This window comes from Oryx dammah, unplaced genomic scaffold (assembly GCF_014754425.2).
Source record: "Oryx dammah isolate SB20612 unplaced genomic scaffold, SCBI_Odam_1.1 HiC_scaffold_5, whole genome shotgun sequence".
NCBI classification, from domain to species: domain Eukaryota; kingdom Metazoa; phylum Chordata; class Mammalia; order Artiodactyla; family Bovidae; genus Oryx; species Oryx dammah.
In genome coordinates, this window is record NW_024070189.1 from 87,556,904 (window position 1) to 87,666,824 (window position 109,921).

At 44.4% G+C, this 109,921-nt stretch overlaps 2 protein-coding genes and 1 long non-coding RNA gene across 4 annotated transcripts; 2 read left to right on the forward strand and 1 right to left on the reverse strand.

Moving 5' to 3' along the window:
- The first annotated feature begins 22,816 nt into the window (after positions 1-22,816).
- Positions 22,817-48,659, forward strand: LOC120864742 (solute carrier family 22 member 5). Its single transcript, XM_040241820.1, has 10 exons — positions 22,817-23,365; positions 29,888-29,991; positions 37,572-37,726; positions 38,881-39,052; positions 39,875-40,001; positions 41,739-41,839; positions 43,707-43,921; positions 45,403-45,585; positions 46,708-46,843; positions 47,214-48,659. The coding sequence occupies exons 1-10, from the start codon at positions 22,973-22,975 to the stop codon at positions 47,299-47,301; spliced, it is 1,674 nt and encodes a 557-aa protein (XP_040097754.1). The 5' UTR covers positions 22,817-22,972; the 3' UTR covers positions 47,302-48,659.
- On the reverse strand, positions 35,202-47,249 carry LOC120864745. The gene is made up of 3 exons (XR_005721227.1): positions 46,971-47,249; positions 39,718-39,830; positions 35,202-35,933 (listed from the first exon to the last, which is right to left on the reverse strand). It is a non-coding gene; the product is annotated as an uncharacterized LOC120864745 (long non-coding RNA).
- A 16,121-nt stretch (positions 48,660-64,780) lies between the features above and the next one.
- Positions 64,781-109,566, forward strand: LOC120864744. Of its 2 annotated transcripts, none has more exons than XM_040241822.1 (3): positions 64,781-70,008; positions 78,242-78,356; positions 108,843-109,566. In XM_040241822.1, exons 1-2 carry the CDS (start codon positions 69,332-69,334, stop codon positions 78,249-78,251), a joined length of 687 nt encoding a protein of 228 aa, XP_040097756.1. In that variant the 5' UTR covers positions 64,781-69,331; the 3' UTR covers positions 78,252-78,356; positions 108,843-109,566. The 2 variants fall into 2 exon arrangements, with proteins under 2 accessions (XP_040097756.1, XP_040097757.1); XM_040241823.1 differs by lacking the exon at positions 108,843-109,566 and adding an exon at positions 99,554-99,981.
- Positions 109,567-109,921: the final 355 nt, after the last annotated feature.

Sequence of the window (109,921 nt, forward strand, 5' to 3'; positions counted from 1 at the left end):
GTCATGCAAAGAGCAGGTCCTGCTGCCTTCCAGGAAATGCTCCTTCAACTTCCTTCCCACCAGCAATGGCTGTTCACTCCTCTGTGCTCTTCTGGTACTTGTTTTTATACCTTGCCTTTGTTGGGTTCTTGTCTAGTTGCCCACACCCTTCCCCTACCCCACATGTCTATAAGCCTCTGGGAGGCCAGGGACCTCACCTTGCTTATCTTTTTATCCTTACTGTAGTGCTTTCTTGCATGTAACAGGCTTTTGATGATACTCCTTTCAATTAAAATACTTTGTAATGCTAGCTTGGTGAAAATGTTGTTTGAAACATAGACATTAAAATTTTTAAATGCTTAAGTATAAAATGCTCTTAAAGCTTTATTTTTTTAAATGTAAAAATGAAGGATATGATCATTGCCTTTTACTGCAATGATTATATGCAGATTATATGGGTGCTTTATAATTATATTTTATAACTGTAAAAACATGACTTTTTAAAATCTATTTATAAAAAAGCAATGAGTACACAAATGCATTATCTCTTTGGTAGTTCAAAGCCCAAATAGATCAATACATGCCAAAATAGATGTATTCCTGATTTTAAAAAACAACTTTTAAAATTAGGCCTACAAGGCAACGACCTGAACTGGCTTAGGAATATCAGTCTCAAACTGACAGCCGGTATTACACTGTATGTTAGAATGAAATATTGGAGGCATCCCATTAACAGTAATGTTATGGATATGTGTTTTAGCACCTTTTCAACATTTTTGGGTTTTAGTAACTACAGTCATAGTATAAAATATAGATAAAAAATAAAACTATTAGAAAATAGGCAAAATTATCAATATTACAAGGATTCTAAAATCATATTCTATTTTATTTTTAAAATCCAAGAGAATTAACTAAAAATTCTAATATTTAGGAGTTTCAGCTTAAGTGGAGGCATATAAGAAGTGTTCCAAAATCAGTAACTGTTTATGTGCTAGAAATAATCAGCTAGAAAATACACTAGAGAAAAACAGATTCCATTCTTAATAGTCATAAAAACAAAATATCTACAAATAATCTCTAAACAAACATGTAAAGTCTAAGCAAAAAAATTATTCCATTTTATTAAGAGTTGAGTAGAGACATGCTGTGTGTAAAATGAATGCTGTGGACCTACCACTCTTACCAAATTAACTCACTAAAATTAATATTTCAGTGACATATTTTAGGAACTCAAAAAATAATTTTCAAGGGCATCTGAAAGAATAATAGGCAAGACTAAGAAATTTTGGGGAAAGAAGAGTTGTAAGGTAAAACATTCTTCAGATTTAAAAACACAAAGGTAAATAGGAAGGCCAGAAACAGACCCAAATGTTTATAAAATTATAACATATGATAAAGTACATTACAAATTATCAAGAAAAAGATAAACTATTCCAAACTAGTTCTGGGACAACAGACAAGCTGGGGAAAAAACAGCATCTTACCATAAAACACATCCCAAATTAATTCTTAATGGATTAAAGATTCAAAGGTAATAAATAAGCTGAAAGAAAATACAGTGATTGTTTAATCTCAGGATGGATAGGGAATTAAAGATAAGGTAAAATAAACAGATTTTGCTATAAACTTTAAAAATTTTCTGTACGCCAAAAATCTTAAAATTAACACAAATTTGAAAAATGTTAACAAAAATATACTGGACAAAGTTAGTTTCCTTTCTGTTTATTCATCAATTAAAAAGTACCAGCTAATATGCCAGTTGAAGCACATAGTAGGAAGGTTAAGTGCATCTTTGGAGACCAGTGTCCTTGGGTCTACTGCAGGGTCTGTCATTTATTGGCTGGGTAGCCTTGAGCAAGTTATACAGGCACACCTCATTTTATTGTACTTTGCTTTATTGTGCTTCACTGATACTGCATTTTTTTTTTACAAAGTTTTGTGCAACCTTACATTTTCAGATGATGGTTAGCATTTTTTAGCAATAAAGTATTTTTAAATTAAGGTTTGAACATTTTTTTTAAGACACCATGCTATTACACACTTAACAGCCTGTGGTGTGGTGTAAACATAATTTTTATGTGCACTGGGAAACCAAAAGATTCTTGTGGCTCACTTTATTGTGATATGATGGTGGTCTGGAACTGGATCCACAGTATCTCTGAGATATGCTTGATATCTCTGATATTCTTAAGTCTTCCTAAATCTCAGCCTCTTCATCTCTGAAGGAGGCCAAGCAGTTCCATGGGGTGACTCTGAGGAGTATATGAGATAATGCATGTATTTAGCCCCCTACCTAGCAGACTTAGATGTTTTCCTCTATCTCACATCTCACTGTACCCAACAGTTAATCATTATAACCAACTTTCCTGCCCCTTTCTTAATCCACCTTACTCTCCTGGGCAAACGGCAATGCTGGTTAAATCCAGCCCCCCTCCTCCTTCCACCAGCACTTGCACAGCTAGACAGCGCTGCGGGAAAAAAATATGCAAACATGCTGACTGGTTTCATTTAAAATTAATCATCAGTCATCAAGAGGAACTTTAATGCTGACTGACAGTCATGCTCCACTGCCCTGGTCATCCTCTATCCTCAATGACCTTTGTCTTCAGAGCTCTAATGTCTCCTCCCCGCTGCTCACCCTCAGCTGTGCCTTTTCTTCCTATTTCACTGAAGTGCTTATCGTCTTAATCTACCAATCTAACTGTATTTATATCCATACACTCTGTCTTTTCTCCTATTATTTGAGATAAATGGTCTCTGCTCCTAGCAGAGAATTCTCTCTCTCTCCCTCTGTATGTGTGTGTTTCTGTACTTGGTGCCCGCATCCCCTCCTTACCTACTCAAGGACATTGCTCCAGCAACTAATTCTCCTGTCTGCTCTATGATTGATCTATCAATCTTTTCTCTCTCTACTGGATCTTTATCATTCAGCATGTAAACATGTTACTTCTACAATACTGAAATAGCTCTCCCTTGACCCCACTTCTGCCTTTAACTACTGCCCCATTTCTCCCTATCCCTTTACAGCATAACTTCTCAATAGATACAGATCGCTCTATATTTGCTATCTCCAGGTTTTTCCTTCCAGTTTTCTCTTGAGCCCATTACAATTAAGTTTTAGCCCCCACTTCTTCACCAGAGCAACCTTCAAGGTCCCCAGTGGCCTATATGTTTCTGAACTGAATGGTCAATTCATAGTCCTCATTTATCACCCCTCTCAAGGGATCAGACAAACTGATTTCTCTTTCCTTGAAATGTTTTCCGGATATCACATTTGCTTGGTTTTCCTCTTGCTTTGTTGACTGTCACTTCACAATCTCCTTCACTGGTCCTTTCTCATCTCCTCTACTGCTAACCATCAGAGTGCCCAGAACTTAGTCTTTGGTCTTCTTCCTTTTCTAAAAAACCAGTCTTACAGTTTTAAATATCACTTCTATATTAACGACCACCAAACACAGAGAGAGCTTAACTTCAGGCTCACACACCAATTCACTGTCCTCACAGACGTCTAATAGGAATCTTACACTTAACACACCCCAGTTTACTTTGTACTCTTACTCTCCCCCACTTCCGTCCCAAATCTGCTTTTCCTATTCTGTTTCATTGGTCTGTATATCTGTCTTTCTGCCAGCACCACAGTGTTTTCATTACTGTAGCTTCATTTTGTTCTTCTCAATTTGGTTACTTTTTATTTCTTCTTCTTGCCTAATTATTATGATGGTCAGAACTCCCTACACAGTTCAGTTCAGTTTAGTTGCTCAGTCATTTCTCTGCAACCCCATGGACTGCAGCATGCCAGACTTCCCTGTCTTTTACCAACTCCCGGAGCTTGCTCAGGAGTCTCATGTCCATCCAGTCAGTGATGCCATCCAAACATGTCATCCTCTGTCGTCCCCTTCTCCTCCTGCCTTCAATCTTTCCCAGCATCAGGGTCCCTTCCAATGAGTCAGTTCTTCGCATCAGATGGCCAAAGTATTGGAGCTTCACCTTCAGCATCAAGTCATTCCAATGAATATTCAGGACTAATTACCTTTAGGATTGATTAGTTTGATCTCCTTGCAGTCCAAGGGACTCTCAGGAGTCTTCTCCAACACCACAGTTCAAAAGCATCGATTCTTCGGCACTCAGCTTTCTTTATGGTCCAGCTCTCACATCCATACATGACCACTGGAAAAACCATAGCTTTAACGATTCAGACCTTTGTTGGCAAAGTAATGTTTCTACTTATTAATATGCTGTCTATGTTTGTCATAGCTTTTCTTCCAAAAAGCAAGCATCTTTTAATTTCATGTCTGCAGTCACCATCTGCCATGATTCTGGAGCCCCAAGAAAATAAACACTCTCACTGTTTTCATTGTTTCCCCATCTATTTGCCATGAAGTGATGGGACTGGATGTGGTGGTCTTAGTTTTTTGAATGCTGAGTTTTAAGACCTAGAATCCAGCTTCTGTTAGCTTCCTAACTGGTTCCCCCTCCTTAATTCTGCTCCTGCTTTCCTTCAGTCTGTTCTTAGCAGGGCAATATGAGTTATCTAAATGAGATCATATCTTATTACTGCTCAAAATCTTTCTGTAGATTTCCATCTCAGTCAGAGTTCTTAAAAGCTAAAGTCTTTACAGTAGTCTATAAGTAGGATGATCTCATGACCCAGTTTTCCTAGGACACTTGCAGCTTCTATCTATAGACCCAGTGTAATACCTATTAATGGATCTCTCTGGTGGCTCAGACAGAAGATCCCCTGGAGAAGGAAATGGCAACCCACTCCAGTATTCTTACCTGGAAGATCCCATGGACAGAGGAGCCTGGTGGGCTACAGTCCATGGGATTGCAAAGAGTCGGACACGACTGAGTGACTAACACTTTCACACACTTCCCGATACCTACTAATACCTCCCACCTTTCACTCTAAAAATGTCCCAGCTTGGATAATACATTGTATATGGTCACCCAAATTTTAGGACCCTTCTCCATGTGTCCCCACCCTTTAGTTCCCTGACTTCGTCTATTACTTTCTGCTTTGCTGTCTTCGTTCAGGTTACTCAGGCCTTGTTCTCCTTTGAACATGCTTCTTCATTTTATTGAAATATAGTTAATTTACAATGTTATGTTTAATTTCTGCTATACAGAAAAGTGACTCAGTTGTGTGTGTATATATATACACACACACTCTTTTTCATGTTCTTTTCCATTATGGTTTATCACAGGATATTGACTATAGTTTCCTGTGCTATACAGTAGGACCTCGTCGTTTATAACATGTGCTTCTGCATGTTCCCTCTTCTTGGGAATGTTCTTCCCGTATCTACGTGGCTGGGTCCCTATTTCCTTCATGTCTTTGCTCAATTGTCACCTGCCTAATCAATCCTTCCTTGAAGACCCTATTTAAAACTGTAGCCTGTTCTCTCTTCAACTAACCTTACCTGTTCCTGCTTCAAGTTTCTCCATATCACTCCCTGACATCCTAGCTATTTACTTCTTCTTCACTTTGCATTCTTCTATTTTCTCATGGAACTTACATCCCATGAGGAATACATTTGTCTCCTCAGCAGTTAAAATAGAGCTTAGCACAAAGTAGTGCTCAATAAATGTTTGCTGAAAAAAATGAATGCATGTGTTATTGTTATTATTATTATAGTTAAATGAGTAAAAGAAATTATTAATTTTCAAAGAAGAAAACATTGGCTGGCCAATAAATATGCCAAAAAAAAAAAAAGTGTTCTTGGGAATTCCCCACTGGTCCAGTGGTCTTGTGGTTAGGACTCTGAGCTTTCACTGCCCAGGGGCCAGGTTCAATCCTTGATTGGGGAACTAAGATTTCATATGCCTTACAAAAAAAAAAAAAGGTGTTCCTGCTTCACAGGTGAAGTGACAAGGTGATTCCATTTTCCATGTAACACTTTAATAAACAATACAAAATGACTGTGTCAATATTGTGGAAGATGAGATACACATTCAAACTCTTCTTGTGGAAATGTAAACTGGTTTATTTTTTCTAGAAAGAAAATGCCAAAGTGTATCAAGAGTCTTAAAATGCCTGTTTTTTTTTTTTAATATAGTAACTCAACAGCTAAGAAATAATCAGAGATACATGAAATATTTATGAACATAGATGTTTATCAAAGCATTATTTGCAATCTTAAAAAATTAAGAATGGCCTAACAAGGGACTTCCCTGATGGCTTAGTGGTAAAGAATCGGCCTGCCAATGTGGGAGATAAAGGTTTAATCCCTGGGTTGGGAAGATCTCCTGAAGAAGGAAATGGCAACTCACGCCAGTATTCTTGCCTGGGAAATCCCATGGATAGAGGAGCCTCGCAGGCTACAGTTCATGGGGTTGCAAAAGTGTCAGACACGATTTAGTGATTAAACAGCAACAACATGGCCTAGCAAAGGAGGTAAAAGGCCTGAAAATATGAAACACTGCTAAAAGAAGTTAGAAACAGATGGAAAGACATGCTGTGCTTATGGATTGGGAGTCTCAGATATCAGTGAAATGTCCCTACTAACCAAACTCATCTACAGAGTCAACGTCATTGTTATCATAACCCCAACGGCATTTTTGCAGAACTAGGAAAAAGAATCATCCTAAAATTCATGTGGAATCTTAAGGAACTCTGAAGAGCCAAAACAATTTTGAAACAGAAGAAAAGAATTGGAGGCCTCTCACTTCCCAGTTTCAAAAGTAATACTAAAGAGCAACTGCAATCAAGATAGTTTGATACTGGCATAAAGCAAGATATATGAACCAATGGAACAGAGTAGAGGTGCCAGAAACAAACTCTTGCACATATAGCCAAACGATGTTCACAAGCATGCCAAGACATCACAATGGTAAAAGGACAATCCCGACAACGTAATTTTTAAAAAACTGTACATTCATGTGCAAAACAATGAAATTGGACCCATATCTTACACCATATATAAAAATAAGCTCAAAACAGACTTAACTGTAAGACCTAAAACTATAAACTCTGAGAAGAAAAGTTTCAGGACTTTGAATTTGGCAATGATTTCTTGGCTATGACATTGAAGCACTGGCAACAAAAGCAAAAACAGACAAATGGGATTGCATCATAATTTAAAACTTCTAAGTGTCAAAGGAAACACCAGAACAAAAAGACAACCAGGAAATGAGGGCAAATATTTGCAAATCATATATCTGCTAAAGGGTTACTACCTAGAATACAAAAGTAACTCATACAACTCAACAACAAAAAAGCAAATAACCTGTTTGAAAATGAGCAAAGGAACTGAACAGACAGTTCCCCAAAGAAGATATGAAAATGGCAGGCGTTTGTAAGAAATGATGCTCAACATCACTCATCATTCAGTTCAGTTCAGTTCAGTTGCTCAGCTGTGTCCGACTCTTTGTGACCCCATGGACAGCAGCACGCCATGCCTCCCTGTCCATCACCAGTTCCTGGAGTTTACTCAAACTCATGTCCATCGAGTTGGTGATGCCATCCAACCATCTCATCCATTGTCATCCCCTTCACCTCTTGCCTTCAATCTTTCCCAGCATCAGGGTCTTTTTAAATGAGTCAGTTCTTCGCATCAGGTGGCCAAAGTATTGGAGTTTCAGCTTCAACATCAGTCCTTCCAATGAATATTTGGGACTGATATACTTTAGGATGGACTGGTTAGATCTCCTTGCAGTCCAAGGGACTCTCAAGAGTCTTCTCCAACATCACAGTTCAAAAGCATCAATTCTTCGGCGCTCAGCTTTCTTTAATAGTCCAACTCTCACATCCATACATGACTACTGGAAAAACCATAGCCTTGACGAGGCGGACCTTTGTTGGCAAAGTAATGTCTCTGCTTTTTAATATGCTGTCTAGGTTGGTCATAACTTTGCTTCCAAGGAGTAAGCATCTTTTAATTTAATGGCTGCAGTCACTGTCTGCAGTGATTTTGGAGCCCAAAAATATAAAGTCTGACACTGCTTCCACTACTTCCCCATCTATTTGCCATGAAGTGATGGGACCGGATGACATGATCTTAGTTTTCTGAATGTTGAGCTTTAAGCCAACTTTTTCACTCTCCTCTTTCACTTTCATCAAGAGGCTTTTTAATTCCTCTTCACTTTCTGCCATAAGAGTGGTGTCATCTGCATATATGAGGTTATTGATATTTCTCCCAGCAATCCTGATTCCAGCTTGTGCTTCTTCCAGCCCAGCGTTGCTCATGATGTACTCTGCATAGCAGGTGACAATATACAGCCTTGACGTACTCCTTTTCCTATTTGGAACCAGTCTGTTGTTCCATGTCCAGTTCTAACTGTTGCTCCCTGACCTGCATACAGATTTCTCAAGAGGCAGGTCAAGTGGTCTGTTATGCCCATCTCTTTCAGAATTTTCCACAGTTTATTGTGATCCACACAGTCAAAGGCTTTGGCATAGTCAATAAAGCAGAAATAGATGTTTTTCTGGAACTCTGTTGCTTTTTCTATGATCTGACAGATGTTGGCAATTTGATCTCTGGTTCCTCTGCCTTTCCTAAAATCAGCTTGAACATCTGAAAGTTCACGGTTCATGTATTGTTGAAGCCTGGCTTGGAGAATTTTGAGCATTACTTTACTAGCGTGTGAGATGAGTGCAATTGTGAGGTAGTTTGAGCATTCTTTGGCATTGCGTTTCTTTGGGATTGGAATGAAAACTGACCTTTTTCAGTCCTGTGGCCACTGATGAGTTTTCCAAATTTGCTGGCTTATTGAGTGTAGCACTTTCACAGCATCATCTTTCAGGATTTGAAATAGCTCCACTGGAATTCCATCACCTCCACTAGCTTTGTTTGTAGTGATGCTTCCTAAGGCCCACTTGACTTCACATTCCAGGATGTCTGGCTCTAGGTGAGTGATCACACCATCATGATCACCTGGGCTGTGAAAATCCCTTTGTATAGTTCCTCTGTATATTCTTGCCATCTCTTCTTAATATCTTCTGCTTCTGTTAGGTCCATACCATTTCTGTCCTTTATTGAGCCCATCTTTGCATGAAATGTTGGTATCTCTAATTTTCTTGAAGAGATCTTTAGTCTTTCCAGCTGTTTTCATCATTAAAGAAATGCAAATGGAAATTGAAACCATAATGAGATACTACCTCATACTCATTAGTATAGCCATTATCAACAGAACAGAAGACACGTATGGGTAAGGGTGTGGAGAAATTGGAATTCTTGTGCACCACTGGTGAGAATGTATGATGGTACAGCCATTATGGAAAACAGAAATTTTCCATAACACACAGATATAGAGTTTCCTCAAAAAATTAAAAATAGAATTATCGTATCATCTATCAATCCCAATTCTGGATATATATCTAAAATGATTCAAAGCAGGATTTCAAAGAGCTGTTTTGCACACGCATGTTCATCACAGCATTATTCACAATAGCAAAGACCTGGAAGCAGCCCAAATGTCCATCTACAAATGAGTGGATAAAGATAATGTGGCTTATACATACAATGGAATGCTATAAAGCCTTAAAAACAGATGAACCTCAAGATACTATGCTAAGTGAAATAAACCAGTCACAAAAGGACAAATTCTGTATGATTCCACTCATAGGAAGTATCTAAAACAGTCAAAATCATAGAAATTAGAAAGACAGTTACCAAGTCAGGGGGAAAGAGAGAAAAAGAGATGAAGAGGAATTAGTTCTTGGTACCCTTTGATTTTGCAAGATGAAAAAGTTCTAGAGATCTGTGCACAACAATGTAAATATATTTAGTACTACAGAGCTGTATTCATAAAAATAGTTAAGATGGTAAATTTAAATTTTTTAATTACAATTTTAAAAACTCAGTATGGAAATAGTTAAATCAATAACAGTGTGTTTTTATGAAAGAACATTATTCAGCCTTCAAAAATATTGCTTAAAAATTATTTTTAATAACATGATACAATACCTGTGATATAGGGCAAGTATTTTTAAATGTATACAGTAGTACTGACCAATTAATGAATTCATGGATGAATAAACTATGTTTAAAAAACATGAAAAAAATAGCCCAAAGGAAATATCTCAAGGTATTAACAGTAGGTATATTTGGATGGGGGATTATAGATGACTTCTATTTTAGTTTCTTTTCTGCAGTCTTTCATACTTTATAATTGTTTACAAATAACATATTTTTATAATCATATAGAAGTTACAAATTACACTTTTTATTTTTTACTTTCATTTTATTAACTTAATAAAAGTTTTTCTTTTTTAATTTCTATATGATTATAAAGTACAAAGTCCTGGGGAGCAAAGATGAAAAACATGAAGAAAATAAAACTGGAGCTCTCCATGGACACAGTCTAGCCAGATCATAAGCTCCTTCCTTTTGGCCTCAGTAACTAGGCCAGTGCCCCAACCTGGACCTGAGCTCTGTGGAGTTGAAACCCAGGTCAAAGTCATTTTCTCCCATCCCAACCTGGCATTTTTATGTCTCCTCTCACTCTGCTTAAGCAGCAGTCACCTCTACCCTGATTTAGATCAAGTCAAACTTGCTCTGCTGAGGTGAATTACCTTATCATGAGGTCATATTTAACAGACTGATGAATGGGCCATAAAAAGTTATGAAGACCTGAACTATCACTCGGTGTCTCTGAGTTAGAACAAAAATGTCTGAAACCTGATTTTTGGAACCTTGGAAGCAGTGCTGCAAATTTAACCCCTTTCGTTGAATACGCTCATTTTGGCTCCCCTCTGGCTGCTTCCTGTCCCACTGTGCCCTTCCCTGCTACTGTGTCCTCTGAAATCCTGCTCCACTGTGGATAGGCAGCTTTCCTCCATCAGGAACATCCCTGGTTGCTCTCTCCACATCCTCGCCTTGACAGAGCTCCAGCCTCCCCTGAGCACTCCACTTCCTCATGCTCCTGTCTTTCAAACGGAGGCTCTTTCTTTACGACCTCCTGTGAACTTCAGAGCCAGGTAAGATCTTAGGACATTCCTTGTTTTCCACCATAACTTCCTCACTTTCACATATATAGAATGTTTCCTTCAAGGTTTATGCTCTGCCCTTCTGTTTCCTGCCACCAACAACGTGCCAGTTGTTTATCCACATTCTGTGAGTTGTCTGGAATCCAACCTGAGGTATTGATGACTTTTGTGCTCAGGTAATGAGTAATCCTACACCACATCCTCATACTAACTTGACCTTTACAGTGCTATAATCCCTCCCTGACAAGGACACACCCTGGGCCCCATCATCAGTCACAACAACTCCACCTCATTCCAGGACCTTTCATTTTCTTCACAACTGTTTAGCTCTGACCTTGACATTCGTTCCTTTCCCTTCCAGTTTATACCTCATGATCCCTTCATTACACTCACACTGCTACCTGAGTCATTCTGTTTACCCAACTTGCAAACTCTAAGCCCAAGATAAATCAAAACCATTTTACTCTTCACTCTCAATCTGCTCCTGAATCAAGACAAAGAAGGGAAGGGGGATCACTGATGGGCTGGAGGAACGTGTGGGTTGGGAGAATAACAAACGGGGCAAAAGTCCACCTGTGATTGAAACGGTAAATTTGTAGAGACACCAGTTCACATAGCTGTGTGATCTCTACTGTCCCAGGGTCAGAAAGAAATGCACAAAGGGCTGGATTGGGGGTTTTGCAGCACAGGAGAGAATGACAAGACAATGAAGGAACTGGGACTGAAGCAAAGTGAGCGAGTGAGAGTGAAAGTCGCTCAGTCGTGTCCGACTCTTTGTGATCCCACAGACTATACAGTCCATGGAAGTCTCTAGGCCAGAATACTGGAGTAGGTAGCCTTTCCCTTCTCCAGGGGATCCTCCCAACCCAGGGATCAAACCCAGGTCTCCCGCATCGCAGGCAGATTCTTTACCAACTGAGCTATCAGGGAAGCACGTTTGAAGCAAAGGACCATAATATCTAGGTAGAAGATGAAAGGGAGTAAAAATGTGACAACTTCTGTTGTTTCTAGGGTGCTGTGTCCATCAGTTTTTTTCTTTTCTTTTTGGTGTATGAGAACCTGGCACAGTTTTAAGATCCAGAGCCTAACTGAGGTGTCAGGATTGGTTCCACCTTTCCTGGACCGTTCACCACCAGCAAAGACGTGACTATGGTGATATGAAACCTAAGGAGACTGAATGCAGTCAGTTAGTAAAGGCTGGGGGATAGATTTCATTTTTCATAATAATGACATTAATAGTGTAGACTTGAGGTAGACCAACCAGAGTTTTAACTTGGCCCTGCCACTTACTAACTATAATAACTAAGTGAATTATTCACTTTGGTTTCTTTACCTGTAACGTGGGGACAATAAGAATATCCTAAGCAGCCACTGTGAGGACTAAATGATGTCTTAGGCTATTGTTAGTATTATTATTGTAATAATACGATAGCAAAGAGGGTTGATACTTTTCCAGGAGTTTCTAATTTCTAACCAGGCATCTAGTTCAGAAGATTAAGATCTTCAATAACTCATATTACTCGAATTTAACTCAGTCAAAACCTTCTGATATTTTCCTATGAAAGCTTACTCCAGTATGACTGTATCCTATTAGGAGACCTATGTGTTCCTATGTATCTTCTCTTTTGGTTGGTCTCATATAGACCCATGGCTATAAATACCATCCATACATTGATAACTCTATATCTCATTCAGACCTCTCCTATGATCTTCAGACTTGTATGTCCAACTATCTCCAAACGTTATATTTAAATATTAGTTTACTTTTATATTTAAAATAAAACTCTTTTGCACAGGCAAGAAAAGAAAATATAGATAAAATTGAACTCCATCAAAACTTAAAACTTCTTAACATAAAGGGGTCTAATCAACAGAGTAAAAAGGCAACCCATGGAATGGGAGAAAATATTTGGGAGCTATACATCTTATAAGTGGTTAATATATAGAACATAAAAAGAACTCCTACATCACAAACAACAACAAAATCACCCAATTAAAACTGGCAGAGAATTTGGATAGACATTTCTTCAAAGAAAACACACAAATGACAAATAAGCATATGAAATGATGCTCAACATTACTAATCATCACAAATCACAATGAGATATCACTTTGTACCTTATTATTAATAGAATAGCTACTATTTTTAGAAAAGGGGAAAGCAACAAGTCAAGGAGGATCTTGTTGCACTGTTGATGGAAATGTAAAATGGTGCACTCCCTATGGAAAACAGTATGGCAGTTCCTCCAAAAATTAAAAATAGAGTTACCATATAATCCAGAAACTCCATTCTGGATATACACTCAAAGAATTGAAAGCATGAACTTGAAGAGATATTTATACACCTATATTCACACTATACACAACAGCCAAAAGATGGAAGCAACCCAAGTGTCCACTGACAGATGAATGGAAAAACAAACTGTAGAATATCATACAAACAATGGAATATTATTCAGTCTTAAAAAGGAAGAAAATTCTGACACATGCTTTAGCACACATGAACCTTGAGGACATTATGCTTACTAAAATGAGCAGTCACAAAGAACAAATACCATACGATTCCACGTAAATGAGGTTCAAAGAATGGTCAAACTCACAAAGACAGAAAGTAGAAAGGTGGTTGCTAGGGGCTGAGGAGGGTGGGGAATGGGCAGTTATTGCTTAATGGACACAGAGTTTCAGTTCTGCAAGATGCAAAGAGTTGGTGATGGTTGTAAAACATCATGAACATACTTAATGCCACTAAACTGTACTCTTAGAGTTACGATGATAAACTTGACGTTATGTGTATTTTATCACAATAAAATTTTTAATTAAAGTAAAATTCTTAATTTCCCAAATCCCCCACCCCACCCAATTTCCTCATTCCAAAAACTGGCACCAGATTACTTAAGCCCCAAACCATGAGTCATTCTTAATTCCTTCTCTCGTGTCCATATGCAATAGTTAGTAAGTCATGTTACCTTTGCTTTCAAATTGTATTCTGAATTCACCCACTTATCTCTTCCACAGATACCACTCCACTTCAGGCCATCCTCCACTCTTGCCTGCGATGCTCCAAAAGTTTCCTAACCAGTCGACCTGTTTTCTTTCTTGTCCTCTACGGTCAGTTCTCCACATAGCAGCCAGAGTGCTCTTTTCAGGATAGAAACCATGCCTTATCCTTTCTCTGCTTAAAAATACTCTGATGGTTTCTCATTGCACCAAGTATAAAATTCAAACTCCTTGACACTGTCTACAAAGCACTAGATGGTCTGGCCTCTTGCCAATGCCTCTGACCTTATGTCCCATCACTACTCACTTTGATCACTATGTTCCAGTAATGCTGACCTTCCCTCTGTTGCTCAAACCCCCTAAGTGCTTGTCCTCACCTCACAGCCTTTGCACTTGTTCCTCTGCTTGGAACACTGTCTCCTGGTTCCTCACATGATAGCCTCCTTCTCATCCCTGTGTCTCAGCTCAGATATCACCTGCTAAGAAAAATATTCACTCACCATTCAGTCTAAAGTAGCCATCCACTGACTGTCACTCTTTACACCCTTATGCTCTTTTATCTCTACTTGGCACTTAACCACTATTTGACATTCATACTTATTTTCATAAGTTTGCAGTTGGTTTCACAATCCTCCAATTATCTCACCATCTGAGCTCCCTGAGAACAGTGTCTTTCTCAATTCCAGAACAAGGTTGGGCATATAACCTAATTTGCTGAATGAATGAAGAAGTAAATAACATTAACAATCCAATTTTCCTTCTATGTCCCAGATGCTCATAAAATCTTTTGGGGTAAATTTGTATTTCTAATATTAGCTGTCACCAAGGTCTCTTCCATCTTTTCTAGAATGTGCTAACCAGCCTTTAAAATGCAAGCAACCTATTTCACATCTCATTCTCTGTAGGTGTACCTGAAGGGAACAAGTTTATATTTCTACCCCCACTTTTGTGGCAGTGAGTATTTATATGAAATTTTTAAACTCTCATGTGTTTCTTGAAGCTAGATTGTGGGGTTTTGTATTAGAAATTACACTCATTCAAAGGAAAAGTCTGGATATCTGGTAAGTCCTTTGAAAACTGTTCAAAGTATTTGGTTATATAATTTTTTAGTCTGCAGAATGTTTCAAGGCCCATTTTCTTCATGATTAGCTACCTATCTGTCCAGGAAAAAATAGCCTAGCACAAATGTGATTTATCTGGCCCTTCTATTTGTGCAACTCCAATATCCACCCACAGTTGGGCTCATGAACATAGACTTCCCTCTCTTTTCTTTTTTTTTCCCTGAGATGTGTCTGTAGTAGACACCTGGATAACAGCACAAAAGTGCTGCATATCCACTGACAACTGAAGTCCTGCCTGCCAAGCTCAGCTGCAGCTGCTCTACTGTGCCCCAAATGCTGATATACGTAGGTGATGACATGCCACTTGGGATGTTGTCTGATGATGTGGATAGAGTCCTGTTCCTTCACTCTTGAGTCATACTCTGGTGTTTTGAGGCCAATGCAAACAATGTCTAACAGAGATCTTGGGCAAAAAATAGCTATTTAAAATTTTACTCATGGTCCCCTTTCTATAAAATCCATAGACAGTCTAGGCGATCACCTGAAGAGGCTAGACAGACCTTCTGCATTCTCCTCTATTCTTATGCAGAAGCTCTAATATTCGTCTAAGCCTGGACCCTCTAGTCTTTTGTTTCTCAAAAGAGTTCTTTAGAGCTTTCCTCTTCCTCAGGCAAGTAAGTACTGACTGCTTCATCCCACACAACCCACAGACACATCCAAAGGTGTTTCTTTAAAGTCAGTAATCAAAATAAAACCATTAGTTGTGGCTAATATTTATTTCACACTTAATGGGTCCTAGGTGCTGAGTTAAGCACTGCCCTGAGTTAAGCACTATCATCTGGGAAATTGAGGCTTGGAAAGCTTTAAAAACCTGCTAAGCTAATATGTGAAAGAGTCAGCAGTTGAATACTGATCTTTATTCAGAGGTTATGCCTTTAACCAATACAGTATGCTATCTCTTATCAGGGAAATAAATTATAAAGCTTATCTGTAAAATTCTATTCTGTTGTTTAGAAGGTAAAACAAATCAAGGAGTTACAGATGTTTATTCTTCTGTATTTTAAGTCAACATATTGTTCAATAATCTATGTATTAGTTATATATTGCTGCATAACAAGTACCTCAAAATTTAGCAGCTTAAGACAATGAACTTTTATCTCTTCAATAGATGAGGCTCAGGAATCTGGGAGCTACCTTAGCTGGGTGGTGCTGGCTCAGTTTCTCATGAGGTTGCAGTCAAGCTATTGGTTAGGGCTGCAGTCATCTAAAGAGTCAACTGATGCTGAAGTTGCCCCTCACAAGCTCACTCATATCAGGTCAGAGTGCCTTGGTCCTTCATTGGCTGTTGGCAGGAGTCTTCATTCTTTGCCATCACTTGGGACAGTCAAAGGGCTGTTTACAACATGGCAGAAAGCTTGCTTCTCCCAAAGAAAAAGACAGAGAAAAGGGTCGGAGGGGTATCTAAGAGGGAGTTCACTTTAAAATGTAATCACTGAAGTGATGAAATATCACATGTGCTATATGCTGTTGGTCACAAAGACCAATCGTGGTACTAAGTGGGAGAAGCCTACACAAGAATATGAATACTGTCAACAACAACAACAACAAAATTACAGGAGGCTGTACATAAGAATATAGTTTACCTGGGTCTTAAGAATTACAATTCAGGAGACACAGATTAGGGTAACCCTGAAGGAGTGTTCCATGGAAGAGAAAGAGCCAGGACTTATAAAGATAAAAAGGCATGGAAGTTGTTAAAAATTGCCTGGCAAGAGGTGTAACTGACTCTGATGCAAGTCAGAAAGCAATTGCCCTTAAGGAGCCATGAGCTGTTTTAGGGTAGGAGTCTGAAAAGTAGATAGACTATTACAAGTTAAATCAGAGTAAGGGTCCCAAACTGATCACATGGACCACAGTTTTGTCTAATTCAATGAAACTATGAGCCATGCCATGTAGGGACACCCAAGATGGACGGGTCACGGTGGAGAGTTCTGACAAAGTGTGGTCCACTGGAGAATGGAATGGCAAACCACTTCAGCATTCTTGCCTTGAGAACCCCATGAACAGTGTGAAAAGGCAAAAAGATATGACACTGAAAGAGGAACTCCCCAGGTCGGTAGGTGCCCAATATGCTACTGGAGAAGAGTGGGGAAATAACTCCAGAAAGAATGAAGAGATGAAGTCAAAGCAAAAACAACACTTAGCTGTGGATGTGTCTGGTGATGGAAGTAAAGTCTGATGCTGTAAAGAACAATATTGCATAGGAACCTGGAGTGTTAGGTAAATTGCATGTATCAAGGTATGTATCCATGAATCAGGCAAATTGCAAGTGGTGAAACAGGAGATGGCAAGAATGAACTTAGACATTTTGGGAATCAACGAACTAAAATGGACTGGAATGGGTGAATTTAACTCAGATGACCATTATATCTACTATTGTGGGCGAGAATCCCTTAGAAGAAATGGAGTAGCCCTCACAGTCAGTAAGAGTCTGAAATGCAGTTCAGTTCAGTTCAGTCGCTCAGTCATGTCCGACTCTTTGCGACCCCATGAATCGCAGCACGCCAGGCCTCCCTGTCCATCACCAACTCCCAGAGTTCACTCAGACTCACATCCATCAAGTCAGTGATGCCATCCAGCCGTCTCATCCTCTGCTGTCCCCTTCTCCTCCTGCCCCCAATCCCTCCCAGCATCAGAGTCTTTTCCAATGCAGTACTTGGGTGCAATCTCAAAAACGACAGAATGATCTCTGTCTGTTTCCAAGGCAAACCATTCAATATCACAGTAATCCAAATCTATGCTCCAACCAGTAATGCTGAAAAAGCTGAGGTTAAATGGTTCTATGACGACCTACAAGACCTTCTAGAACTAACACCCAAAAAAGATATCCTTTTCATTATAGGGGACTGGAATGCAAAAGTAGGAAGCCAAGAGATACCTGGAGTAACTGGCCAATTTGGCCTTGGAGTGCAAGCAGGGCAAAGGCTAAAAGAGTTTTGCCAAGAGCATGCACTGGTCATAGCAAACACCCTCTTCCAACAACACAAGAGAAGACTCTACACATGGACATCACCAGGTGGTCAATACCAAAATCAGATTGAGTATATTCTTTATAGCTGAAGATGGAAAAGCTGTATATAGTCAGCAAAAAAGAGACTGAGAGCTGACTGTGGCTCAGATCATGAATTCCTTATTGCCATTCAGACTTAAATTGAAGAAAGTAGGGAAAACCACTAGACCATTCAGGTATGACCTAAATCAAATCCCTTATGATTATACACTGGAAGTGACAAATAGATTCAAAGGATTAGATCTGATAGACAGAGTGCCTGAAGAACTATGGACAGAGGTTCATGACATTGTACAGGAGGCAGTGATCAAGACCATCCCCAAGAAAAAGAAATGCAAAATAGTAAAATGGTTGTCTGAGGAGGCCTTACAAATTGTTGAGAAAAGAAGAAAAGTTAAAGGCAAAGGAAAAAAGGAAAGATATACCCATTTGAATGCAGAGTTCCAAAGAATAGCACAGAGAGATAAGAAAGCCTTCCTCAGTGATCAATGCAAAGAAATAGAGGGAAACAATAGAATGGGAAAGACTAGAGACCTCTTCAAGATAGTTAGAGATACCAAGGGAACATTTTATGCAAAGATGGGCACAATAAAGGACAGAAATGGTATGGATCTTACAGAAGCAGAAGATATTAAGAGGAGGTGGCAAGAATACACAGAACTATACAAAAAAGATCTTCATGACCCAGATAACCATGATGGTGTGATCACTCACCTAGAGCCAGACATCCTGGAATGCAAAGTCAGGTGGGCCTTAGGAAGCATCACTGCAAACAAAGCTAGTGGAGGTGATGGAATTCCAGTTGAACTATTTCAAATCCTACAAGATGATGCTGTGAAAGTGCTGCACTCAATATGCCTGCAAATTTGGAAAACTCGGCAGTGGTCACAGGACTGGAAAAGGTCTGTTTTCATTTCAATCCCCAAAAAGGCAATACCAAAGAATGTTCAAACTCCTGCACAATTGCACTCATCTCACACACTAGCAAAGTAATGCTCAAAGTCCTCCAAGCCAGGCTTCAACGGTACGTGAATGGTGAACTTCCAGATGTTCAAGCTGGATTTAGAAAAGGCAGAGGAACCAGAGAGCAAATTGCCAACATCCGTTGGATCATCAAAAAAGCAAGAGAATTTCAGAAAAACATCTACTTCTGCTTTATTGATTACACCAAAGCCTTTGACTGTGTGGATCACAACAAACTGTGGAAAATTCTGAAAGAGATGGAAATACCAGACCACCTTACTTGCCTCCTGAGAAATCTGTATGCAGGTTACAAAGCAACAGTTAAAACAGGACATGGAACAACAGATGGGTTCCACATTGGGAAAGGAGTACATCAAGGCTGTATATTGTCACCCTGCTTATTTAACTTATATGCACAGTACATCATGGGAAATGCCAGGCTGGAAGAAGCACAAGCTGGAATCAAGATTGCTGGGAGAAATATCAATAACCTCAGATATGCAGATGATACACCCTTATGGCAGAAACAAAAGGAGAACTACAGAGCCTCTTGATGACAGTGAAACAAGAGAGTGAAAAAGTTGGCTTAAAACTCAACATTCAGAAAACTAAGATCATGGCATCTAGTCTCATCACTTCTTGGCAAATAGATGGGGAAACAATGGAAATAGTGAGAGTCTTTATTTTGGGGGGCTCCAAAATCACTGCAGATGGTGACTGCAGCCGTGAAACTAAAAGACGCTTGCTCCTTGGAAGAAAAGTTATGACCAACCTAGATAGCATATTAAAAAGCAGAGACATTACTTTGCCAACAAAGGTCTGAATAGTCAAAGCTATGTTTTTTCCAGTAGTTACATGTGGATGTGAGAGTTGGACCATAAAGAAAGCTGAGCGCCAAAGAATTTATGCTTTTGAACTGTGGTGTTGGAGAAGACTCTTGAGAGTCCCTTGGACTGCAAGGAGATCCAACCAGTCCATCCTAAAGGAGATCAGTCCTAAATATTCATTAGAAGGACTGATGCTGAAGCTGAAGCTCCAATACTCTGGCCACCTGATGTGAAGAGCTGACTCATTGGAAAGGACCCTGATGCTAGGAAAGATCGAAGGTAGGAGGAGGAAGGGGATGACAGAGGATGAGATGGTTGGAATGGCATCACTGACCCAATGGACATGAGTTTGAGCAAACTGCAGGAGTTGGTGATGGGCAGGGAAGCCTGGCATGCTGCAGTCCATGGGGTCACAAAGAGTCGGACACAACTGGTGACTGAACTGAACGGAGGGGTCCCCCAAATCAGCTTGAGTTTCTGGTAGATGTTTTGGGTGACTTCATCAGGTCAAAAGGTCAGATTCCACTCAGATTAAGACATTCATAAATCAAACTTCTTTAATGGCCTCTGATTTAATTTATAAAGCTCTCTTAGCAATATTGACTCTGTTTTGATCTTTGTTTTGTAATAACACAGGACACAATGATCATTGTGTACTATCCTGGAGACCAACTACCACATCTGCTAACATTTTAATCCATTTAATATAGGGTTCTAATCCTGAATCTGCTATCTACCATAAAAATCAGTTTTATTTTATTTATAAAGTAAGAACATCCTAATTCAGAATCTTGAGGGTTAAAAGGACTCAGGTAACTGATTCAGATTCTGAGTTCAATGTCTTTTGAAAAGATGCAATTCAAATAATAATAACATTCAGAGAGTAATCCCTGCCCCACCAAGAACTGGAAGGACCTGAGTTGCTCTTGGCTTTGTGCATTTGGATAAGCCATACAAGAGAATGGTTTTTCAAGATCTGTAACCTCTTTGGTAGCCTACTGAATTGTTTCTAAACCCTTTCAGGTCTGTTTTCTGATGCCCAACTGATTATTTCTTAAAATAAGACTTTTTCACCTCCTTTGGTCTGGACATAGGTCAGCATTTTTCTCACAGCTTTCATTTATTTTGCAATATTAAAACAATTCTGAAAGTTTATTTTTAAAGTTTATGGAAGCATCGTTTTCCTTTCTGTTAGCTCCAGCAAAGGACTGTTACTTGAGATAAGATGCTAGAAAGGATTAAGTACATTTAATCCTAGCCAGGCATCTTCAGGAGGCAATAACAGTAGTAGGTTACAGTCGGTGTAAACAAGCAAGACCTGTTCAGTAAGACTAAAACCTGTATTAAGAATTTGAGCCTAATTTTTTTTTAAAATCCTTGCCCCATAATAAACATTTTATGGAAATGTTTATTTCTTTGTGTAAAACATCCTGTCAAGGATAGCTTCTCCTCTATTTTTATTTTCAATGTAGAATCCATCACAATTGGTTTAGCCAACAGGTTATATTTTAAAGTGAAAGTTTAGTTCTCCATCACTAAGCCACTATTATTACAAAAAGGAAAATGCCCCAGTGTTAAATTTAACAACCCTAATTCTTAAAGGCCTTAGAACAGCGCTGTCCAATAAAATAGCCCACAAGCTACATGTGGCTACTGAGCTCTTAAAAGTGTGGCTAATCCAAACTGAAATGTGCTATAAAATTACACACTAGATTCTTATGATTTAGTATGAAAATTATAAAAAGATCTTATGTAAAAATGTACACTATTACAATAATTTCTATATTGATTACATTATGAAATATGTTATGGGTATATTGGGTTAAATAAATGTTATTAAAGTTAATTTCACCTGTTTCTTTTGAGTTTATTATATAGGTTTGCTCTACACAATACATTTGACTTTCATATGTCCTTGTGCACATTTTATTAGTATAAAATTATTCATTGTTTGCGAGTTCTCTAGTGGTCCAAAGCTTAGGATTTCCAGCTTTCACTGCCGTAGCCAGAGGTTCATCAGATTCCCTGATCTGGAACTGAGATTCCACAGGCTTCACGGTTTGGTCAAAAAAATTTTCTTGTATATAAGAAATTCAAATTTTAACTGGGTGTCCTACACTTTTACCTGCTAGATCTGGTAACTTAATATGACTACTAGAAAACTTTAAATTACAAATGTAGCTACTTAACCTATCGGACAGTGCAGCTTTAGAATCACGTAGTTGCTTTTTAAAATTACCCTTCAACTCTTAACTCTGTGCAGAAATAACTGATCTGAGGAACATTTAATCCTAGACAGATCGTCAATAACCCTGAAGTTAAAATTTGACATTTGCTTGAACAAGTTAAAGGACAACAAAAAGGGCTTGTTACAGACCACAATGTGAAAAAGGGCCTGCGGATTAGAATTAAGTCGTTGCTCCCAGTCTCTCCATTGGGGTAGTTAACGGTTCCGGTTTCAAAATAATCACGGTCTCTTTTACAAAAATGGGCGGTGTCAAGGGCAGTATACTAACTACGAGACCCTGGGCTGGTCACCTACCCCTTTAGGCCTCTGTAAAGGGCGGGGTCGGGGGAAGGGACGCTGCAGTCTTTTTAATACCTGAGCCTAGCTGCCGGCTCGCCCACTCGGGCGCTCCCCGGGCTCCGCGCCGGGCCAGCGAGCTTGGCCTCAGACGCCGGCGAGGTCACAAGTCTCGCGGCCTTCCTCAGCCCAGCCAGGGCTCCTTCCGCTGTAACCTCAGGGCTTGGCCCAGGGAGGCGAGCGGAGACCGAGAGCGCCCGGGGGCAGCGACCAGCTGGAGCCCCAGGTGCACCGGAGGCCCGAGCCCGCCCACCGCCGTCACGCGCGGTCCAGCTCCACCCCCGTCCACGCCGCACCACCGGCGGGCTGGGCGGGCTTGGCGGCTCAGGCCCAGAGCCCGCCCCGGCCTGGCGCACTATGTAAGGCCAGTGGCTTCGGCCGCGACGGCGGCAGGAGCTTGCGAACCTGTTCAGTCAGCGGCCCAAGCTCCGACCCTTACTCGGTCGCGTTGTGGGGATCCGCCGCGCACGCGCGCAGGCTCGCCACGCTCCGCCCCCGCGCGCCGCCGCGTCCTCCGACCCCCGGCTGCGGGCCGCGCGCCGCGCGCCGGCAGCTGAAAACGGCATGCGGGACTACGACGAAGTGACCGCCTTCCTGGGCGAGTGGGGGCCCTTTCAGCGCCTCATCTTCTTCCTGCTCAGCGCCAGCATCATCCCTAACGGCTTCAATGGCCTGTCGTCCGTGTTCTTTACGGCGACCCCGGAACACCACTGCCGGGTGCCGATCACCGCGAACCTGAGCAGCGCGTGGCGCAACCACAGTATCCCGACGCGGCTGCAGGACGGGCGCGAGGTGCCTCAGAGCTGCCGCCGCTACCGACTCGCTACGATCGTCAACTTCTCGGCGCTCGGGCTGGAGCCGGGGCGCGATGTGGACCTGGAGCAGCTGGAGCAGGAGGGCTGCCTGGATGGCTGGGAGTTCAGCCAGGACATCTACCTGTCCACCATCGTCACCGAGGTGGGTACCAGCTCCGCGCCCAGGGCCTGAGACCTAGACGTAGGCAGGACCTTCAGTGTCTTTAAAGTCGCGCACTCCACCCGCCAAGGTGCGTGCTGGATGCTCTCACTCTCTCTCCGCGGACTCACTACATACCGGTGATGGACATCCTCCAGCCAGGTGGCTCAGGAGCACTTTTCGTGGTGACTTCCAGAGAGATGGTGGTCATCGCAGCACGGTTGTCAGTCTGGCCACGCATCCTTGTTAGCTACCTTGGAGAGGAAGCCAAGAAGGCCCTGGCAATTCCTTGTAAATACTCTAAGATACTGAGTAGTCATTCCCCATAAAAAATTGTTTACTTTTTACTCATGGCCAGTTATCATTAGTCTTTTAGGATTCTGTGCATCTGAAGATCTATTTGGAGTGATTTCTTGACCTGGAATGTTTTAGGGTATTCTAAGGAAATCTCTCTACCCAGATTTAATTAAAGCATACAGCCTTAGTTCATCACAAACAGGGGGAAAACCTTTCTCATTCCCCAGTCCCTTGGATTTTCCTTTTGGGTGTCCTTTTCTATCTCCGGTGACCTTGTAGTCATTAAACCTGGATGTATGATGTGATATTTATGGATGCATGTGGTTCTGCTTTGCATCTTACTCCAGCTCTGGCACTCTGACTCTGTGTAGTCTCAGCAGAACTGAGCAAGCGGGACATTGAAAAGAGCACTTCTTGAAAGACTCTTGGGTGCCCAGGTTCACTGAGTGTCAGGAACAGCGGTTTGCGGAGTAGGGAAGGCTTCTTGGGGAAGGAGGCTTGTCGATGAGTCTGGGGTGTATAGTTCAACAAAGACAAAGTCTGGAACAGCAAGACACAACCTGATATAAGGTCAGGATTCACAGGGAAGAGGCTGAAGGGAATGGTCCATAGTTCCTGGTATGGCATCAAACCCTACTGGAGCCTCAAAGAGGCTTACATGGGTTCTGGAGACTGTGTGTGTATGTTGCTCCTGGGGGTTGTCACCCTTCAAGGTAGTCTGAGTGCTGCCGCAACAAACTTGTGTGTGTGTTGTGTTTTGTATATTTGGACATTTGATGTCCCCAGCATCTGTGCCTCCTTACTCCACATATGTGTAGTAGGAGAAGAGCCCCACTGGGATCTCAGCAAGTGACACCATTCTGGTGTCCTCAGGCACTGCTGCTTGAGAGAAGAGGCACTGGTTGGAGGTAGTTGACTGTGATCTGTGGCCGAAGCATGCACAGAGTATTAAAACTTCCAGTCATCACAAACCCTCGATCCTAGCCTCCCGAGCGAGTCTGGCACCCTCCTGGAAGCCAGTGAGCACTGTGAAAGTAGAGGCTGTCCCTCAGATTGCAGGCAAAGACCATGGAGGGAAAGCCATACTCTTAGCCATACAACTTAGAAGTCCCTGCAAATTCTGCATCAGGCTGCCTGTGGAAGGAGAAGGCAGTGAAGTCAGGAGCAGCTAGTGGCATTTCTTAAGACTTTGCCTAACCCCTAATGTTTCTGACTTACTCTAATCATTTGCTCTTTCTTTGCTGTCCCCACCCTACCTTTGGCTGAGAGCAGTGATGGCATTGATGAGCTCCCAAAGGCAGACTGTTCCAGAAGGGTCCTTGAGCTATGTTGCTACCAATATCAGCCTTTCCTTTTGTGTATTTAGGCTGTTTCTTTAGCTGTCTAAACAGTTTTGTAAGAGCTCTGTGCCCTTTCACCTACTTCCAGGTTGTCAGTCTTTGCAGGGAAGCAAGATTAATACATTACTTAGCTCTTTGTCTGAGGATGCTGGTATGCCAGACTTTTAGGTTCAAGGCTGCTCATTCTCTTCTGGTGAACAGTCACTGTTGGAAGCTGTTACATTAACATTCTGATGGCTCCATTTTTCTAAGGCCCATTTTCCTTCAATCAGACCTGCCCGGCTGACCACTGCAGCTAGTCCTGTGCCTGTTAAATGTCTTCAAGCCTGCCCTCTCCCCCAAATCATGCCTAGAGGTATTTGTAAGTACACTGGTATGGAATTCCTATTCATGTTTTTCAGCAGAAGATGAAAACCCCCGGTTTCCTATTTGATTTTTTTTTTCTTTGTTGCAGTTGAGTGCACACATAGTACTAAACTTTGTGGTGCCCTTATATCTTGCAAGTCCTGACATTGATGCTGGATGCAGATTGAGTACTCAGGAACATTTTTGTTGAATGGATTAATGAATAATTTTGAAATCTTCTCCACCATGGGAGAACTGAAGAAGAAAAGGACAGGTTTAATTCATAGAAGAGAAACTCAGGGATGGTCAAAAAGCATTAAGTGGAATATTTCAAAGTAAATGTAACCCCCCACTCCAGAGACTGGGGCTTGTGCCCATGTGGATCTGCAACAAGGTGTTGGGATTGGCAGAAAGAAGGGGACACTGTTTATAAGGTGAAAGAGGTTGCTCTCCCATGTTTCTGAAATAGGTGGTTCATGAGCTTCTAGGCTGAACTCTTCTGTAGCCCTTCCGTCACCCCAGGGGTGCTGGGGCATCAGCCACTCCACTGTGCGGTGGCGCTCCAATCCCTGAGTGTTCTTGGCCCAGCACTGCCTCCTTCTCTGGGAACATGGGTGATTTTTCAGGCTGCCTGGGTCACCTGCTTTTTGGTGTTGCCATAGCACAGCCTGTGGCTGTAGAGTTTTCCTTTGGAAATGTCTAGCTACCCCGGCACTCATGAGTTAGGGTCTCTTCAGCCAAAAATCCAGCAGTTCTCTGGGTCCCCTTTCCGCTTGCCAGTCTCTGCTTCCCAGAAGCCCCCTGCCCCAGCCCTTGGCAACACTCTTACTCACTCCCTGTTGTCCTGGAAAGCCTCTTTTTCTCGACCAGCTTTTCCATCAGCCTTATCTCATAAGTGCATAGTCTTAGAAAATAGGAGAACACCCACTGTTATCTCCACATCCACCTAAAGAAAAAGCTACATCAACTAGGGAGGCAGGCCCCGGGCTGACTATAGGGTGCAGAGACCAAGGAGACCTGGAGCCAGTGCCTCACTGCTTTGCCTTTCTGACTCCCCTCACTCTAGGGAAGTGCGGGCCCTTTTCCCTGCTCCTGCAGCTCATGGCAAATCCCTGAGGGTCCCTGTGTACATACAGTCACAGCAGACCCATCTGACCGTGAGCAGTCAGATTGAGACTCTAGCTAGCTGAGAACCAACACCCTGGGTCAAAGTTCTGACAGTTGACACAGAGAAGGGATGAGGGAGAAAGGAAAATAATCTGTCCTTGAGAATGAAGTTCAGGGTTCATCTGGGCTTTGGGCAGCCAAGCCCAAGGACGAAACCCAAGGGATAGTATGGTTTGGAAGGTTAACAGTCCTTTATCCATCGAGTCACTCACTCACCTAGGTATCAAACAGGTACTGAGTCTCTCTGCTGCCGGGCTCTGCCAGGCTTTTAGAGGATGTGATCGCAAATTCTTGTCCTTGCCCTGACAGCCTTGGGTCAAGGATTCACCATTAACTGCAACAGGAGGCAGGATGAAATGTGTGTAGGACTGCATGGCCTTCAGTAACAGGTAGTGCTTACCAGTGTGTTTGACCACTGGTGCGGTCAGGCTAGGTACATCTTAGGAAAGAGCTTCTGCCCTGTGGGCACAGGCTCTATCACTTTTTTCTTCCAGTCAATTCACAGGTAAGAACATTTAGTCCCAGGGAACTACATCATCTCTGTACTTCCCATAATTGAGAAGTAATACCAATTACATGCTGCATTCAAGAGACACAGTTCTGTTTCTTTTTAAAAATTTAAACAGCTTTATTGAGGTATAAATTACATAAAACAAACTGTGCCTAACTAAAGTATGTAATTTTAAAAGCTTTATATATATAAGCTATCTCCAAGAAGCCATCACCACTAAAAAGGCACATTTCTAACCAGGAAGGGTAGCAAGCCTAGGCCCCTTGCCAGGGTTACTCTCAGATTTTTTTTTTTTTTTTCTCAGTTTGCTCCTGCTTTAATAGCTCACCCAGCTGAGGGGTAATAATGCTAGGCTCATGACATAAATCTTAAACCACCTACACATTTAGTTCTAAGGTTAATACCTATTATCATCAGCCAATACAGTTCCTCCTTCATACCAGGTGGCGTCTTCAGTGAGCTGATCTGTAGCTGCCTTAGTCATGGCTGCCAAGCCAGGAACTCAGTATAGAAATACTAGATTCTTTTTGCTGTAAAGACAGCAAACCTTGGGTCATAACTTGGACTCTATGGGCTTCTCATCCCACCCCTCCTTAGGGAGGTCAGGCCAAGTCTTAGAGCCTGCTGCAGTCCATCTGGTGGTTGCCAGGTGGGTGGGTTGGGTTGGCTGGAACCTAGTCCATGCTTGCCCTTCTGTCCATTTTTTGAAACCTAGTACCTTTCCTGACCCTATATACAGGGCCCTTGTGGCCAGTAGGAAGGAATTGTTAGCCCATGCCTGCTTTTGGAGGGCCCAGAGCCAGGCCATGAGAACTGTTAGGACATGTTGGTAGTAGATGAAGAGCCCAGTTACTTCAGCTAGTTACATGCTTGCCCAGAGTAAGGACACTGAACCAGGCGGTGGGAGTGAGGCTGCTGGAGCCGGAGAGATGCTCTGGGGAGCCACATGATGAGCGCTACAGTCACCTTAGCTCCTGCAGAGCATTGTTTGACCTGGTTTCAGGTAACATCTGACCTTGCGAGTCGAGAAGTCCCTAGAAGCCTATACTGGGAGGCCTGACATGAGGTGGGGGGTTAGAGGTTCCACTCCAGAACTCATTGAAAAAGCCCCTCTGGACTTCTAGTCTGGCTCAGCTGTATCAGACCCCAGCTCTCATGAGAGACCTATTGAGAAGCAGCTAATGACTCTATTCAGTCTTTTTTAAAATGTCACTACAAAAGTAGTGCCTGCTAGCTGGGAATAGATCCCATCACATTCAGTTGTGACCATAACCATAATCTGGCCCTGAAGCTCTGTCTAACACCCAGAGGCTGGCACCCCCTCACCAAGTCCCTCAGCTCTAACTCCCTGCCACTCCTATCCTGACTTCAGCAGCCGTGTCTGGATGGCAGCTGCCCCAGGAGCACACATCTTCCTAGAAGGAAGATGGTATCTGGGTGCTGGCACCACTGAGACTGCAGAGATGAGAAGGCTGCCATTGCCTGAACGTCCATGCCTTAGTGCTCCTTGCTGTCCCCTGCTAGTCTGGGCTTCCTCTAGACTCAAGAGTTGGTGACCCCCAACTCTTCCCTGGAGTGGGGATCACCACCCGTTCTCAGTCCAACCAAGGCACAGGCTTGCTCCAGACTGGAGAGCCAGCTTGCGGCTGAGTAAGCCTTATCATCTTCTGCAGGGGTTCTTGATCCATCCTGAGGGCTGCCCTTCTACCCATTCTGAGGTGCCTGGAGGCTTTCTGCACGCACTGTCCAGCAGGGCTGAGAAGCAGACTTGTTTTTCCCTCTGACCTTGACCTGGAAGAGATGCTTTCTTCTTGGAAGCCGCGCACTCTCCAGGAGCCAACAGGATCCATGGAGGGCAGGCCTGCAGCCTGTCACCGGGCAAGCAAGGGGCTGAATTCCATGGAAGGTGGCCTTCTTGGTTATTACAGAGCACCATCTCTCTTTTGGGAAACATTTTTCTGGGAACCAGCAAGCTTCCTATTTTTGTTTCTCATCCTTCTCTTGGCCCTTGTTAGGTTGGAGCAATCTCATCTGTGAGTGTTCAGTGCTTCCCCATGCCCGCAGATCTCTTCCCATGCCAACTGTGGGTGAAACTCTACACCAGGTTCCGGGAACCAAGCATTGCAACCTGTTCCCTCCCCCAATCACTGTTTCATAAATGGGGAGATTGAGGCATGATGGGGTTGGGTAGCTAGTTAACAGAGTAGGAGCTACAACCCAGCTTCTTGGCTCCCAGCTCAGATCTCTTGGCTGTAATTGGGCCTTATGTTGGCACAGCATCAGGGATACCAGCTCTGAATGTCAGCAGGAGCCAGGGGTAATTGGCCCAGAGTCAGGACCTGAGCAGAGCTGAAGGAGCAGATCCAGAAGGTGCATACTAGGCCTTCTGGCTGCATCTCCTTGCTGGATGCCTTGACCCTTGGAGCTGCAGAGCCCTGCTCCAGAACCACTCATATGCCATCCCTGCCAATGGCCTGGACCCCACTGAGAGGTTGCCTGCTCCACCCACAGTCCCAGCCTCAGCCCAGCTCCTTAGAAGTGACCATGTGAAGCCTCGCCCTTCTTCCTTGGTTGGCATGTGGGCAGAGTACCTACTCCCTGCCCGTCTCCCCTCCTGAAACTGATAACGAAACAATGAGGCTAAAAGCTGTGAAAAACAAGATGGCCAGTCTCTCCACTGAGGGGAAACCTGTGCCATGCCTTGCTGCCCGATGGGCCATCACCTGCCTTAGTGAGCTCACACACCCTTTCGGTCATGTGAACAAAGCATGCAGGGATATGGGATGTTCTGATTTCATTTTCCAAGAAACTGAACATTTACAGCATTTTTAAAAAGAAGTAATACATCCCTCGCTCCTCTTTCAGTGGAACCTGGTGTGTGAGGACGACTGGAAGGCCCCGCTCACAATCTCCTTGTTTTTCGTGGGTGTGCTGATGGGCTCCTTCATTTCGGGGCAGCTCTCAGACAGGTAAGGTGGGTATCTGTCTCCTGCAGCTGCTGGGGCCCCCAGCACAGAGCCGGGTAGTGTCCTCTCAGCCTGGGCTGTGTGTTTGAAAAGAGGGAAGGCACATCAATACTATAGACTCCATTCCCAGTAAGGAGAGTCAGCAGCCTCCTCTCACTGATGCTTGCTGAGCAAAACAATCTCAGCTGAGCGTATCCATGATCCAGTTGACCAGGAAATATGCCTTGATTCACTTCTGTGGCGCCTGGCTGGCCTTCCCTAGGTAAGCGTAACTCTGGTGTCTTCACTCATTAGGAGAGGGAGATACCAAACACAGCACATGAGCTGTATTGTAGATCTTCAGTTCAGTTCAGTTCAGTTCAGTCGCTCAGTCATGTCCGACTCTTTGTGACCCCGTGAACCACAGCACGCAAGGCCTCCCTGTCCATCACCAACTCCCAGAGTCCACTCAAACCCATGTCCATCAATGATGGGTGATGCCACCCAACCATCTCATCCTCTGTTGTCCCCTTCTCCTCCTGCCCTCAATCTTTCCCAGCATCAGGGTCTTTTCCAATGAGTCAGCTCTTTGCATCAGGTGGCCAGAGTACTGGAGTTTCAGCTTCAACATCAGTCCTTCCAATGAACACCCAGGACTGATCTCCTTTAGGATGGACTGGTTGGATCTCCTTGCAGTCCAAGGGACTCTCAAGAGTCTTCTCCAACACCACAGTTCAAAAGCATCAATTCTTCAGCACTCAGCTAAGAATCGGACATGACTGAGTGACTTCACTTTCACTTTCATGCATTGGAGAAGGAAATGGCAACCCACTCCAGTGTTCTTGCGTGGAGAATCCCAGGGACAGGGGAGCCTGGTGGGCTGCCGTCTATGGGGTCGCACAGAGTCGGACACGACTGAAGCGACTTAGCAGCAGCAGCAGCAGCAGCTTTCTTTATGGTCCAACTCTCACATCCATACATGACTACTGAAAAAACCATAGCCTTGACTTAGGGCATTCCATAGACAGTTGCCTCTGTGTTCCCAAAAACCATCACTCTTTCCTCAAGGTAAGAGGAGGTCTCACTAGCCAATGGCAGTGTGATGGGCAGAACTCTTATGTCCACAGGGCTGATTGCCTTTAGCTAACAGGCTTGTGGTTATGGTACTTCACAGCAATCAGGAAGTGTGCTGTTTCAACCCATAAGCAGGTGATTTGTATAATTCCAGGGCTCTTGACTCTAGGTCTGGGCCTTAGGGAGTTCCTCTCCTCCGGAGATTACCTACAAAATTTTAGAGATTGTATGCAAGCATTTTTCTGGAGAAAGTTATAGAGTTGCCACAATATTCAAAGAGGGGTTTATGATATTGTGTCTTTCTATCTCAGGACTTCAGGGTCTGTGAGAGAAGCCTGAGGCAAGGAGAATAGCCTTCAGCAAGGTCCTTGGCCACACTGGATCACCCAGTGGAGAGGAGTCCCAGCATCCTCCCAGCAGGGGGAGTCTTTCATAGAGAGGTTCAAGCTGAGGATGTCATCCTGCTTTGAGAACACAGCCATTTTACCCTATAGCTTTCATGCAGAGGGATGTTTGGGCATATTGCATCTATGGATTAATATCTTTACCTGAGAAGTCTTTCCTCAAAAGAAATATGTGCATTTTTCACTAGATTTGTCTTTTCCAGTGTGTCATCTAGTGATTTTTGAAAGGGACAAATTCCCACAGTCACCTGTAAGCATTAAAGAGTTAAGCAGGCTGTGACCACTGACTGTTGATTCTAGATGAGCCTGAGAAACTTGCTCCTTTAGGGGAAAGGCCTTTGCTTCCCCAGACTCTTAACCTAGCAGCAAGTATCAGTTAGTTACTTACATTTATTTAATAAACATAGAGGATCTGAGAATTCCTTGGTAGTCCAGTGGTTAGGACTCCGTGCTTTCATTCCAAAGCTCACAGATTCAGTTCCTACTGGGGGCGGGGAACTAAGATATCTCAACATTTACGTACTTAAATACGTATTTTAATGAAGCTTTTTTTTTTCCTGTTTATCCTTTATAAATGCACATAGAGCATAGCAGTATTTACTGAAGGTAAATATACACTTACTCTATGACTCAGCTACCCGACCCAAGAGAACTCTTAACCTACAGCAAGCATTGGTTACTTACATTTACTTAATAAACACAAAGCATCTGAGAATTCCCCAGTGGTTAGGACTCTGCACTTTCATTGCCAAGGTCACAGGTTCAGTTCCTAGTCGGGCAGGGAACTAAGATCTCATAAGCTGCACAGCACAGTCAAAGTAAATGAATAAATAGATAAATACATACATACATGCGGAGCTTCTAATATGTGCCATTCATCCTTAGAAGTACTGTACAAACAAACAACAAATAATTTAATCTTTGTAACCTTATGATACAAGAAGTATTATTCTTCTCACTTTACAGATGGGATAAATGAAGCCCAGAGGAATTAAATGACTTGCCCAGAGTCACACAGCTGGCAAGTGGCAGAGCTAGGATTAGGGTCCAGAGAGTCCTGATCCTCTGTTTCCTGTGAACTATTATTCTAGGTGCCCACTCTTCTAGAACTTGCCTTCTAGCAAGGCAGAATGTATTAAACAACGAATTGAGGGAAGTACTTATTACCCTTTGTGATAGTAGGTGATACAGAGAAGTACAAGGTACTCAGAGAGGGTATGAGAGAGGAGGCCTGAGATGATAAACCATGTGCTAGGGGTTGAAAACTGAGTAGGCATTAGCCAGCTAAAGGGATAAAGAGAGGAAAGAGTGTTGTGTGCAGGAAAGCTGAGAGTGCTTAAGCCTAGACTCAAGCAAAGGCATGGTACACCGTAGGAGCTTGGAGACAGTGCTCTGGGGTGGTGTGGAGAGTGGAATAGAGACACAGCAGTGAGGCAGGCTGGGTCCCAAGCAGAAGAGCAGGCCGGGCTTAGCACATAGCAGGGTGGAGCTTTTGAGAGTGTGATGTCATCAGATTTGCATTTTTTAAAAAAGTTGTTTGATAACTTGGTGGAGAAAGGATTGAAAGGAAGCAAGAGGGATGGCGGAAAGACCAAGTGAGAGGTTATCACAATAATTTATACGGGAAATGAAGGTGACTTGGACTAGGCTGAAGGCGGTAAACACGGAGAGGAGTGGAAGCAGGTAAAACAAACAGGACTTAGCTCTGTGCACACAGGAAGTGAGAGGAGGGAGACTCCTGGCCTGTACAACTGTGTAGATGGTGATGCCCTTCCCGAAGACAAAGCCCTGTGGAAGAGGACCAAGTTTGTAGGAGAAGATATTGAGTTCCATTTGAACATACTTAATTCAGGGTGACTATGAGACTTCGGGTCTCATAGGAGTAATTGAGTATGGAGCTGGATGTATGGATAGGGTACTCCATGAGAGGTTTGGGCTAGCGAAAGACATTTGGGAATTGTCAGTTCACAGAACCCTCATCAAAGCTTGGAAAGTGTATGGGAACAGTGTAGAGTGAGAGGAGGGCATGCCGTGGATTGAGCTTAGAGGCCCTCCTGGAGCGGAAGTGGGAGTTCCTCCTCACAGGTTGGGGTGGCAGCTGAGACTCAGAGTAATTGCCTTGATGTGAAAAACTAGGAGGAAGTACCCCAGTTTCAGAGTTGAAACCCAGTGCATTTCTCTGGTCAGCTGTGTCATAGAACAGGTAGATCATTGTGGGTCAGCTTTGGAGCCTGATGACCATGTAACACCATGATGATCTGAGGAAAGTGTTTAAGTTTCAAAAGATCTGCTCCCAAGGAGGCAATAGAAACAAAGTTAGTGACTGTGGTGAAGACTACCTTATTCTTCAGAAGGGCTAGTACAGTGCTTTAAAAAAAATTTCTTTTGCTAGAAGACTTCTTCTTTCAAGTAGGATCCTTTAAGTCCAGTAAATGAAATAGCCAAAAATGTGGCTGTTCTGGGTGTGGCATCTGCCTTTAGCTCCTTGTACCACCCCTCAAGCTTGTCTGCACCCCCTTGGGCGGCCCCAAAGTTCGGCGGGGTGGACAGTTTTCTCCTAAGTGAGCAGGTCAAAAACCTAAGCCTAACAGATTGCCTTAGAGCAGTGCATTCATGCCCTCCAGTGTTGTCTGTGATATCAACAGTAACTTTTTATAGGACTCCTTTCAGGAATATGAATAAGCCTAAAAGTCAAGAGCAATAAAATAATCCTGGGTTGCCAAAGCATTTTATCTGATGTCACTGAATTACCTTTAGGTGCAGAATTATAAGGGAGACACAACCCTAGGGAAGAAGTAGCTGATATTTTTTATTTTTGTGGACATGTGTGTGTTTAACCTTTTGTTGACAGATTTTAAAAGTGAGCCTTTCTTGCAAATCAAAACTACAGTGACAAGTATCACCTCATACCAGTCAGAAGGCCATCATTAAAAAGTCTACAAATAACAAATGCTGGGAAAGGAAAAAAAAAAGAAAGAAATGCTGGAGGGGGTGTGGAGAAAAGGGAACCGTCCTATCTTGTTGATAGGAGTGTAAGTTGATGCAGCCACTATGGAGAACAGTGTGGAGGTTTCTCAGAAAGCTAAAAATAGAACTACCACATGACCAACAACCCCACTTCTGGACAAAACCGTAATTCAAAAAGGTACGTACACCCCTGTGTTCATAGTATCACTGTTCACGATAGCAGAGACATGGAAACAGCCTAAATGTTCATCGGCAGGTGAATGAATAAAGGCGATGTGGCGCATATGTACAATGGAATTCTACTCAGCCACAAAAAAAGAAGGAAACAATGCCATTTGCAGCATCATGGATGAAACTAGATATTATCATATTAAATGATAAGTCAGAAAAGGAAAGACAAATACCATACAATATCACTTATATGTGGAATCTAAAATATGACACAAATGAACCTATCTACTAAAGAGTAACAGACTCACAGATGCAGAGAACAAAGCTGCGGCTGCCACGGGGGCGGGTGGTGGGGGAGGTGGGCTAGGAGTTTGGGGTTGGCAGATGCGAACTATGATGCTTCGAATGGATAAACAGCAGTGTCCTATTGAATACCGTGCAGCACAAGAAACAATACCCAACCTCCTGGGGTAAACTGTAATGGAAAAGAAGAGGAAAAAAGAATATCTATGTGTGTACAGTTGAGTCACTTTGCTGTACAGCAGAAATTAGCCCCACATTGGAAACTGGCTATACTTCAATTTAGAAAAATCAAGAAAAAAAAAAAATGCTATTGGCTGTGAGAGAATATAGCTGATTTTTATTTTCTTCTCTGTGCTTTTCTGTATTTTACAAATGTGCTGTATACACAGAAATATAATATCAAAGAATAAAAATAGACAAATATTTCTTTTAAAAAGTGACTGTTTTGAGCCCCAAACCCAGATTGCCAAGGATTGTTGCAATGGAAGGGCTCCTGGAGTTGTTCTCTTCACTACTCTCCAGGGAGCCCTTGGGAGGGGAGAGCAGGGTAGGGTAGGGAGACCCCACCCCTTGGTTGGCGTGCAGGGCACTATTGTTACAGAACAATGCAGGGGAGTCTCCTTTTAGGCTAGGGTTGCTCAAGCTCGGCACTGTTGACATTTTGTCCCAGAGACTGCTTTGTTGTGGGAGCCTATCGTGGGTATTTTCAAATGTTCAGAACATCTCTGGCCTCTATTTACTAGATGCCAGTATCATCAAAAACAACAAAACCCTGTTGTAAGGGGAGAAACACCAAACTCTTTACCGTGGCTGAAGGCCTTGTGCAGTCTGGCCCCCTGGCACTCTCTGCAGTCTCCTCCTGACCAGCTGCCCCTCACGTGTGTTCATCTTGCCCCTCCAACCACAGTTATATGTGCTCTTCTCACAGTAAAACATTCCCAGACCCCCACCCCCATGCCACGGCCTTCCTTGACCACGCAGGTGACCTCCTCAGGGTGTCTGGTTTACATTATTACACTGGTTCCTTGTGCCTTGGCTTCACATTGCCTATCAGAAATAAAATAAAAGATGTTATCATAGGATTAATGCTGACCTCCCCCACTGTCCTGGGAATATCATCAAACGCTTGGTCACTCTCCCCTACCCACTCTTGTCAACAACTGCTTTACGTTTGGGTCTGATCTTGGTGCCCCATCTTCAGGGAGACCTCCCCTGAATGCCCAAGTCCCCAGCCTCTACCTGCAGTCAGGATAGGTTCCTTCGTTGGGTCTCTTGTGGGTCAGGATGCTGATCCTTCAGCACTCTTGTTTCAGTGTGTGATCGTACATTGAGCAGGGTGATTAAAATATGACTACTGTCTGTCTCACCAACTACACACTATACGCTCCCTGAGGGCAGAATCAGTGTCTTTTTTTCTTATTCAAATACATTTATAGTGACTAGTATATAATAGACGTTCAAATAAATATTCATGGAATGAAAATGGGTGTCTGCTAGCCCTGGCCAGACTCAAGCTGAATCTGCTAGGTTGAATGAACTAGGTTGACTTGTTCCTACTTGCTGTACACTGTCTTTGAAACCAAACAAATCCAAAAAACACAACATTTTAAAACATTTTAAATTGAACATAGATATAGAAAACCACACAGAACAAATGAGGTTTAATGAATTATTTCAGGGAAATAACCATATAAATATCAAGTCAAGAAATAGAACTTTGCTGGCCACCAGGAAGCCCTACTCATCTGTCCCATCCCAAGGACAATAGCCTCCCTCACCTATCAGTAAACACAAGCTTGACTTATAATAATCACTTCCCTGTGGGTTTTTGGTAGTTTTATCATCCAAATGTGTATCCTTAAACACAAGTTTAGTCTTGCTCACTTAAAAATTTTTACATGTCTGTTAGTCTGCTTTAACCTAGGGGTTCTCCATCCTTTTCTTTGCCTGGGCTATTCTACTTGTAGAATTTCCCAGTCTGAATTTTGCTGAGGGTATACAGTGCAATTGAACATATTCCTTTTCTCTCTGCATTTCTTGCAAATTGCAGCTAGATCCAGAGACTTCATCAGATTCAGATCCGGCCCCTTTGGCAAGACTGTAGGAGTCATACAATGTTCAAGTGTCTCTTTTTATGATGTTAGCAGTCATTGAAACATGATGCCCATGTTTGTTCATTCACTGGGAGTTGTAAAAGGATGACGTTCTAATTTTATCACTTTGGTTTCATTTAATAGTTGGAATACTTTTATGAAATGATACTTTCCCTCATCTGTTACTGGTTACTGTTCATATAGTTTATATAGAAAAGTCAGGACAAATGTCTTCCCCTTTATTTAAACAGTTTTCATCTATAATGAATTGTTTCTCCATTATCCTCCAAAGTAAACCAACTCTTTCAAAATATTAATTATGAATGTATGAACTTAAGTATAACGAATGTGTTTCAGCCCCTTGTGATCACTGTGTTAACTCTGGCACTGCCTTTTGGGCAGTGCTGGTGCCCAGGCTGTGCACTGGTAACAGCCTAGGGACCGAGAGACCAGGACAGGCCCCACACCAAGTGCCCTGGCAGCACTGTCCGCTACCCCTCCCTGAATGACCCCAGGGAAAGCCCCCCTTTTGGGGGCCCGTTCCCGCTGCCTTCTCCCAGCTGGTTCTCTGTCACTCTCCTTTCCTTCCCAGGTTTGGTCGGAAGAATGTGCTGTTTGTGACGATGGGCATGCAGACAGGCTTCAGCTTCCTGCAGGTCTTCTCGAAGAACTTTGAGATGTTCACCGTGCTGTTTTTCCTTGTAGGCATGGGCCAGATCTCCAACTATGTGGCAGCATTTGTCCTGGGTATGGCCATCAGTTTGGAGTTGAGTACTTGATTCTGTGTTTCACCATCATCCCACCACCCACTTTCTGGGGACAGCTGTGATGTCCCTTCGGGGAGGTGGTCTCTGCCGATGCCAACCAGGGATCCTTGGTGGACCCAATTAGGAGGCATGGAAAGGGAGTCCTCCAAGTGCCCACCCAGCCTTGTGTCCCCAGCAGCACGATAGCCTAACTGCTGATTTCCAGTTCTCTGACCCCCGACATGTGGCGCCTTGGTCTCAGTACTTGATGGCCATTTTGCTAGAATTCACCTAAACATCTTCTGTTAAAAATAGGGCCTGCCATTTCCGAGGGCTGGGGTAGCTAAGGAAAGAAGAAGGCATGACATGAGGGCCAAGGGCCATGATTGGCAGGCTCACCAAGGAAGAAAACCGCCTCTTCCGAAAGACAGTAGCTAGTGAAACTGACTGGCAAGAATGAATTGAGGGACTTCCTTGGTGGTCCAGTGGTTAAGACTTTGCCTTCCAATGCAGGGAGTGAGAGTTCAATTCCTGGTTGTGAAGCTAAGATGCCACATGCCTATGGGCAAAACAAAGCAAAACCCGAAACAGAAGCAATGTTGTAAAAAATTCAATAAAGACTTTAAAAATGGTCCACATTTGTTTAAAAATCTTTTTTAAAAACGAATGAATTGATAGGGGTGGGCTTTAGTCAATGAGACCTTCACGGTTTTAATTCATAATCCACAGTGGAAGGGTTTGGCCTGCTCTCACCGAGAAGCTGCCAGTTTTATTGTTCGGAGGACTCTAGCTTTTGGGTCATTAGGTTCCTTGGGTTGATGGTTGAAAGGATTATTTGTTTCTCTTCACATTTAATAGAACATTTTTTCTTAAAACTGCAATAGTCAGCACATGTGGCTATAATAGCAACTTCTCCTTTAATGAACCCTTCCTCAGTGAAGATTTAAATTTGAGGCCCCACATGGCATCTTTAGCATAGGGTTTCAGGAAGTGATGGCGGCAGGTGGTCAGAATCCTGTCCCTCCCAAAGGTTTGGAAACTTGAGATAATTCTGCCTGATCCCTTATCTGTATGTTGAAAATTACACAAGAGAAGATGAATAAGGAAATGACCAGAATTAAAATACTAACTCGACTCCTCCCTTGTTTTGAACAGGAACAGAAATTCTTGGCAAGTCAGTTCGTATTATATTCTCTACGTTAGGCGTGTGCATATTTTATGCAGTTGGCTACATGCTGCTGCCACTGTTTGCTTACTTCATCAGAGCCTGGCGGATGCTGCTGCTGGCGCTGACGGTACCGGGGCTGCTGTGTGCAGTGCTGTGGTGGTGAGTGTGCCCTGTGCCTGGGGGTGAGTGTGCCCTGTGCCTGCTACCTGGAGGACTCTCACTTACAATGTGCTCCCTCTTCTCTCAGTCCTGTGGCATGAGGCTGTAGAAGACACCAGCAGGGTGTCTTCTGTCTGGCTTTCACTAGGGGGCAGCAGCAAACCACACATCCTAAGTTCTTTCAGAATGTTTTTCCATCCACAGAAAAGCCAAAAACAAAACAACTTCAGGAAATCAACAGACTTGTTCTCAGCCCTGTGCTGGGCTGATCAGAGTGTAGACAGAGGAAAAAGCAGTAGCTGCGAGACGATAGTCTAGCATGAGCTCCAGGAAGCTGTCAGACTGCAGGACAAGACAGCTTAGGCCCTGGCTCTGGTTGCATGTTGCTACAGCCTCATGCCGCAGAGAAGAGGGAGCACATTGTAAGTGAGAGTCCTCCAGGTAGCAGGACTAGCGCGCGCCCCCCCCGCCCCGCTCCAGCTCAGCCCATGACAGAAGCCAGGCTGCAGGAACCCACATTACACCTGTCTCCTTAGTGTCCAGCAGGTGGCACCACCACTCCTCAGAAATGGGAGGTGACCAGCCAGGGAGGAATCCCACCCATCAGGGTGTGTCGGCCCCTGTAAATTCTGTGTACTCCAGAGTAATCAGAGGCTCACACTTACTGGCTGTAGCACAGTGCATCTCTTAGCTTCTGGCTTGGAAGTATCAAACATTCCTCAAACATCGCTCTGGTTCTGAAACCCCATTTCCCACCTCCACATGTGCTCCACCTGGTCTGAGGGACAGAAGGCTCAGTGAGATTGCTTCTTGTACTTCCAGGTTCATCCCTGAGTCCCCCCGATGGCTCATCTCTCAGGGACGATTTCAGGAGGCAGAGGCGATCATCCGTAGGGCTGCCAAAACCAATGGGATCATTGCACCTTCAACCATCTTTGACTCCAGTGAGGTGAGCACCGTGCAGGGGCTGGTGGGAGGGTCCCGGTGACCACAATTTTAGGGCAGCATCACACAGCCCCAAAGCCCTCCCTTTACACAGCAGCCCAGCCCTCTCCATGCCTAAGCCCCAGCTGCCCCTAAGGCAGGTCCTGTTAAAATTCAGAAATTGAGAATGTGCCAGCTGCCTCAATTCCTTTACCTTTCCTGTGGATTTTAGATTTTCATACTTTGTATACATCTTCTCTTTTAGGTGATCATACAGTTAAACCATTCCTTTTCATAATAAAAACTCTTTATGTGTAATAGGTCTTCCATGAAGTTGGCATTCTGGGAAATCATTGTTTCTTATACCTTGGGCAGTTTCTAATTAAAAAAAAAATGCACTGCCTAAAATATGAAACAAATATAGATTTGGAGTTAAAAGTGTCCTGTCTCCTTCCGCCTACCAGTGGGGAGTGGTTGACCATCGTCTTAGAGCCAGGTCCTTTTCGACATCCGCCCTCCCCCAACCTCACACCTTCCTGCAAACCCTGTTCTCCCGTGCAGTGAGTAATTTCCTGGCTCTGCCTGATTCCTGGGTCTTCCTTCTCTTTCCTGTTCCCTGTGTTTCCACCCTGTCTGTAACGAGCAGTTTTCCTCAGTCCCGTGGCTCCCAGAAGAGCTTAGATGTCATTGTTGGCTGATGGGGTTCTGGAGTATGTCTCTGCTCTGACAAAGACAAGGGCCTGGCTGTGAGAAGAGCCAGCAGGAGCATATTGCTGTGTGCAAAGGCGCATTCGAGCCAGTCTGACTTCCAATGCAGAGTTTAGGCTTGGGAAAGAGAGACCAGTTACTAGAGGAGGCAAAGAAGCCGCTGGCCACTGACAGCCCTGCCAGCCTCACAGTTAAGAAGTGGCTCAGCACCAGCTCCTACTCAGATGTCCTAGAAAGGACTCGGTCAGAGTTCAGTAGGGTAGATGGCAGGGAAGGCTTCTGAGTTAGGTAGCCTTGGTAGCTTTGCAGAGGTCAGTCTGGTGAACCCATGAATCCACTGGCATTTTTATAGAAATGAGGCTATTTCAGGGGATCAGTTAGGTCAAAAGTTGACCTTTTGTTGAACTGCTAACTCAGGAAAAACAGACTCCAAAGCTGGGTTTGCTTAAGAAAGCAACATCAGTGTGTTTAGACGTGTGGTTTATTAATGTCCTTGGCTGTGCCAAATTTCATAGGAAGTTACACTGGGTGAAGCCAAGGTCAATTTTCCTGTTTTTCTATCTGAAATTTTTTTTCCCTTGGAAGTAGACCAGTAACACATGGTAGGAGGGCCAAAAAACATTAATTCTTTTAAAAAATATCATATCAATAAACTACACAGCCAGTTTCTCTCTCTGACCCAGAAGGCTGGGAGCCAGACTTGGAAAGGAATGCTCGGAGGCCTCCCTGGAATATGGCCATTGACGGGGTTCGGGGTGGTGCTAAGAGAGAGCAATCAGCTTAGGCCTCCTCCTTGGCTGCATTGCGTTACAGGCTGGTCACTTACTTTTACTCCTCTTTCTTGTTCACTAATTTGTTATCGACAAGGCCTGGTGAAGCCTTCTGCAGCCCAAGAACAGCCTCTATACCTACTCTTCTTTTCAAGCAAGAAACACGAACCACTCCCCAAGTCAGAGACACAGAAAGCTCAGATGCCAGGGTTTCAAGTATGTTCTGGGGTCTCTTAAGTCTCCAACCCTCTCTCCCTCCCATACCCTTGTCCTGTTGCCCACAGCTACAAGACCTAAGCTCCAAGAAGCAGCAGTCCCACAGCATCCTGGATCTGGTCCGAACCCGGAACATCCGGATGATCACCGTCATGTCCATAATTCTGTGGTGCGTAAATGAGACCTTCCCGGGGCCTCCAGACACAGCTTCTGGCAGTAGCTCTCAGGCTTCACATTTGTAGACATGTCTCAGACCAGAATTGAAAGCCTGTGTCATCAGAAAGTGGCACAGATGTGCCTTGCAATTAAAGAAGTGGGCATGTCCTGGTTCTTAATGGAATTTCAGAAGAGGAGTACAAAAACTGTTGTGGGGGCTCTTGAGGAAAATACGGGCTCTTTGGGGATCCCTCCGGGTCATAAGGTGAAGAGCTGCTCGTGTTGGGTCCCTAGTTTAGTTGTTCCTGTCGACAGTGCATCAGACGGTGACGGAGGAGGACTGGTGAGGGCTTTAAGAAGTTCTAAGTGAAGACTCCACGTCCTTTCGGTTATAGAGACTGCTATGTACATTCTGGAAATGTGGAAGCAGGAAGTCTTCCCTCTGGAATGTTTGGAGACTGTCCTGGAGGCAGAGCCATGGCCCGCATGTCCTCTTCAAGTTCCTTCTCACATGGCATCTCCCCAAGTGTGTCAGGCAGGGATTTGTGGCTTATCAGAAAGAAGGAACACATCTGAGTGCCTAGAGAGTGTTTGCTCGGTGGCCAGACCCTTGGGATTACAGGTGACTACCTGAGCCTGCAGTCGGGGAGGAAGGCAGGCCACGTCTCAGAGTCCTTATTGCTGGAGTCAACAAGCCTTGGCAACCAGCTGGGTCGCTCCCTGGGGGGTACTATGCATCACCCATTTCCAAGGAATGGCCCGGGATCCCTCAGGGCAGCACACCGCCCCTGAGTTGGCCTCAGACAAAACCAGCATTCAGCCTGCACCACAGACTTGCCAGCCTGCAGTGAGTCACGCGTCCTGAGGTTCACCCAGGCTCTCCACCTGCTCTGGATTTCCCAGGGACTCCTGTATGAGCCCTCTTCCCTGGTTATGGCAGCTGTGGCTTCAACCTGCTGATGAGTTAGAAAAAATCTGATTCATGTTGGTCTGGTTTGCCAAAAAGTGCTGACCGTCAACAGAGGGAATGTCTGCTGGAGACAGGCACTCAGATGGCCCACTGGGAGCTCCCTTTCCTCCTCACAAGTCTGGTGGGGTTGGGATCAGCTGCTTCTGACCAGTCTCTTGGCTCATTGCTCCAGAGGGTGTGCCAGGGATCTTTCTCTAAATGTTTGACCAGTGACTGTTCCTTATTTTATGTTATGTCACCAATCTTACCACACCCCACTTAATAGCTGCCTCTTTACTCATTCCTGAGCTCCTTCTGCATTTGCTGGATCTGGGAGGTTCAGAGAGTAGAGAGGTAGGCTTTTCTGAGTGCTTCAGCTTAGGATTCCTGGGGGGCTCAGTGGTAAAGAATCTGCCTGCCAGTCCAGGCAGGAGAAGACGCAGGAGAAGAAGAAGACGCAGAAGACTGGTTCAATCCCTGGATCAGGAAGTTCCCCTGGAAGAGGACATAGCAACCCATTCTAATATTCTTGCCTGGAGAATCCCATGGACAGAGGAGCCTGGTAGGCTACAGTCCATGGGGTCGCAAAGAGTCAGAGACTGCTGAGTGTACACAACTTAGGATTTGTAAAGTCAAAAGGCCTGTTGACAGGTTGTTGGGTCTTGGTTTTTTTTCCAACACAGGAAATCTATCTGAATTATATGTCTTTGCTGGGACACTTTGGAATGCTTTGGAAGTACTCTGACCTAAAAGGTACCCTGGTCTGGGGGAAGTTATCTTTGTTTCTAAGAAACAGGACTCAAGGTTAAATCTGCTGCCCTCCTGGTGAGGATAGTTTTGAATTTCCTGAAGAAATGATATTTTAAAAGTCGCCCAGGTAGGGAGGCACCTGGATGCTGCTTCTCCAGCTTTCCTCGGCACTCTGTTTCAGGCTGACCATATCAGTGGGCTACTTCGGGCTCTCCCTTGACACCCCTAACTTGCATGGGGACGTCTATTTGAACTGCTTCCTTTCGGCCGTGGTTGAAGTCCCAGCGTACGTGTTGGCCTGGCTGCTGCTGCGGCACCTGCCCCGACGATACTCCATGGCCACTGCCCTCTTCCTAGGTGGCAGCGTTCTTCTCTTTGTGCAGCTCGTGCCCCCAGGTAGGTCCCATACATGTCTACAGTCTGAGATATCCAATGAGTCACTCAGTTTCTACCACACTGTCTCACCCAGTTAGTAAAGAGCATGAAGTGATGCTGTTAGAGCTTGCCTGCATATCTGTGTTCTTGTTCAACAAATCAGGAGAAAGTGTCTCCCAGGACCAGACAGTCATCATGGCCTGGCTTTGGGGGCAGGAGGGACAGCAGCCATGTGGGGCTGGCAGTTGATGGTACTCTTCTACCCAAGTTAATGTGTGCGTGTTGGTTTTTGCAGAGTGAGGGGGAAGGAAGAGAGCCATCCCTGTGTCTTTTCAACCTGGCCCCGTCTTTGTCATTTATTCATTCAGTAAGCAGCTGCACAGTGTTTACTGTGGGGGAGGCACTGTGCTTGGGGCTAAGGAGCAGAAGTAAACTAGTTGGGCAGGGCCCCAGGTCTTCCTGGAGCTCACGTTCCAGTTGGGAAGACAGACAGTGAACAAGTAAAATGCTTAGTATAGTACAGACAGTGTTACCTTTTATAATGACAATGAAGGACATTGGAAAGCTAGTTTATATACAGTGGTCATAGACAGTGTCCCTGAAGAGGGGATAGTTGAGTAGCAACAGATGAAATGATGGAGAAACCCAGGAAAAAGTCTAGAAGCAGAACATTTCAGGCCAAAAAAAAAGCAAAGGCCAAGACCTTGAGGAGGTAATGAGCCTGGACTGTTTGGTAAGAGGGGAGGGGAGGGAAATGGGAGGACCAGTCCACAGCACGGTTCTCACAGGCCAGCTGCAGGAGTTCATTTGTAAAACCGTCTTTGTATCCTACAGAAGGGTGTGAAGTCTTTGAAAACTCACAAAACGGTTTATGGACCCTCATGTCCGTGGTGGTAGCCCGAGTTGTTACGGATCTGGGGGCCTCTGGGTCCCTGAGGCTGGCAACACACTGCATAGTGTGGCTGGGAGCCCAGGGGTGTATGTGGAGGCTCACACCAGAGCTCAGGGAGACCCACAGGGTACTCACAGCATCTCTGCATTGGCACAGCAAGCAGGGGAGATCAGAGGGTCATTCCTGAAGGTCTGCTGGTCTGTGAGGTGTTGAGTAGAGTGAAAGCATGAAGTGAGTTATGATTGAACTTCCCATTTATACACAAATCCTTAGATAATTCCAGTGCTGGCAGCAGGAGGTTCCATGTCTTCAGTGACTTTGTGACTGGGCAGCAAGTTTCCTTTGGATTATTGAGGGGCTCACTCTGGTCTCTAGGCTGAGGAGAATGTCCTCACACAGCTGCCAGTCCCAGCCTCCTCTCAGTAAGCAACTTGGAGGGACATAAGCCCCTTATCCCACAATAGGAAGTTATAGAAGCTTCCCTGCCCAACCCTTCCCAGAAAGAAAGGGAGAAAATATATCTGTTTCAGGCAAAAAAAAAAAACCACTCTCAGCAGCAGTGTACCTTGGGTTGTTGCCTCCTCCTCCTAGCCTCCCTTTGCCTCTCCAGAGCTGTATTACTTGGCTACAGTCCTGGTGATGGTGGGTAAGTTTGGAGTCACAGCTGCCTTTTCCATGGTCTACGTGTACACGGCCGAGCTGTACCCCACGGTGGTCAGGAACATGGGCGTGGGAGTCAGCTCCACAGCATCCCGCCTGGGCAGCATCCTGTCTCCCTACTTCGTTTACCTTGGTAAGTCCCTCGGGGCAGAGCGTACATGGGAGGGTTGGGGTGGGAGCACTGATTGGCTGTAATGTGGGCTGGGGACTGCTCAACAGGAAAACAAGTGTGCACACAGCCAAGACTGGATCTGTGCCTGGAGAAGGTTCCTGTTGAGGCACACTGTGGTGGAAGCACTCATGTGGAAAACAACCTATAAACAAGCTAGAAATTGACAAGAGTGGAGGGCTTGTGCCTGTTTTAGCCTTCCTAGGCCTTCCGCCTGAGAACATAATTCCCCAGTCCTAAGAAACTTCAGCATGTCTGGGGAGCCAGTGTACTAAATTGGGGAAATTCCTTCTTGGAACTTAAAAGGAATAGGAATAGGGAGTTTAAAAGGAATAGGAAGGGAAAGATGTCCACTGAAGAGATCTGATGAACAGAGAACCTCTGTAACTTGAAGCACTCAACGCAGCAGTTTTACACTGTGCAAAGATCTGCGTTATGGCATTTTATGTGACAGGGCCCAGTTTTATCTTTCTCAGAATTATTTCCTCACATTCCTAGCTAGCACATCTCTGGGGAGGGGTGGCCCCACCTTGGGAGCACTTTGTGAACATGCTGCAGAGATCTGACAAGCAGAAACACCTCCTGACCTGGCCTGAAGACAAATCAAGTGGGTTGTGACACGTCTGGAGAGGTGGAAGAGTTATTCCTGTCCCTGGATAAGTACCTTGAGTTCTTGGAAACCCAGCATTAGGAAATAGGAATGGAGGGACTTCCCTGGCAGCCCAGTGGGTAAGACTCTGCAATTCCACTGCAGAGGGCGTGGATTCGATCCCTGGTCGGGGAACTGAGATCCTGCATGCCACAGGGTGTAGCCAAAAAAAAAGGAAAGGAAATACAAATAGAAATGGCCCAGCCCCATCTTTTCCAGTCTACACCCCTCCCCTGCACCAAGGTACTGCTGGTTTGTGCCAACTCTGGGTTCTGTGATCTGCCTAGGTGCCACATTCCAATATGGCAGCTCAGACTGGGAGATGCCAAGGCTGAGAAGCCAGGTGATATCCATTAGAGTCCCAGGGACATGAGAGGAGGGGGAGAGACCATGTCTAATTGCATCCTCAGCTTGGGACTCTGTCTGCTTTGCCACAGGTGCCTACGACCGCTTCCTGCCCTACATTCTCATGGGGAGTCTGACCATCCTGACAGCCATCCTCACCTTGTTCCTCCCAGAGACCTTTGGCACTCCACTCCCAGATACCATTGACCAGATGCTAAGGGTCAAAGGGTAAGGCGGCCTCCTTCTTCACAAAGTTAATGCACTAGATCTGGGCCTGGCAGAGAGTTCCCCATGGACTCAGAAATGCCATGGACTAGTTTAGCCGTAAGAGGATCAGATGTGTCCAGGTGCTTACCGCCTGTTCTTTCTGGCTGCACCCAGACTGCCAGGTCATCATGCACCTCTCCACAGCAACAGCAACTCTGGGATAGTACAAAGACAAGGAGAAACCTTTCAGAATCTGCTGTATGCTTTTTTTTTTCCCCCCTTTAGTGAGATAACCTCAGCTATGGCAGTGGCGGGGGTGGGGTTTGTTTTGAGACTGGTAGATAATCTTTCTAAGATTTGTTACTAACTTTTGTTTGACTTGTCTTTATAGAATAAAATACAGGCAAACTCCAAGCCACACAAGGATGTTAAAGGATGGTGAAGAAAGCCCCACAGTCCTTAAAAGCACATCCTTCTAACACAACCTCCAGTGAGAAAGTGAAGAGGAAAGACTATCTTGCCAGAAGTGGCTTGTGCAGACACTGGTCCTTCAGTGGCAAAGGTCTTTGCTATTGATTCTATGGATGCTGTGTCTGCCTTGCTCATGGATGGACACCCAAACTCAGCTGCTTATGGTCCTAGACACTACCTTTCTCCAGGGACTCTGGCTACTGACAGACAACTTTGGATAAATCGTAACCATTACAGTGAGGGACTTGGCACTTCCTAAGAAGTTAACCACTAACTGGAACCAGTAGGATTTGGAAAAAATAGGAGAGGCATTTGCTAAATTTACATTTTAATTTCAGACTGCCTAAAAAGGCCTCTGATAGACCTGAGGGTCTAGTCCTCCCCTCCCCAACCACCACCCTGCGAAACATCTTTTCCCCGTTTCCCTCTAATGGTGCCCTTTAGAGGAAGAGAAGTAATTTCACAGGAAGTTTGGTTTCTCATACTTTCCCAGTTACAAAGGATATTGTTGCTTCCCCAGGGCAGGAGAACACAAGTCTGGGGAAAGCTAGAAGAATTTAATATGGAGGAAACTGAGCAGATACAGAACATAGAGAAGTGCTTTGACGCACGAGCACTTAGGCCACTCAGAGAGACTACTGGGTAGACTTGTTTACATCTGATCGAAGCACTGGGCTTGTCTGGGCCCACAGGAGATGCATCACCGAAGCTACTATACTTGTTTTCCACTGCTGTGTGAACCAGGTCTCCTAGCTACTATGGTTTCTGACGTATGGTGTGAAGGAAGTAAATCAGTGAAAGAGACAAGAAAACTCATCTCTTCTCCCAAAACTATAATGTGGATTTTGATTGTTTGTGTTTTGTTTGTTGGTTGTTTGTTGTTATGTCTTCTTTCTCCTTAAGTTATTTGCCCTTCAGAATAGACTTAGGAAAGGCTGGTTCCTCAGCCTCCTGGTTTTGTCTTTTGTTTTGTGGTTTGTTCGTTTCAACTCAGAATCACTCTGGCAACGGTTTGCAGTTGCCACCTCTGCAAGGCCTCGCCAGCCTTAGCTATACTAGCACTTCTCTGAGTGCCAAAAATGATGTCATTGTATGTGTTCCTTTTGTGATACTTAATCATGGGGAAAAAATTACAAAGAAGAAAGTTAAGTTGTGCTCACAGTCTTTCAGAGTTGCTCGCTTCAGTGGTTTAACACTGGGAGATACTCTGTGTTCAATGTAAAATTGTCTTCTCTTTTCTGAATATGTTACCATGGTACTCCTGGAGCATATGCTTCACCTGGTTTAAAAAAAAAAGTATTTTTGTGAAAGCTACTGAAGTGCCTTGGGAAATGAAGATGTTTTAATAAATGATTTTTTAAAATAATAACTTCCCACAAATTTTATTTTCACAGTCTGGTAAGTCATACCACACCTTCACGTGACTTTTCTCTGTGTCAGTCGGTTCAGTCAGGTAAGTCGCTCAGTCGTGTCCAACTCTTTGCGACCCCATGAATCGCAGGACATCACCAACTCCTGGAGTTCACTCAAACTCATGTCCATTGAGTTGGTGATGACATCCAGCCATCTCATCCTCTGTCATCCCCTTCTCCTCCTGCCCCAAATCGCTCCCAGCATCAGAGTCTTTTCCGGTGAGTCAACTCTTCGCGTGAAGTGGCCAAAGTATTGGAGTTTCAGCTTTAGCATCATTCCTTCCAATGAACACCCAGGACTGATCTCCTTTAGAATGGACTGGTTGGATCTCCTTGTAGTCCAAGGGACTCTCAAGAGTCTTCTCCAACACCGCAGTTCAAAATCATCAATTCTTCGGCGCTCAACTTTCTTCACAGTCCAACTCTCATATCCATACATGACCACTGGAAAAACCATAGCTTTGACTAGATGGACCTTTGTTGGCAAAGTAATGTCTCTGCTTTTTAATATGCTATCTAGGTTGGTCATGGTGGAGAGGTCTGACAGAATGTGGTCCACTGGAGAAGGGAATGGCAAACCACTTCAGTATTCTTGCCTTGAAAACCCCATGAACAGTATGAAAAGGCAAAATGATAGGATACTGAAAGAGGAACTCCCCAGGTCAGTAGGTGCCTAATATGCTACTGGAGATCAGTGGAGAAATAACTCCAGAAAAAAAGAAGGGATGGAGCCAAAGCAAAAACAATACCCAGTTGTGGATATGACTGGTAGAAGCAAAGGTCCAATGCTATAAAGAGCAATATTGCATAGGAACGTGGAATGTTAGGTCCATGAATCAAGGCAAATTGGGAGCAGTCAAACGAGATGGCAAAAGTGAACGTCGCATTCTAGGAATCAGTGAAGTAAAATGGACTGGAATGGGTGAATTTAACTCAGATGACCATTATATCTACTACTGTGGGCAGGAATCCCTCAGAAGAAATGGAGTAGCCATCATGGTCAACAAAAGAGTCTGCAATGCAGTACTTATATGCAATCTCAAAAATGACAGAATGATCTCTGTTCGTTTCCAAGGCAAACCATTCAATGTCACAGTAATCCAAGTCTATGCCCCAACCAGTAACACTGAAGAAGCTGAAGTTTAATGGTTCTATGAAGACCTAAAAGACCTTTTAGAACTAACACCCAAAAAAGATGTCCTTTTCATTATAGGGGACTGGAATGCAAAAGTAGGAAGCCAAGAGATACCTGGGGTAACAGGCAAATTGGCCTTGGAATACGGAATGAAGCAGGGCAAAGGCTAATAGAGTTTTGCCAAGAGAACACACTGGTCATAGCAAACACCCTCTTCCAACAACACAAGAGAAGACTCTATACATGGACATCACCAGATGGTCAACACTGAAGTCAGATTGATTATATTCTTTGCAGCCAAAGATGGAGAAGCTCTATACAGTCAACAAAAACAAGACTGGGAGCTGACTGTGGCTCAGATCATGAACTCCTTTGCCAAATTCAGATTTAAATTGAAGAAAGTACAGAAAACCACTAGACCATTCAGGTATGACCTAAATCAAATTCCTTATGAATTCATACAGTGGAAGTGAGAAATAGATTTAAAGGAATAGATCTGGTAGACAAAGTGCCTGATGAACTATGGACGGAGGTTCGTGACATTGTACAGGAGACAGGGATCAAGACCATCCCCATGGAAAAGAAATGCAAAAAACTAAAATGCCTGTCTGAGGAGGCCTTACAAATAGCTGTGAAAAGAAGAGAAGCAAAAAGCAAAGGAGAAAAGGAAAGATATACCCATCTGAATGCAGAGTTCCAAAGAGTAGCAAGGAGAGATAAGAAAGCCTTCCTCAGCGATCAATACAAAGAAATAGAGGAAAACAACAGAATGGGAAAGACTAGAGATCTCTTCAAGAAAATTAGAAATACCGAGAGAATATTTCATGCAAAGATGGGCTCGATAAAGGACAGAAATGGTATGGACCTAACAGAAGCAGAAGATATTAAGAAGAGGTGGCAAGAATACACAGAAAAGACGTACAATAAGATCTTCACAACCCAGATAATCACGATGGTGTGATCACTCACCTAGAGCCAGACATTCTGGAATGTGAAGTCAAGTAAGCCTTAGAAAGCATCACTATGAACAAAGCTAGTGGAGGTGATGGCATTCCAGTTGAGCTATTTCAAATCCTGAATGATGATGCTGTGAAAGTGCTACACTCAATATACCAGAAAATTTGGAAAACTCATCAGTGGCCACAGGACTGGAAAAGGTCAGTTTTCATTCCAATCCCAAAGAAAGGCAATGCCAAAGAATGCTCAAACTACCTCACAATTGCACTCATCTCACACGCTAGTAAAGTAATGATCAAAATTCTCCAAGCCAGGCTTCAGCAATACGTGAACCATGAACTTCCAGATGTTGAAGCTGATTTTAGAAAAGGCAGAGGAACCAGAGATCAAATTGCCAACATCCTCAGGATCATGGAAAAAGCAAGAGAGTTCCAGAAGAACATCAATTTCTGCTTTATTGACTATGCCAAAGCCTTTGACTGTGTGGATCACAATAAACTGTGGAAAATTCTGAAAGAGATGGGCATAACAGACCACCTGACCTACCTCTTGAGAAACCTATATGCAGATCAGGAAGCAACAGTTAGAACTGGACATGGAACAACAGACTGGTTCCAAATAGGAAAAGGAGATGTCAAGGCTGTATATTGTCACCCTGCTTATTTAACTTATATGCAGAGTACATCATGAGAAACGCTGGGCTGGAAGATGCACAAGCTGGAATCAAGATTGCTGGGAGAAATATCAATAACCTCAGATATGCAGATGACACAACCCTTATGGCAGAAAGTGAAGAGGAGCTAAAGAGCCTCTCGATTAGAGTGAAAGAGGAGAGTGAAAAAATTGGCCTAAAGCTGAACATTTAGAAAACTAAGATCATGGCATCTGGTCCCATCACTTAATGGGAAATAGATGGAGAAACAGTGGAAACAGTGTCAGACTTTATTTTTGGGGGCTCCAAAATCACTGCAGATGGTGATTGCAGCCATGCAATTAAAAGACACTTACTCCTTGGAAGGAAAGTTATGACCAACGTAGACATCATATTAAAAACCAGAGACATTACTTTGCCAACAAAGGTCCATCTAGTCAAGGCTATGGTTTTTCCAGTGGTCATATATGGATGTGAGAGTTGGACTGTGAAGAAAGCTGAGTGCCAAAAATTGATGCTTTTGAACTGTGGTGTTGGAGAAGACTTGAGAGTCCCTTGGACTGCAAGGAGATCCAACCAGTCCATTCTGAAGGAGTAGAATCATTGGAAGGAATGGTGCTAAAGCTGAAACTCCAGTACTTTGACCACCTCATGAGAAGATTGGCTCATTGGAAAAGACTCTTATGCTGGGAGGGATTTGGGACAGGAGGAGAAGGGGACGACAGAGGATGAGATGGCTGGATGGCATCACTGACTTGATGGACATGAGTTTGAGTGAACTCCAGGACTTGGTGATGGACAAGGAGGCCTGGTGTGCTGCAGTTCATGGGGTAGCAAAGAGTTGGACATGACTAAATGACTTAACTGAACTGAAGTGAGGTTGGTTATAACTTTCCTTCCAAGGAGTAAGTGTCTTTTAATTGCATGGCTGCAATCACTATCTGCAGTGATTTTAGAGCCCAAAAAAATAAAGTCTGACACTGTTTCTACTGTTTCCCCATCTATTTCCCATTAAGTGATGGGACCAGATGCCATGATCTTAGTTTTCTGAATGTTGAGCTTTAGGCCAACTTTTTCACTCTCTTTCACTCTAATCAAGAGGCTCTTTAGCTCCTCTTCACTTTCTGCCATAAGGGTGGTGTCATCTGCATATCTGAGGTTATTGATATTTCTCCCAGCAATCTTGATTCCAGCTTGTGCTTCTTCCAGCCCAGCGTTTCTCATGATGTACTCTGCATATAAGTTAAATAAGCAGGGTGACAATATACAGCCTTGACATCTCCTTTTCCTATTTGGAACCAGTCTGTTGTTCCATGTCCAGTTCTAACTGTTGCTTCCTGATCTGCATATAGGTTTCTCAAGAGGTAGGTCAGGTGGTCTGGTATTCCCATCTCTTTCAGAATTTTCCAGTTTATTGTGATCCACACAGTCAAAGGCTTTGGCATAGTCAATAAAGCAGAAATTGATGTTCTTCTGGAACTCTCTTGCTTTTTCCATGATCCTGAGGATGTTGGCAATTTGATCTCTGGTTCCTCTGCCTTTTCTAAAATCAGCTTCAACATCTGGAAGTTCATGGTTCACGTATTGCTGAAGCCTGGCTTGGAGAATTTTGATCATTACTTTACTAGCGTGTGAGATGAGTGCAATTGTGAGGTAGTTTGAGCATTCTTTGGCATTGCCTTTCTTTGGGATTGGAATGAAAACTGACCTTTTCCAGTCCTGTGGCCACTGATGAGTTTTCCAAATTTTCTGGTATATTGAGTGTAGCACTTTCACAGCATCATCATTCAGGATTTGAAATAGCTCAACTGGAATGCCATCACCTCCACTAGCTTTGTTCATAGTGATGCTTCCTAAGGCCCACTTGACTTCACATTCCAGGATGTCTGGCTCTAGGTGAGTGATCACACCATCATGATTATGTGGGTTGTGAAGATCTTTTTTGTACAGTACTTCTGTGTATTCTTGCCACCTCTTCTTAATATCTTCTGCTTCTGTTAGGTCCATACCATTTCTGTTTTTTATTGAGGCCATCTTTGCATGAAATGTCCTCTGTGTCAGCTTGGACTAATTCTAACAGAAGTCTATAATTAGTCTCTAAAGCTAAGATTTAATTCCCGTGTACTAGAGACCCTCGGACTAAGGACTCAGCCAGAATTCTTGCACAAATATCGTAGCTTGGGTTCCCCTGCAAGTGGAGCATAAGACCAGTGCCTCTGTGCAGTTGGGTGTGTGTGTGCTCAGTTGCTCAGTCACGTTCAACTCTCTGAAATTCTCTGGGCAAGAATACTGGAGTGGGTTGCCATTCCCCTCTCCTGGGGATCTTCTGGACTCAGGGATTGAACCCAGGTCTCCCGCATTGTAGGCAGATTCTTTACCATCTGAGCCGCAGGGAAGCCCATAGAAATAAGAAAGAGCAAAGGAAGTGGAGGAATAATTCAGATATTTTAAGTAATAAAAAGTTTTCTACCACAGATCAAAGTGATAACAGGAGTGTACCCTATAATATTTTCCTATTCTTGGCAAGTCATTCCTTCCTCCAGACTTCCCTAAACACTCTTCTGAATTCCAGAAGCCTGCTGCTGCTGTTGCTGCTGCTAAGTTGCTTCAGTTGTGTCTGACTCTGTGTGACCCTGCAGACAGCAGCCCACCTGGCTCCCCAGTCCCTGGGATTCTCAAGGCAAGACACTGGAGTGGGTTTCCATTCCTTCTCCAATGCACAAAAGTGAAAAGTGAAAGTGACGTTGCTCAGTAGTGTCCGACTCTTAGCGACCCCATGGACTGTAGCCCACCAGGCTCCTGCATCCATGGGATTTTCCAGGCAAGAATACTGGAGTGGGGTGCCATTGCCTCCTCCGTCCAGAAGCCTAGCATTTGCCAAAGAGAATTAGTCTGCTTAACATCTAGAATAATGATGGTGAACATGTTGGGCAGAGAGTCTTCTCTGTCAGGTGGTAAGTAGCACAAGAAATCTTTCCCATGGGTGTTTGTCACTTATTTTCCTAAAGGACTTTTTAAATATTTATTTTAATTGGAGGCTAATTACAATATTGTTTTGGGTTTTGCCATACATTGACATGAATCAGCCATGAGTGTACATGTGTTCCCCATCTATAGGACTTTTTAAGGTGACAGAAAGAGGCATGATGCAATTCAACATTAACAATACCTTATGTTATGTGCCATTGCTACAAAAAAACTTTGGAAAAATACATCTGTATTTTCATTTGATTCTCATAAAAGTCTTATGAGATTGAGAAAGGATGCCCAGGATGATACATCAGAGGTTTCTCAGCAGAAATCATAGCTACCTGGAGTCTCAGGCAGACCCACCCCAGAAGGCCTCACCTTGGGAAGAAGGGGCCTCATTTTAAGCACTTCCCTAGTAGCTCAGAGACTAAAGCATCTGCCTGCAATGCAGGAGACCTGGGTTTGATCCCTGGGTCAGGAAGATCCCCTGGAGAAGGAAATGGCAACCCACTCCAGTATTCTTGCCTGGAGAATCCCATGGACGGAGGAGCTTGGTGGGCTACAGTCCACTGGGTCACAAACAGTCGGACACAACTGAGCGACTTCACTTTCACTTTCTTTTCATTTTAAGCACAGGTGTGCAAGAGGCTGCCAGAGACACTGGGACATCATCTCTCTGCTGGACCAGCAAGAAAGCAACAGCCAAGGACCAAGAACCGGACTGACTCTTCACCCCAGGAGTCTCATATGAGAAACTCTTTTCATGGATGCGTAGGGAAGGTGTGGAAATACACCTTGTACATCAAGGAGAGTTTGCTGAATGCATGCAGCGGTATCAGTATTTCCCAGGCTCGTCTACTGAGCCTTCAGAACTATTTTATTCTTAATCATGTAGCCTTTGATAATGAACAAAATAGTTCTGAAAAAAAAGAAAGAAATGTCATCTTAGAATTGCCTTCCCCTAGATGAAACAAAAAGAGCATTAAAATGTAAAAACCTATGAGTTTTTTTTTTCACCAGAATGAACCGAACAAGAAAGCAGCATATCTTAATACACTTTAGAAATTGGAAGGAAAGAAGTAGAAGATTCTAACATTGCCCCTCAACTCTTCAGCCATACTATGAATAAAAAGTCATCAACATCTGAAACAGTCTCTACTTACTCCCACATCTGACAAATAGCAAACTGGGTGAAGGTCTCTATTTCTATGTTCAAAGATCTTTGGCAACTACCATAGAAAACAAATGGATGAAATGGAGAAGATGGACAACCAGGCTAATCACTCTGAAAAAAGTGAGACCTGCTTGGGACTTCCCTTGCGGTTCCAGCGCAGGGGACATGGGTTTGACCCCTGGTTGGGGAACTAAGATCCTGCATGTTGCCAGGCATGGTCAAAAAAAGAGAAGTGAGACCTGTTCTATGAGAAATGCTAAAGAAAGTCCTTTGGGCTGAAATGAAATGAACAATACTAATACAAAAACATGTGAAAGCATAAAGAATACAGATAAACTGGAACTAGCTAATAACTATGAAAGACCATGTCAATGAGAGTAAGGAAATCACTACCAATAAGAGAATACTACAAATAATCATATGCAAACAAATTAGATAAGCTATATGAACTGGACAAATTCCTGCAAACACACAAATTATCAAAATTGTCTCAGTTCAGTTCAGTCGCTCAGTTGTGTCCCACTCTTTGCGACCCCATGAATCGCAGCACGCCAGGCCTCCCTGTCCATCACAAACTCCCAGAGTTCATTCAGACTCATGTCCATCGAGTCCGTGAAGCCATCCAGCCATCTCATCCTGGGTCGTCCCCTTCTCCTCCTGCCCCCAATCCCTCCCAGCATCAGAGTCTTTTCCAATGAGTCAACTCTTCTCATGAAGTGTCCAAAGTACTGGAGCTTCAGCTTTAGCATCATTCCTTCCAAAGAAATCCCAGGGTTGATCTCCTTCAGATTGGACTGGTTGGATCTCCTTGCAGTCTAAGGGACTCTCAAGAGTCTTCTCCAACACCACAGTTCAAAGACATCAATTCTTCGGCGCTCAGCCTTCTTCACAGTCCAACTCTCACATCCAAACATGACCACAGGAAAAACCATAGCCTTGACTAGGCGGACCTTAGTCGGCAAAGTAATGTCTCTGCTTTTGAATATACTATCTAGGTTGGTCATAACTTTTCTTCCAAGGAGTAAGTGTCTTTTAATTTCATGGCTGCAGTCACCATCTGCAGTGATTTGGGAGCCCAAAAAAATAAAGTCTGACACTGTTTCTACTGTTTCCCCATCTATTTCCCATTAAGTGATGGGACCAGATGCCATGATCTTCGTTTTCTGAATGTTGAGCTTTAGGCCAACTTTTTCACTCTCCTCTTTCACTTCCATCAAGAGGCATTTTAGCTCCTCATCGCTTTCTGCCGTAAGGGTGGTGTCATCTGCATATCTGAGGTTATTGATATTTCTCCCAGCAATCTTGATTCCAGCTTGTGCTTCTTCCAGTCCAGCGTTTCTCATGATGTACTCTGCATATAAGTTAAATAAGCAGGGTAACAATATACAGCCTTGATGTACTCCTTTTCCTATTTGGAACCAGTCTGTTGTTCCATGTCCAGTTCTAACTGTTGCTTCCTGGCCTGCATACAGATTTCTCAAGAGGCAGGTTACGTGGTCTGGTATTCCCATCTCTTTCAGAATTTTTCACAGTTTATTGTGAAACACACATGAAATCGGAGCAGACTTTGAATTAATAAACAACCCCCCAACAAAGAAAAGCCCAGGATCAGATGGTTTCACTGGTGAATCTAACAAGCATTTAAAGAATTAACACCAATCCTTCTCAACTTCTTCCCAAAAGTAGAAGACACTTCCTAATTCATTCTATGAGGCCAGCATTATTCTGGGACCAAATCCTGACAAAGACATCAGAAGAAATTTATAGATCAATATCCCTTATGAAAATAGATGTAAAATATTCTACACAATACCAGCAAATCCAATTCTGCAGTATAATAGAGGATTACAGGACCAAGTGGGATTTATCCCAGGAATACAGGGGTAGTTTAATGTACAAACATCAATCAATGTAATAAGCACATTAATAGAATGAAGGATTTCAAAAATGATGATATAAATTGATGCAGAAAATCATTTAACAGGGAATTCCCAGATTATCCAGTGGTTAGGGCTCCGTGCTTCCATTGCAGGGGGCATGGGTTCAATCCCTGGTCAGGGAACTAAGAGCCCACAAACTACACAGCTGAAAAAACCCACATCATTGGATAATATACAACACCTTTTCTTGACACACACACACACACACAAAGGACAAAACACTCAACAAACTGGAAATAGAACTCCCTCAATATGATAAATGACCTCTATAAAAACCCCATAGCTAATGCCATACTCACTGGTGAAACTGAAAGTTCATCCCCTAAGATCAGTAACATGACAAGGATGTTCATCTGGCCATTTCTGTTCAACACTGTGTAGGGAGTTCTGACCATCATAATAATTAGGCAAGAAGAAGAAATAAAACATAGCCTAAGTGAGAAGAATAAAATGAAGCTACAGTATGGTTTTTCCAGTGGTCATGTATGGATGTGAGAGTTGGACAGTGAAGAAAGCTGAGCGCTGAAGAATTGATGCTTTTGAACTGTGGTGTTGGAGAAGACTCTTGAGAGTCCCTTGGACTGCAAGGAGATCCAACCAGTCCATTCTAAAGGAGACCAGTCCTGGGTGTTCATTGGAAGGAATGATGCTAAAGCTGAAACTCCAATACTTTGGCCACCTCATGCGAAGAGTTGACTCATTGGAAAAGACTCTGATGCTGGGAGAGATTGGGGGCAGGAGGAAAAGGGGACGACAGAGGATGAGATGGCTGAATGGCATCACCGACTCGATGGACATGAGTCTGAGTGAACTCCGGGAGTTTGTGATGGACAGACAGGGAGGCCTGGCGTGCTGCGATTCATGGGGTCGCAAAGAGTCAGACACAACCAAGCGACTGAACTGAACTGAACTGACAGTAATGAAAACACTGTGGTACTGGCAGAAAGACAGATACATAGACCAATGAAACAGAATAGAGAGCCCCGAAACAAAGGTTCACATACATAGTCAAAGGATTTTTTTTAAATATGGCAAGACCATTGAAAGGGGGAAGGACAGTCTTTTCAACAATGGTGCTTTCAAAACTGGATGTGTGTGTGTATGTGTGTGTGTATATGTGTGTGTGTGTATGTGTGTGAGAGTGTATGTGTGTGTGTGTATATGTGTGTGTGTGAGTGTGTGTGTGTGTGTATGTGTGTGAGTGTGTATGTGTGTGTGTGTGTGGTATGTGCTCAGTTGTGTCCAATTCTCTGTGACCTCATGGACTGTGTAGTCTACCAGGCTCCTCTGTCCCTGGAATTTTCCAGGCAGGGATACTGGAGTGGGTTGTCATTTCCTGCTCTAGGGGATCTTCCCAACCCAGTGATTAAGCAGGTGCCTCTTGCCTCTCCTGCATTGGCCGGTAGGGTTACTTAGTGAAGTGAAATTGCTCAGTCATGTCAGACTCTGCTACCCCATGGACTGTGGCCCACCAGGCTTCTCCACCCATGGGATTCTCCAGGCAAGAGTACCAGAGTGGGTTGCCATTTCCTTCTCCAGGGGATCTTCCCGACCCAGGGATTGAACCCCGGTCTCCTGCACTGACAGGTGGATTCTTTACCACTTTGATGGTATGGGCAACGAAAGAATAGAGAAGTTGGACTTCATCAAAATGAAAAACTTTTGTTGTATGTTGATTATATTTCAATCAAGTTGGGGAGGGTAAGTTTTGTGTATCGCCCAATATTTTGTCCTTGGTATAGGAGATTACCAAGAGATAAAAAGGCAACCTACAGAATGGGAAAAAATGTTTCCAAATCATATATCTAATAAGGGGTTAATATTCAAAATATATAAGGAACTCCGACAACTCAACAATTTAAAAAAATTTTAATGGGCAAAGGATTTGAGGAGACATTTCTTCAAACAAGATATACAAATGGCCAATAAGCACATGAAAAGATGTGTTAGGCATGTGTAGCACATGAAAAGATTTGCATTAGGGAAATGCAAATCAAAACCCCAATAAGATACCACTTCACACCCAATAGGATGGCTGTTATTAAAAACAAAACAGAAAATATTAAGCATTGGTGAGGATGTGGGGAAACTGGAACCCTTGTGGACTGCTAGTGGGAATATAAAATAGTACAGCTACTATGGAAAACAGCATGGCCATTCCTCAAAAAAAAAAAAAAAAAAAATTACCATATGATCCAGAAACTCTACTTCTAGGTATGAAAGTGAGAGTGAAAGTCGCTCAGTCATGTCTGACTCTTTGCAACCCTATGGACTATACAGTCCACAGAATTTTCCAGGCCAGAATACTGGAGTAGGTAGGCGTTCCCTTCTCCAGAGGATCCTTCCAACCCAGGGATCGAACCCAGGTCTCCCACACTGCAGGTTGATTCTTTACCAGCTGAGCCACAAGGGAAGCCCGCTTCTAGGTATAAGCCCTAACAAATTGAAAGCACACAGTTAAACATATTTGTACAATTATATTTATAGCAGCCTTATTTACAATAGACAAAAAGTGGAAACAACCCAAGTTTCCATTAACAGATGGGTAGATAAGCAAACTGTGGTATGTATACACAACAAAATACTATTCAGCCTTAAGAAGGACTGGAATTATGAGACATGCTATAGCATGGGTGAGCCATAAAAACACTGTTAAGTGAAATAAAGCAGATGCAAAAGGACAAATACTATATGAATTCATTTATATTAGGTACCTAGAGTAGTCAAATTAATAGAGACAAAAAACAGAATAATGGTGACTATGGGCTGAGGAGGAAGAGGTAATGGAAAATACTGTTTAATGGTAAATAGTTTCAGCTTGAGATGATAAAAACACCTTACCAGTCTGGAGATGAATGGTGGTGTTGACTGCACAACAATTTGAATGTACTTAATGCCACCGAATTGTACACTCAAAAATGGTTAAAATGGTAAATTTTATGTTACATATATTTTACCACAATAATTAATTTTAAAAGAATTGTTCAAGTATAATGGAAATAAACATTCTCAAATATGAAATTAAAGCAATAAAGTACCCGTAAATCCTTTTTGAAGGAATTTATTTAAAAATTAAATCCAGCCCATTGCTAAAGGAATCCATTTGCAACTCATATTCTGTTGGTGTTCAGTCACTAAGTCATATCTGACTCTTTGCAACCCCATAGACTGCAGCACGCCAGTCCTTCTTTCCCTGTCCTTCCCTGTCTCCTGGAGTTTGCTCAAACTAACATCGACTGAGGTGGTGATGCCATCCAACCATCTCATTCTCTGTCATCTCCTTCTCCTCCTGCCCTCAATCTTTCCCAGCATCAGGGACTTTTCCAGTGAGTCGGCTCTCCACATCAGGTGGCCAAAGTATTGGAGCTTCAGCTTCAGCATCAGCCCTTCCAATGAATTAATTCAGTTCAGTTGCTCAGTCGTGTCCAACTCTTTATGACCCCATGGACTGCAGCATACCAGGCTTCCCTGTCCATCACCAACTCCTGGAGCTTGCTCACTCATGTCCGTTGAGTCGCTGATGCCATCCAACCATCTCGTCCTCTGTTGTCCCCTTCTCCTCCTGCCTTCAATCTTTCCTAGCATCAGGGTCTTTTCCAATGAGTCAGTTCTTTGCAACAGGTGACCAAAGCTATTGCAGCTATTGGAGCTTCAGCTTCAGCATCAATCCTTCCAATGAATATTCAGGGTTGATTTCCTTTAGGATTAACTGGTGTGATCTCCTTACAGTCCAGGAGACTCTCAAGAGTCTTCTGCAGCACAATTTGAAAACATCAATTCTTCAGTACTCAGCCTTCTTTATGGTCCAACTCTCACATGTGTACATGACTACTGGAAAAACCATAGCTTTGACTAGATGGACCTTTGTCAGCAAAATGATGTCTCTGCTTTTTAATACACTGTTTAGGTTTGTCATAGCTTTTCTTCCAAGCAGCAAGCGTCTTTTAATTTCATGGCTGCAGTCACTACCCACAGTGATTTTGGAGCCCAAGAAAATAAAATCTGTTACTGTTTCCACTTTTCCCCCATCTCTTTGCCATGAAGTGATGGGAAGGGATGCTCTGATCATAGTTTTTTGAATGCTGAGTTTTAAGCCGGCTTTTCCACTCTCCTCTTTCACCTTCACCAACAGGCTCTTTAGCTCCTCTTCACTTTTTGTCATCTGCAAAATCTGAGTGGTATCATTTGCATATCTGAGGTTGTTGATACTTCTCCCAGCAACCCTGATTCTAGCTTGTGATTCATCCAGCCTGGCATTTCGAATGATGTACTCTGCATAAACTTAAATAGGCAGGGTGACAATATACAGCCTTGACATATTCCCTTCCCAATTTTGAACCAGTCTGTTGTTTCATGTCTGGTTCAAACTTCTTGTTGCTTCTTGTCCTGCACACTGGTTTCTCAGGAGACAGGTAAAGTGGTTTGGCATTCTCATCTCTAAGAATTTTCCTCAGTTTACTGTGATACACATAGTCAAGGCTTTAGTGTATCAATGAAGCAGATGCTTTTCTGGAATTCCCTTGCTATCTCTACAATCCAACAGATGTTGGCAGTTTGATCTCTGGTTCCTTTGCCTTTTCTAATCCAGCTTGTAAATCTGGAATTTCTTGGTTCACATACTGCTGAAGCCTAGCTTGAAGGATTTTGAGCATTACCTTGCTAGTATGTGAAATGAGCGCAAGTAGACAGTAGTTTGAACTTTCTTTAGCATTACCTTTCTTTGGGATTGGAATGAAAACTGACCTTTTTCAGTCCTGTGGTCACTGCTGAGTTTTCCAAATTTGCTGGCATATTGAGTGCAGCACTTTCACAGCATCATCTTTGAGGATTTGAAATAGCTCAGCTGGAATTCCATCCCCTCCACTAGCTTTGTTCATAGAAATGCTTCCTAAGACTCACTTGACTTCACTCTCCAGGATGTCTGCACCTCATATAACAAAGAGCCAATTTACCTAGTATAGAAAGATCTACTACAATAATAGAATAAAAAATAAGAAATCAACAACCCCAATAGAAAATTGCTCAAGAAATAAAAACAGTCTGTACTGACAAACAGATGACATTTACTTTTATTTTTTGGCTGTACTGGGTCTGCAATGCTGTCAGGCTTTTCTCTAGCTGCAGTGCCCAGGCTTCTCATTGTGGTGGCCTCTCTTGTGGCAGAGCACTGGCTTGAGGGCACGGAGGCTTCGGCAATTGCTCCTGGGCTCTAGAGCACAGGCTCAGTAGCTGTGGTTCATGGGCTTCGTTGCTCCGAGGCATGTGGGATCTTCCCGGATCAGGGATCAAAGCTGCACTGGCAGGCAGATTCTTTACCACTGTGGCACCAGTGTGTGCCAAGTTGCTTCAGCTGCGTCTGACTCTTTGCAACACTGTGGACTGTAGCCTGCCAGACTGTTCTGTCCATGAGATTCTCCAGGCAAGAATACTGGAGTGGGTTGCTATTTGTATAGGGGATCTTCCCGACCCAGGGATCAAATTTAAGTCTCTCATGTCTTCTGCATTGACAAGCAGGTTCTTTACCACTAGTGCCACTTGGGAAGCTACTAGAGATAACTTTTACACCTATGAGAAGGTTCTGTACCTCTTTCCTAAGAAGAGAAGTACAAATGAAAAGTAGACTGTCCATTTGTCCTTCTCTCTGAATTAGTGGAAAACTATCTAACAATATTTTCCTAATATTAACAGTAATACTTTTTAGAGAGAAGGATTTGTGGAGCTTTTAACACAATTATTGTTGTATTTGCTATAGTGTTTATATTTCTTATAATGAGCATGTGTAAATTTTCAAGTAGCTCTAGTTAAAAAACAAAACTGGAAGTAAATGTGCAAGATGAAAATGAGGATGGATTATTTTCTTCTGTGTACTTTTCAGTATTTTTTGAATTCCTCCTACCCACTCCCAAGCTTTCACAAATTTTAATGTATTTCAACTCCTGATATGACACACTTTCAGTTTTACAATTCTGTCACTCCTGCCTTCATATACATCGTTCTCCTTCATCTCTGATTATCCTAATTCCACCCATGTTCAAGGTTTACTTCAAAGCACATTCTCTCCTGGGAGGCACTATAGCTACAGCTAAGTGTCCACACCAGAGCAGATATGTGGTCCCTGAGATCCAAAATAGGCTTCTCCACTTACTAGTTCTATAAGTTTGAGCAACTCACTTAACCATTCTGAGACTCAGTTTTCTCAGTTATTGAATAGGTGGTCTATTTTAACCTGTCTCATTAGGTTTCTATAAGGATTCAATTGGATCATGCATGTAAAGTACATAGCAGAACTAAATTTGTGTTGATAACAATATTGCTATTTCTCCTCCCTCCAGTGTAATTTTTGAGTCTACAAATAATTAATCTTTATTTTCTGTTTGGTTTCATGAAGGAAATTATAACTACCTTTGGGAGAAAAAGACAGATCTTCTAACCCTAAAGTACATTTGGTTGTTTTTCAACAAATACTTTTACTCACTCATTCCTTAATGAGGGACAGACCTCTCAGGAAAATATATTTCAAGAAATACGTATACTTCACACAGACTTCTTTTTCTTTTTAGTCCAAGCAGACTAATGGTATCTGGGCTTCTCAAAAGCTAGGTAACAAAACATGTAAACTCACCTACTGTCAGCCTCCACATGTCACAGTGAGATGGGTATGGATTTTCTGGGGTCTGGGATTAGTGAAGGAATTGTTTGTCCTTTGAGAAAGCGCAGTAGTAGTCATGATTTGTGTTCAAGCCTGCTTCAGTAGGATAAGCCAGTGCTGGACCTAAAGAGCTCTGCCCTTTCACAGGTGATTCACTCCAACAGGCATTCTCAATGGCCAGGTCATTCTATGCCACCAAGCTCTCCAAGGGAAACTTGCTCAGGGAGAAAGATACCAGAGCAAGAGTGACTTTTGGTGTGCTAACTTATTTATCACACAGAATGACAGAGATTTCCATCTGTACTGCCAAATATATGTCTTTCCCTTTGGGAACACTTATTAAAAAGACTTCTTTTTCCCAGAAAACCAGGGTCACCTAAAGAAAAATAATTTACCTTAGATTGTTCAAGAATAATTGCTCACTTCTTTCTATTTTTTGATTCTTGCCTCCTCCTCAAGAAGGTTGAAAGATATTTTTGCTGTTGGTTGGTCGTATTTCTGTAGAGACCAATAGTTACAGTACTGAGTTCTAAACTGAGGTTCAGAGATTATCCATGGAACAAACATTTTATAAAGAAGATTCCAGCTCACACAGAGGACACAGCTGATAGTTTAATAGTAGAGGAGAATATGTCTTATGAATGGGAAAGTAGATAAAGAGGTCCCCTGCCCACCTGACACCTCACCCAACGTGGGCAGAACCAAAGTCCTCCAAAATAGGGTCCTTTTCCAGACGCTCCAGCTCAGTGAAGGGCATCGTTGTGTCAGTTTGAGTCCTAGAGCAGATGGCAAGATGGAATTAAACATGTGCGCTTAATGGGGAAAGTGCTCATGAAGGGTTAAGAGGAGAGGGAGCGAGAAAAGGCAGAGAGACTCAGATGACGGTGCAGGTAGTCGCCTTATGAAAGAGGAGAGGGAAGGAAGGAGGACTAGGTAGAAAGAGTCTCAGACTGCAAAGCAGTTCTGGGAAAGTGTTGGCCACACTTACGGGAAGTCCCAGAATACAGATTTGTTGTTGGAGTCCACCTTGGGCAGAAATGACCTGCCTCTGGAACCCGCCCCGTGCTGGTTCATTGACTGGTAGCAACCAGAGTGTGAGGCCTTGTGTGACCACTGCAGTGGGTCTGAAGGTGCAGCGGTTGCAGGCTCACAGCTGTGTTTATCACAGAAGGGGGCCTTTTTTGTTTTTGATTTATTATTTATTGTGCTGGGTCTTTGTTGTTGAGAGGGCTTTTCTTTAGTTACAGAAGGCGGGGGCTACTCTCATTGCAGTGGCTTCTCTTCATGGGAAGCACAGGCTCTAGGGCACCCAGCTTCAGTAGTCGAGGCACGTGGGCTCAGTATATTTGCAGGTCCTGGGTTCTAGAGCACAGGCTTAGTTGCTCCACAGAATGTGGGATCTTCCTGGATCAGGGATCAAACCCATGTCTCCTGCGCTGGCAAGCAGATTCCTTACCACTGAGCCACCAGGGAAGCCCTGGAAGGGGCTCTTGAAGAGAGAGCTGTATACCTACATGGCTGCCAGAATCATTCATTCAATTATGCAGCCTGAGAATCACGCCTGGTGTCTCCTTCTCTCTTATCTCTGTGACCCAATCCATTGGTATATTCCTAGACCATTTTATCTCCTAAACAGGTCTCACATCTGTCTATTGCTCTCCATCTCCTCAACCACTACCACCATCATCTTGCTCCCAACTGGTGACCGTCTTTCAATCCATTCACCACACAGCAGACAATCTTTCCAAAACACAAGTCTGATGATAAAACTCCTTGCTTACACAACATCAGTGCTCATGGGATAAAGACCTAAGTCCTTAGCATGACCTTCAACGCTCTACTTGATATGGCTTCTGCCTTGCTCTCCAGCCTCCTGGGACTCGGGTTCTCCTAACTGCTCAATTGACCCTTTGGGGTTTCAGATAGATAATGGTTCATATGCACCAGGTTGGTTCTTTCCTGCCTTGGGACCTTTGCACATGCTTTCTTTCACTGATTATCTCTTCTCCAACCGTATCCCCTTTACAGTTAACTAATCCTCATTCTTCTTCCCAGTTCAAACAACCTTCATCTAAGCAAACTTCTCTGATTCTCTCCCTCCCCCTAGGGAAGTTCAAATCCTACTCATAGAATCAAATTCCCTTTGTAACATTTAGGACAGTATTCTATAATTGACTGACCATTTGATTGTCTGACTATATCACTAAACTGTGTTTCCTAAGGGTAGAGACTGTCTATTTTCACTCATTATTGAATCCCTAGGATTAGCAGAGTGGTTGCATTTTGTAGTTGCCACAAAACACTTTTTGAATGACTGAAGTATCTAAAAGATTAAAAATTTTTTTTTCACTTTTTATTTGAATCACACACCAGGTGTTTTCTTTTCTAACCATCTATTTCCATTTATACTGTTCTCTAGCTACATATGGAGAAAGCAATGGCACCCCACTCCAGTACTCTTGCCTGGAAAATCCCATGGACGGAGGAGCCTGGTAGGCTTCAGTCCATGGGGTCACTAACAGTCGGACACGACTGAGCGACTTCACTTTCACTTTTCACTTTCATGCATTGGAGGAGGAAATGGCAACCCACTCCCATGTTCTTGCCTGGAGAATCCCAGGGACGGTGGAGCCTGGTGGGGTGCTGTCTGTGGGGTCGCACAGAGTCAGACACGACTGAAGTGACTTAGCAGTAGCAGCTAGCTACACTGCATTATCTCCATCCCCACTTCCATTCCTACTCTCTGACCATGATAAAATTTCTGAGCTCTCACCTTGGACTTAGATTTTTGGGTCTTCACTAATAAGCACTGCAAGCTTGGATAAAGTGCTTATTCCAGAACTTGCTATTGCATAATATTTTAGATTTAGAAGGTCAGGAAGGGTAAGAAAATAAAGCGAGTTACCCCCAAAGAGTTGGAACACACAATTAGATTATAAGTCAAGTCAATCAAAGCAAAGATACACTTCCATAAAAAGAAAGGAGAACTCCAGGACCTAAAAGGCCTACCAATACTGTTATTCAGTAAGGCCTTATTTTATCTAAAAAAGGAATGTGTACATCTGAGAAGGAGCAGCCCATGAAACATAAATAAAATTTGAGGGTCGATCGGGCACCATCCCAAGGAGAAGGGCCAGCCAGGCTAGCAGGAATGAATGCCCAGTCCTCCCAGCAGGTCATTTGACCTTTGGTGTGGAAGAAGACATACCAGGCTACCCAAGGCTGTTATCATTAAACGTTTAAGGCAGATAATTCACTCTTCCGATTCTCTGTCGAGCTCGCAAACCCACTTTCTAATGATTAGGCTCCAAATTGCACACTTACGAGAAGATAATACATTCATTAGGAAAACTCTATAGTCCAGTTCTCTGGACAGTGTTGCTTCTCACAGGAACAGTTAGGCTCCAGATTTTGGAATCAGATGATCTTTATTTGAACCCTGATTCTACCACTTATATACACCCTAACTGTGGGATCTTGGGGATTTCCTTCATCATTTTTCCCGAAATGAAAAAAGATCACAAGGTACCACATGACTGAAGAGAGGATTAAATGAGGCAATATATGTAATGTACTTAACATAAGTGTCTAGCAAATAGTGAATGAAATCAGTAAGTTTGCATTCTGATTTTATACTTCGCTGATTTTTAATCAAAGCTGGAACACTGAAAAAATGAAAGTTTTGATCCCACAAGGTCAAGGACCAAATCTAGACCTTGGGAAATCACCAAGACTCCAGGCTAGCCCTCACCTCCTGGCACCTCCCTGTTTCCATGGGTAACATCTATAAAAGGTAACCAGGATTTGACTTTATCTCCGAGTGTCTTTTCTTCTCATTTCCCTGCCCCCTATCTCCTAGACATATTTCTTATGCAGAGGAGATTTAGGTCTCCTTTGCTGTTAGAGAGTCAAGAATCATCGCCCTTTCTTTAACAAGGGAGAGGCTCCGAGGCTGTTTTGATTTTTTTTTTTTTTCTTTTTACTTCATACTGCACACCAAAAGCATCATCTCCTGGGGAAACACTGCCAGGACAGATAAAAAGCCACAACATCAGTCACAGATGAAGCCCTCCATCGTGCAGGGAACTGCCTAAACTACACACAGGCAAACCAAAGTGACTCTGGCAGATTAAGCAGTTTGTTTTGTTTTTCTGTTCCAGTTATCAGACCACTCTGTGACAAAAACACCAAAGAAACCCATGGTAAATTGTGTTTAGAGTATGGAGTCTTGACTGTGTTTTTTGGTTTCTATGGAAGTGCCTACTGCTGCTGCTAAGCCACTTCAGTCATGTCCAACTCTGTGTGACCCCATAGACAGCAGCCCACCAGGCTCCCCCGTCCCTGGGATTCTCCAGGCAAGAACACTGGAGTGGGTTGCCATTTCCTTCTCCAATGCGTGAAAGTGAAAAGTGAAAGTGAAGTCGCTCAGTCTCGTCCAACTCTTAGCGACCCCATGGACTGCAGCCTACCAGGCTCCTCTATCCATGGGATTTTCCAGGCAAGAGTACTGGAGTGGGATGCTATTGCCTTCTCCGTCATGGAAGTGCCTACAGAATTATTTTTCAGATGTCAGTGGCTGATGCTGGACAGAGCTGTAGAGACTTCTGTCAAACTTTGTAGCAGTGGCATAATTACAGGGGCTAATTGTCAGGCTCAGTGTGAGGTGCCCTCCAAAAAGACTGCATTGTCCCCCTCCCCCTCTGTTCTAAGTCAAGATAACACGGTTCAAACTTTGAAAACGATCGCTTTTCAGCTGACCATTAGAGAATGTCCATCAAGTATCCAGAAAAACAACTTGATCGCTGCCCTCACAGAACCCACCTAGAGCCTAATAGAAAATACCAAGTATTTTCTCCCGTGTATATCATTTAATTCCCACAACCCTGAGGTATGTATGGTTTTTAGCCCCATCCTAGAGGAGATTAAACTAAGGCTAAAAGGAATAAATATTTTGCTCCAAATCACACAGCCAAAAAGTGCCAGAATCTGTGCTTGATCGAACCTGGAATCTCTAAACCCTCGGGTATTGATGGGCACTACTTAGGCCAGGGGGTCCAAACCTTAACCTTGCAGTTTCAGTTTTCCTTATCAAACGAAGCGTCCCTCATTTCACAAACATCACTGACTTTTAGTTCTCCGCTGACCCAGGATGAAGAGCCTGGTACCTCACGGTCAGGACCCGACTGTCAGCCTTGCGGGTGCCCCCAGCTCGGCCGAGGGACCAGTGCGCATGTCTGGGCTGGGGAGCGCCGGACCCCTGGGGTCTGCGAGCGAAACCCGCCCCAGTTCCCTCAGCGCCTCCCACGGGGACCCCTCAGTGACGTGCTCCCGGCCACAGAGGCCGGCACCCGCCTGCTCAGGCCAGAAACCCACGAAGCGCAGTCAGGTTTTGGGTCCGCCTGCAGCCGCGAGGCCCCGGCGGGCGCTGAAACGAAAGGCAGATGAGGGAAGCAGCGCCAGGGGACCGAGGCGCCGCGGGCCGCGTAGCCGGGCGAGGGCACGCTGCGCCGCCGCGACGAGCGCCCTGGGCTGGCTTATCGGCGTCTCAGGGGGACGCGGCTCCAGCCGGAGCGCCGCCGGGACCGCCGTGCGCAGCCCCGAGGCCTGGGGCCCCCGCCTCTGGCTGCCGGCCCGCGCTCCGCGTTCTCCGCGCACTCGGGCCCGCCTCTCGGCCGTTTTCGCTTTCGCTTTCTTGCCGAGAGCGTTGAGGAAAATGAAAGTGGCAGTGTCCAGAGCCTGCGCGGCAGCCGTCGGGGCGAGGGGCGCACCGTGCGGCGCGGCCAGCCTGGAGCGGGCGAGCCGGAGCCTCAGCCCGCACCCGGCGAGGTAAGCGCGGCCCCTTTCGCGGTCGCCTCGAGGGCTCCTCCTTGCGGACCGCGCGGGCGGGACGCCAGGCGGCCGTTGGACGCTGGCGGGCCGGCGGGGGGTTCCTGCGGCGGGGTTGGAAGGGCTTGAGATGCGGCACCACTGGGGCTTTCGGGGCTCTGGTCCTCCAGGCCGGGCTGGAAGACCTGGGCGAGCCTCGGACTAACGTGCCAAGGATCTGGTAGCGTGAGGTCGAGGTCGGGCGGGTGCAAGCCAGGCCACCCCTCCCAGCACACATTCTCTTTTTTGTAAAATGCCGCCCCAACCCTCCCCTGTCCTGCCCCACCCCCACTCCCACAGAGTTTCGATAAAAATCAAAGTGGGAGGATATATAGAAAATGTTGAGAAGAGTGTCTCACCTGAGCCCAGCAGGGAGGAATTCGTAGTTTACCCTTTCTTACCGCACGCGGTCCCAAACCTCGCTAGTTTGGCCAAGTTTTCAGATCTGGTGCACTTGCACGTACTTGGGATGCCCTCCAAGCGTGCCCTGAACCGGGAAGCTTGCGACTAGTCTCTTTTCGTCGTAGGTATGGAGAGGAGCTAGACCAGGATGCCACCCACTTCCCAAGGCTCTGTCCAGGTGAAAACAGGGGCTGACTCTGCAGGAGCCCCTATCCATGGCTGGCAGAAACTGTCAGGGATAGGGGCTGATAGAGTTCCTCAGTGCACCCCAGACAAGGACGCTTTCTGTGCAGAGTCCGCCAGCAGAAGGGTGAAAGATGAACGCCCAGATCTTGTATGCCCGCTCAGAATTGGGCTCCTCCTCAAGGCTGTTGGGACAGTCTCTGCTTTTGGGTGCCCCCCATTCCCTGGCAAAAAAATATATATATGCAAAACCACTTGTGTAGATGAGGGAAGACACTAAATGTTAGGAGTAAAGTGACTGAATCTGCAGGCACTTGATTTAACATTTGAGTGAAGATGGTTTCTGTAGGCAATACCAAGAACACCACCCCCATTTTAGTCAACTTTTGTCTAATCACATGTATCTGATCATAACACCCATTACTGAAAGAAAACTAGAATAACCTTAACTTTGAAAACAGCCTTAACCAAAGATATAGGTCCTTCCTAGTTTTTAAAACATGGAGTTCCTCTTTTATACTCTGCTTCAGGATGGTGGTGAGAATTCACCACCTTTTAGAAAATACCACCTCTATCATGAGCCAGAAAATCAGATTCTTTGATTTGTGCGATGTACTTTCAACAAGCTGTTCCTTTTCTTCGGAATTCCATAATGTCTCTCTCTCCTCTCTCTCTCCTGTTAACTAAGTTTAAGCTGTTATGCATGGTTCTCTCCCTTTCCTCTCTGTCTGTGGGTGGAGAGGGAGGGAGTTGTAGTAGACACCATCCACAGCATTTTCACCATGCCAGGTTCTTTTGTTGTATCACCATCTTCCATGAGGGTGAAAACTGAATGACTCCACTAAAGATCAGGCAAGCCTCTGTCTTCCCCACAGCCTTCTTTCCTCCTGGCTTTATTACTCATTGGTTTAGCATGTGATGAACTTCATTACGTTTTTCAGAAAAAAATAATGCGTGGGATTTTATTTTCCGTAGGATGTCAGGACTTCAGAACTAAATTGCTCAAACTCTTCAGTTAATGGCACACTATAATCCTTGGTCTGTTTAGAGTCATCTTGTTTTATTTCCTCCTTTTATCTTCCATTTCTCAGCACCCTCCCTCCAATGCTTGCATACTTGGGCAGGCATGGTGACATATTTGTTCTTACATCTTTCCTTATATCCTCTCAGAAAATGTGTGTCTTTGAAAGGTATGTCATGTTTTGCTTTTGTTGTACTTATCTGAATAAAAGCCATCGTGCTATAAATCTCATACTGTTTCTCTCTTTGGCCACATCGTGTGGCTTGTGGGATTTTACTTCCCAAGGATCGAACCCGGACCCTTGGCAATGAGAACGAGGAGTCCCAACCACTGGGCAGCTATAATTCCCTCATACTGTTTCTTTTTTCCCTCAGCATCATGTTTTTAAGTCAAACCATCTTGATATGTGAGTCTAATTCATGAGTCCTGGCTGTTGTGCACTTTTCTATCAAGCGTGTACACCACACGTTCTTAACCAGTCTCCTGGGAATAGACATTAGCTGATCTTCATCTCCTTGCTTCCACAAACAGTGCTGCACCAGAAAGCCATGTGTTCTCCAGCAAGAACTTCTCTGAGACAGATAGATGGGTTCAGTTCAGTTCAGTCGCTCAGTCGTTTCCTACTCTTTGCGACCCCATGAATCGCAGCACGCCAGGCCTCCCTGTCCATCACCAACTCCCAGAGTTCACCCAAACTCATATCCATTGAGTTGGTGATGCCACCCAGCCATCTTATCCTCTGTCAATAGGTGGGTAGATAGATTGCTAATTTTGGAATACGTGTATGATGTCATTTACTAAAAACTGCTGCTTTGTGCTGCAGAATGGCTTCATCAGTTTTCTCCCATCAGGAGTGCGTGAAGGGTCCCTTTCCCATCATCTGCCAGCACTTACTATTATCTAATTTACTAATTTTTTTGTCAAACTAGTAGGTTAAAGCAGAACTCCATTTCTGTTTTAGCTGAGCATCACATCATATTGTTCTACCATTTGTGAATTGCCTGTCTGTCTCATTTACTCTTCCTTTAGGTTTCTGATATTTTTCTGTCTGGTTTTCATTTTGATCCTTATATATTGGTATGCTCACTAAACTGTTAATCCTTCATGGAATGGCAGTGTTATAAATCATCCCCTAGTCTGGTCACCCATCTGTTAACTTCATTTATGGTCTTCATTTATTATTATTATTAGCAGCTTTATTAAGATATAATTTACATACCATAAAATCCACCCATTAAAAGGATACAGTTCAGAGGATATATTTGCAGAGGGTGTATCTCCATAATCTAATTTTAGAACATTTGTATTATTTCATTAGCAACCACTCTCCAGCAGCCCTTAATATTCCCCTCTCCAGCCCTAGGCAAGCATTAATCTACTTTCTGCCTCTATATACTTGCCTTTTTCAGGCATTTTGTATAAATGAGATTGTACAATATGTGGTTTGTTGTGACTGGCTTTGTATACTTAGAGTAATCTTTTGGAGGTTTATCCACATTATAGCATGTATCAGTAGTTTGTTCCTTTTTACTGCCCAGTATATTCCATCCTGTGGCTATACTGCATTTTGTTTATCCATTCATCAGTTGATGGACATTTAGATTGTTTTTGCTTTCTGGCTATTATGAATAATGCTTCCATGAACACCCATGTACAAATTTTTGTGTAAGCATATATTTTAATTTCTCTTGGGTATATACCTATTAATAAAAGTGGAATTGCTGGATCACATGGTATGTCTGTGTTTAAACTTCCAGTTCATGCATGCAAAGTCACTTCAGTCGTGTCTGACTCTCTGTGACCCTATGGACTGTAGCCTGCCAGACTCTTCTGTCCATGGGATTCTCCAGGCAAGAGTACTGGAGTGGGCTGCCATGCTGCCATACTTTTCCAAAGTAGCTGCAACATTTTACATTTTACAAATTTGTACAAATTTACATTTTTGTACATTTTACAAATGTAAGATGCATGAGTGTTTCAATTTGTCTGCATTCTCACCAACACTTGTGTATATTTTTTATTATAGCCATCCTAGCAGGTATAAATTTCTAGCCCATTGTGGTTTTAATTTGCACTTCCTGGATGACTAATGATATTGAGCATCTTTTAATGTGCTTATTAACCATTTGTATATCTTCTTTGGAGTAATGTCTGTTCATATCTGTTTGGAAAATTTGATTGTATTTTGTTACTGAGTTGTGTTGTTTACATATCGTTTCTTTTTTCTTATAACATCTGAAATCATCAAGGTGTCTTTGGCTCCGTTCTTTCCTTCCTTCATTTCATTCAGTGACTTGGAATTCTGTATCCTATTAGGAGCCCTAAGCGTAGGTAAACATTTTCCTACAAAAGCTAAAAATTAATTAAAATCTCCAGTTTCATCCCAAACATAAGAAACATTTTAGCATGTTTTTAATTCTCTTCTTCTCCCACAGGCACATGCATATGTGTGTGTCTGTCTGAGAATTATTGAAATAATCTGGAAGCTTCTTATTGTTATTAACTCTTCACGCTTCAAAATACATTTTTATTTTTCTATTTTAGAAGTCTTTTCTTAAGAATTGCATTAATTTGTAACATATTTGCAATTACCTATCATACCAAGATAGGAAGGCTTGAACATATATTTATTTTAGAGTTTTGATTGACATACTGAAATTTTTTAGTGACTTGTGTCTCAAGAGTAGTGCCTCTCTGGGTTTCTTTATTTCTCAAAAGTTTTATGTGAATCCATGTTATTCTGATCCTCATTTGACCTTTGCCAGAACAAAAGCATTCTAAAATATTTGCAAATGCTAAAGTCACTTCCTCATATTTTACTGAGTTTACTTTAGCTTGGTTAAACCAAGTGCAATATCAGTTGTGCAATATCACTGGCTGAAGGCTTATATAATTGCCTTCCCCCCAGCGTCAGAAACTGGCCAGAGGAATATGAAAACAGCTTTGAAAATTCAGCTGCTGAATATCTTACACTACAAAGCTTAACATTTTGGTTTATGACGGTATTTGAGGGTGAAGTAAATCAGGCACTCTAATGGTAAAACTAACTTGGATGGAGTTTATCGAAACCTTCTTCAAGTGTCCGTATGTTTTTATCCCAGTGATTCTACTTTCAGCATGTATCCTAAAACATGTTTGCCTCTGGGCTTTTTTCAGGTGGTGCGGGGTAATTCTAGGTGGGGTATATTTGCAGCATCATATAACACTGACTCCCAAGGTGAGAAAGTTATTCTTCTGGTCAACTCCTTTCCAATCTTTTGATCAAGGAAAGGAGAAAAATCTCAGCTTGGTACTAGTATGTCTTTAACACAGTGTTAAGCCTTCCTAATCTCCCACTTGATATGAAAGGATGAGCAAAGGGATAGCAATATCAACTATATTTTCATGACACCATTGTGTTTTCCATTGTATTTATTCTTATGACTCTCTTCATTTATGACATTTAATGCTGGCTTTCCATTTACAGTAGTAAATAAGGTTTGCTTTTAAAACATTTATTTAAAGGTAGAAATGAGTTGATTTAAAGGGAAATGTTAAGTACAGTATATATGACATTTAATTATGGGAAAATAATAATAGTAATGTATGGATGGCTGAAAGGTGTGAAACACGACCCTAAGAAATAATCTGAGATTCAGACACAGATTTTAAGTGAGGAGGTTTTCTTATAGAGTGGGCTGTTCCTCCCAGTCTGACTTCTGTTATCATGAAGTTAGAAACCAGTTAGTTGTCCAGCAATTAGGGATTAATTAAGAGATTTTGATACCAATGAAAAATAGTGATAGAATAGTGCCAACTATTAAAAGTATATTTAATGACATGGAAAATTTATATACTATTAGAAAAAATAAAGCTGGTTGCAAAAGAAAAATATGCACAGTATCCTAATATTGTTAGAAAGTATATGTTTGTATGTATGTGTGTGAGAATCTCAAAAATTATTGGAAGAAATATTTACAAATAAGTTACCTCTGAACCATTGGGACTACAGGAAATGTTTGTTTTTTCCACTAATAAACATGTCACTTTTGTCAACAGAAAAACAGTTTATACAATAACTGTTTTAAAATTAACCCATTTGAATGTTCCCAGGACTGCCTGGTATTTGCCATCTGCAGGCACTCCTGCATCCTTGTATGTCTGCTCCAAGCATCCAGCCATGTCTCTGTGGTCTGCAGAGCCACAGCAGGTTGGCAAGACTTCCTTGTCACCACTGAGTGCCCTCCAAGGTACTTCTTCTTAGTGTGTCTATATTTATGCTTTTGGTGTAAAATAGAATATATCTAAAATTCCCTCTTCTCAATAGCCCTATTAGGTGGGGCCAAATTAGAATCCCACTTTCTTAGCGGGTCTGAATCATTAGCTAGGAATGGAGGAGATGGTGAGAGAGGGTCTCCTAGTTTCTCCTTTATTCTCTTTCTGTAACTTCTGCATTATTCTACTGACCATGAAATTTCCACGTGTTAGGTAAAACCATGTTTGTGTTTCACCTGGGTTTAAGATATGTGTATTTAAATTTTAGATGCCTCCTTTCCAGGATTACAAAATCTCTCTTAGGAAGAAAAAAGGTTCACAGCAAGGCCTCACGCTTGGCTGGAATACTTGCTACTTTTTTCCTGGTAGAAATTCCTAGGTTGTTACTTCTTAGAGCATGTTCCTGGAAGTCCCTGGACTTCTTTGTGGGAAAGGGGTTGGCAGGTCCCTGTCAAGTAAGCACATGGTGTCTGTGTCTGGAGGTGGTCTTACCCCCCTGTGCAAACTTCCTCCTTCTACAGAGGGTGCTGCCTAGGGTGAGCTGGGCAGGTCCTGAGCCTAAAGAAAGCCCACTTCAGCATTCCAGTAATGTCTGGAACTTGACTGGCCAATACCTCCCTTCCTGGGGTCCTTCTGCTCCTCTTCACCTCTCTGCCACTGCTGTGGTTCAGGCTCTCACGTCTCTTGTCTGAGGGACACAGTGACCTCCAGCTGGTCCCTGCCTCCACTTCCCCTTACTTATAATCTGTGTTTTACAGAAGCCAGTGTGTAGTAGTGTATTGTTGCTATAACAAATGAACACAAAATTAGTAGCTTTTAACAATCCAAATTTATTATCTTACCATTGCAGTTTTCAGAAGTGCTCTTTTCCTTCTGGAGCTCCTGGAGGAGAATCATTCTGTTGACTTTTCCAGCTTCTGGAGGCTTCCTGCATTCCTTGGCTCATAGACCCTTCCTCCACCTCTAAAACTAACAAGTGTTTCTCACGCTGCAACACTCTGACACTCATCTTCTGAACCTTACTTTGCCTCCCTCTTACAGGGACACTTGTGATTACATTGGGTCCACCTGGATAATCTCCCCATCTCGAGATCCTTAATCACATCTCCAGTGTTCTTTTTGTCATTGGAAGGCAATATAGTCACAGCTTCCAGGAATTTAGATATTGAATTCTTTGGCGGGACCATTATTGAGTCTACCACACAATGTAATCGTTTAAAAACACACACATCCAACCATGTTACTCCTCTGCCTAAGGCCCTGGTGTGGTGCTCTCCTCAGAGGTAAGGACCTCCTGTGGCTGGAAGTGCCGTGCAAGGGCCACACCCCTCCTCCCCTCCTTCTGCTTCCCATCTCCCCACTCTGTCTCTGGCCTGCGGGCTGTGATCCAGCCTTTGCACATGGTCTGCTTTCTACAAAGGATGCTTCTCCTTCTCCCACTCCATCCGAGGTTCCTGAGCTCCCTAAGATGCTCTCACTGGGACCCGTGCCATTCTGCTATCATACCTACTACAGGCTAACATCTTCACTTTTACTTAGGTGATCGTATGCTTCTCCCATGTGAGTAAGTAACCCTTTACAGTCAGGGGTCATGTCTATTTTCATTCCACCAGTGCATCTCAGTACGGAGTCTGCTTTGGCGAATGGTTAGTAAGCACTTGGAAATGAATGAATAAACGAATGAATATTATTAGCAGCATGGTCATCACCCTCTATCCCCTTTACCCTGCTTTTTTCTTCTGTACAACATTTATCACCTCCTCTATTGTGGCTTCCCTCCACCAGAATGGAAGCTCTGTAAGAGCAGGGACTTGTCTTTTGCATTCATGCTGTTATTCCCAGGTCCTAGAGCAGCGTCTGCTCCATAACGGGCATTTGATAAATATTCAGGGGATGGATGATCTGGGGATGTTCAAAATCTGTCCCTGAGTTTTCTTATTTGACCCTTCTTTGAAATCAGGTATTACCAAGTTTTTCATTTTAGTTATTCAGCCTAACTCAATAATCAGGCAAATTGGCAGAGACCTCCTAAAACATTCACCCAATTTTTATGAGGATTAAATGAGCTAATAAATACAAGGCATTCAGAGCAGTGTCTGGCACATGGTGAGCCTCGTATAAGGGTTTGCTGATGTTGTTAAGATGTACTTGAGCCTTTGGTTGTTTAGAATTTTTGCCATGTCTCAACTCTGTGGTGGGATCCCAGACGCAGAACTGAGTGAGTTCTTCTGTTTCTTGCACCTGGGCAGGACCCAGGTGTTTCAGCCCAGGCAGGAGGGCTTCAGGTGGGTGATTTGAACCATAACCTGTGTTTTTTTTCTGTTTTGCCTGCAGATGGCGGTAGGCCCTGGACTTCCCTGCACTACAGGCAGTGATGAGGCTGGGCAGCAGAGAAAGGAGAAAATGGACTCCCTCCTCCTGAAGACAAGAATGCCAGCACCAGCCATGGGTGAGCTTCCAGCTTGACCAGAGTTTTTCTCTTATTTGTTCCACACTATCTGTTGTTGTTGTTATACAAGGTTGGTGTAGACCATACTTGTTTGATTTTGAGGTAGTTTGTTGATTTTCATAGTTTGTTTATAAAAACAGAAAAGCAATAGCAGTGAAACCAGAAATATTACTGGAATGTTTCTGAGGGAATGGAGGGCCAGGTGGTCATCCTCTGCACTGGGAGTGTGGTATCGCTTCACCTATGCTCCTTGGGCCTGTCCCTTTTGTCATCCTAGGAGATGGTACCCACCCAGGCAGTCCCTTTAATTCAACTGTGTGGTAAGTTGGAAATACGAGGTGTTCTTTGCATGGACTTTGTGGTCCTTCTTGCAGTTGCTCACTGGGCAGACTGTTCCTGTGCTGCTGGAGAGACACCCATGGCCAGCAAGGCCCAGGGCTTCTTTCTACTCACCCTGACCGTGTTGCCCCCACAGAGGGCTTCTTCTCCTGATCTCTCCCCCGATCCCGCATTTGGTAATTTCACAGCTCTAGTTTATCTGTCCTAAAACCATCATTAGCGTTGTAATCTGAGCAGTTTGAGTAGAGATTGTTTCTGTTCTGTTTTAACCCCATTTGTGAAATTTGTGCTCAGCAGGCAGTAATTCTAAGTTTTCTATCTGGTAATAAGAATACTTTCTGTCCTTAATGCTAAGGACAACTACACCACTTCTTGGCATTCTGATGGGGTCTAGCAAAGGCCTTCCTTGATTTTCAGCATCTGCTAGGTATGGTGGTGTCCTTCCCTTAGCTACGACCCCTTTAGGGCCCTGCCCAGCAAGAATTCTGGGAGATCTTCCCTCTCAGTGTCACAAGTCTTTGCGAGGAATTTGATGTTCCCTCGACCTTCACCCCAATCTGGGCCAGCTTTGCCTCAAGCCTCTATGTGTGAGGCACTATGCCCCACGGTTTACATCTTTTTCAGTCTCCTTGCAAACTTGGTCAAATAAGTGATACAATTCATTTGTTTCAAATATGGAAGCCAAGACTCAGAGATTAGATTACTTTCAGAGCTAAAATGTAGCAAGGCAGAGTGGCAGCCCAAGGTCTCTGAAGCTCTTGCCTGTTATCAGAAACTTAGGCTGAGCCTTCCCTGATAGCTCAGGGATAAAGAATTCGCCTGCCAATGAAGCAGATGTGGGTTCCATCCCTGATCTGGGACGATCCCATATGCAGCAGAGCAACTCGGCCCGTGCACCACAACTCCTGAGCCTGTGCCCCGCAGCTCCTGAAGCCCGCGTGCCCTGGAGAGTAGCCCCTGCTCGCTGTAACTAGAGAAGAGCCCACAGAGCACCGAAGAACCCAGGGCAGACCCCCCCAAAATAAATAGAATTGTTATTTTTTAAAGTTAGACTGGCCGCCTACAGGTAGAAGGTGAATTATATTTGCATACACGTATCTGTAATACACTTCTTTTTTCATATGTTATTTGACCTGAACTGTTGGCACACACTGGTAAAATTTGCCTTTATTGCTGTTGGCCTTAACGTGCATCATTGTGTGTGCCAGTGGATGCAGGGTAGTTCAGTAGTTTATCTGAAGAACCTGTAACCTCCATAAATTGGAAAGGTTTGATTTCAAAACTCTGAAGTCTTCCTCTGCACCTGGGAGGTTTAGTGACCTATTTGAGGAGGAACAAACTGACAAACTCCAAGCGTAAATCTGTCCCAGCCTAGTTCTAGTAAAACTGACACAACCTCAGTCTAAATTGTTGTCAAGATCAGCTGTTTTATAAACCAGGTCACTAATAAGTACCTGCTTATATCTGAATGTTTAAAAATATTACAGTTAAAACTGTGGTCAGTGAAAGAAAAGCTGTCCTTTTTCCCGTGGGACTGCTTTAGGGCACTTATTCTCAGGCCACTCAGGACACCCTTGAGGGCACATGAATTCTGGATGTTTCAAACTGATAGATTATACAGGAGTCTCAGAAATCACAGGCACTAGCTTGAGATTGTGGAGTACTTTTTCTGTGTCCTCTTTTTAAAAAAATTTTACTGAAGTATAGTTGATTTAAAATGTTGTGTTAGTTTCTTCTGTACAGCGAAATGGGTTATACATAGATATATCCAGTTATACATATCTATATTATTTTTCATCTTCTTTTCCATTTATGGTTCATCATGGGATATTGAATATAGTTTCCTGTGCTATATAGTAGGCCCTTGTTATTTGTATCTTCTGTATATATTAATAATCGTTTGCATCTGCTAATCCCAACTCCCTGTCCTTCCCTCACCCATGCCCTCCCTGCCTTGGCAGCCACACTCCCTATATCTGTGAGTCTTTCTGCTCCATAGATATGTTCGTTTGTGTTGTATTTCAGAATCCACATGTAAGTGATACTGTATATTATTTGTCCTTCTCTTTCTGACTTATTTCACTTAGTATGATAATCTCTACGTTTATCCATGTTGTTGCAAACAGCATTATTTTATTCTTTATGACTAATACTCCATTGTATATACATGGTACATCTTCTTTGTCCATCCTAATGTCAATGGACAGTTAGGTCGTTTTCATGTCTTGGCTGTTGTGAATAGTGCTGCTATGAACATAGGGGTATGTGTATTGTTTTGAGTTACACTTTTGTCTGGATATATGCCAAGGAAAGGAATTGCTGGGTCATGTGACAATTCTATTTTTAGTTTTTAGAGGAACCCGCATACTATTTTCCATAGTGTTTGCACTAATTTACATTCCCACCAACAGATCAGAGGGTTCCCTTTTCTCTACACCCTCTCCAGCATTTGTTATTTGTAGATATTTTTAATGATGGCCATTCTGACCAGTGTGAGATGGTACCTCATTGTAGTTTTGATTTATATTTGTCTAATAATTAGCGACGATGAGCATGCTTTCTTTGGAGAAATATCTATTTAGGTCTTTTGCCCACTTTTCAGTTGGGTTGTTTGGGGGTTTTTTGTTATTGAGTTGTATGAGTTGTTTGTATATTTTGGAAATTAAGCTGTTGTTGGTCATGTCATTTGCAAATATTTTCTTCTACTCTGTAGGTCACCTTTTTGTTTTGTCTGTTATTTCCTTTGCTGTGCAAAAGCTTATGTTTGATTAGGATTCATTTGTTTATTTTTGCTTATTTCCATTGCCTTGGGAGACCAACCCAAGAAAACATTGGTATGATTTATGTCAGACAGTGTTTTGCCTGTGTTCTTTTCGAGGAGTTTTATGGTGTGATGTCTTCTTTATGGTGTTGTGTCTTCTTTTTAAGAAACAGCTTTATTGAAATGTATTTCTCATACTGTGCAATTCACCCATTTAAAATGTACAGTTCAGTGGTTTTTAGGATGTTCATGGAATTGTGCATTCATCACCAAAGTCAACTTAAAACATTTTTCATTACCCCTAAAAAAAACTCTGTACCCCTAATTATTGCCTCCCCAGTCTCCCCATTTCCCCCAGCCCCTGAAAACCACTAATCTACTTTCTGTCCCTATAGATTAGCCTATCCTGGATCATATGAATAAAACCATACAGTATGGGGTCTTTTGCGTCTGGCTTCTTGCACTTTAGCTTGATGTTTTCAAGGTTCATCCACATTGTAGCATATGTCAGTATTCCATTCCTGTTCATTGCCAAATAATATTCCATTGTATGGGGATACCACAGTTTATTTACTCATTCATCATTTGATGGATGTTAGGGTTGCTTCTATTTTGGGGCTATTACAAATAACGCTGCAGTGAGCATTTTTGTGTACAGGTTTTGTGTGGACCATGTTTTGTGACTCTGTAAGCTGTAGTGACCAAGTCCTGTTTTTAAAAATATGATAAAGGAAAAGAACTAAGTTGACATTGTTTGAAATTTAAAGGGACAGTTTCTTCGTGTCGATGTAGAATTGCATTCAAAAAGATTATCTAATGCCAGGTTAAAATCAAAAGATATTAGATCTAATTCTTCTCTTGATACTCTAATATATCTCTTGAGTTTTCTAAGTGGTATCTTTTAATATTCTTTAAAAAAACACAAGAAAGAAATATACATTGGTCCTTAGGTCTTACTTGAAACAATGTAGAATTAGTTTACTTGGGAGTTATGCAAGTACTTTTTTCCAGATGTATTTAGTAGATGAGTTGGGGAAGCGGAGGCATGGGCCCCAGAGAGGAGCAAGGCAGGAGGGAAATCTCAGCTCCCCCAGGGCCCACCCCTGTGGCCACAGTCGCTGGCCAGTCATTCTTAGTGTGCCTATTGCTTGCTCTCTGGGTGTTGTGCTTCACAGCTGAGTGCTTCTGTGTCCAGTTTCACTCTGCTGCTGACTCACAAAGCTCTGGTGTTGAGCTGTTGGTTTTTAGTAAAAGCAGGTGTTAGAGAGAATATGCTGAAGGGTGAATCAGTCCCTAAGGGTCTTTGATAGACATGGTCCTAAAAAACACTTCCTGTCTGTTTGTTGTGTGTGTGTGTTTTTTTTTAAACACCAGTTAACAGTTTTCAGTTTAACTGTGTTTTCCTTCCTGAAATCTTGAAGTGAGACTAGTCCTTGTGATTTATTCAATGCATTGTTTTTAGGGAGTTCTTTTACTTGTCAAGTCTGGGTTGGAGGTAGAAGTGGTTTTTTATTTTTATTTTCCCCTTCCCTTGGGTAATAGAGGTAGTATTGGGGAGCATTTTAACTGAATTCTAACTTCAGATGAGTCAGCAAAAATTTTTATGTATTATTTAATGCCTGGTAGGGAGGAGACATCATAAGAGAAGAGACTGTTGCCCTCAAGGATCCCACATTCTGGTTGGAGAGTCAAAACTTTGTTCCTGTCTGTTAACATGCAATACTTACACTAGTGAGTGCCCAGAAAAGCCTCTGTTGGGGAGACTTCATGCTGCCTGCCCCTGGGCTTAGGTTGACTCTGGTAGGAGAGAAGAAAGTGGGTGGTAGCCCCAAGTGCGCAGATATGAGAAGGAGCGGGAGTGTTGGAAGGAGTCGGAGGGACCACACCTGGTACACTGGGCTGACCGGATTTTGGTGATAGTGGGATTTGATGATCAAGCCAGGGAGTTTGACTTAATATCACAAAGGGTAGGAAGTAAAGACTTTTGAACAGGAAGACAAGCTTACTATATAAAAGGGGGACATTTATTTCCATTTTGCACCTGAGAAAAGCAGTGTTTTTCAAATGTTGTCTTTTCAAATGACTCTCCAAAATCACACGGCTGATGGAGGTTGGATCTGCCAGACCCCAGAGTTCACACACACACACACACGCTTGCATCCACACTGTCCTGCGTTATCTGCAGAGCACAGGCTGGTCTCCAGTTCACGAAGGCTTCCCCCAACTCTGACCTCATGTGACCCTCTGAATCTATACATGGCTGCACTTGTTTGTGTCACTCCCTGGGCTGAACCGGTCTAGGGGAGAAAGGAGACTTTGGGCAACTCACTTGCCAGCCTGTCTGAGGCCCTGGGGAAACAGGGACAGGAACCTAGCCAGGCCTTCATGGTCTGCACAGCAACAGCCCAGGCAAGTTCCCAGAGTTGCAGAGACTGACAGGGGAATTTTGGAGGTAGAGGTCCCCAGGCATGTCTTCCCTACACAGTGGGAGCCACAAGGCTGATCAAGATCTGGGCAGGATGACAGCACAGCTGCAACCGTAACACAAGTTGACTCTTGCTGCTTAATCCTCCAACGCAGGCCAGAGAATGTGAGGACGTGTGTTGAAGTTTTCCGTTCATTCCTTTGTTTATTCCTTCATAGAGTATTCAGCAAATAGCTAAGCACCTTAAAGGTGTCAGTCTCTGAGCTTACAGCAGTAAACAAAACAACCTGCCTTCATGGTGCTTGCAGTCTGATTCTGGAGACGGGCAATGCCCTTTTTTTTTTTCATTTTATATATTTGTTGTTGGCTGTGCTGGGTGTTCATTGCTGTGCGGGCTTTTCTCTAATTGCTGAGAGTGGAGGCTACACTCTAGTCGCGTTGCGAGGGTTTCTCATTGCGGTGGCTTCTCCTGTTGTGAAGCACCACTCTAGGTCGCGGGGGCTCAGTAGTGGCGGTTCATGGGCTCTAGAGCACAGGCTCAGTAGTTGTGGCGCACAGGCTTAGCTGCTCCATGGCGTGTAGGGTCTTCCCAGACTAGGGATCAAACCTGTGTCTCCTGTACTGGCTGGTGAATCCTTTACCACTGAGCCACCAGGGAAGCTCCGACAGGCAATGCTTTATGCAATGTTTGGGAGCAGTAGATGCTGTGGGGAAGAGTCAAGCAGGGAAAGGGTTTAGAGTGACAAGGTAGTCCAGGAACACTTCTTTAACAGGGTCTTTGAGCAGAAGTCTAGGTGAAGTCAGGGAGCAAGCAAAGTGAATGTCTATGTTCCAGGCAGAGGGAACAGTAAATTCATAGCCCTGAGTCGGGATTGTTTGCGGAACAGGAAGGAGGCCAGTGCACCAGAGAGCCCTCTCCTCCTGCCAGGGAGGAGAGGCAGCAGCGGGAGGAGGGGCCTCGCAGGGCACTGAGGGAAGGTAGGATCTTGCTCTCCTCCCAGCTCTAAGGTGTGGTTGAAGCACTGTTCCTGGTTGGTTGGCCTCGATCTCAGAATTCTGTTTAGACCCTTCCCTTTCAGTATTAGCCACTATTATTAGTTCTGTTGTCTGCACCTATCAGCCCTGATACAGAGCTTTGCCAGGAGAGGGAAGACCAACTACGGTCTGAACTCAATATTGACCAGCTTTGTCGTGAAATAAAATTTGCTTTTAAGGTTAGAAAGGGTGTACTTGAATATTAGATTAAAATGTTTAAGTTTTGATTGGAGGGGCTCCACCTTAACACAAATGGGAATCCTAGTTCTGTCTTCCTCTTAATCTTCCGGCGGAGGGCCTAAGTTGGCCAACTTTGCTTAACCTTTCTGGTGTCATCCGTAGAATTTGGCTTGTCTTGGGATTCTTGCCCACAGGGAAGCAAGAAGGGGAAAAAATAGCTTATTGAGGGTCTTTCCCCTTCTTGGAGCTCTCTGATTCAGTGGACACATTCTGCAAAATGTGCTTCAGGGGACTAGGGTTATACCTTAAGTGATGTCCAGGGAGTTGTGATTTTTATTTGTATTTTGAAGCCCCTCTTCCCCCCCCCCCCGGTGGTTTTTTTGCTTTGAAACAATTTTACAGGTGTCCTTTATAAAGTAACTCTGAATGTCACAGTGGGGAACAGCTTGGAAAACACATGATCCCGAAAGCCAGAGCCGCCCTTTCTGACTGTGTGGCTCTGGGCATGTCTCCTAACTTTCCTGTTCCTCCACAGCTTCCTGCAAACGGCAGGGAAAATAACAGCTACCTCAGAGGAGTTTGGGAAGATGAATGTGATGATGCATCCAGCATAGGGCCTGGCTCAGAGTAAAACCTCAGTGAACGTCAGCTATGATGACGGTTTAGACCAGGGAGGTCGAGGGACTTGCTTAAGGTCCTGTGGAGAGTTAGGAGCAAAGCTGGAAACAGGCGCCATGGCTCATGGGGTCCCAGGCCAGTGCTTTCTCCCCAGGATTCACTTTGGTGTCCAAGAGAAAACAGTAATATACAGGAACAGTTCTGAGTCTAATCCTCTGGCAGCTGGTACTGGCTATTGTAGGGGATTGAGGCACAAGGCCTTCTCAACACACGGGACCCTCAGCCTTGGGCGTTAGGAGCCCCTCATAGAAGGGCATCCATGATAACAGATGCTGGGAGCCTCCTTTGTTTTCTGAGGGCTGAGGACAATGTGCTTCCAGTGTTCCCTTCCCCATTCCCCACCAGACCAGACCAGACCTGTACCACCCTTGCCCTCTCCCCGGGGCGACACAGACTAAACCTGGAGTGTGGAGGGGCCTGAGCAAACGTGCAGGGGGCAGGTGGGCACTCTAGAACTCTCTGTCCTGAGCAAAGCTGGGCCCTTACTCCTACCGCAGGACCCTGTACCTCAGGCCTGCAAACTGAGTGTGGGAGGAGTCTCCTAAGACCCTCTGGGAAAAGAAGCCTGACTTGCCCTATGGGGCAGGGATGGCAGGTGCCCTTTCCAGCTGCCCTGGTCACCCTGCGGACCGAGGACTGCTCCCACTGCTCTTAGATACACAGCTGTGGCCCTTGCTCCTAAAAAAGTAATTTTAACATCTACCCAAGTGGGTTTTCCCAGGATATGCACAGCTCTTGAAATTTTGCTTCAGCTAGTATAGCACAGTGGAGAAGCCTACAGTTGGTCAGGCCAGGCTTGAATCCCAGGTGTGCTTCTTTGCGTGTGTACACAGGTGAGTGGAGGTGTACTTGGGAAATTGTTCAGCTTCTTCACCTCTCACTTTCTACATCTGTAAAATGGGAACAAAGAATGCATACCTCACAGATTTGCAGCTTGAATTAAATGAAATAGCCTGCGTGAACTGTTAGTGTGTGCATGGCCCATGGTAGCTATTTTTATCATCCTTGTCAAGCATGTCGGTAGGCTCCACCAGTCTGTGGGTGGAAACAGCTTTCATGTGTGGTTCAGTCTGTTGTAGGCTGTACATCAGGAGCCTGGAATGACTGAACCAAAGAGCTCAAACCTGTCTTTGCTGTACTGTTATTTGTAGTCATTTCTGTTATCCAAGGTGGGTAATTCAGTTTCTGCTGGTGTGTAATGCCATGCCATTTAATTCCCTGTTTCTCTTCTGTTTAGTTCATTGTTCTTGAAAGAAAAAATAGTTACATAGCTAAAATGTATTGAGGGTTTTATAACTAAAAGTTTCATGCATATTATCTTCTTTAATTCCCGTAACAACCGAATGAAGAACCAGGGGTTAAATGATGCCTAAGGCTACTCTGCTGTCATGCAGCAGAGCCAGGCCTCGCAGGTCCAGTTTGAGAGTCCAGGCTCAGCCCTGTACCGCCTCCCTAAACAGGGCAGTGGTTGACCTTGGTGGCCTTGAGGAGTCTGGTAGTCTGGTCTGTCCCCTCCCTGTGTGTCACAGAGGGGAGAATGAGAGTCTGTCTTATTGTACAAGCTTCCCTGAGAACACTGTGGCGCTTCCTTTGGTAGCCATTTCAGGGTCTGCAGGGGCAGTGGCTTCTCTCTTAGTCCCCTTGCAGTGTCCTCTTGAGGCCAGTTGTCCATCCTTGAGGGTCGTTCTGTCGAGGGTGTGCTCCGTGGTCAGGTGGACACGCTGACAGTGAGGGTGACATTCCCCTGGCATGCTGAGGCTGGGACCTTCTGCCCCTCTGACCATGGTGCTTGGCATCCAGTGCAAATGTGGCCACTCTTCACCCCTGTCTGCCCTCCAGCCAAGCTGCTTGACCACAGCTGGCGCCTTCCGCAGAGGTCTGTAGGACTTCTGGCTCTGAGAGCAGAGAAAGAGGCCTGTGGGCCGCTGGGTCTCTTGAGGAGATGAGAGGCCGTGCTGAGCATGGCCTGCAGCCCCCGGGTTGACCCAGGTAGTGGTGGATCTGCTCCAGCCACAGCAGCCCCTCCAGGGCTACCCAAGGTGCCTTGAGGCCTGAGAGCCAGCATCCACCCTGGGGGACTCTTGGTTCAGCAAGCACTTATTGAGCACCTATTTTGTGCCTCCAGAGCCCACGTGAAAGAGACGTCAGGTGTCAGTTGGTGTAGGGCTGTGTCCAGCCCAGCGGGCAGGGCCACCGGTGGCCACCAGGGAGCACCACCGCTCTCAGAAGGACCCGAGGCTGGCAGAGGAGCCAGGTTGGCTGTGTTGCTGTTTATCTGAGCAGCTTCCATGACAACAGGAAGATAATTACCTGAGGTCAAGTAAATCCTGGAGCAAGATTAGGTTTGGATAGGGTGGGGCCTGCACTGTGATTTGGAGACCCTTAAGTGACCAGAATCTTTTGGATGGTCTATTCAATATGTTTAACTAGTTTGTTAATTAATTAATGCCCCACTGTATTCCAGAAAGGATTCAGAGTGACTTTCCATTCAGCAGGTTTCCTAGAGGGAAGAAGGTATCCTAAGCTTGTTCTGAGCTAAATGTTAGGGTTTAGACCTCCCAGGGGTCATTTACCAGCTTAGCTCCATGCTCCCAGGGCTGGCTCCCTGGAAAGCACAGCCTTTGCTGCCAAAACTGGTTTGCAGCATTTCTGTGCTCACCTCCTGGTTCCTTTGCAACAAGTGGCCTCAGTGTCTTCCTGCCTTGAAGCAAACCACGTGACTTAAGAGAAGCAAATCTGACCTCAATTACCAGGTGCAAATATCAGTCACTGGGAGTAACCAGGAGGCCAGTGTCCCTGGTCGTTTTGGTCTCTGGCGTTAAACATTAAGAGTGCACTGTTCAGGGTGTGATAAAGGCTGTCTCTCACAGTTTATGGTTTCCAGTAAACCAAAGGACTTCAAGGAAGGGCCAGGGGCAAGGGAGAGACTCAAGGCCTGGCCCACCGCTGAGCTGGCAGAGCAGTTTCTGTAGGAGCAGAGGGGCAGGAGGGAGGCCACAGCTTCTCAAGGCTGTTTCTGTGGCAGACCCAGAGAGACATGCTGCCAAGCCACGTGAGGCAGGGCCAGCTGCTACACCCAGCCAGGCAGCTCCGTGCACTCTCAGGGTGGTGATATGGGAAAGGAAGATTTCTGTTCTCAGTGTGCTGAACACTGCGCTTCCTTCCTGCTGGATGCCAGCCCAGCTGGGAGCCCTGAGCACGTTCCTCTGTCAGTCTGAGCAGTGAGCATCTGGAGCCACTCTCACAGAAACCTGGAGGAGCATTCTCAGCATCTGGAGCCTGCAGATACATGGGCCAATATTCCTCAGCCTCTGGTCACGAGGACGCTGTAAGCAGGCAGCATGTCCCACCTTGGCCTAGGAAGGAACCGAGGTCCCCCGCCCGACCTCCAGTGCCGTGAGGGAGACTCGTCTCAGTTTCTCTGGCGCACCTACTCCAACAGCTAAGAGAGAAGATATACATCAAATTAAATCAAAATACAGTGATAGTTGCATGCATTCATTTGACAGATATTTCATGAACACCCCGCTAAATGGCACGTACTTTGCCAGGTGCCAGGCATACAGTTATGAACAAGGTTCCTGCTCATATGGACCTTAGAGTCTAGTGGTGGAGATAGAAAATAATTAAAATAAACACATAAATAAAGTGTCAACACAGTAAATGCTATATAGCAAATTAAAATAACATGTGTAATCAGGTGACTGAGTGACTGCTTTGGATCGGGGGTCAGAGGCAGCCTCTGAGGAAGTGGCATTTACGAGATCCCTGAAAAAGAAGAAGACTGAGGAAGGAGCAGGTGAGCAGTCATAAGGTCACCTGTCCTGACTGCTGTTGGTGCAGGAGAGGCAGGGTGACAGGAGGAGAGGAAGAATGCTCTAGAACATATACTTTGGTTGATTTGATGCCTTGGGATTTGTGACACTTCTATTTTCTGAATTATTTCTTAAACATTCTTTCATTCAGTATCCTTTGTGTCCCTGGCATTCTGCTGAGTATGTCAAGGTCCCTCAAGAGGTTTTCAGTCTGTTGGGAGAGTTAGGCCAGGAAACAGGACAGTGTAGTTTGTACTGTGAGGCGATCAAAGAGGGTTAGTGGGAGCAGACAGAAGGCTTCCCAGCCCCTTTGGGTGTTGAGAGGAGGAGAGATGTTCAATAAGGCTTCCTGGAGGCAGTGACACCTGGGAGGGTCTTGGAGGATGCGGTGAGACTAGTCAGGAGAAGAAGACAGAGTGTATGTTCCAGGCAGAGAGGATTTCCTGTGCAAAGGCCTGGAGGGAGAGAAGGAGCAGATAGACAAGAATGTTCTGCTCTGTAGCCTATACCAGACACTCAAGAGTAGCTTGTAGAGTTAAGACAGATTCCTTGGGGGCCACGTCAGCGGCAGGCAAAGGCTTAAGGAAAGGATTCTGGGGTTCAAGAGCTCAGATCACTCTCTGGACCTCCCTACCTACTGGGAGTCATCTCATGAGAGGACCAACTCACTCCAAGCAGACACTTCCCAAATCAGAATATAAGATTCCCTTGAACCAGGCACATAGATGCGAGCATGCATGAACATCCATGTGAGCAAATTTGACTACTTCATTTTTGGAGGAAAGAGGGTAAACCTATTAATCTATGGGTAAGAACAAGATTTGCATTTAGGGTAGGAATACCTCTTCACATCCTTAGAAGTCTCACTAGGCTTTCTGGAAAGTCTCACTAGGCCGTAAAATTGCAAAGGTGCTGTTGTTATGTCCCAGTATGTGCTTAATTTGATCATAAACTAAGATAATCCCATGTCTACTTCAGCCTGATAGGGAACATACAGCTTTCTCCCGTCCTTTGCTCTTGCCTCCTCCCCTTATTTTGTTTGTCTCTCTCTTCCCCAGCCCCCAGAGCCCCTGGTTATCTTTTTATGTACTTATTGCACCCTCAAAACCCTATAATAGTGATAACAGCAGTTTATTACTTGTAAGACACCTCAATCATTCGTGACCTATTAAAATTCAGAAAGCAAGCAGTAAATTAAAAAGGCAGCCAGAAAGAGAGCAAGTGAGAGAGAGAGAGAGAGAACCAAAGTTCAGAATGAATTAACATTTATTGAGGACTTGTGGACTTACTATGTTCAAGGCCTTCTGCTAAGCTCATCACATTCTCTGTTTTGTTTAATCTTTCCAAAAGCTCTTCCATTTGTGCCTCCAGATCTGTTCTCCACCATCTCCACCTGCTCTGTGCCATGGAAGACTGGCCTGTATGCACTACATCACCATCTGCCTTGCCTCTGACTTCTGGCTAGGTTTGGCTAATAGGGAGTACTGGCCAGAGATCGGTGGACACAGGAAAACTAGATCAGGAATTTATTTCCCTGGTTTGCCATCGATTCACTGCAGGCCAGTTGCATCCTCCACTGAATCCTGCAACTCCAGTCAGACACCTGTTCAGACAGCAGCCTTCCCTGGGCTCGTTTACCTCTTCCCTTCCTTCACATCTTCAGTAGTAGCAGCTCCCCATTGTCGCCAGCCCTAAAGTGCTTCACTAACCGTTGTTGATTTCCTTAAACCCTTCCAATGAGTGTGCCATCTGTTTCCTCCGGGACTCTGATGGTACGATAAACTTTTTGAGGGAAGCACAGTTCAGTTCAGTTGCTCAGTCGTGTCCAACTCTTTGCGACCCCATGGACTGTAGCAGGCAGGCTTCCCAGTTCACCATCAGCTCCTACAGCTTATTTAAACTCATGTCCATCGAGTCGGTGATGCCATCCAACCATCAAGTCATTGATATCATCCAGCCAAGAGAGAAGCACAGGATTATCCCGTTGTAAGATAAGGTACCTGAGGTTAAGAGAAATTTAATAACTTGTTCAAGAACACACAGCAGGCAAATAGTAGAAATAGCACCCAAATCCAGGTGTTCCTGCTACAATGTGACTAAACACACATATGTTCAGTCATATGTTACGTTGCTTCCCAGGCCTAAACACCACCTCCCCCAGACTCCACTAAATATCAGTTTGCTCTTGTATTTTGTTTCCTAATCCACAGCCATTTAAAAAGAGTAGAAATTATAAGTCAGTGCTAAAAGCAGCCTTTCAGTTAAATAGTGAGAAGTGATGGTGACAGTTTGAGATGGAGAAAAGGCATAATTGCTATTAAAAATAGGCCTAAAAGCGTAAGAAGCTTTCAGAGTCCACAGTTGGCTGTGTCTTCTCCATGTTTTGCAGGATGGTAGTGCTGACACCATAGGCCACTGGAGCCCAAAGTAAAATTTCTCAGTTGGCCAGAAGAGTTAAGCTGGGGTTGCCTAATTCTCTCTCACGCCGTTCCTTATTATAGTGGCCGGTTTTCATGCTTGGTTTGTGACACTCCAAGCAAAGGGACAGAGGTTCTTTTTAGTTCTGAAACTGCTGATTCAGTTTGCATGAGGATATTACTTTTTAAGGAACTTTCAAAAACACCTAAAATTTAATTGTAGCCATAGTTGAATTAGAGAACCCCTGGGTGTATATTTTCTCCACCTCTGGTGTTTATAGAATCTGACATCATTTGGGTTTGGAGGGAGACTCTGGGGAGAAAGGCCAGGAGACACTCAGCAGGTGGAAGGGCCTTTGCCTTGGGATTCTTATTGATGGGCAGCTGTATGGGAAGTTGTCATAAAGACTGTCAGCTCCTGAGTGTCCTCTTGATGGCTTGTCTGGCCAACCCTTCAAGATCTTAGCATGAGGAGACTATAAGTAGGCTTCTTTACATTTATTTAAAGTAAAGTTGACCTTCTAAAAACACTTTGCATTTGTATTTCTTTTGAGAATTATTTTTCTTCTTTTCAGCCATATCATGAGGCATGCGGGATTTTAGTTCTCTTCACCTGTATGTTAGAAATTGCTAGTTGTTTTCCGGTTTCAATCCCCTCCCCCTTTCTTAGTAACAAATCCAATTCTTTAGCTGAGCCCTTTGCCACATGACTGAAAGCCTGTTTCCTTGAAGCTTGGTATGGCCATGTGACTGAGCTCTGGCCAGTGAGATGCAGTCATTGTGTGGGATTTCTAATAAGTCCCCTTGAAAGGAGAAGAGTGTACTGTTCTACCCACCCTCCCTTTCTCCATCCTACCTCCGTAAATGAGGGCATGTTGACTAGAGCTCTAGCAACCAGCATGGGCTGAGAGCCGCACCCTAAGGATGGGGCAGAGTGAGCAAGATGCCTGTCTCTAATGACTCCTGGAGTTACCATCCTAACCCTGAACTGACTGTGAACTTCTTTTCTCTTTTAATGTAAGAGTGAAATAAACTTACATCTTGTTTAAGCCCCTATTGTTTTCTGTTATATGTAATTGGACAAAATTATAATCGATACAAAATGCTTGTTTTTTTTGTCTGAGTCATATTTTTATTAGCGTTTTTTTTTAACATATGAATGATATTTCTTCTCTGTAAATGTTGTGAATATTCACCCTATTTTTGCTTGCCTTTTGATTTTGTTTGTGTTTTGTTTTTAAAGAATAGGTGTTTATTTTTAATGTTGTAAAAAGTTAACAGACTTTTAAAATGCTGTTTGCATTTGTGTTTAAAGTCCTTCTCCATTCAGATCGGATAACATTCACCAATATTTTTTCTAGTTTTTTTTTTTTAAACAGTTTCACTGTTTATATTTAGCATTTTAGTCCACTGGTAAGTGCTGCTGGTGAGTTGTGACTCTTCCATAGGTCATAAGTTTCTATCCCCAGATACCCTCCTAGCTGTAGGACAGAAGCCAGCATCACTTCTCATTTACACCACCTGGCTTGGCCCAAGCCTCTGCACTCAGGCAAGCACACTCAGCACACGTCGCCTCTCCATCTCCTTCCTCCACTCGCTCCGCCCTGCAGGTCATGTCCTCACTACCCAGGATAGCACTCTGGGCTTCTTCTGGAAATTCTGTCTTTGCCACCCTGCCTTCAGCTCTATTCCTGATCATCTCTAATTCCTGTTTACCTAGACCAGGCCATTGACATTGACAGACCTCCCCAATATCCCAGAAGCTTTTTGTTATATTTTCCTCTGGATAAGAAATATGAAGAATTTTTATATATTTTTTCCAGGAGGACATGGAGCTTTTTAAATTGCAATTTTGTTTTAAGAGAGATTATATGTGTTTATCACCTTAAAAATTGGAAAATACAGAAAAGCACCAAAATAAGTAAAAAATAAAAGCCTGATTCTCTCTCTTAATAGTACTTTGTAAAAACATAAAGTAAAAAAGTGAAAGCCCTCCACCCTGAGGAATAACCTTTATCAGCAGCTGATGTATCTCCTTCCAGACTTACGTGTTTAAGCACATGTAGAAGATATGTATATGTACACTTCTGTTCTTGAAAACTGGATCACGTAGTATATTTGTTCAGCACCAGGCTTCTTACAAATGGCAGTATAATGTAAACCTCGTTCTAAGACAGTACAGAGAGGCCTGCTACATTCTTTTTAAAGACTGCATAGTACATTATTTTATTGTGTGGATGTACCATTTTTTATCTTGCTTCCTACAGATGAACATGGAGTTTTCTAATGTCATGCTAATATATATAAGGCTGCTATAAACATCCTCATCATTATATTTTCATGCATTTGTCCTAGCATTTCTGTCAGATTTCTAAAATTGGGATTGTTGAGTTGAAGAGTATATACATAGTAAATTATACACGCTACCAGTTTCTTCATGTCAGTCTTGTACCAGTATATGCACTGTCCTTTTAAATGGTCCTTTCACCATCATGTTCCCTCTCTACTGGTTCATTCCTTCCTCTGTTGCTAGATAACATTTATAAAATTCATATTTGATCATGCTTCCCATATTTAAAAGACCTCAGTGGCTCCTCCTTGCCAACAAGTCGGAGTCTAGACGCTGAGGATTCATCCAGGATCCTTCTCAGTTTGGATCCTCTGGGTAGCCAAGATGGAATTCAAAGTGCAATAGATTACATGGGGGCTGGGGGTAATGCCTATGAAAGATAAAAGGAGGACTTCCCTGGTGGTCCAGTGGTTAAGAATCTGCCTGTCAATGCAGGGTACATGGCTCCATGTCTGGTCTTGGAAGATTCCACATGCAACTAATCCCACGTGCCGCAACTACTGAGCTAGTGCTCTAGAGCCTGTGCTCTGCGACAAGAGAAGCCACTGCACTGAGAAGCCTGCACACCGCAACTAGCAAATAGCCCCTGCCGACCACAGCTAGAGAAAACCCACAGCAGCACTGAAGACCCAGTGTGGCCAAAATAAATAAATTAGTTGAATTCTTTTAAATAAATAAAGGGCAGGCAGCAGGAGTAGGCCAGGAGAAGGCAGCCTCCAGAGGGGAGCCCAGCAGCCGAGGCCGACCTCCTGGGGAGGGAGGGGGGAGGCAGCAGCGTTGGGCAGGAAGACCCTCTGGCTGTAACGCAGCTTTGCAAACCTCTCAGTCAGCTCACTGGGAAGCTCCAGCACAAAGATTGCCCATTAGAGTACCACTAGGAGCAGAAATGGACAGGCCCTAACACTTCTGCCATAATCTGCTCCTGGCTGGGAACTTCCTAGGAGGCAGTGGGGCCTTGACTTGAATGGTTGGTATGGCAGATGCTGAAGCTGCAGGTGGTCACTCCACACAGCAGGTCCTCTGAATGGCACTTATCCACGGCTATCATGAACTGCAGCCTGCCTTTTATTTCCTCATTCCCTGCCCCCAGACCTCAGGCTCTGGTGCCGCTGGCCTAACTACATGATCTACCCCATGCAACCAACTGTCCATACCACTCCCTCCCCAAACCCTAAGCTTTGTTCTCTCAGTTCTTTCTGCTTGGAATGTCACTCCTTCCCAGCTATACCCATCAAAATCCTAGTATGTTTTCAAAGCCTAACTTAAACGTCACCCCTCTAGGTCACCTTCCCTGATCCCACCATGCAGAACTAGTTGCTCCTTGCGCCTGAGGTGCCATTGGTAGATTAGCGCTTCCCAGGTTGGATTATTCCTAGCTACTCTTTTCTCAGATTCTTGTCCCCTCAAACTTTAAAACCTAGCACAATGTAGGTATACAATAAATGTTTACTGAACTGTTTTCCTGTTCCTCTCAAAATGCCCAGAGATTGCATAACTCCATCTCCTAGAATGGTAGGACACAAAGTCAGTGGTCAATAACTGTTTGCAGAATTATCCGGGATCTCGTGTGGGTGAGGTAAAGTGGGCTGAAGGGTGCTGGGCAGAGGTTGTTTACTGTTGTTAGGGATCACTTGGTTTGGTACCAAGTCAGAGTTTTAAGACTAGAGCATGTCTTTGTCTGTTTATATTTTCCTCTGTGATTTGGAAAGACCCCAAAGGTTTTATGTGTGTGTGTGTTTTTTTTAAGTCATTATTTTATTGCCTCTGGTCAACAGATGGGAACTTTTGGGGGGCTTCCCTTTTTCAAACACATTTTTATGTGTCGGGATTTTGCATTTCTTCATCAGTCTTTCTCTTTATGGATATAAGAAGAGCCATTAGGGTACCTGGCATGAGATCTCCAGTTATTTTCTAACTGAGTATACTTAGAGAGTGGAGGGAATTGGGAGGCATAGAAATATTTTTCCTCTTCCTCTTTCCCACACCCACCAGTTAAAGAACTTCCCTGGGAGGGGACCTGCGGGAAGTGGTGGAGGGTTTTCAGGGTGGACGTAGCAGGGCTGACATTAGGGCTTGGTGTGGGGGTAAAAGGGTGAGTGGAGAGAGCAGAGAGGAAGAGCTGCTGACCCCGACTCTTCAGCCCCCTTTACATGTCCCTTGGCCACTGTCCCTCAGCTGAAGGGGGTTAGGGCTGGGGTGGCCACACTCTCCCTCCTCTCTGCAACCGCTCCAAGCTGTGGGGCCTGAGCAGAAACACGAGGCTCTTCTGTCAAGGTGGGATGGTGCTGCGCCTCTGCATTCTGTCCGGGGTGTTCACTGCAAGTGGAGGTAGGGTCCTGGACTGAGGCCTCAGCTGCTGGTGCTTGCTTGGCAGTGGTTAGGAATGCTTAGAGGCTTTGTGTTATCAGAAAGCCCCTCCAAGGCCGAGCTTCTTATCTCTAGGTTCACAGGCTCATCTTCGTGGGCTGTGAACCCATTCTCTCCCCCTCAAGTGGTATTTTACTGTGTATTTGGTGGAGACATAGCTCTCATCAGATTCTTTTTACTGGAAAAGTCTGTGATCCAAACAATATTCTAGCCCAAAGAAGAATAGCCTTTCTAATTTAAAACAACAAAAAAAAGGAGATGTTTTCTGTAAAGGCTGGATTCTAGTTGGATTGCCAACCAGGCGATCCCAGGGCGATTCTAGAAAGAAGCCCAGACTGTCACCTTCACCCTGTGAATGCCCCTCAGGAACTTTTCATTTCCCCTGTAATCAAAGTCTGTGGTTTAGGGACCAGGACCTTATGGGTTCTGTTGGTAGAGATACAGAGAACTGAACCCCTGAGTGTTGTGCCAAGTAGTCTGATGCCCACCTCCAAGGAGACCAGCCCAGAAGCAGAGCAGACCCTGCAGGTGTGTGAAGGGGGACAAGGGAGCCATGTTGACTCTGGTGGGCACTGACTGTTTATGAGAATCGAGTGTTCCCAGGCTTTTAAACGAATTCCAGCATAACCATGCTAAAATCCCCTAAAAACCTGAATGCTGGGCACATTCTGGTCTCCATATTAGGGAAACAGTTCTGATGCTGCAAAAGCACAGAACTTTAATATGACAGCCTCTGCAATTTTGACAACCCCCCTCCTTTAATTTTTTAAGTCCTGGCCACAATTATAAATAGGGAACCATATCTGTTGAGACTTCCCAGGAATTACATAAACAGTTTTTGGATGGTTATATTTTTACACGACAGTTTCTGAAAACACTGGGAAAAAAATCCCACTTATTTAACAGCATATGCCTGAGCCAGCCCTGGGAGTCCCTGGGAGGCCTTGCTGCAGAATCACTTCCTCCTGGCTGCAGCGGGGGCAGGGCCCTGGCGTGATCACGAAGCTCGCTGACCACGCGGAGAAGGACGAGCAGGGCACGGTAGGAGGGGCGAGGAGGCCTCAGATTGCTCCTCCTCAGGACAGCTGCTGTGTCTTATCACCAGCAAAGAGTAGGGACCCAGGATGTAGCAGCCGTAACTTTTCTGAAAGCTTGGCCCTTTTGTGAAGGAGCGTATGCTTCAGATGCGTTTCTCCCCCTTGAGGGCTGCTGTGATCATCGAAACAGGGTTCCTGGGTCTCTAAGTCACAGTGAGGATCTTCCCTTCTTTCAAAGGCGTTAACAGCCTCAGTGGCCTTGGAGGTGTCTTGAACCTGAGGGACTGAGCTTCATCTGAGAAATTCCTATGTCTCTTTTGATGCCTGTCTCTCCAGTAGTAGCCTTCAAGAAGCCATCTAGACAGAAAAACTGATCTTCTGCACCGGTGGGAGCGGCTGAAAGGATAGCAGGAAGGCCTCTTGCCTCAGTGTCAATCTCTCCACCTCAGGTTTCAACTGTACTTCAATTTTGCCCTTAGAAATACGCTTTCAGTTAAGCGTTCTCCTTCCCGAGGTGTTGTTTTGAAAATGCAGTTAGCTAAACATGCATATCAGAGAAGGCAATGGCACCCCACTCCAGTACTCTTGCCTGGAAAATCCATGGACGGAGGAGCCTGGTAGGCTGCAGTCCATGGGGTCGCTAAGAGGTGGACACGACTGAGCAACTTCAGTTTCACTTTTCTCTTTCATGCATTGGAGAAGGAAATGGCAACCCACTCCAGTGTTCTTGCCTGGAGAATCCCAGGGACGGTGGAGCCTGGTGGGCTGCCGTCTATGGGGTCGCACAGAGTCGGACACGACTGAAGCGACTTAGCAGCAGTAGCAGCAAAGACGCATATAAGTCATTAGTGTAATTTAACTTTATACTGTAAACTAACTTCATCTTTAAATAGAGGGCTTGGTCCAGTGGTTCTCAGCACTTTTTAAGTCACACACCTCTTTCAGAACCTAAGGAAATAGATGGACCATTCCCTCAGGAAAACTCATGAACATCCAGGATTTTGTATACCACTTGTGGATTTCAAGGAGCCCTTTGACCTTACCCTGGAGTTGCGAGTTCTTATGAGAGGATGGTAAATGGGAGAAGGTAGTGGTGAGGGGTAGGAACTGGGACAAACAAGGAAATTGGGTGCTGCTGCTGTGATCACTTTGCGGTTTTCCCCAAGACCCGCCATGTGAATACGTCAGAAATGAAGTCTGTCACCTGGCTAGTGCTTCTGTGGGTAGTGATGCTGGGGACCTGTGCACCACATCTCTGAGCTCCCAAGACCATGTGTGTGTATCTCCATGAAGCTGCATAAGGAGAAAACTACCCTGGGGATGCTGGAACTGCCTTTCTCCTGGAGGAGCCTTGTGTCCCTCTGGTGGGCCAAGGTCCTGTTGGCACCAGCCTGATACCTGATGCCAGCCTGATAGAGGCCACCAGCCTGCTACCACCGCCCCCCAGCAGAAGAGGTGGTGGCTTGGTCATTCTGGACTACATACTCATAACCTTGAGTCTGAGATCTCTTTTATTTTCTTTGGGGAAGTCAGCTTTATGAGGCAGCTTGTGATTCTCTGGGTATTGTTCTGTTCAAACTGGGGGAAACATGGGGGAAGTTTTTGGATCTAGACTTCATCTGAAAGCCTCGCAGGGGATTTTGGAAGTGATGCAGCATAGTGAAACAAGCATGCGATCATTTGTAGTCCCATGCTTGTGATGTGAAGCTCCTTCTGTTTGTGGTGACTCGAGGAGGAGAGAATTCCCCCGCTGCGAGCCAGCTGGACAAGTGTCAACTCTGCTCTCTCTGCAGGTTCCAGCATGGAGGAGGAGGAGCAGGGCATGGACTAGGGGAAGCCACCAGGGTTTGCGGGGCTGGACCCAGTTTAACACACATGAAAGGGGGTGGTCCTTCTCTTGAGCCAGTCAGCCAGGGTCCCCCTACCCCCACAGAGCCATTCTCAGACCTGGCACAGCACCCTATCCAAACTGGACACCAACACCTGCTGGTTGAACTGATCAGAGACTCACCTCTCACCTACATCACATCCTAGAATGAAGCACAGGCTTTGCATGTCACACTCAAGTGGGCACACCCTCATGGACAAATGCAGTCTTTCTCCTACTCAGTCAGACTTTGTCCTTTCAATTCTTTGTATTTTTAAACGTTAGCTTTTTGTGATTATTTCTGTGTTTACTGGATTTATTGATATTAAAATAAATATTTCTTTTTTTAAAGAATTTAGTTATTTTTATGTTTATTTTATTTATTTATTTTTGTCTGTGCTGGATCTTTGTTTCTCCATGGGCTTTACTCTAGTTATGGTGAGTAGGGGCTACTCTGTTGCATTGCCTGGACTTCTCATTGCACTGGCTTCTCTTGTTATGGCTCCCAGGCTCTAGAGCACAGGCTTGGTGGTTGTGGCCCTTGACCTTACTTGTTCCTGGCATGTGGGATCCTCCTGGATCAGGGATCGAATCCACGTCTCCTGCATTGACAGGTGGATTCTTTACTGCTGAGCCACTAGGGAAGCTCCTAAAATAAAGATTTATTAAACAGTGTACAAAAAGCAATAGTCGTAGATGAAAAAATAGATAAATTGAACCTTCATGGTCTTTGGTTCATCAGGAGATACCATTAAAAGAATGAAAAGGCAAACCACAGGCTGATACTTTCAGTAACACACCTGACAGAGGGCTTGCAGTCGGGATATATGGAGAACGCCTGTAGGTCAATAAGAAAAGGACAGGCAAAATCAGCAAACGCCTTGAGCAAGAACATGTTTAGAATGGATATCTAAATAGTCACTTTGAAAGTTAGAGCTTATAACACTGTATATCCACCCTAAAGGACCAAAACCTTAAAGACTGATAATACCAGATATTGGCAAATCCTCATGTGTTGCTGGGCTTCCCTGGTGGCTCAGCCGGTGAAGAATCCTCCTGCAATGAGGGAGACCTGGGTTTGATCCCTGAGTTGGGAAGATCCCCTGGAGAAGGGAAAGGCTACCCACTCCAGTTCTGCCCTGGAGAATTCGTGGACTGTACAATCCACGGGATCCCAAAGAGTCGGACACGACTGAGCAACTTTCACTTTCAAGTGCTGGTGATAGGAGTATAAATTTGAGCATTTGGAAATTTGGAAAACTATTTAGCAGTATCTACCAAAGCTGAGATTACACTCATTCCATAAACTATCAGTTCCACTCCTAAGTATGTACTCAGTAGGAGTGAGTGTGTATATCCTTCAGGGTTTATAGTGTTCTTATTCATCAACTGGAAACAGCCCAAGTGGCCACCAGCAACAGAATGGATAAGTAAATTGTGTCATATGCATACAGTGGAATACACCACAGCAATTTGAAAAAGAACAAACTATGTCGGCACATAGCAATACAGATGAATCTCGGGCATGTTGAGTAAAAGAAGCCAGACACCGAAAAAGTACATATTGTACGATCCTGTGCTCCTGGAGGATAGGACCACACCTTTTATCTCTGAAAGTAAATATTTGTTGACAGAGTGAGTAAAGGAAGACGTGGCTTTTACTCTCGGAGATTTTTCAGAGTAACGTTTGTGTGTGTGTGTTAAGGTGAAATTAGTTCAGGATGCAGTTAACAAAATGCTCAGTTTGCTGTAAAATGAAGCAGAAAACACATGCTAAAAAAAAAAGAAGCAGCAGCAGCAGAAATGAATCCATTTTACCTTAATGGGGAAGAGAATGACAGGGGGCTGTGGGATTCAGGAAGAGGCATATTCACCGGTGCTCAGGGGATGAGGAGGGCTTCCTGAAAGGAACAGGATTGAGCAGAACTTTGACAGGGACTGAGATGACAACAAACAGAGAAGGCCTGAGAAGGGCACCCTGGGCTTAGGGAATGGCACATCCAGGCGGTTCTCAGGCTTTAGCACGTGTCAGAATCATCTGGAGGACTTTTGAAAACACAGGCAGCTGGGCCCCACCCAGAGATCTTGGTTCAGTAGCTCTGGAGTAGGACCTGAGAATTTGCATTTCCAACAATTTCCAGCTGATACTGATGCTGCTGGTCGGGGAACCACACTTTGGGACCCACTGGCTGGTCCAGGTAGTTGCATCTCACATGAGTCACATTCACTTACTTAGGTAAGTGAAGTGCAAGATGGGAGGGTATTTTTAGGCAGGTAAAGTGGCCATAGCCTGGAGGCCTTTGGCTGCATCTGAGCTTAGACCTAATCCTATAGACTTAATTTAGAGCCATGTGGATAGATGTGTGTTGTATCTGATTTCCAGTGTGTCCCCATACAGGATCTAGATTCCTTCAGCCTCAAGGCTTAAGTCTTAAGCTTAAGGCTGTACAGTTGTGCAAGTGATAAAATGCATACTGAGTTTGGCCTTGTAGAGACAAGCCCTGCACAAAGCACACCTTCAGAGGGCAACACAGTTCACACTGATGGGCCAGCAAGGATTGAAGAAAGGCATTATTTTAAGTATGCAACATCAGGATTATTTGTAGCCATGTAACACATGCATGCAGGGGCTTCCCAGGTGGCTCAGTGTTAAAGAAAAAAAAAAAAATCCACCTGCCAGTGCAGGAGCTGCAAGGGACATGTGTTCAATCCCGGGGTCGGGAAGATCCCCTGAAGGAGAAAGTGGCACCCTGCACCAGTGTTCTTGCCTGGAGAATCCTGTGGACAGAGGAGCCTGGTGGGCTACAGTCCATGGAGTTGCAGAGTGGGACATGACTGAGCGCACAAAAGCAGCAACACATACCGTGGGAATGGCAGGTGGAAAAGAACCTGCTGATCTGACCATTCAGGCAAAAGCAGCAGTTTTACTTTAAAGAAGAGATCATTGCTCTGCATGTTTCTTTCTCATGGCCCACAGCCCTCCCACATTCCCCAGGACAAGGATGTTACTCCGTACACCCAGTCCGTTTCTGTCACCGGAGAGACACAGAGTCAGGAGATTCCCCCCAGATGGTCTTTCTTTGGCTCGGGAAAGGAGAGTTAGGCACCGGGGTGGGATTTGGGGAGGGAGGCACACACCCCTGAATAGCCCAGCTGAAGAGTCCCTGCCCCTCTCTGGGGCCATCCTGGTCAGGACACTGGACTAGCAGAACCTCCCTTTCCGGGTTGACCCTGGCACAAAGAGCCAATGCCATCTGTCCTCCTTTATACTGGCTTCCAGTTATACCTCAGTAAGCTGCAATTCAGTCGCTATTACCGAATACCAAAGTATTCTACTGGGTGTGGTAGAGACACAGATGATTCAGCCACAGACCTGCCCTCCAGAAACGTACAGTTTAATCAAGGGGAGAGGAGACAGAGGTTGTTCTTGGTCATTAAAAGCTCCTGCCTCGTCCCTTGTTTCCTCCCTTCACATCCCTGGTTTAGGTCTAACTGCTCCTTCTCCCTTAGTCACCACTGTTGGAGGCTGGGGCCTCTCACTCATTCAGTAGGATCCTGAGGTCACGGAGATGAGTAAATCAAGATGTTTGTGGTCTGATAGGGAGCTCGTCCTGCCCCACAGTTGAAGCCAGGCCATCCCTGAACAGATACCCTGAAGCTGCTACCCCTGTTGCTGGGGCCAAGACCATCAGCTCTGGGCTGGAGAAACCTAAATCCCCTTGCTGGCTGGGTTCCACACTGATAGATGGTGCCTGGGATCCCCACCTTTTCATCAGCCTGTCCCAGGCCAGCTAAACCACAGGCCTCTGGGGGTTGCAGCTGTTGCATGCATGGTAATCCACAGGAAGATAAGAGGGGGCTCTGGTGACTGCTGGTGCCCTGACAGCTCTCCAGCTCCCTGAAGACCCCACTCCTCTGGAGTTCTGCTGGCCTTTTCCCTCGGGGGCCCTGGGAACTAGCTTGCTTCCTCCTTAACCCCCCCATGCTATTTGTAAGAGAGTCACCTAAAAGTGAGCAGGGGCCCAGAAATCAGAACTGGGTTTAGATCTTGCTCTGCCACTCCCTGTCAGTGCAACTAGGGCAAGGCACCTAACCTTTCTCAGCCTCAGTTTCCTCATCTGTAGAATGGGAATAACAACCTTGCTTATTACTTCATATTGTTGTTCAGAGACACAGAGGATACAGACAGAATTCTTGTCCTTAAACTGCCCTAAGCCTAAGGGGGTAGTTGGACAAGCACACACAGAGTAATGTGTACCACACCAGAGACATGTTTGGGACGCAGTAGCGAGCAGAGTAAAGGTAAACTACTTCTAACAAGGGTGAACTGCAGAGCTTCACGCCAGCGCCATGTGCAGAGCATGGTGGAAGCACCTCTCCAGGGCTTTGGCTGATAGTGTTTCTTGAATACCTGACACTGTGTTAAGTATTTACTCATGTTTTATTTTTTAATTCACAACAAACCAGTGAGGTGTTATCACCCCATTTTACAGATGAACAAACTGAGGCTCCAAAAGGAGCATACATTAACCTGGCATAGGATTTATTGAGCACCTGCTGCTGCTGCTGCTGCTGCTGCTAAGTCACTTCAGTCATGTCCGACTCTGTGTGACCCCATAGACAGCAGCCCACCAGGCTCCCCTCTCTCTGGGATTCTCCAGGCAAGAACACTGGAGTGGGTTGCCATTTCCTTCTCCAATGCACAAAAGTGAAAAGTGAAAGTAAAGTCGCTCAGTCGTGTCCAACTCTTAGTGACCCCATGGACTGCAGCCTACCAGGCTCCTCCGTCCATAGGATTTTCCAGGCAAGAGTACTGGAGTGGGGTGCCGTTGCCTTCACTGATTGAGCACCTACTACATGCTAAATTTTACAGATATAACAGTAAACAAGAGAGACCCAAGTCCCTCCCTCCTAGAGCTTACATTCCGCAGGTGAAGTCACTTGCTCAAGATGAGGCTGAAATGTGCCAGCGCGCAGATTCAAACCCAGCTCTGAGGACCTCCTGGGCTTGTGCTTTTCCCACTCACTCCAGAACTCACTGTCTCTGAGGATATTCCTTTCATGGGAGGCACAAACTGTCCCTGCCAGCTCCTCTGAAGAATTCAGGGATTTGGGAGCAAGGCTGAATCAGGAGTAAGAGAGGAGCTCCTATTTTTGCAGAACCCTCTCTTTCCCAAGCACTCCCCAGCAGTTCTGCCCCAAAGAAAGACGGCCCACCTGACCCCTCAGGTATTTTCCCCAGGGAGGGGTGGACAGAAGATCTTCCCGAAGGGGATTTCAAGGGAGGGGTGGTGCTGTCTGTGCTCAGGTCAGAGAGAGACACCCCCTTCCTGGCTCTGGTGGGGAATCCCTTTGGATTTCACTTGGCCTGTGGGAGGGGCCTGTTATTTTCCTACTCCTCAGGTCCTCTAGGGAGGAAGTCAGGCCTGGGCTATGTCAGAGGATTAGATCAGGCTCTGGGGCTCTTGGGTGCAGGCCTCAGTCCTGCCCCTTCCTCTGCCCTCAGCCTCAGGTTGCCTCTTGATGCCATGAGATCTGTGGCACCCCCACTGGGCAGTGACATTTTCTCTTAATCCAAAGAAACAATGAGAAATTTGCAAGCCTCTTCCACTAAAGAAAAAAGATACATATAGGATTACTCATTATAATATTTACTCATAGTAGCAGTCACCTGGAGAAGGCAATGGCACCCCACTCCAGTACTCTTGCCTGGAAAATCCCATGGACGGAGGAGCCTGGTAGGCTGCAGTCCGTGGGGTCGCTAAGAGTTGGACACGACTGAGCGACTTCACTTTCACTTTTCACTTTCCTGCACTGGAGAAGGAAATGGCAACCCACTCCAGTGTTCTTGCCTGGAGAATCCCAGGAACGGGGGAGCCTGGTGGGCTGCCGTCTATGGGGTCGCACAGAGTCAGACACGACTGAAGCGACTTAGCTGCAGCAGCAGCAGCAGCAGTCACCTGGAAACAATCTAAATGGCCAGTGTTTTGGAATTAGATAAAATATGATACAAGTATGCATTCAATGAAATACTATGCAGCCATTAAGAATCATATGGAGAAGAAAATTATATGAGTGCTTATAATTTAGTCACAACTCATGACTAAAACAGTGTACACAAAATAGAATATACAACATGATCCCATCTTTTTTTAATTTGTGTATATGTGCATAGAAAAATGTCTAGAAAGAGGCACACCAAATGTGAACAGTAAAAATAAAAAGTGTGAGCAATAACGATCTCTGGGTAGTAGAACTGAAACTTCTGTTTTCAGTATTTCCAAATCTTTCAGTGAAAGAAATGTGTGTATTTTCTAATTATGGAGAGAAGAATCCCCACAATATATATTAGAGAGAGATGAGACTGTCTCTTTTTAGACCTGTACTTAGCTGGTTCCAGTCCCTACCTAGCCTTGGGAGGTTTGACAGCTCAAGAGCAGTGTGGGATTGGGGACAGCTCAATGAGAATGAGCTGCCCTGTATTCAGTTCAGTCGCTCAGTCATGTCTGACTCTTTGCAGCCGCATGGACTGCAGCACGCCGGGCTTCCCTGGGTCTCACCTGTGATGTCATCTGCCAGAAAGGCCTCCTGACTGCACACCCAGGCTGAAGGAGGCCCCCCCACATTCTCTCCCTCTGTCACCCCATTTCATTGTCTCCATTGCACCTAACTATGTCTGCAGTGACCTGCTGCTCATCTGTTCTGGGTGGTTATTCATCATCTCCACCAGAAGGCAGGCTTTGTGAGAGCAGGACCCCTGCCATCTTGCTCCTCTGACTTCCCATCAGAAGAGACCTGAGCAAAATCTTGGTTTATAAGAAGCAGACCAGGCTGTTCAGCAGCCCTCTAAAGTTGTGGGCATTGATCCTAAGGCTCTAGGTGACTTGGAGAAAATGGGATTAACATCTTGGGAGTCTAGAGACAAGCTGATTACTCTCTCTGGGGACCAGAACTGGTTGAAGCTCAGCAACATGGAGAACCTGGTCCAGCTTGGTAACAGCAGCTGCCAAATTGTTACGTGTGTTGTGGAAGTGCCAGCTTTGTGCTTTACAGCTTATAAATGAGTGAAGTGAAGCTAGAAGCAGTTTATCTGATCATCCCTTACCTCTTCGCTTCCAGAGCTCCTGAGGCTGCCCTATCTGTCCTCTAGCTCACGACTTGGGGTCCTCTCTTTCGAACCTGTTCCAGTCAGGTTCTCTCCCAACCATTCCGCTGACTCTGCCCTTGACCGAAATCGCCTGTGCTTCCCAGACACTAAATCCAGTTATTAATTCTCTGTCCTCATATGACTTGACCTATCACAGTGAATTGCTCCATCTCCTCGAAACCCTTTCTCCTGTTTTCCTTCCTATTATACTTGCTACTCCTTCTTAGTTTCCTTTGCTGAGCAATTGAATGGAGCTTAGCCTTCATGAGGGCTTCCCTGTGGCTCAGCTGGTAAAGAATCCACCTGCAATGCGGGAAACGTGGGTCTGATCCTTGGGTTGAGACGATCCCCCTGGAGGAGGGCGTGGCAACCCACACCAGTATTCTTGTCTGGAGAATCCCCATGCACAGAGGAGCCTGGCGGGCTACAGTCCATGGGGTCACAAAGAGCCGGACCAACTGAGCAACTACGTATACACACAGTCTTCATGAACTGAAGGCAGCTTGTATATTGACAGTTACCCCCCTTGGTGACCTCCTCCTACACCATGGCTTCATAAGACCTACATGCTGAGCATTTGCAAATCTTCACTTCCAGTCCGGATCTCTCTCCCCTGAACTCCAGACACATATATCCACCTGCTTACTCACCTCTCCACTTGAGTGTCTAAAAATCCTCTCATGCTTAACAAAACTGAGTTCCTTATCTCCCTGCCAGACATGCTCCATCATCAGGCTTCTGCATGCAGATAATGACTATTCCTTCTTCTCATTTGCTCAAGCCAAAATCTCAGAGTCCTCTTTGATTCCTTTATTTCATATTTCTCTTCTAAATCCATCAACATATCCTGTTGGCTCTACTTTCTAGTATCTGACTAGATGTCAATACCTGTTCCCCGCCCCATGCTACCTCTTCAGTCCAAGCCACCATTGCCTTTTCCAGGATTTCTGCAGTATCCTCCCAATTGGTTTGACCTGTGCTCCCCAGGTTACTCTCAACACAACATCCAGAGTGACCTTGTTAAAGTGTGAGACACATCGTGTCCCTTCTCTGTGTAAAACTTCCCAGCGGCCCCCATTTTGAGTCAGAGCTCAAGGTCAATGCTTGATGAACTTCAGTGCTCTGCACACCCTGGAGCCTCTCACTGCCTCTCTGCTCCCCTCCCTTACTTCCTCGTCACTCACTCTTCCGGGGCCACACTCCCCTCCTCTCTGATCTTTACCATCTCAGACAGGCTCTTCCCTTCAGGCCTTTTCACATGCTGTTGACCCGCCCTGGGAAGCTTATTCCCCTCTTATTCTCAGGGTGCATGTCCTCATTTTCTCAGGTCTTTGTTCACAAGTCATCTCAGATGTCTGGGCTTCCCTGGCTGCAATATTTACAGGTTTAGCACTCCTTTCCACCTTCTGCTCCAACATTTCCTTCTACCATCTTTTGCTTTGTTTTTCCTCCAGAGCAGGTAACTTTTCTGATTACTGTTTAATTAATGTATTTGGTTGGTTGGTCTTCAAGTCCCACAGGGGCAGGGTTTTCATCTGTTTTGTCTCGTGCTGTATTTCTAGAGCCCAAGGAGAGTGCCTGGCATGTGGTAGGTGCTCAGTAAATACTTGATGAATGGATATATGAATAAAAATGTATGATGGGGACTTCTCTAGTGGTCCAGTGGTCAAGACTCCACACTTCCACTGCAGGGGGCATGGGTTTATTCCCACGTCAGGGAACTTAGATCCCATATACCACATGACATGCCTACCTCCACCCACCCCCCGCAAAAAAAAAGTATGACAAAACCACTTACTGTTTATATAAGGCCTTGAGACGAGGGGAAAGACGTTTCTGCCAGCAAAAGAGTGTCAATGAGCCGAATGAGAGAGAACTGCCCTGGGCAGGAGCATACCCCTGTGTGGCTGTCAGGGGCCTGTTTCTGCCTTGGGCCAGCATGCAGCCAACTCATACCTGAGTTCCCAGAGATGAGCACTCATCACTCAACTTCCTTTCAGGTTCACTTTGCCCCAAGGCTCCCCCTTAGCACTCTCCCTTAATCACTTACTTTCCTTTTTACCTACAGGTGCCAGTTTGCAGCCTGCTGAAGGAAAACAACATCAAGGTAAAAGAACAATAAGACTTTGTGTCTAGTTTAAAACTTCTCAACTTAAAAGGCCTTGAAATGTGTTCAATGAAGACCCAGAGGGCTGAAAGTGTTGGCAGCCAAATAAAATGAAGGTGCGGGAACTCGTGTTGACTTCTTGGTTAAAGTGAGAGCTGGGGACAGTGAGGAACAGCTAAGTATTGAGGTCAGCAGAGGTGGCTCTCCAGTCTTCAGACCCAGGAAGACAGTGCTTCCCTTGGGAAAACCTGGCAGCCTCCCCGACGACAGCCAGTCACGGGCCCACCGCCTGGTCCTCCTCCCCTGCTTTCCTCCCTCCAGGCCTCTCCTCTTCTTTGGTCTCTCTGGAGGTTCTACCCTGCCTGCTGAAGTCAGAGCAGGCCTTGGCAGAGTGTTTTTGTCTTTTTTTCAAAGCAAGAATGGTTTGGTTCTAAATCTAGAGGAATATATAGGATGCTTCCAGCATAGAGGGGTCTCTGTTTCTGTGTTAAATCACAGTCCAGATTTTAAAAAAGTGAAAATATTCAGTAAATAATGAATGTGGGGGGAGTGTGCAATGATGTGTACTGCTGATGTGATTGGAAAAGGGGCCACTTTTAAAAATGTATCTAGCTTTTGTCCAAGCAGTTCTACCATCTGGAATTTATCCTCTGGAAATAAACACATTTTTGCAAAGGTGGATGAATAAAGATATTTATAACTGCATTGTTTATAACTGGAAAAAAAGGAAACATTGGAAAGCCCAACAAAAAGGAGTTGGTTGTTTAAAATCTGGCATATCTACACAAAGACCTGTCATGCATGCAGCAGCATGACCTAGGGGTGTATATATATTAATAAGAACAATGTTTGCGTATACTGCTAGGTTTAAAAAAAAAAGTGTATGGTCAGGCCACTCAGAAGAGCTCTTCTCTTTTTTGTTTTGTTTTGTCTTTTAACTATAATTTTATTTATTTAGTTTTGGCTTTGCTAGCTCTTCACTGCCGCTCAGGCTTTTCTCTAGTTGCAGAGAGTGGGGTCTCTTCTCCATTTGTGACACG

Coding starts and splice junctions, on each gene's coding strand:
- LOC120864742 (XM_040241820.1), top strand. CDS start 22,973: ATGCGGGACTACGACGAAGTGACCGCCTTCCTGGGCGAGTGGGGGCCC. Junction 39,053..39,874: donor CTGTGTGCAGTGCTGTGGTG/GTGAGTGTGCCC, acceptor TTGTACTTCCAG/GTTCATCCCTGAGTCCCCCC. Junction 41,840..43,706: donor GTCATGTCCATAATTCTGTG/GTGCGTAAATGA, acceptor ACTCTGTTTCAG/GCTGACCATATCAGTGGGCT.
- LOC120864744 (XM_040241822.1), top strand. CDS start 69,332: ATGAAGAGCCTGGTACCTCACGGTCAGGACCCGACTGTCAGCCTTGCG.